Below are 144179 nucleotides of genomic sequence, written 5' to 3'. Positions count from 1 at the left end.
CACAGTTCTTTCTGTTCACCACATTCATTGCCCAAGCCCTTCAGATCCTTCATGGCGAAGCCTCTTTCTACCCTTAGCAGGCCAGGCTCCTCTCTGACTGCATTATGGGTGGCTAAGAAATCATGAGAACATGATCTCAGGTGGTGTGTTGTCCTGTGTGGAAGAGCCTGTGTATCATCTTTAAGTGTGGAAATAACTGATATCTCCAACAGGGAGGTGGGGACCACTTTTGCAGGCCTTGGAATTCAGAGGTTGAATCTAGATGTTTTCAGCCCAGGACTTCAGGTCAGGACCTTGATTTAACAATTCTGCCTAATTGTGAGTTTTAGCTCACCAAGGGACTCTCTGGGACCAGGCCTCAACTTAGGATGGTTTCCACGAGAGTCTGATTTTGCTGCAGAGGGTGGGTGACTGTCACTGTCAGCCTTTCGAAGCTTTTCTCAAAAGTATCAATGATCATCTCCATGACAACCATCCTGTTCTATGGTCCAGACTTCTCAAAAGTCTAAAGCAATGTGCCCACTAGTGTGTTCCCTGCCCGGTCACCATCCCATAGGACTGTAAAGGATTGGGCCACAGCAGTGCAATCTTCCTGCAGTGACCAGTTATATTCCACTAGTCACAAGTCAAACAGTTACCCAGAAGCGCTTAGCTCTAATCTCCCATGGCAGACTCTGCCTCTACCCACCATCTCAGGCCAGATGATAAAAAGAGAGTCAATGAGTCAGACAGGAGTCACTGGGGAGATCTCTTGGGAACACATCTGTCTAGAGAGAAGGGAGCTAGGGAAGAAAGAGCAAGAGTTGAATGGTGATACCATATGGCCAAGCACCCAGAGGTAACTGCCTGTCCCTGTAGTAGGCATGTCCTTTACTGATGGTTTGGTTGGCAGTCAGAAGTTGGAAGTTTGGTGTCCCTGCATCAGCTTCCTGCAGGGAGGGTTGAACCTGGGTATGACAGTAATAAAGGACAGTATTGTGACATCTGCTATGATGAAAGAAGACCTGATATAAGACTTATCATAGAGGGCTGGAGAGATGGCTCAGCGGTTAAGAGCATTGACTGCTCTTCCAGAGGTCCTGAGTTCAATTTCCAGAAACTATATGGTGACTCACAATTATCTGTAATGGGATCTGGTGCCCTCTTCTGGTGTGTCTGAAGATAGCTGTAGTGTACTCAAATACATAAAATAAAATAACTCTTAAAAAAAGACTTATCATAAGGAAGAAAGATTGGCTCATTTTAAATACAGTGGGGACAGTGTGTTTATCCTGTTTTTTTTTGTTTTTTGTTTTTTGTTTGTTTTTTTCTGTCACCTTGTCAAAAGTTAAGAGTTATCCTCAAAGAGGAACCTCAATGGAAAAAATACCTTTTTCAGATGGCCTGTCGGCGAGTCTGTAGGGCATTTTCTTGATTAAGGGTTGATGTGGGTTGGCCCGGCCTATGGAAGTGGGGAGACAGTACTACCCCAGGGCAGGTCATTCTGAGTTGTATAAGAAAGCAGGCTGAGTAAGCCATGAGGAGCAAGGCAGTAAACAGCACTCCTCCACACCTTCTCTCTCTCTCCTTCAGTTCCTGCCTTTAGGTCCTGCCTTGCATTTCTGCCCTGACTTCCATCAGTGATGGGGTGTGACCTGGAAGTGTAAGATGAGAAACCCTTTCCTCCCTAAGCTGTTTCTTGCCATGGTGCTTTATCACAGCAACAGAATCCCTAACTAAGACACTGAGGACTTATAAACCAATTTCCACAGAGAGACTGGTAGGTAGAGAACTGCTAAGAGGTCCTATGGAGGGTGGGGAAATTCTTGCTTGGCCGAGGGAGATAAGCAGACACCCAGGGCAGGTAATTCTTGCTAGGTAGACTTTGTGAGATTCTTATGTTCACCATTTACAGAAGGGCAGACTTAGTCAAGGAAAGAAAAATAAAAGCCCAGGGAAGCCTAAACCAAGCTTGTTCCAGATGAGAGTCTTTGTCAAGGGCAACTCATAGAGTGAGCCTCAGCCAGGAGAGGTCATGAGGTCTTGGGAATGAGTATCTGGGTGTCACAGACAGCCCAGATCTACCAATGTGTCATTAAGGATTCTCTTTACCTATTGCCTGGTGTGGTTTGAATGAGAACTGTCCCTCCATAGACTCTTGTAGTTGGCCACACTTGGTCCCACAGTTGGCGGTGCTGTTTGGGGGAGGCTATCGACTGTTTAGGAGGTACAGTCTTCTGTACAGAAGAAGTATACCACTGGGGGTGGGTTTTGGAGATCTACAGACTTGCCCTACTTCCTGTTCTCATCAGCTTCCTGTGTTCAGACAAAATGTGACCAGACATCCCTGCCCCCATGCCTGCCCTCCCCTTATAAACACTATCCTGTTGGAACCAGAAGCCAAAATAAATGAACTCTCTGTTAAGTTGCTTTTGCTCTTGGTGTCATATCACAACAACAGAAAAATAGCAGATGCCTTGAGCTATGTGGGGGTGGCTGTTTTCTGGCCTTTGCGTTTCTCCAAACCAACACTATCTGGGTGGAGTCACATAGAAGACTAAGGGTGAAGAAAAAAAGAAATGGGGTTCTTGTAATAGTTGGAGCCAGACTGGAAACTGGATTACTTAAGCCAAGATCCTTTCTTCCAGTGCCAGCTAATGAGTAAATTGAGTTGATTGGTGTCTGAGCCTCTCCCAACTGGGAGACAGATAATTGACCATCTGGAATAGGTTGTGCCACAGAGCTGGGGGGGGGCATTCTTACCCATTGCAAGGAACCAGAGGGGCAAAGGGGACACATGTGTCCAGGAGAAGCCCATGGGTCAGGTAGAAAATCAGGTGGCTTCATGGGACTCAGGAAAACAAACGGAACCCAGATTACCCAGGGGTTTCTGGCTTTGCAGCACAAAGGTGTTTTATTTCCAACATGTCTGTCACCACCCACCCAGCGTAGGACTTCGGGCTTCTTGGTGCTTGTCTGGCTTTAGGGAGACCATGAGTGTCCCATGTGCACTCACTAACAATCCTTTTGGGTAATTTCATGGGTCCCTGGATAATGGCTGCTTCTTAGAAAGCTGCTTGGTTGTGCTCAGGGGCCAAGGTCAATGCCACGGTGACCTCTACAAGATGCATATGTGGGATGAGAATACAGGACCCCAACTGCTCCCCAGCAGTCCGTGTGGGGCTGGGATGACAGCAGCGTGGGGTGGGGGGTGGGGGGTGGGGGTGGGGAGGTGGGGGGTGGTGGGGTGGGGATGGGGGGTGGGAGGGGAGAGGCCTTCTGAGAAAGGAAGCTTTCTAATGCTTTGGAGTAAGTATCCCACAGAGCGGGCTTCTCTTCACAGGAACATGTTAAAGGGCCTGCTCACCCTGATAGCAACTCATAACCACCCTGCATCCATCGGAAGCACCTTCTCAGGATGCTGCTGACCCTGTGGACCAGGGATGGGAAGACCAAAGAGTCCCAAGTCCTTGAGATATCACTAAAAGTTCCGATAAATAAAACTTGAAGCTCGCCCCTCCCCCTTCTATTTTCTATGACAGACACTTGGGCTATCTTAAACCAGTTTAATTTGTTAGAAGCATTTTGATTGTTGTTGTTGTTGTTGTTGTTTTGTTGTTGCTGGTTTGGTTCTTTGGACAAGGTTTGTCTCTGTGTAGCCTTGGTTGTCTTGGAACTCCCTTTGTAGACCAGGCTGGTCTCGAACTCACAGCGATCTACCTGCCTCTGCCTCCCAAGTGCTGGGATTAAAGGCATCTGCCACCACTGTCGGACTGTATTTTGATTTTTTTAAAAAAGAGAGATAAATTTCCTTTTCCCTCCGAAATTTAAATGACTTTTATATGTATTTGTCTCTGAGTATGCATCTGGGTGTGTGCCATGACCCACAGGTGATGGAGATCAGAGGACATCTGGGTGTGTGCCATGACCACAGGTGATGGAGATCAGAGGACAGATTTCAGGAGTGGGTTCCTTCTTTCCACCACGTGGCCTGAGGGGCTCGAGTTCAGGCCATCAGTCTTGGAGGCAAGCACTGAGCCATCTTGCCAGACTAGAATTGTGAACCTTAATGTTAGTAAGCTCTTTTTAACCCTGAGCTTAGCTCCAGCAAACCTCAAGATTCGGTTCTGTGTGGCAAGCATCTCCTCTCTTCAAGCCAGAGCCATCCACCCCTACTGACCACTCCTGATGGCTGGTCCTGGGTTCCTGGGTGCAGACATGGTTCAGTCTTCGTTAAAGGTCCCAGAAGAGTATTCAGCATGACAGGCGGAGAATGACTCAGTGGCTTGAGAGTCTGGAATTGAGAATCTGAACTCAGAACAAAGACCCTCATTTGGCCTCTGGAATCAGATTCATTCATTCTTTCTTTCTTTCTTTCTTTCTTTCTTTCTTTCTTTCTTTCTTTCTTTCTTTCTTTCTTTCTTTCTTTCTTTCTTTCTTTCTTTCTTTCAAATTTCATGTATGTTAGTACACTGTTGCTGTCTTCAGACACACCAGCAGAGGGCATTGGATCCCCACTACAGATGGCTGTGAGCCACCATGTGGTTGCTGGGAATTGAACTCAGAACCTCTGGAAGAGCAGTCAGTGCTCTTAACCACTGAGCCATCTCTCCAGCCCCTGGAATCCCATTTCGAATCCCATTTCTATCACCGTAAGACCATGGAACAAAGCACTCTATGCCTGCATGCCTGTGTTCTCAATTAGATTTGTAATGGCAGCTCTTAGAATGCTTTTATGAATTAGGTGAGATACACATGGAGTTGTATCTCAGCATCATGGAGAGTTGGGTCCAGGACCCCAAGGTTACCCAACCCCACAGATTCTCATTTATCCAATTAAGTGGCACATCTGCATACAACCTGTGTGATTCCATATACATTAAACAATGTCGGACTTTATATATAATGTGCACGCTGTATATATATATCGATAGCTGTTAGACCTCAGTGCTTCAGGAGAAGGGAAAAGGGAAAAAGTTTCTCTTGAAGAGTTTGTGTCTGTGCTTGGTCAGACCTGTAGGTGCAGAATGCAGATATGGAAGTCGGGCGGGAGTGATGGCTTCAATAGCAAGGGTTGCTTATCAACAACGACAGCCGTGATTGGCTGCTCTAAGAGGTAAGCTGACAGGAGCTGAGTGTGCGCTGAGCGCAGGTATGGCTTCCTATCTGGCTTCCTATCTCTCAGTCCTAGCTCTTTCCCCACCAGCTGGGCGAGGCACGTTGGCCAGGGAGAGAACTAGCAATTTTTCCTTCCTGCGGAGTCCTTCCGCCGCTGGCTCTTTTGTACTTTTTACAGTGAACCAGAACAGTTCAATGGTGGCAGTGGGCGGGGCGGAGAGTGGGCGGGGCGGAGGGCGGGGAAGCAACCGGCTGTTATTTTTGAGACTCTTATCCCCTTCCTTCTTTGTGAAGAGTCATTCAGGCTTGGAGTGTTCTGAAGGCGTCAGAAGGTGGCTGACCACAACCTTAATGGTCTTCTTTTCATCTTGCTTGGCCCCTGCCACGTCTTTATTGCGTTTATAGACTCCTTAAACCTTCTTTCTTTTAAACATTTTTGTTTATTTGTAGAGTCGCTAGTTTAAAACTTGTGCAAGATCTTAAAGGCCATTTTTGCCTTAGTCTGATCCGAAAGGCAGGGACCAGGGTTCTTACATAACGCAGCTGAAGGCTTTGGAAACAGATTCTCAGCAAGCATTTACCAGGGCAGTTGTTACATAACAGGCAGAACAGCTCCTGTCATCCCTTTGGCTTGTCATTCAAAGTGGCCACAGAAGACGATGCTGACAAAGCAACTGACTGCTTCCACGCATTTTGCCTCGGGTCTACTGAGGACCCCCGAGGCTACCCAGCTGAATCCGCTGTTGCCCAGTGTAGCGAAATGACCAGGCAGAGCAGTGCTCAACTGGGTCATCTCTTGCAGACAAATAGCTTAGTTTAATTCCTCTTTTCCGCTGCATTGGCCAATGGAACCACATTAATTGGTCTGTTTGTTTCAGCATCAGGTAATGACACTTACAGTCAACTTGTTAGCCAATTTGGTGGGGAGGACATCTGTCGAGCATGTTGTACCACACTAGCTAGATGTTTATGAAGAAAAAAGGCTTTCTCTTGGTAGAAGGCTTTGGAGGATGGAAAATCCAGGGTCGCACGGGCACGTTGCCGTGAGGGCTTCGTGATGCTTCAGTTCCTAGCAGAGAGGGGCAGGGTGAGTGGTGCATGATGGGGGTGGGGTGGAATGTACGAAGCGTATAGCGGTCAGTCCTTCTGAAGGACCTGATCACCTTCTCGGAGACCCCACCTCTTGACGAAATCTCACTGTGAGTCTTAGCAGGGGTGAGCCGTATCCAAACTGTAGCATCTGGGTCCTCTCGGCTGTGAAAAAGTCACTGATCTGATCACAGTGTGGCAAATGTTGGTGTGCAGAGACTGGAGCAGGCCTGAGTGTTGAGGGCTCAACGGCCAGGCCTGAACCGTCTGCTCTCTCACTGTCTCCCACCCTCCGTTACAGTCTTTCCTGCCACAGGTGACCAATGGGCCAGGAGCATGGTCAGAGACCAGGACTCGATTCCTTCCCAAGCTGTCTCCTTTGACTGGACCTGTCACTGTAGCCAAGGGTCCAGGAAATCATGTGTCCATCTTTGTATTCATTCTGCTGGGAGGCACTACAGCTGGAACTGATGTTCTGGAGCACAGCACTTGGGATGCTCAGGCAAAACGATTTCCACAAGTTCAAGGTCAACTTGGCTTCAGAATGAGTTTCAGGCTAATCTAGAGGGCCGCAGAATAAGAACCCTGTTTTAAGAAACAACGACGTATTGCTAGTTGTTGGAGGGAGTTCGTGGGCTTCCCCATCTTCATCAGGCTTGATCAAGAATGCATTGGAAGTAGAGTTGAACCTATAAGGGCTACATCTGAACTAACCGTGGACAGAGTCTCTTCCGAGGACAGAGTCTCTTCCGAGGACAGAGTCTCTTCCGTGCCAGTGCCTCCTAAACAATACATAAGATCTAACATTTTATATTGCCGTCTTTACAGTGGGCACAAAACAACACACCGCTTAGTTGACAGATGTGGAGGTGATTGGCATGTGCACAGGGCATCAGCAGATGCTGCATCCTTGGATTTTAGCATCCGTGAGGATCTGAAGCCAACCTTCCGTGGATCCTGAAGGAAGGTGGGGGTGCAGCTTATTGAGGAAACGCATGCCCCAGAAGAGCCTCCCTTGGCACTGGGCTGTGGTGCTAGGAGCCACAGAGAGCTCAATGTTATCAATCAGCAAAAGCAAGTGTTACGTATACACTTGTGTATACTCACGTATGCACTACAGGTGGACATACTAAAACAGGAACAGACATGCAAAGTTACATACTACACGAATCTGTTGAGAAATTGTGATCACAGCACACTACGTTCAGTGTTAAGAAGTTGGGCCAGCCTAAGTGCCTGTCAGCTGACAAGAGGATGAGGAAGGCTTGGGTCACAGCATGGTGGAATACTATTCAGCCATGAAAACTGTAAGATCCTGCCATTCGTGACAGACAACAGTGAGACGTTCCAGATCTCACTCCCAGGTGGAGTCAGGAAAGCTTGACCTCCTACAGCTGGAGATGGGACCATGGTAACCAGGCGCTGAGGGTTGGGGGAGGGGCAGGGGAGGTTGAGTAGTGAGCACTCAGTTATGGATTATGGGTGGGCAGGAGCGAGCAGCTCCAGTGTGCAGTGGCCGAGAGCACAGGAGGACGACTCAGCAGGTGACAGTGCCTGTCATTGCAAGCCTGAGGACCTGAGTTCAGTCCCCATATGCCACAGTGGAAGGAGAGAATTGACTCCTGAGTATTATCCTTTGACCTGTGTGTGTGTGTGTGTGTGTGTGTGTGCTAGCACATACAAATTTAAAAAGATGGGTGTTTAGGACTGTGGTCATTGTCTGACATGGTGGACTTGCATGGCCCTGGGCTTGATCATCAGAACTGCTGGAAGAAGAAACTGAGGAAGGAGACAGATCGATTTAAGACAATGTAAATGTCACACAACATACACACATACTGAAATAGGACACAGTACTCCAGTGACACACGCAACTTTCGTGCTTCAAAGTACTTGTTAAAACAATTAAAAAAATAAAAAGAAAGAGAAGAAGAAAAACGCGACCAGAGACTTGCAGACATCTGTTTGTAGGCAGCTTCAAGCAGAGGGAGGAGGGGAGGATGGGATTTTGCCTGTGATAGTCCCTCTGCCTACGGGCTGGGCTTGATGGGAGGAGCCAAGACCGAAGGCAAGAAGGATCTTCTGAAGGGGATCAATACTGTTGGGAGATCCATGTCAGGAATGACACTCAGGGCCCATGTGACAGATCCTTCAGTCTGTGTAGGGAGGACTGGCTTCAGGTCAGCTGTGGATGCAAATTCCACAGGTGCTTAGGCCCTGGGCACAGTCCCTTGGGTACCTAACCTTTCCATCACTTAGGAATCCTGACACCGTGTAAGCGGGCAGCAAGGGCAAAATTCACATATGTTCAGTACACCGTCACTTCTTTCTGGATATTTTGTGACTGGTTGATCAGCACATGGAGAACCCAGGTTACGGAGGACTAACGGTAACAGTTAAAGTTGATGTGAACACGGGTCGGAGGGGGGGTGTTATGGGGACAGCAAAGGAGGACCCAAACAATTCAGAGTGTCTTGAAGGTCCACGTTTGACTCTTTATTATTATTATTATTAAATAAATGTCTCATTTCTGCACCACGTGTTTCCTTCCAGGAGAAGTGGTGGGGACGCTCGGCCCCCAGAGGGGGGGGGGGCGGCTGAGCAGCTGTGCAGGGCTGGCGGCTGGGGACGGCGCACAGTCTGCCCCAGCCTCTGTAAATGCAGGCGGAACCAGCTGTGTTTTCCCTACCCCTTACATCACCCGCCGCCGTCGTAAAATGCCTTGGGGAGGAGGCGGGGGACCGCGCGGGATGGTCTCAGCTGCGAAGAGGGAGACAAAGGGGTTCAGGGGTTCAGTGTGGAGTGTGCAGTCACCACTGCAAACCCCGAGGACGGGAGGCAGGCTGTATCATGTGGGCTGCATTTGATGACCTCCTACTGTGGTCTCTCCCTCACTCTCTAAGTCAATCAACTCCTGGCTTTATGCAGACTCTTTAGTTCAAACCTGGCCTTTGAACTCCTTCAGCGCTTGCAGCAAGCAGAAGCTGGAGTGGAAACCCCGCCCCTCGCCCTCCCTAGGCTCCTCCTACCACCCCCCCACCCCCCGCCCTTCTTGGCTTTGGAATGTGGGGTCTGTGCTGGATCCCTTGAGCTTTGCTGTCTGCTCTTGGCTTCTGGGGATACCCAGAATGCCTCACTTGCGCATGGCTTGGCTTACCCTCTAGAGAGAAGCAAGTCCTACCCCACTAACACATGCGCCACCATTAGTACAGTTTCTCTCCGAATTGGGCAAAACTCATTTCACAGTGTCTGGAGACATGCTCACCTGCAAAACCCTGCGAACAGGGCCCTGGGCCAGGTGCTTGTTTATAAACACACAAGTAAAAAGCAGATGCCTCGGGAAGTATCAATTGTTGATAATATTTTTAGGGTGTCCTCATGTTTCAAACCTTGTGCTAGTGTTTTTTTTTTCTTCCTCAACTGAGTCACCCCCTTGATCAGGAGGCTTCCACTGCAAACATAGGGATCAAAGGGGTGGGGTGGGGGTGGGGTGATGTTGCTGTCAGACCCGATGCTCATGGTCTCTGAGTCAAGATGGGAACACAGGCTGGCTGATTCTGAACTGAACTGCCTGCTTACTGAATGAAAAAAGAAAAAAAAGAAAAAGAAAACAAACATGATTAAAGCAAACATGATTACTCCTAGGTAGAACACTAGAGAGTGTTTATTATAGATAGGTAGGCAAGCATAGCCAGAGGCAGGGGCATCTATCTGGGAGAGTCCAGAGTGGACGGGAGCCAGAGCTGTCCCTGTGGGAGAGGGGGAGGGCAAGGGAGACTGGGAAGAAGGGAACCACGGGCAGCAGACAGGTAGCCAAAATGGTTGGATTATATGGGGAAGAGTTTAGTGTGTGGCAGGGTATACCAACCAGGACTGAGGGATGCTGGGAAAACCTGACAGCCAGGTCCACTTTGAGATGTTAAATAGGCACCTTAGCCATTTTTCCTGGGTTTGATACCTAACATTTCTGAGTCACCTTACTGCCACTGATAAACATTCGCTAGGACCTGTGACCTTACTGCTGTGCGCTGAGGAGCAGAATATGGGGGAACCAGGGAATAAAAAAAAAAAAAATCCAATGACTCAGGTCAAGCAGGATGCCTTGTCTCTCAACACACGTTTTTTCCATGTTGTATTATTATGGGTAGGCGGTTCTTTTCACCCAAGTCACATGCATTCTGCTCATTGTAAATATCTGAAGCATCGGAACCAGGGAACCTCCCTGCTTCCACTGTTCTATCCCCAGAAATGGCCTCTCGGTGTCCAAGTGTCTGAGTATCAGTATGTCTCTGATACTTCTTCCTTTCTAGGCAGAACCTTCACATCTGTACTGTTTTGTAACTTAACATTTTGTCAATACAAATATCCTAAAAGTCTTTTTACCTGAGTCCTTGGGGGCCTCACTGATTCATAGGAATGGCCACATAGTATTTTATCCTTGGGGGGGAGGTGATGTGGGGAGGGGGGTCTCTCTCACTCATATGAATGGTTACATAGTATTCCAGATTATGGATTTGCCATGATTTATTTAACCCATGTGACCGGGTGCTTTCTCAATAACACAGATCATTTGAAAAAGTTAATTACCCATGGTTACCAAGTGCTAATAAAATAAATTGAGGAAGGCTGTCAAAGGCAGGATACTAATTAGACTTTGAGAAAAAAAGAAATACATGTCTCTGGCTTGAACCTCCACGCTACCCATTGCAGTATCTGTTCTGTTTGAGAAGGCGGTCCCCTGTTGCCTCTGCCTTTTATATTAGCATTTCTGTCCAGGCTGTGAAAGACCTCAGAGTCCCCAACACCAGCACCATTCTGCTGCCCTGAGAAGGCTGAACAGCTGCAGATCGCCTGAGTTCCAGGACCCTCCTGGCACCAGGACAAAAGCTGGTTAAACTTTGTCTTGTAAGAGGTGCCAGAAAGCAATTCAAATTCCACACAGCCGATCTCACTCAGTTTTACTCCGTAAAACCCAAACACCCATTTTTGTTGAGACGTTGGCGAGCCCTGGGACCTGCCACGGGCCCGCGCGCCTCTGCACATGTCTGAAATATGTCAGGCAGGTGTTTCCAAAGAGACCTTCTGCTCCAGGGAAATATATCCTGATGTAATCTGACTAATTTGGCTTTTGCTTAACTTTCAAGAGAACTGGCTGTTTGTCGTGCTTGTCATGGAAACAGTTCCCGGCTACTTCAGATGGGGCTTTGTAATGTGAGCTGGTAAAACCCTGCAGGTGCCCTCGGCCTGTTTTCATTACACAGCTCGTATTTGTTTACTTTAATGTGCTTCTCAGGAGGAAGAAAAAAAAAGAGGAGGTCAGGATGGGCTTAACAGGTCATTTTTTATTTTATTTTATTTAAAGGATATGGGCTTCTATTAAGAAAATTAGCATTTAGCTCTGGGCTGCAGAAATCCTGTAGGTGGTAGGAAACAGGTCCTGAGAGGATGCATACCTCAGAGCAATTCCCCCAGACACATGCTCAGGAGCAACGTACCTGCAGCCTTGGCAGAGGCATCAGCTAGAAAGCAGCAGTGTTTTAGTGTTTTCCTTGCTAATTCTTGGCTACTGAACAGGGGTTACCCAAAGCTCCCCTTTCCCCCTCAAAGTTAGGCAGTTCTGAAAAAAATCGTAAAATTATGAATTCAACTTTGTCTTCAATCAAAGGAGAGGAAATGGTTCATGAGATGCAAAGGTCATGTGTGGGGTGGAAGGGCCACTCACACACTCCCATGTGTCTTCAGAACACCCGCAGGCAGCTCGTGAACAGGAAGGGGAGGGGGCGAGTGTGGAGACCAGTGGGGAAGGGAAGGTGGCTGCTTCTTCCCTAGTGAGGGGCTTTCCCTGAGAACGAAGAGGCCGCAGATAGCTCATCAGGCTAAGGTACGTGCACAGTTAACCTGGAGACCTGAGTTCAGTCTCCAGAACCAATGCAAAGACGGAAGGAGAAACTGACACCACAAAGTTGCTCGCCAACATGGGCGTATACACACAAACACACACTAGTAATAATACTAATAGTAGTGGTAGCAGTAGTGTAGTAGAGTAGCAGTGTAGTATATATAGTAGTGGTCAGTAGTCTAGTATAGAAGCAGTTTAGTATAGTAGTAGTACAGCAGTAGTAGCAGCATAGTAGTACTAATAGCATAGTAGTAGAGGTAGTAGTAGTAGCAACACAACAGCAGTATAATAGTAGTATAGTAGTAGTAGCAAAGTAGCACAGTGGCAGTAGTATAGTAATAGTATAGTAGTAGTAGTAGTAGTGTAGTAATAATATAGTAATAGTAGCATAGCAGCAGTAGTAGTAGTAGAGTAGTAGTAGTGTGTGGTAGTAGTAGTAGTGAAGTAGTATAGTAGTAGTAGCTTACTAGCATACTATTAGTATAGTGGTAGTGTAGTAGTAGCAGTAGCAGCATAGTAATGTAGTTGTATAGTACTAGTAGTGTAGTAGTCAAATAGTAGTGTAGTTGTAAAGTAGTAGAATAGTAGTAGTAGCATAGTAGTATAGTAGTAGTGTAGTAGTAGTGTGTGGTAGCAGTAGTGTAGTAGTATAGTAGTAGTAGCTTAGTGGCATAGTATTAGTATAGTAGTAATAGGTAGTAGCAGCAGCAGCAGCATAGTAATGTAGTAGTATAGTACTAGTAGTGTAGTAGTAATGTAGTAGTATAGTTGTAACATAGTTGTGAAGTAGTATAGTAGTAGTAGTAGTAGTAGTAGTAGTAGTAGTTGCAGTAGTATATTACTAGTAACATTTTTTTATAATTTACAAAGAGAGAGGTGGGAAATAAAACATGCGCCTGGATCTTGCTGGTTGAAGCCATGAGTTGTGGTCATCAGTGTAAAATCTGTTATGTGTTTGTCATCATGGGCTTGACTGTTTCCTGGAGACTTGTTCAGTTAAACCCACGTCCCAGTTTCCTGTCCTCCGTGAGGAATTTCTGTTCTGGTCTTACCAGGTCCCGAGCGGCTATCGTGATGCTCCCTCTTCTAACCTCATGTTCACATGGGCTGACCTGGATCTGGTTCATCTGTCTGTGAGGAAAGCTTGGCGCCTTCAGCAGTTCCCACAAGAAAGTCTGTCCCCAATATGTCATGACTTTAGGGACATTATTGATGATTGGTGAGGTCATAAGGAGCAGCTGTGCTCCAAACCACAGAGCCTTCTACCATCTGGGTCTCTATGGATTCCCTTTTCACTCTCTCAGAGAAATAAAAGGTTTTCTTTTCCTGCCATGGGAGTCCCTTCCGTTTATGCCCTGCTCTCCGTGGGTCTCTTCCTGCAGCTCATACCTTTGCCTTACCAAGGTGTAATAGTAAAATGTTTACCTCCTATGCAAATGGCGCCACAAAGCATTTAAAACATTGCTCCGCAGGGCAGGCCTAGGTGTGATCACAGCTAGCTGTCACTGGAGAAGGCCTTTATAGATCAGTAGACAGCTGTCCAGGGAGGGGAAAGGACTTACCATCACTGTGAGGTAGGAGACCAAAGCCCCTGATTCCTGCCCTGGCACAGTCAACTCCAGGTTCACTTCCCCGCACTTCTCTGGGACTCCTTGCCCTGATGGAGCACCACACAGGCACAGACCGCACTGTGCTCCATGCTTTTTCCTGCTGGAGCCTCCCTTACATATGCTCCTCCCTCCCCACTGCCCTCCTATCTTAGGGAGGAGGGAGTGTGGAGCGAGAGCCCAGCTGCTTGGCCCGAAGCCACCAAGGCTGGCGTAAGAGAGAACGCTTGAAACTGACCATGCAGGGATAAAACCTGCACTCTAAGAAGTTTCATGCTGATTATTGAACTTATTCAGTGAATTGTGATACGATCCAGTTAAATGCATGACCTTTAAGGGAAGAGATTGGTGAATTAATTCCAGGCATACCTGTGCATTGTTTGGGTTAGGAGATAGACAACTGGTGTGGTGGTTTGAATATGCTTGACCCATGGGAAGTGGCACTCTTAGGAGGTGTGGCCTTGTTGGAGGATGTGTGTCATTGTGTAGGCAGGATTTGAAGGCTCCTATTCTCAAGCTCTGCCTAGCGCAGAAGTGTTAGTCCTCTCCTGGCTGCCTTTAGATGTAGAGCTCTCAGCTCCTTCTCCAGCACCATGTCTGCCTGGATGCTGCCAGGCTTCCTGCCATGATGATAATGGACTGAACCTCTGAAACTGTAAGCCAGTCCCAATTAAATGTATCATTTATAAGAGTTTCTTTGGTCATAGTGGCTTTTCATAGAAATGGAAACCCTAACTAAGACAACTGGATAATATACCAGCACACTGTTATATGAATGGATTTAATATTATTGATCTGCTCTGAGAAGTTGTGGATGGCCTCTAGTACTTCAATGCTAAGAGAAATGCTGCTTTGGTAATTTTGATCATCAGTTTTGGTCCATATGTATAGTTGTCCTTCAGAAGAGGGATCAGCTTCAGGACCTCCACGGATTATAGAATACAAAGATTTAGGAGGCTGGGCAGTGGTGGCGCACACCTTTAATGCCAATACTTGGGAGGCAGAGGCAGGCGGATTTCTGAGTTCAAGGCCAGCCTTGTCTACAGAGTGAGTTCTAGGACAGCCAGGACTGCACAGAGAAACCCTGTCTCGAAAAACAAACAAACAAACAAACAAACAAACAAAGAAACAGATTTAGAAGGTATAGAGTATATATGCACACACCACACACACACACACACACAGACACACACATAGAGGCACATCCATATGTGCATGTGCACACACACATGAATGTAGTGACAATTTTGGAATTTTGATTTCTTTAAAAAACACAGAAATAGTATAAAAATATGTTTTTGGTTTAATCTAGGTGTGGGATATGGGGCTGCTTCAGATTGTCTACGGCAACTGTGATTTGCCTCATGCAGCTACACACAAACGCACAAGTGTGTACAAATGCAGGGCATATACACGTGTGTATCTACATACACGTGCACGTGCACACACATACGTAAGCACATGCAGGTGCACACACAGGATTTGCGTATATTCTACTCAGTTTTCTTTATACTTTAAGTTTCTAGATTATTTATGAATAACATCTAACACCATGTAAGTGCTAAGTAATAGTTTTGAAGATTAATGTTTATTAATTATTTGAGAATTTTGCAGTGTATTTTAATCATATTCATCCCTCATTCCACCCCTAGCTCCCCTGCCCTCTCAACTTCATGACTTTAATCTTTAAAAATAAAAATAACCTACTTGGTTCAATGTGCACTTCCCACACACTGGCAGGTATGGGCCAGGCACCTGCTCAGTGTATGCACTTGAGGGGGTGAAGCTCATGAGTCACTTCCTCCTCCCTGTTCACTGGCTTGATTTTGTATGGATAATCAGATGCTGAGTCCCTGAGTGGTTAGTGTAGCAACAATGTTTCACTCTGGTCCCACTCAACCTTGGTCTCTTAGGATTTTCCCTGCAGAGGTGTCCCCCCCACCCCAGCCTTGCAGAGGGGCAGTGATAGCATTTGTGACGGAGCACTCTGCTACACTTTCGGCACTTTGCGGGGTTGTGAGTTCCTGCATTAACCACCATCCACTCCGCGGAGAACTTCTCTGGTGAGGTGTAAGAGCTGCACTAATCTCTGGGTGGAAAGATACGGTTTACAGGGCAGTTTGACAGTGTGTTCATTTAGCAAAACAGTAGTAGGTTTATCCTTGGGGCAGGAGCTCCCAGCCATGGGTTCTTGGCCAGACTTAATGTATAGTATGTTTTGTGTCACTGTTGCACCTGTGAGTGTTTCCCGATTTGCCTTTCATTATTGAAGCTCCCAGGGTTCACGGTGTGTGTGTGTGTGTGTGTGTGTGTGTGTGTGTGACCATTGATGTGCACCCCGCCCCACCTCCTGCAGCCTATCTGACACCTTCTGGTACTGTGAAAGCTAGCCAGCAGGGGGAGCTTTCTGGTCGGCATCTACTTGATTTCTCTATATCCTGTGACCAAAGTGTGTGGTGATTTCAATAATAGGGTCTTACCATTGAGTCCTGGTGGGCAAACACTCAGTGACAGCTGTCTGTGTTGTTTTGGAGAGTCCCAACCACTCCTGATAACAAGTCAAAGAGAGATACCCCAAACCTAGCACTGGGCTTTCCATATGGTAAACTTCTGCAAGGAACACTGTCCCCTGTGAAGGGTGACCTCAATAAACTGTTTTGTATGAATACACACACACACACACACATACACACACACACACACTATATGTGTGAAGCTGCTTGCTTGCTTGCTTGATTACTTGCTGGCTTGCTTGATTGATTTGTTTTTCGAGACATTGTTTTTCTGTGTAATAGCCCTGGCTGTCCTGGACTCACTTTGTAGACCAGGCTGGCCTCAAACTCCCTGAGATCTGCCTGCCTCTGCCTCCTGAGTGCTGGGATTAGAGTTGTGTGCCACCACGCCCAGCTAGTGTGAAGCTTATTTTAAAAGTATGTTTCTATGTTGCTTTTCCAAATATCCTTCCTGTCATTTATCCCTCTCCCACCCCATCCCCTGTCTGCCACGTAATAGTTTTCATACTGTACTCTATTTGAGTGACAAGAAGACAAAGTCTGTCTATGTTCTGTGAAAATGTGGTTGAACTCACGAATGGGGAGTCTGGGATGTGGAGGGCTCCTGTGTGTCTGTTTTTGAGAGTATATATTTGGAGTGAGATTTCTGATTCAAAACCCATGTGAGGGTCTGGAGAGATGGCTCAGGGGTTAAGAGCACTGACTGTTCTTCCAGAGGTTCTGAGTTCAAGTCCTACCAACCACATAGTGGCTCACAACCATCTGTAATGGGATCTGCTGCCCTCTTCTGGTGTGTCTGAAGACAGCGACAGTGTACTCACATACATGAAATAAATAAGTAAACCTTTAAAAAAATGTGGGGTGCTTGAAGTAATATCTGCCTTGTTGATTTTTGAGAGCTCTTTACATATGATCGCTTTGATCAGTTTTTTATTCTCTTTGCACTGTTATTTGGTGAACAGCCATTCCTAAACTTTGGAAAAGTCTAACTTATGAATATTTTTATTTATGCTTAATGGTCTTTGTGTTTTAGAAAGGCCTTGCTGCAGCATGAGCAGGTTCCTAGTCATGTCCTAGGGCCTTTCCCACCATACTCTTGAAATCAGATTCTGCATGGGATATGAGGGCAAGAGCTGATACCTGCATATCTGTAGAAGTGCAGTTGATCCAGCATTACCTGCCGACAACCTTGTTTTTTCTACACAGCTCCGATGTGTTGTCACTGGGGCCCTGTATAGGTTTGGGTGTGGCCCAGCATGTGGTGTGGGATGAGTCTTTTCTCTTCCATCTCCTACTGTGTTGAGACCATGCTAGAAGAGGATTTTAAATGACAGCCCTTATGTATTATGGTTGGACTGATTCCTATATAACTATGAATGCTTCCTTTTTAAAGATTTATTTTTGTGTATTTTTAGATTATGGGAGTGTGTGTATATCTGTGTGTGAGTTTGTGAATGTGAGTGCAGGTGCCGGTGGAAGCCAGAAGAGGGCGTCAGATTTCACGGAGCTGGAGTTGTAGGTGGTTGTGAGCCCCCCAGTGTGGGTGCCAGGAAGTGAACTTGGTTCCTATAAAAGAGCACATACTCTTAATTGCTAAGCCGACTCTTCAGTGCCAAATTATTACTCTCTGTGCCCATCAACACTTCTAAGTCTAATTTACCTGATGTTAGCAAGGATATATCTGTTATTTAAAATTATCTATAATCTAATTATATCTACTTTTTAGTGTTCTATAGATATACTTCTCCTTTTATTTTCAACCTCTCTGGGTCTTTTATTTGTGTATCTCACAAGCAACATACATCTGAAGAAAAAATCCTGATGAACGATCTTTCTGCTTTAATTCAGAGTATTTAATCTATTTTTAGGTTTGTCCTCTTTCTTAACATATTTATTGTTATCACTGGAGAGTTCTTTGAAATGTCTAATAGTGCACAGGAAAAATACAAACTGTCCAAAAGTGCGTGTTGGCAGGTTGGGGGATACAAAATGTACTTTCAGTTATGACCTTAACTATTTACAACTCTGCTTTCTGGGGGTTTGAGGTTTGCACAGATCTCACTGTTCGAATAGGCTGAACCATGGTCTTCCTCAAATGCTACATCACTATGTGATTCTGGGAGGGTTCGTCTCCCCAATGGAGCCTCCCTGTCCTTTAGGACTCCCTCTGCCTCCTCATCTGCCAGCCCCTGACGCTAGTGCACACTGCTGCAAGCTACTGCTGTGTCTCTTGTCTCTAATGTGCTTTTTAAAAAACAAATGAACAAACAAAAAGAAAAGCCTCTTTTACCTGCACTCCCCTATCCCCGAGTTTGCTAAAGAGCGTGTGCAGATATGAAGCAGAAACCAAGAACAGCAAGGAGTGCTTTCTGGAAAGGATGTAAGCGCAGGAATGAGTGCTGAGTCCTGGATCAGCTGAGGGAGGAAGTCTTCTCTGGGGAGCTAACACATAGGTACCCTTGGCTACCCAGGCAGGCAGGCTCTGAGAAAGAGGCTGCTACTCCGTGAGCTGTCCAGGGTCTAACCAGGGCTCAGTGGAGGGAGCCAGTTTTGTCTGCCTTCCCACCCCTGGGAACTCATGAGGTCACAGACCGTGTTGATTCCAGTCTCCCAAATGTTCCTCCTGAGCACTGTAGCTCCGCCTCACCCTGGTGGTCACCAGTGCTATCTAGTGATGAGCGCATGCGCATGCTTACCCGGAAAGCTTTAAGCTGAATTTCTACTGGTTGCCTGATCCTCTCCTCCTACCCAGGCTCCTCTCTGTCCCTAGCAACTAGCCACCACAGAGAAGTGATAAGACAGGCCGCTCTAGTTTTCAGCTGTAGACCCGGAGTCAAAGAATGCAGAAGGGAAATGCAAGCTCAGCGCCCAGCAGAGCTACAGGGTAATATCTGAACGATAGGTTCACTGGGTCTTGCGTGGCTTTAATGACCAAGGTGAGAGAAGAGAAGGAATAATGAGTGACATTTATACAGTGTGTTGCAGTTTACATAGCTCTTGTGTGTATATGACCTCATTTATCCCGGAAGGAGCTCAGGGTGGGATCCAAGCACGTGGCAGGAGTTCGCCTGTCTGGGTTTGCACCCTTGGCCCTGCCACTTTACTGTGTGACCCTGGAATCTTTCTGCGTCTCTATCCCAGTTTCTTTAAGTGTGCAGGGAAGGCACGGATCGTGACTATCCTGTAGCCCTGTGATGGAATGAGCTAATGCCTGTAAAACACTCAGAATAGTGCCAGGAGCGTAGTAAACACTAAGTAAAAGTTGGCTTTTATTACTTCATCCTCTCAATGGGCCCAGGAGATGTGGAGACATACCCCGTTTTATAGGCAAGCAGAACAGAGCGCAGATGACGGCAAGACCTGTCTGAGGTCACCCAGCGAAGACGTAGGACTGAAAGGCAGCGCTAGGACCGGGTCTGTTTGAGCCCAAAGCCCTGCCCGAGTGGCTCTTCACGCCGGCCCCTTAGACTCTCAACCAAGAGGCACGCATCCTGCCTGTGCCAGCGTGTTAAACAGGATTATTTGTCCGGATAATCTAAAACCTAAGTGAAGTCAGCGTAGGGGGGGGGAGCGGGCGGAGGGGAGCAGCTTTATCCCCCTTGAGTGAGGTGCGAGAGAGAGCAGAGTACCAGAGCAGCCCTGTGTCTGTTAAGTTAGAACGTGTCATGACCATGAATGAACGTACATCTCACCGGCCGGGGCCAATCACTCAACGTGGCCGCTTGGATATGAACATGGCTTGTATGAGGAGACTCGGGTATACTTTTTTTTTTTTTTTTTTTGGTATAAATGGGTGGGAGGGTTAAACCCTGTGATGACAACCACAAGTAAGGGCACACAGCACATCACGGTGCGGCTGTGTTTTCCTATGATCAGTGTCACCACACATGCAATGCACTGGACCATACATACCTCTATGATGGCTTCCGTGTCACTAAAGAATAGGAAGATTTGGGCTCCAATATAATCTTACAGGCCTGTTGTCATACAAACCGCCATCATGTAACAAATGGCTTCTTAACTCTCATTTCTTCATCTTTTGGTGACAGCACCCTGATTTCTCTCCATTCTGTCTGTGCTTGGACAGACCTGACCCCATTCCTGGCTTGAGGTCGTGACACAGGTCTGGCTAATCAGAGCATGGGCACGTGTCACAGTGTAAAGGGGCCACAGGACACAGCCACTGGAGGAGAGATGCTGTCCTTCTGAGGAGATACAGGGCTCTTTGAAGCCATCTTGCTATTATGCAATGAAGTCTTAGGTGGCAGGGGCAGCCTCTCTGGGGCTGGGGCTGGCCCAGAGTTCACGGTTGGTCTGGGCTTTTCTATGACCCACCTAGCACCAAGTGTCTAGCTTTGAATGTTACAGACCTATGTGTTCTCAACAGACCAACAACTGCTGAAAGAAAGAAACTAAGGCCCCAAGGCCTGGAGTGGGTGGGCCGGAACACAGGTGACTCCTAGTCGTTTGTGGGAAGGACAGGGGCGCTCTGCTCAGAAGGCTGGCGTCTGAAGGGAGCCTCTGCCTTCTGCCTTTCCCTGCCTGCAGGCAGGGAAGTGTTTGCTCATGGAAATGTCACAACAGAAGGGATTCCGGTGCCATGGGAAGGCGTCTGGTGACTCCGTCCCTCATCACCAACAATTGTCCTCCTGACAGCCGGATTGGAACCAAATTGGATTTAATGCATTTCACAATTTCGCTGAACAAATTTGTGGATTAAGGGAACAAATGAAATCCACATTTTCATTTGGCATCATCAAAAATGTGACATGCAGACTGACAATGGGTATTCCTGGTCTCTGGATAGACAGAGTGGATCCCAAACTCTTGCTTCCTAGAATTTTCTTTTCTAGGATGATTTTTCCCTGAGATTTTCAGGAAGTCTGACTCCAAATCTTACCTGAGAGCTGGGCTGTGGTCCTCAGGTCAAGGCTAAACCTCAGCACCCCTCACTGAGATATGGACACTTTTCGCCTCACCCTTCATTCAATTCTGCATTCCCACCTTTTCCCATGGTAACCGGGTTTATGTCCCAGGTTCTGGAGTTGGACTAACAGATATGAGATGGTAGAGTCAGCCCCATTGCCCTATCCTTTCTCCGAATTACAAATTGAGCCAATAAATATTTATATAGCTCATTGGTAATTAATTAGGCAACTCTGGCACTCCATCCAATGCCTTGTAAATCAATGTAGATAGTTAATTTTTCCTACCTCTGTTTCTTGGCTTCCCCATAGCAGAGCCAGCTATTAGTGGGCAGGAAACATGATTTCTACTTGGCTGTATGTATGCCCTACATGTAGTAGCATGCAATGAATATTTATGCCCTTATAAACTTAATTGACATATGATTACTCAACACTAAAATGCAAATTTTTAAAAGAGAAAGGAGCTTATCTTGGCCAGGCTGAATGAAAGGGAGAACCTGGAGAATGGCGCCTTCGATGCCAAGCAGGCTTAAAACCTGGCTCCTGCTTGCAGGTAGGAAAGGCTGACAGTAATGTGACCACTCAGGTGCCTCAGTCTCTACTTCATGAACTGCAAGTATCAGTAGCCATCGACCAAATCCTTACCACAGCACCAGAGCACAGGAAGCAGACTCGGAATATTAGCCGCCCCCAGCCTGACAGTCTTGAGAAGTACACACTCCTGTGCTCAACTGGACAGAACCAAAATAGACTTCACCTAGAGAACTGGGTTCTCACTCCTCAAAGATTTATTCATGTATCTGTGTGTGAGCATGTGCACCGTGTGTGTGTGTGTGTGTGTGTGTGTGTGTGTGTGTGTGTGTGTGTAGTGTGTACAGTGTCCATGGTGGACAGAAGAGGGCATCGGATCCCCCTGGAAATGAAGTTACAGGAATGTGCAAGCCACCTGCTACAGCGCTGAGAACTGACCTCTGCTAGAACGGCCAGTGTTCTTAACAGCCGAGCCACCTCTCCAGTCCCCCAGATTTCTATTCTTAAAACATGAACTAGCTGAGGTATTGCAGTTTTCCTCACCATATAGGTCAAAGTAAGAATAGTAATAGTTGTCATCATCATCATCATCATCATCTGATTCCAAACAGGAAAACTACTATCTGGTGTTAGCTAAACAGAGGAACCGGAGGGATGGTAGAGAGAGTTACCTAATGTGTCTAGTAAGTAGAGAGAGGAGACTCTGTCAGTTGAAGTTAATTAAAAGGTTTTAATTATCTGCAATGCTGACTTCATGTTCTAGATCCCAAAGCAAAGAGAAGAAATGTAGGTAATCGGGAGTCTTGGCATTTCCCCCACTGACGCTTTCACCCCAACGAGACCGAGCGCATCTCTTGCAGTGCTCCATTCTGCTGCAGTCAGGACCTCGGACCTTGGCTCTGGAGCTGAGGAAAGCCAGTCTGGAGGCGGGGGGGGGGGGGGGAGCCTCTCTGCACTCGCCCCCCTCGACAGTTCCTTAGAGCATCCTGCTACCGTTCTCTCTCTCCACAGCCTAGCTCACTGCCTGCTGCACGGGGTCTGCTTCGTTCTTCCCTCCCTTCTCTGGTAACTGCAGCCACTTGGCTTGCTCCATGATCTTGTTTGCTGCCCTCTGAAGCTATCTTCCCTTTGTAGCTGGTTAGCATGTGATCTTTTTCTTTAGTGACTGACACATACAGCCCAAAACTTGGGAAATATATGTGTGGCATGCATGTGATTCTATCTCTCTGTCTCTCTATCTCTCCATCTCTCCCTCTCTGTCTCTCTGTCTCTGTCTCTATCTGTCTCTGTCTCTCTGTGTCTCTCTGTCTCTCTGTGTCTCTCTGTCTCTGTCTCTCTTTCTTTCTCTTTCTCTGTGTGTGTGTGTGTGTGTGTGTGCATGTAGACCTGAGGGCCTGAGGTTGACACTGGGCATTAATTATCTTCCTTGATTTCTCTCCACCGTATTCATTGAGACAGAGCCCCTCAGTTGAACCCAGAGCTCTTAGCCACAGCTAGTCTGACTAGCTGTCCTGCTATGGGGATGCCCTGCCTCCCACTGCCCAGAGCTGGGTTTACATCAAGGGGCCACAAGGTCACTCTCTGTAATTTTATTTTCCCTACCCAGGAGCAGAGAGTCAAATTGAAGATCCACAGTTATTGCTGTGGCTTATTTTGTGCTTTTAAAAAGCAATTGAAATGAATTTATTTCTCATACTATATATTCTGATCATGGCTTCCCTCCCTCATCCTTCCCCAGACCCTCCTCGTCTCTTCACTCACCCAACTCCATGCCTTCTTTCTTTCTTTAGAGAACAAACAGGTCAATGAACAAACAAACCAGACTCAAATAAATCAATCAAGCCAGCAGAGAAAAGAAGAAAAAAAAAACCGCAAAGAAACACACAAAATAAAAACCATAAAACACAAAATCAGAAACTATAAGAGATAAGCAAAAGACAAGTAAGGTTATAAATATCCCTAAACAAAGCATTATGACAAAAAAAAATCTCCAAAAAAATGAATGGTAATTGGTTCATTTTGAGTTAGTCGTTTCCTGTTGGGCGCAGTGCCTGATGTGAAGTGTGGTTTGTATCCCCAGTAAGACTCCGTTGGAGAAAACCGGTATTTCCTTTGCAAGTAGTTGTCAATTGGAGATAACGTCTGAGTTAGGGGCTGGGATTTAAGTTCACTTTACCCTCTCTGTTCTGGGATCCTATCTGGTTTGGGCCTGTGCAGGACCAGTACATGCTGCCTCGGTCTCTGTGAGGTCATATGTCTGTCTGTCCTGTTGTGTCTGGAAGGCACTGTTTCCTTGGAACCACCCATCACCTCTGGCTGTTTAAAACAAAACAAAACAAAACAAAACAAAAAACCTTTCACTTCCTCTTCCATAACATTTCCTGGGCCCTGAGAGCAGGTGTTTGGTAAAGACATGCCATTTAGGACTGAGTGTTTGTGGTCTCGTCAGCACTTAGATTGGTTGTGGGTCTCTGCCTTAGGCCCCATCGCCCACAGGAGGAAGCTGCTCTGTTACTCTGTGCTTCTGAGGCAGGCCACCCACACACTCGGACGACATTGGTGGGTGAGCACCTCCTCCCTCAGATCCATATTACATCAGCGTCCTTCTCAGGCTGTGCCTTGTCTCCAATGACTCCATTTTGAGGATGGGGATGACCCCCGCAGTGGCGTGCGGGACAGTTGCATGCCAACATGGCACAAGCTAAAGTGGTCTGAGAGGAGAGAATCGCAGCGAGACAATGCCTCATAACATCAGGCTGTATACGTATGTAAGAAAATGTAGGGCATTTTCTTAGTGATTGGTGGGGGAGGGCCCAACTCATTGTGGGTCGTGCCACCCTGGGGCTTTATGGTCCTGGGTTCTATAAGAAAGCAGCCTGAGCAAGCCGCGGGGAGTAAGCCAGTAAGCAGCACCCCTCCATGGCCTCTGCATCAGCTCCTGCCTGCAGGTTCCTGCCCTGTCTGAGTTCCTGTCGTGACTTCTGTCGATGATAAGCAGTGCTGTGAAGTATAAGCCAAATAAACCCTTTCCTTCCCAGTTTGCCTTTGCTCACAGTGTTTTATCTCAGTGATAGAATTTGTAAAGACTGTAGCTCTTTTATAGACGGGTAGGTAAACAGGACACAGGACTGGCATCGTTTGTTCTGTTTCACCAATGACGTGCAGACTAAAAAGGGATTTGTTGCTAGGAATGGAAAGGCTGACACTCTGTGTCACCTTTTATCTGGGTGAATCAAGACCCAAGGAGCTGAAGGGGTTTGCAGCTCCATAGGAGGAACAATAAGATGTACCAACCAGTACCCCCCGATCTCCCAGGGACTAAACCACCAACCAAAGAGTACATATGGAGGGACCCATGGCTCCAGCTACATATTTAGCAGAGGATGAGCATTTCAAATATCAATGAGAGGAGAGGCTATTGGTCTGGTGAAGGCTCCATGCTCCAATGTAGAGGAATGCCAGGGCAGGAAAGGGGGAGGAGGAGGTTGGTAAAGAGGGGGATGGGAGATGGGATAGGGGGTTTTCGGAGGGGTAATGAGGAAAGGGGATACCATTTGAAATGTAAATAAAGCGAATATCTAATAAAAAAGATCGTAGGGGCACTTGTCCATATTACAAACGTTCCTCTGGCAAAGGGCGCAATCCCCTCACTGGATCTCTGCACCAAGACAACACTGCGGCTGGCTCAACAGGAAGTAGGTGACCCAGCAATGGGAGAGAAAGGAGTGAACAAATGGGTGGTGGGGAGATGGAAGAGGAAGAGAGGCCGAGTAGTTTGTGCTCTATGAAGAGAGACAGGATCGGAGATGTGAAGGCAGCTGCTGTTCTTGGGAAATGGTGAATTACTCTATCCATCCAAAGAGCCAGTCACAAATAGCCCGTGCCTTCTTCAAGGAAACGCAACCACTGTGAGTTGTGGTGACTCCCACAGTGGCATCCTAGCCCAGGAAGAAGAGCTGTCCCTGCAGAGTGGAGACCACAGTTGACTGACATGTCCTGCTCTGTTTACGTCTCATCATTGGCCTATCTGCTGATCTCTCTAGTTGGCTGTGGTGGACGTTCAACCAGGACACTGGACAACTCTGTTGAATTACAGTTTTAATATCCTGCGTTTAACTTTGGCCAGAGATTTATTTTACTTTGGAATCTTAGGGTCGGATGAACATTTATAGACACCCAGAGGCCCCACCCACTGTGTGACCCACCTGCAATGCAAACCACCACCATGAACAAGTATGGGGTAAAGAGATGGGGGAGAAAGAGAAGCAGAATGGTTGAGGGTAACAGCAGGGATCTGTGTCAATGTCCATGGACAACATTACCGCCAAAAGCCAGACAGATGTCCCTGGTCTGGGCTGCCACCTGGGACCATGTTGATATCCAAGGACTGTGCAGAACTGGCCCCACCTGTCACTGTTTGCAGCACAGTAGAGCTGGCTATGGTGGGGTGGTTGGTGAGCTGCCCACCACGAGGGCATGGGAGTGGAAGAGCTGCCCCTGCCCCTTGCTGGCTGTGGCATTGGGTGAGCTAGGCAGGGCAGTGCTAGAGAGCTCACCCTAGTGGTGAGGGCGTGGCAGAGCTGGCCAGCTGACTAACTCAGCTAACACCCAGGCCCAGAGTTGGTCCATCCCAATATCTACCCATCTATCTACCCATGGAGAGCATGAGGGGGTCTGGTCCTGTAGATCCAAAGTTGCAGGATCTCCATGACACAGGACAACAGGATATCCATGAGGAGTCTGGTAAGAATCTAGTGTTGATGGTATAGCAAAAGCCAGAGGTCTCAAACCAGACCAACGACTCACTGCAATTGAACATTTGCAAATAAAGAAGTGTGGACAGAAGGGTACACTGTGTGACATACTGTGACACACTACAGCTTCTTTTGGTGGGAAGGTTGCAAGGTTGGGGGGTGGGCATGAAGGGAAGGGGGGATGAGTGGGATTGGGGTGCATGATGTGAAATTCACAAAGAACCAATAAAACGTTAAAAAAGGTGGACACCTAGTCCTGCAATAACAAAGGCTCCCCATCAACGGTCATGCTACCTTGTAACATACATGTCAAGGGCCTGACAGAACTCCCAGCTGTCCCAGAGGCTTCAGCTTAGCTCCAGTCAGTCCATTGTTGGTACAGGCTGTTTGTGCTGAGGCCTACCTGTTCCCCTGTCTGCATGGCTGCACCTGCTGTCTGTTCATCTCCTCATACGTTCATTTGTCCTGATTTGGTCTTGATTTCTTGCTTCTGCAGCTGGACCCAGCTCTGTAGCTCTCAAGCCCGTGACCCTCACAGCCCCACTCCACAAAGGCTGACCTGCCTGCCCGGAGACTTCCACAGACCCCTGCCCTTCTGCCATTTCCGACCTTTAACCTCTGCAGCCTCTTTGAAATTCCTTGACTTCTTAGTCCTTAGATCCACTCTACAATGTGTGTATGCAGGTGTTTATCGATGTGTTTACTCTGTGATAGGTAAAGGGTAATCGGAGAGTTAATATTAGTAATTACACTCATGAGAAAGAGAGAGAGAGAGAGAGAGAGAGAGAGAGAGAGAGAGAGAGAGAGAGAGAGAGAGAGAGAGAGAGAACAGTGTTCTGGACTGTTAAGGACTAATAAGGAAAGTGGGACTATATGGCAGACTTGCTGCCTCTGAGACTTCTGTACCGCGCGCGCGCGCGCGCGTGTGTGTGTGTGTGTGTGTGTGTGTGTATGTGTGTGTGTGAGTGTGTGTGTGTGAGTGTATGTGTGTGTATGTGTGTGTGTGAGTGTGTGTGTGTGAGTGTGTGTGTGTGAGTGTGTGTGTGTGAGTGTGTGTGTGTGAGTGTGTGTGTGTATGTGTGTGTGTGTGAGTGTGTATGTGTGAATAAATTCTGACACTGTAGAAAGACAGACATATTCATCTCTTTCTGACACAGCGTTTTCATGGCAGCTCCGGAAGCTTGCTGGGCCCTGATCCTCAGACAGCCTTTGTCTCATGCATTCTGTAGCCCTTGTATTGACCCTCGGATTTGCTGGCCGCCTTGGAAGTCAGATTGTCATAGCACAGTCTCTGAAAGGGAATGGCCCTAGACTGTCTATTTTCTCAGTCATTTCTTCTTTAAAGTACAGGTGTCACTCAGTATGCTCAATAGACTGGTTTCAGAATCCTGTCAGATACCAAAGGTCCCTCATGTAAAGTGGGTATGGTGTAAGTAATCAAAGCTCCCCCACCCCTGCTTCAGGCATCTCTAGAAAGTTCAGTACAGGAGAAACGGATGTGAATGGCTGTCACACTGCACTAGAGAGAGAACCAGGACAAGGCTGTGTCCAGAACAGTTACGCTGACTTTCTTGAATACTTTTAATTCATGGATTCGAGCCTCCATGGGCACAGGAGTTGGCCGTACTTGATCCTCTCTGATGGCTACCACAGAATCAATCCAAAGGCAGGTTGATATGTAAAACCAGCTTGGGACAGCCAACAAGCTTGGTCAGTCACCTACAACCCATCCTCTTGAATTTCATCTGGGAAACGTGGACAGAGTCACGTGGTCAGTAGGAATTAAAGATGATGGTAAAGGAGCAGTTGCATGGGGTAGGAGCCTTCTGTTACAGTTTGAAGCAGACTTCTGAGATGAGGGGATTGCAGAAAGCCTGAAGCAGGAGGAGTTGGAACAGACAGACAAGAGGAACAGAAAACTAAAGAGATCAGATAAGCTGAGGTGAAGGCAGCATCCTGGGGGAGGCTCCAGGAACTCTGGCTGCTGGGCCCAGGGAGCCATCTGGAGTTCTTGAAGCCTTGAGTCCAGTTGTGAACTCTCTACTTGTGGCTGTGCCTGTGCTCAAAAGGTCTCAGATTTGGGAATGTTCCAGGTTTTGGGTTTTCAGACTCAGAAATAATCTGGTTGAATGGCATAAGCTATAACATGATATATAATATAATGTGATATAGACGATCCACATTATGTAATATAAATGCATGTAAAGTGAATACAAATATGTGCATATGCATTGCAGGTCTTGAAGACTTGAAGGTAAAGTGAGTGTAGCTGAGATTATGCCTGAGTCATTTCAAGTCCCTGCAGTGCACGTGCTTTGGTGCACAGCCACAACCCTGGATGCAGCTACAGATGCAAGCAGGACCAACACCTTCCCAGAGAATGTTTGCCAAATAGGCACAAATGGGAAGACACGGACTTTGGCTCCAAGTCCCTGCCAGATACCCAGAGTGAAAACACAGGGATCGTGACTTGCAAGACTTTCCATCCCTAATGGCAATTGGTTAATTCCTCTGGGCACACCAACTGTGGTGCCATTCCCTGGATGACAGCTGTCCCATGGACCATTTGATTGGTCCCCTTATGATTTCCCAAAGAGCCTGAAGGGCTTTAACAATTGGCATCCATGTAGCAACTGTATTAAAACAGGAAAACAAAATTCATAGAAAGGGCACCATGAATAAGCCCTGGACAGCAAGGCTGACATGATTCCAATTAGAAGCAAGCAAATGCTTCCGTTTCCTGGAGGTAACAGAGAGGGACAATCCTGTGTGAAACAAGCTGTTTGATCTTCTAAATTGAAAGAGAGGGGTTTCTCTCTCCACATTTTAAAGTTGCCTCTTGGGTGGTTTCGTCATCGTCACCCTGACAGCTTTGTCTCTCATGTTCTCCTCCTTTTCTGCTCCTGAGAGTCTGTGCCTGTTTGGTAACACCATCACCAACAGCGCTAGCAGGGCTCCTGTGCCAGCCTAGTGAGCAGTGATTGTTTCAGGCAGAGCACCATGACGTGCAGGCTGCTTCCTATCACATGGAAGGAAATGTCTCCATTCCTCCAGGCAGCTATAGCTAAATCCCTTAGTTTGGAAGTTCAAAAGTAGTAGCAATGTCTTGCTAGCAGCATTGGCAGACATAAAGTCTAGTGAGGGTCAGGGTCAGGGTCAGGGTCAGGGTCAGGTTTACACATATACATTTACGCAGACCTGAGCACGGCGCGTGCGCGCACATGCACCCCCCACATTCATGCACAGATAAATACACATGTGAAAAGAATGTATCCACACATGGATTCACGTGTACAAATGTGGTTATGTGTACACACACATGCATATGCATGTGAATGTGCACTATGTACATACATTATTGTTTTAAAGACAGAGATTAAGGAAATTTGCCCAGTGTTTCCAGTATGTGGAAAAGATGAGCTCACAGCCTCTGGGAGATACCACAGGCGTGTCCCATTCCCCCTGTCCCCCACAGTCCCTCTGTTCTTCCTCAGTGCCCAAAACAGGAGCAGTGAGCAGTGATGTCACCTCTCAGTCACTTTATTTTCTCCAGCCTGCCTGGAGCAGCAAGTCTCAGAGCCTGACCTCATCACCTCCTCTTCTGTTCCCCAGGTCCCAGCACCTGCCCTTCACAAATGACCTTTGTGGAGAAGCAGGGGTCCTCTGGGTGCGGCTCCCCTAGAAGCGCATCTAGCCAGAACTCCAGGTCTCGCACCAGCTGCTCCAGCTCTCGGACTTCCTTCTCCAGCTTCTCCAAAAATCCGTGCAAGTTTGTCTTCAGCCACTTCCTGAGGGCCCTTAATGGCTCTTCAGCAGGTTCAGTGGTCTGATAGTCAAAGCCCTGGAAGGCAGACACCAAGTCTGTGTCTTCAGACTTTTCAGGAGGGTTTCTTATTGAAGAAAGTTCCCTAGGCCTTTTGCATATGCTATGCTGTTTGTTCTGCCCGGGTTACCCCACCTGATCAGTTCCTATTCATCCCTAACTAGCTCACTGATGACATCTCGGAAAAGCCTTCCTGGGCTCCTTAGCACACACATCTCTGAATGTTACCTGGGATGTCACGGGATTCTGAAAGTGGTTGCAGTCCTTGGTCCGTCCTGACACTTCCCAGCTGCTTCCTGAAACAGGCACAGAGATCACCTCTTACCAAACACAGTCCAAAATAAGTGTGGGTGAATGGTCTCCACAGCAGGAGGGGTAGTAGGAGCAGGCAGGGCGAGGGGCTGCTCACAGACACCCTTCCCTCAGGACCTCCGCCTGACTCTGTGACTTGGTTTCTCCTTCCGGGTTCTAAAATGCTCACCTGATATCCCTGTGCCCAGGTACAGCACCAGGACCAGCAGTGCTAACAGTGTCTGGAACAAGAAGAGGAGGGAGGGGGATGGAAAGGTGAATTCCTGGGCGCAGAAGGCTCTACCCCCACGACAGGGGTTCTGTCACTTGTAGACATTCCCCACTAAGTCATACATGTTTCCCATCTTTACAGAAACAGGACAATGCCCTGACATTTATGTCTTCCCCCTTTCTCCTCTTTCCCTCTGTGAAGAAAACTTCATCACCATTGTCCTTCTGAGTCACTTAAAGTCTTTTATTCCAAATGAACTGTGGGAGGCTCCAACTTTATGGAGGTTATAATTCACATATAACAAATTTTAAATTTTTATACAAATTAGATTTTAAATACACAGTCTGATTAATTTTTACAAGTGTCTACATGTGACCTCAATAAAAATTTGACCCTCCCAACTTCTTGAAAGACCCCCAGTGCTCCTCTTAGTCAGTCCACCAGGAACCCACTGCCACATAGTGCCCACTCGTGAGTTTCACAGAAATGAGTCAACGGCATCTTTTGTATAATGTGTATGTTGTGGCGGCATGCCTTTGTATGTTCAGTTTTATTGACGAGTATGTTGCATGAGCCTAACACAGTTAATCCTCACCTCCTGGTCTGCAGTTCAAGGTGGTCATGGATAGTAGTGTTTTGAACATGCGTGTACCTTGTCTTTGTGTGGGCGTGTTTCTCATTTCTTCTGGGTGACTATTCAGACATGGAAATGCCAGGGATGAACGTATGCCTAATTCTAGAACGATATTCAGGACCGTTTCTCGAGGTGTTTACTCTGCTCTGTCCCATCACCTAATCAGGGAATTCCAGTTGTTCTGTGTCTTTGTCTGCACTTAGGATTGTCAACTTTGATTTTAGGCATTCTATTGTTCTTACATAGCGGTATCTCAACGTATTCTATAAGTGTTTTTTTCGAATTTTATGTGTATGTATAATTGTTTGGCCATGTGTATGTATGTGCAAACATTTTCGTACCTGGTGTTGGCAGAAGTCCAAAGAGAGCTTCAGTTACTATAGATAGTACTATAGATAGTAGTAGCTACCGCGTGGGTGCTAGAAATCAAACCTGAGACTTCGGCAAGAGCAACAGATGCGCTTGGCTGCCAAGCTGACCCTCCAGCTGGAGGCTTAGCTTCATTGGTGACTATTAATGTACATATCTTCATTATGCCTACTAAGTTATTTGCTTTTTTTTTTAAATTATTGGTCTCTCTGTCTTTTGACTTAAGATGCTGAGTTCTTTGAATATTTTGGATCTAAGTAGCTGGAAAATATTCATCGAAAATATTATCAACTCTGTGACTTATCTTTTCATTTTCACATTAGTATCTTTTGAAAATGAACAAGTTTCTTTTTTTTTTTTAAGGATTTGTTTTTATGTCTATGAAAAGTGAGTGTTCTATCTGCCTGCACACCTGCATGCCAGAAGAGTGCATCAGACCACATTGTAGATGGATACAATTGCTGGGAATTGAACTCAGGACCTCTTGAAGAGCAGCCAGTGCCCTTAACTGCTGAGCCATCTCTCCAACCCACAAGTTTGTTTTGTTTTTATAAAGCCCAATTCATCCTTTTGGGGTCTATGCTTCTCATGTGAAGTCTAGGACATTTGTTTATTCTAAGGTTTGATTCTTTTTTGGGGGGGTTGTTTTTGGTTTTTTTGTTTGTTTGGTTGGTTTTTTGTTTTTTGAATTTGGTTTTTTTTGAGACAGGGTTTCTCTGTGTAGCCCTGGCTGTTCTGGAACTCACTCTGTAGACCAGGCTGGCCTTGAACTCAGAAATCTGCCTGCCCCTGCCTCCCAGAGTGCTGGGATTACAGGTGTGCGCCACCACCGCCTGGCTGACTTTTTTTTTAATATATACATTTCTCTCTCCTCTCTCTCTCTCTCTCTCTCTCTCTCTCTCTCTCTCTCCCTCCCTCCCTCCCTGTCCCTTTCCCTCCCTCTCCTTTCCTTCCCCCCTTCTCCCTTCCCTCCCCCCTCCCTCTCTCTCTTTTGGTTTTTCGAGGCAGGGTTTCTCTGTGTAGCCCTGGCTGTCCTGGAACTCAACTCTGTAGACCAAGCTGGACTTGAACTCAGAAATCTGCCTGCCTCTGCCTCCTAAGTGCTGGGATTAAAGGCATGCGCCACCACCGCCTGGCTGATCCTTTTTTTTTTTTTTTAATTCTTCTAAACATTTTATTGTTTTAGATTTTACATTTATGTGTGTGACCCACTTTAAAGTAAATGTTATGTATAATGTAAAATAAGGCTGGAGAGTTTTTAAATATAAATATCTAGAGGTCCTGCATTATTTTCAAGACTACTTTTTCCTTGTTGAATTATGTGAATGGCCTTCATGTGTCACGTGGGTGTTCCTGGGTTCTGTTGCTTTATTGTTCTACTGACTTTCACTGATGCTAAATCACTATGAGTCTGTACCTGCTAGCCCTGCCGTGCCAACAAACCTCACACTAGAGGCTTTGAACAGTAGACATGAATTCTCCATCAGTTTATGCTGTTGGGTAGAGCCTTTCTCTGGGGCTTTCCCATGTTGCTTATTGCTGTGTCTTCAGATAGCTTTCTCTCAGATCCATGTATTCCTTGCTACCTCTAGTAATAAGGGTTCAGCTGGCCCATGAGACCAGAGACTTATCTGTATCACCTCCTTAGAAGCCTTGTCTACAGGCTGAGTCACTTGGAGGTTAGGGCTTTAACGTATAACTTTTGGGAGACAAAGTTCTGTTTCTAAAGGATGACACTGGCATATTATTTGCCCTGAGAGAATGAAGAGAGGGTGGGGAGGGATGCGTGAGACCCAGTGGTGGGCTCTAGCTGGGGGTGTGGCTGCAGGGGAATTGACTCCCTGCGGGGAATGCACCCTGGCCTTACCTGTTTCCTGTCATCACAGTTGTGGTTGCTCCTTCTCTGTTCAAGTAGCTCAGCTGCTGCCCGGCCTCTGCCACCCGTCTTCTGGATTGTCATGTCTCTGCTCAGGGTCAAAGTCTTGGGGTGGATGGAAGTACTTTCAAGTGGACAGGCAGGTAGATGACTGCCCTCCCTCACTCTGTGTCATCAGGCAAGCAATGAGTTCTGATGTCACAGAAGGCAGAAGGTAGCAAAGTCCACCACTGAGACTTAGCCAGTGTCTCTCATAAACACATACACATACACATGCACACATGTGGACACACATACAGACACATACACAGATACACAGACACACACAGACACAAACACACACACAGGTACACACATATATACACAGACATATAGACACAGACACACAAACACAGACAGACATACACAGATACACAGACAAACACAGGCACACACAAACACAGAGACACAAACACACACATACATACACACACACAGACAAATACATATAGACAGATATACACACACACTCACAGATACAAACACACACACACACACACACACAGGAACACACAGACAGACACACAGACACACACAGACAGTCAGACACAGATACACATGCGCGAGCACGTAGAGAGCATTAGGAAGAGATGCTGTGAATTTTTCAGATGGAGACTTTTCTTTTTATATATATTTGCAAGTTATTACTAAAATGTGAATCTTTAGATAGAAAAGAAAAAAATCAAGAGCCATTTTGAATACAAATGGAAAAATCTATGGAGACCATGATAGGTTCCCAGCTGGAAGCAGGAAGGAGTAGCACCAGTTTCTGCCCTGCCCCAGTTTTTACCCCCTTTCCCCTGTTTCTACCCATGGTATTGGCTTGCATTACTGTAGGCTTCACGGCAGGGGTGAGGTTTAATTTACCAGTCTTACTCAGGCTTCCCAGTTTTGTTTGTACTTGCACATGTGTGTGTGTGTGTGTGTCTACATTTGTGTTTAATTTCTAACACTGATGTCATCTGTAGGTTTGGTAACTGCAGACATATGGAATTCTAAAAGCACATGCGTGCCAAGGATGCATGGGACCTTTGTATAAAACAGCATAGTACCTGCATGTAGCCAACACACATTTCCCCAAGGACTCTAAATCATATCTAGATCGCTGGCAGTCTCCAGTGACACATCAATGCAGTGTGAATGGCTGGGCGGTGGGGAATGAAAGGAGAAGTCTATGCGTTCAGCATAGATGCTGAATGGGTATTCTCATCTATGGGTGCTTTTGACCCATGGTTACTTGGTGGCGGGGTTGGGAGCAGGAGGGGAGTTTACTTCATCTTACAGCTCATAGTCCATCATCCAGGGAAGTTAGGGTGAGAACTCAAGGTGGGAACCTGGAGGTGGGGCCAAGACCTTGGGGGAGTTTTGCTGCATATTGGCTTGCCCAGCCTGCTTCCTGACAGCTCCCAAGATCACCAGCTTAGGGGTGACCATGCCTCTCACATCAATCAGGAAAATACCCCAGAGGCTTGTTCATAGGTCAGTGTAGTGGGGGACAACTTCTTAATTGAACTTTAAAAAATGCCTCTAGCTTATGCCAAGAAGACACAAAACTAATTAGGACTTCCTTTTTGTTGAATAGTATTTCATATTACATATTTGTGTCTATCTTTCTCTCTCTCTCTCTCTCTCTCTCTCTCTCTGTGTGTGTGTGTGTGTGTGTGTGTGTGTGTGTGTGAGATGCATTATTTCTAACCATTCAGTCAGCAAAGGACATGCTCCACACACACTATCAGCCAGGCTGTTCAGCTTGGAATTCTTTCTTTTTAATTTTAATTTATTTTCATTTCAAGTGTTAGCCCCTTACCAGGTTTCCCCCTCTCCCAGAAAAATCCCTCTCCTATCCCCCTCCCCCTGCTTCTATGAGGGTGTTCCTTCACTTACCCACCCACTCGCACCTCTCCACTCTCGATTTCCCTTCATAGGACCAAGGACCTCTCTTCCCATTGGTGCCCAACAAAGCTATCCTCTGCTACATATGCAGCCAGAGCCTTGTGTGCTCCTTGGTTGGTGGCTTAGTCCCTGGGAGCTCTGGTTGATATTCTTGTTCTTCCTATGGGGTTGTAAACCCCTTCAGCTCCTTCAGTCCTTTCTCTAACTCCTCCACTGGGGACCCCACACACAGTGCAGTGGTTGACTGCGAGTATCTGACTCTGTATTGTAAGGCTCTGGCAGGGCCTCTCAGGAGACAGCTATATCAAGCTTTTTTCAGCAAGTCTTTCTTAGCATCCACAATAGTGTTGGAGTTTGGTGACTGTCTCTGGGATGAATCCCCAGGTGGGCTTCAGTCTCTGTTCTGCACTTTGTCTCCATATTTGCTCCCATGAGTATTTTGTTCCTTTTCTAAGAAGGACCAAAGCACTCACACTTCTGTCTTCCTTCTTCTTGATCTTCATGTGGTCTGTGAACTGTATCTTGGGTATTCAGGGCTTCTGGGCTAATATCCACTTCTCAGTGAGTGCATACCATGTGTGTTCTTTCATGATTCGGTTACCTCACTCAGGATGATATTTTCTCGTTCCATCCATTTGCTTAAGAATTTCATGAATTCATCATTTTTAAGAGCTGAGTAGTACTCCATTGTATAAATGTACCACATCTTCTGTATCCATTCTTCTGTTGAAGGACATCTGGGTTCTTTCCAGCTTCTGGTTATTATAAATAAGGCTTCTATGAACATAGTGGAGCATGTGTCTTTGTTATACATTGAAGCATCTTTTGGGTATATGTCAGGTATTCCAGGAGTGGCATATCAGCTTGGAATTCTTATTAATGAAGGTAATAGGAACATTCTTATATAGGGTTTTATATAAATGCTAAGTTTTCATTTCTCTGGGATAAATGTCTTACTGTGCTAGGCAGTATAATAATCACATAGATTTTAAAAACATTTATTTTGTGCACACGTGCTCGTGCCTATGTGTGTGTGTGTGTGTGTGTGTGTGTGTGTGTGTGTGTGTGTGTACCACCTGTTTTGCCTCAGAGCATGTGGAGGCCAAAGAGGCTCAGATCCCCTGAACTGGAGTTACAGGCAGTTGTGAGCTGCTTTGTGGGTGCTGGGAGCCTAGCCTGAGTCCTCTGCAAGAGGAGTGAGCACTCCTAACTGTTGAGCTGTTTCTGCAGCCCCTGAATGATGGTTTCAGAAGGATCATGGGAGTCCCTCAGGATGACAGGCATTGTGCAGGAGGACTCAGTTTCTCCTATCCTTACCAACAATGTTTCCATTCTCTTTTTAAATCTTAGCTCTCTTAGGGGTGCTAACTTGGTGTTTGAAAGTGTGTTTCTTGGTAGATGGTGTCTTGACCATCTTCCATGTGCTTATCGCCACCATGGGCGCTTGTTAGTGACCCAGCTGTTCCTGTCCCTGACCTGTGAGCCAGCTGTTCTTGTCCCTGGCCTGTTTTCTAACTGGATTGGCTGGCCTTGAACTCAGAAATCTGCCTGCCTCTGCCTCTCAAGTGCTGGAATTAAAGGCTTGCACCACCACTGCCCAGACCTTTTTTTTTTTTTTTTTTTTTTTTTTTTTTTTTTTTAAAGAAAAATAACCCAACCAGCTTGTTGCCAGGAGAGGTGGCTCAGCAGTTAAGAGCACTACTGCTCTTCCTAAGGACTTGGTTCTTGGCTAGCACCCACATGGTGGCTGAAAACCATCTGAAACCAGGAGATCTGACGCCTTCTTCTGACCTTTGTGGACACCGCATACACACAGCGCACAGATACACATGCAGACGAAACGTGCACAGCACATAAACTATAAACTAAACACAGAAATGTGTTCATTATTTGTGCATGTGTGCCTACATCTGTGCATTGTGGATGTCCAATGTCTCCAGCGGCATTTGCTAAATCTTTGTCAAAAGCCAGCTGAGCATATTAGTGGGTCTAAATCCTGCTGCATCGGTCTGCGTGTCAATCTCTGCGGCAAACCATTCTGTCTTGATCGCCATTGCTGAACCACAGACATATAGAGCACAGTGCTCTCTCTTTGTTCTTCCTCGTCAAGATGGTCAGAGCTTCTAGGATCTGTCCTTCCCACTTGAACTTTAGAATAAGTGTGTCTGTCCACAAAAAGCTTTGATGGCTGAGACTGACACAGTCCTCCTGATCTGGGAGCTCAGACATCTTTGTTACGTGGTGTCAGTTCATTATCAAGGTATGCTTTTCTGTTAAGATTAGATTTTTATCTGTTTGTAATTGGTGTCTTATAATTTTAAGCACGTGTGTCTTACATGCGTTTTGTTAAATATATATTTTATTTTTGAGGGGCTTCTGTTATATTCCAAATATGTGACAGAATCATTAATTTCTCATATTTTCATGACTTTCCCAAACTGTAGCTAGCTTCTAATTAATGCACAATATTTATCGACACCTGTTGTCTACTAGACATTGTGTTTGATTGCTGAGGCTTCAGTAAGTTACAGTTCTGAAGATATTTGGGTACTGGGTTGTTTTTCCAGTCATTGTATTTCTGCTGTCCACTGTGTAGCCTGTTATGTGCTAAATAAGCCTTTGCTGAGAGGACGAATGAAGACCAGCATTCAACTATTTGGTATGCGTTCCATCCACTCCTTCCCTGTGTTCTTTTTGCATCACCAGCACCACACGCAGCTAAGATAATTTGAGCATTTCTAAGTGCTGCACCCTATCCAAACTGCTTTACATACAGCCCTCCATGCTGAACAACACTGTCCTCATTTTGCAGGAGACTGTAGCTTACAGCAATAAGGCCACTTTATCAATTCACACAGCTGACCAGAAAGAGGGTTGTGATCTGAAATCAGATCACATATCTAGGGCTCTGATTATAACGGATTGTCTGCTGATGGCATCAGGTACTGTCCTGACCACAGGAAAATTCAAGCCAGTGAATAAAAAAAAGACCTGCCTAAGCTAGTTAGAGGAAAGGACATTATTCAAGGTTCCTGTTTCCACCTGTGTGCAGTCTTTAAAAGGCCATTTGCATCTTGTCTGTGACTGTCTTAGAGACTGTTCTACTGCTGTGAGGAGACACCAAGCCCAAGAGCACTTATAAAAGACTGTATTTAATTTGGGCGCTCATGGTTCCAGAGGGTTTGAGTCCATGATCATCATGGTAAGGAACATGGCAGCAGATAGGCAGGCATGGAGCTGCAACAGTAGCTGAGAGCTTGCATCTGATCCACAAGGAGGAGATAGATAAAGAAACAGAGTCAGAGAGACAAAGACAGACAGGCAGAAAACTGGGAATAAAACTTCAAAGCTTAAAGTTATGCGACACCTGACCTCAGTGACACACCCCCTCCAACAAGGCCACACCTCCTAATCCTTCCCAAACAGTTCCAACAGCTGGAGACTAAACACTCAAATATACGAGTCTGTGGGGGCCATTCTCATTCAAGGTACCACAATGATTGTATCCATGTCTACATAGTTCCTGGCCTCTTGGGCTTTACCTTTTAAACACCTCTGATGTTAAGTATGGACATAGAAGGTTTGCTCTCTGACCTCATTGCAGACCATTAAAAGTAAGGGGCTACCATCACAGAGAGAGGAATGCACCAGTCTTGAAAACTCTAGGAACCTGGTGAATTATTCTATGAAACCTCACTGGAAAAACCCATGGCATTGGCTTTGAGGGTCATTTCATCAGGATTGGCATTAGGGCAGGAAAAGCATGCCCACTCTGCCCTTGAAGCATGCCCAGCAGCTGGCTCAGATGAAGGCCAGGGGTTGGGCCAAGGAGGAGGAGCAAAGGGCATGGCTTCCTGAGTGACTTCAGGAATAAATAGGGAGGAAGGGAATGAATGGGAAGCCGGTGAATGCATATGGCAGGCCAAGCCAATACCTATTCTTGAAACCCACACACCAGCAAGGGAGAAATCTGCCCCACACCCAACAGGAAGAAACAAAGCAGGCCTATAGGCTTGAGTCCTGTCTCCCAAGCACACCTGGGTCCATTCCTGATACCACTGTAACAAGACATTTGGAAAAGTGACCTTAGACTATGGGTCTGTGTGGGAGGCCAGTCATCATGCTACAGGTCTTGTGAGGTTACTGGGAAGCCTGAGTGGGATGAACCTTCTTGTTTTCTCCTCCTCCTCTCCCTCCTCTTCCTCCTCCTCCCCCTCCTCCTCCTCCTATCTTCTCCTATCATGCATCTCATTTCTCCAAACACTGTCATTTCTTCTGGAAAATTCAGCTCCCCAATCAGGCTCTAAAGGTCGTGGCATGAGTCTATGCAGAAAGCTGATGGGGCAGTGAGCCCCACAATCCTCGGTAGGGGTGAGTGTGGTGAGGAGACAGAGAAGGGAGGTGGCTTCATAGAGGAAGAGGCACTCTGACTAGCAGAAGAGAGAAAGAAGGAAATTTGCGGGAGAAATGGGTACTCTTGGTAAAGACCCCAGTAGCCGAGCCTTAAGCCTGGAGCCTTGCAGCGGTCCAAAGAAGAAGACTGGTGTTGAGGACAAAGGCTGTGAGCCTTGCCATCAGATGCATGGAGGTGTGGAATCATACGTGGGATGACTTGGGGGCACAAAAGAGCAGGGTGGGGATTGAGGCAGGCCAGTAGTATGCAGGTCTAGGAGGGTAGCCAACTGTAGCGCCCCTGTGAATGAGGACCCGTTGTTCCCAGATCTTCTGATTATGTTCAAGAGAAGCTAGAAATTCAGTCTTGCACGTGAAGTCAACTGACACATGCATGTTGGCAGCAACTGTAAGGTTGGAAGAAAATACTTGGCGTGGACTGAATGCAGGTGGTATGTGTGAACTCTTCCTGATCGCTTGTCTGCTGGGACGGGCACTGTGCTGGGCTCATATGTGGCTTATTATACAAAATCAGAAAAAATCGTAAGGTATGCCCAAAGAGTTTCAGGACCTGATGGAAGGCTGAACACCTAGTAGGGATGGCAGCTTCCTGGGGCGGGTTATTTTGGGTATTGTCTGGTCCCAGAGCTTTGTACCAGGCCAGCTTCTGCTCTGGGTGAGTAGATTCCATCACCCTGGGGGAATTATAAACTCTCATCTTTCCTATACTCTATGGGCTGTGTTTCAATTCTCATACCTAAAGCATCTAAAACAACAGAGAATAATTTTCTTCCAGCTCTGGAGACCATAGGTCTCAGGTCATTATTGAAGTACTGTCTTCAATAGGGATTCCACTGCTGGGATGAAACACTGTGGTCATAAGCAACTTGGAGAGGGAAGTGTTCTGCTTATAGTTCCACATCAGAGTCTGTCATGGAAGACTCTCAGGGCAGGAACTCAGGCAGCTGCCTGGAGGTAGAAACTGAACCAGAGGCCATGGAAGATCCCTGCTTACTGGCCTGCTCCTTGTGGCTTGCTCAGCCTGCTTTCTTATTGCACCCAAGACCACCAGCCCAGTAGGGTCGTCATATCCCTAATTGAGAAAATGCACTATGGGGTTGCCTAGAGGCAAATCTTAGGGAGGCATTTTTGTCTCAGTTGAGTTGTTCACTCTTCCTCAATGACTCTACCTTGTGTCAGGTTGACATAAAACTAGCCAGAAGAGTCCTATGAAGGAGTCAGCTTAACTGCATTCCCTCTCACAGTTCTGGGGTGGGGGTGAAGACCCATTCCTTGCCTCTTTGCGCTTCTGGAATCTGCCTTTGTCTTTGACTTCCGGTTACTTCCGGTCACGGCCACTCCCTCCGGCTGCTGCCTCTGTGTGCACGCCCCCTCGTTTCTTCCTTGTGTAAGATCTTCCCACCTTAAGGAAACATGGGATTGTACTGGGGCCGGCCGGAGAATTCATGGCGATTTTCTTAATTGCAAACTTCTTAATTTAAAGACATTTACATTCTTCCTTTGCAACACAAGATAATACCGATTTTAGAGACTAAGCTGTGGGAATTTTGGGGGAGACTTTTCCCAGTCCGCCCTCTTGTTTTGGCAGCAGTCCCCCAAGACTCGAGGCCCTGAACAGTAAATGCCTCTAGGCCAGTATCTCTCAACCTGTGGATCACAGCCCCCTTCGGTGAACCTCTATCTTCAAAAATATTTACATTACAACTCATAATAGCAAAATTACAGTTACGACGGAGCAATGAAAATAATTTTATGGTTGGGGGTCAGCACAGCAGGAGGGACTGTATTAAAGGGTCGCAGCTTTAGGAAGGTTGAAGACCGCTGCTCTAGGCTGACTCTTGCCCTGGGCCTGACCCCTAATGGCGGTGGTGGAGCACCTACCTCTCTCCCCTCCCTGGGCACTTAGTAGGCCCTCACTGCCTTGCCTGTTAACTACTTGTCCCTCCCAGGTCTATCTTCCGTCTCCCCCGTCAATGCAGCAAATGGATCCTCGATGCTAGAGAAGCTAAGGGGACAGATGTATATGTTACACATAGCTCTGGCATATGCTGCCTGCCAAGGACACAGGCCGCACCAAAAAAAACCTCCTGCTGCATGCCCCATTAATCAAAAGGTCAAGAGAACGGAGGAGCGGACCAAAAGGGAAAGAAAAGGCAGGATTAATTTACGAGGCGGTCCACTGCCTGGATGGCTCATTGCACCCCTGCTCTGGCAACGCCGCTGCGTAATGTGCTTCTAGACTTACTGTACTGCAACATCCAGGGGCTCTTTTGTAACAAGCCAAACATCCCTGTGTATTGTTCTAGGCACCTCCCGTTGGTCATTGGACTAATTTATTTCAGTCGGAATTTCAGGACCAGACACAACTCTTATTACTCACTGCTTCAGAGAGGGAATAAAAAAGCAATTGATATTTGGAAAAATGAAAAATATGTCCAGAACACTTTGGGTCCTGAGGCCAAGAAGGAAAAGGAGGGGGCGGGTAGAGGGGAAAGCTGGCGGGAAAAATCAGGCGGGCTCACCTCGTCACACACTCTGTCGTGGCCCCGTCTGGGAGACAGAGAGTCTAGAATGTCTGCAGACAAATGAATCAACTGCAGGGTGCTGAGACTTTCCCCGACACCTGAGTCCTTCTGCACGTGACTTTAGCAGCCACCTGTGGGAGTCAGGGTGGAAAATACTGCAGTTATTTGGCGGGGAAGAAGAGACCTCAGTGGGGCCATTGAGTCCCTTAGGCCATTTGCTCGCACTGAGACTCCTCATACAAAATTAGCATTGGAATAGGGCTTGAGACCTGACTGATAGTCCAGAGATGCTTGCTTCTAGGAGCAACCTGATGCCAGTAGTGAGGGAGGGGGGCTTCTATTTGGTGGAGGCGTGATGAAGCAGTGTCCCTGGATAGTATGAACATTCTTCCCGAGACTGTAAGGAAAGACAAATGCCTCTTCTGCCATGAGAGATTTTTCTCCAGTGTGAAATCCGTGGCTTTACTGTTCCTGGGAACCCTGGCCGAGGACCCAGTCTTTGGCAGCTAGAGTGGCTTCTTTGGGCAAGGAAAAGAATGAGAAAGGCTCTGTTCTGGCAACAGAAGCTGTCTTGAGAGGCCGTGTACAAAGAGGAAGGGATATGTGTGCATACCCTGGGCTTTCTGGGATGGCGTATGGAGATGGGCCTCAGCTGCAGCTACACAGCATTGAAAGAAACTCCACCAAGGTACCTTGAGACCATGGGCTACGCCTTGCACTTTATGATCTATGTGGTCAGGATAAGGTGCTGGCCATTTTTTTGTAAATTTCATGCACACCTAGATAAACCTGGGATGAGGGAAACTTAATTGAGAAAAATGCCTTTGTTAGACCGGCCTATAGGCAAAAAAGAAAAAAAAAATCTGTTGGGTATTTTCTTGATTAATGATTGATGTGGGACAGCCTGGTATGTGGCGGGTGGGGCCACCTCTAGGCAGATGATCCCAGGTGTCTAGGAAAGCCAGTAAGCAGCATTCCTCCATGGTCTCTGCTTGAGTTCTAGCCCTGACTTCCCTTCGTGATGGAAGCTGTAAGGTGAAGTAAACCCTTTCCTCCCCAAGTTGCTTTTAGTCATGGTGTTTATCACAGCAGGAGAAAACAAAGTAAGACAGAAATTGGTACCAGAAGTGGGGGTAAGGCTGTGACAAATCGGACCATGCTGTTTTGGGGAGGATGATGGAAGGACTTTGGAATCTGGAGTTAGAAAAGCTATTGAGTGATCAGAGCTTAAGGAGTTATTGTGGGAACTTAGAAAATAAACCTTGAGAGCAGTATAGATGGTGAAGGCCTGGCTTCTGGAGTTTCAAAGGGAAATCTGAGAATCCCTTAAAAGATGCTATGAAGGGCCACTGAATACAAAGTTTGAATTTATGGTTCTGGTCAGCTGGGGCTGAACAATTAGCGGTGACTTAGAGTAGTACAGTGCAGGTGCAGTGGTGCAACACTTAGTCCCAACACTTGGGAGTCAGAGGCAGGCAGATACCTGAGTGTGAGGCAAGACTGATCTAAAGACAGGGCTACATAGAGAAACTCTGCCTTGGAAAACCAGAGAGAGAGAGAGAGAGAGAGAGAGAGAGAGAGAGAGAGAGAGAGAGAGAGAGAGAGAGAGGCAGAGAGAGACAGAGACAGAGAGGCAGAGACACAGAGAGAGGTGTTGGGGAAGTGTCTTTGAGGCAAATTCTTCTGCTAAGTGTTTCTTCAGAGTCAGCAAATAAAAGCTGTGTTCCAGAGGTAGCCGAGGTAATACCTGGTGCTGGTGCCAGCTTCCGGGCCTGGCACTATGATGGGCCAGGAGGAACCATTAGTGAAGGTGCAGCCTCAGCTGCAGTAGATGCCTCAGGATTGAAGGGATCCTAGAGAGAAACTGAGAGTTGGCACTATGTGGTAGGGCCAGAGTCCCTGAAGAGAGCCCAGCAAAGGCTATTGGTGAAAGCACAGCCCAGTTTTGCAGTATTGACCCCAGCAGACTGCAGATATGGGATAGTAATCAAGGGTAGCAGGAACTGGGACGTGTAGCCAGCCGGAGCATAGGAGGCAAGCTATGTATACTGCAGAGGGAGGAGCCAGAAAACCGAAGCTGCCAAGGCCCCCTGGAGCCCAGAAGGTCCCGAGTCTCAGATGCCTGGCCCTGAGCTTTACACAGTTGGACTTGGCTTTTGTTCTGACTGTGACTATGTTCCTTGTCTTCCTTCCTGGAGTAAGAAAATAATTTTGATTTTACAGGAGCTTACAGTTGAGACACGCTAGACTTCTAAAGAGAACTTGGACTTTAAAAGCATTGAAGAATTTACATACTATGGGGCTTCTAAAGTCATCCTATGTTTATATTGTGGTATTAATGTGAAATCTTGGGGATGAACAAGAAGGGAGAAGATGGTTTGATAAGTGATGTGTTTGTGCAGTCACGTTGACAAGGGGCAAACTATGCTGGTCGGCTCTTGTCAACTTGATGCCAACCTAGACTTCTCTGGGAAGAGGGATCTTAATTGAGAAAATGTCTGTAGACGATTGGCCTGTAGGTAAGTCTGTTGGTCATTTTCTTGATTAAGGATTGATATGGGAGAGCCCAAATAATTGTGTGTGGTCCCACCCATAGGCAGGTGGCCCTGAGGTATATAGGGGAAAATGCTGAGTCACAGGATCCAGCCCATTATCAGTTTTCCTCTATGGTAGCTATTTCAGTTCTTGCCTCCAAATTTCTGCTTGAGTGCCCATCCTGAGTTCTCTTTGTAATGGATGACAACCATAAGCTGAAATGAGTCCTCTGATCTCCAGGTTGCTTTTGGTCTCCGTTTTTATCTTAGCAATAGAAACAAACTAAGATAGATTCAAACTCATGTCTTCTAAGATGTTCTAAGGACCAAAAACTGCCTATGAAAATACTCCCCATAGGGACAGGGATCTCTGTCCCTGTACTGCACTTTCATAGCTGGGGTCTGAGTCCTCGTTGTCAGACAACTGAGCCCTAGTTGTCTATTCTGCCAACTAGGGGAGGCAGAATCTCACATCCATGGCCTACATATAAGAAATGGAGACCTCATTCAAGACCCGAGAAGCTGAGGTTATCATATCTACTGCTTTTCGTGATGATTTGGGTCTTCAAGGCACACGCCAAGAGCGTGACGGGAGCAGACAGACTGTGTGCCGAGAAGTCTGAGCTGCTCCTTCTCCTGGGGTTGTCTTCTGCTGAGCATATGGTGAGACTGTAACAAGAACATGTTAAATTCCAATGTTTTCAAAGCAAAAGGGACAGGGAAGCATAGGAGAGCCCAGCTTAGGGGTCAGAGTTAGGGCTCAGTCCCGGTGCTGGGTGACAAAGCTGTGTGCTTTCCACGGTTTCTGCCGGTCGTTGTCCCTCTCTGAATCTGTGCTGGTGTGACTGTGGGTCGAGATGATGGACCAGAGCCCATGGAAGATGGACCTGCAGGCCCCGTGCAGGAGCTCTATGAGTGCATGGCCTTCCGAGGACATGGGAGAGAACTCTGTATTTGTCAAGTGAATGTGGCCAAGGGTGAACGTCTGGCTTGGCTACCAGCCTCCTTGAGGTTGAAATGACTTCAATTCAAGATCAAAACACCCATGTCTGGGTGTTTCTGAACCCATTCATCTGTTCCACTTCCGCCCCACTAAACTGTCTGTCATGTCCACTTCCTCGTGGGCTGTAAGGCTGTTGGGGGTGGGGGTGGGGTGGTGGGTGTGTCTCCTGAGGAGGTCTGCCTTTGTGCTGACCCCAGATGGCAGGTCAAGGCCAAGATCATAAAAGAACGGTGGGTGTGTCACAGCTCGGAAAGAGGCTCCTGCAGACCTGGAGCCTGGTTGTTTCCTTTCGAGCCACTTCGGGTTTCTGGCAGCTAGGAACAGAAGGACCGTGGACACAATAGGCGTGCGTCAGGTTGTGATTTTACAAGGAACATCATGAAACTCTTCAATGTGGTCAGGACTCAGAATCAAGTTTAAAGGCACCTTTGAAGGAATTACAGGGTGGGGCGGGGCAGGAAAAGGATGGCCAAATCTGGAATAGGCTTCAAGAGGTTTAGAACTTGAACCGTGGGGCCCCTTTAGCCACCCGTGAGAGGAAGGATGGGAGATTTGTGGAGGAGAGGTATGTTCAGGGGACTTAGGTCTCATCTTGCTTCACTGATTCTCTGTGCAGCCCTGGGTTGGTTTTCCTACATCCCTGCTTCTTAGTGATGGCAATGTCACTCACTGTCTGTGTCACAGGGCAAGTATGGGGTACACCTTAAATGGGAGCAGCTTGACTGGAGAGCACCAGAGCTGTCTTCCAACTGTCAATGCTAACTAATTGTAGTCACGCAGTTAAGAGGGTCGGGTAAACAAGTGGCTATGGCCAGATTCTGGATCTTACCAGATCTAACGACCTTGATCCCATCAGACCCCACAACTGTCTTTTAGATCAATGACATTTTTCTTTCTGCTGGCTACAAGAGGCATCAGATACAAACCCTGTAGCTTCAAAGACCACTGAGAGGGGTCCTGGACAGTAAATACACAGAGGCATGTTGAAATTCCATTCAGCATGTAAGGCCTGCCGGAGCCCCACCCTCCTTGGCCAGGCACAGATCTCTTTCCCTTTGCACCGAACTGCAGAAGGTGTGAATTTTAAACTTTAACTAGCAGCTTTTCCACACCTTGACGTGGGATCACGTGCTTGTGTGGCACACTCACCCAAGTTCTTTTGTGACACACTTGTCCTGTGCTGGGTGTTCAGGCTTCGCTCAGGTGGGACCTAGGTGTTCTCTTGTTGGGCGCTAGATATTGATGTCTACCTGCCTGGCCTGAATGGCCCGTCTGCCACCCTTACCCTGTCTTCTGTCTAGTTACAGAGTCCCATGGTATTTTCCATGTATTTTTTTGATGAGTCCCAGCATCTCTATAAGACAAACACCTTCTACATCTTTAAAATCCCTCCTGTCTGGAGCCAGATGAGCCCCCATGTCTAGGACCTGTGATTATCTGCTGATTTAGTCAGTGGACACAAGCGACCCCAGACAGAAGCCAGACTGGATTCAGTGACCTCAGAAGAAAGTGTGTGACTTGTCTGAGGATCTGTCGCTATTCCTCTGCTGTTGCTGTACGTTGTAGGTTTAAACATGCTTATTAAGGATTTACCATGTACCAGGCATAGCAGAGGGACTATGCAGATGAACCGATTTACAGATGAGGAAAATTGGATTTAGATGTACCAACCCTTGGCTGCTTCCCTCTCCCCAGTTTCAGAATTGACTTGCTGATATCCAAGCTGGGATTCGAACCCAGGTCTGTTGGTTCCCACATCTGACTCTTTCCATACACGCCCCTAGCCAGCTCTTCATGCCAGGCCCCTCTCTGCCAAAGAGAAGACCTTTGCGATGTTTTGTGTCCTTGAAGGCAAACCAAAAGAATTCCCTCCTCGCTGCCGGCATTCCAAGTATTGGTTTATGGGTTTTGGTGAGAGCGCAGCCAGGGGCCTATCGCCCTCAGTGAAATAGATACTTTTCCAATCAAACAGTCAAACCCGAACTTGGCTTCTTAGAAAACCACTCGTCTGGAAGGCTTGCCAGCCACCAGACGCTCCTGCAGTTCAGACTGTTAAAACTGTCTCAAACATATGGAGAGACCTTTAGGTGGAGGGTGGGAAAGCCAGCAACCGCCTACGAAAGTATCTGGACGGTCAAGTCCTCGGAAACCTGCGGCTGGCCAGAGGCAAGCCGTCCTTTTGTGGCATTCTCCGAGTCTCGCTGCCTTGCTGAACCTCAAATGAGCTTTTATTTTATGAGACTTCTCTTTCATGAAACAAAAACAGCAGTTAAAGAGAAAACCCTTCTATAAACAAGCGTGTATAGCTCTCCTTTGCTTAACTTTTTCCAACCTTAGGAAAAACTGGAGCCGAACTGGCCTTCTGAAAGAAGGTTCGCAAAGTATTTTCTTTCAGGTTCATTCAAAGTAGTCACACCGCCCTACCCACCCTTCCTCGGATTCCGAAGTTTCCAGTGGTGCCCACTCATAGGGCAGGTGTTTTCCTTGTCTCTGGCCACAGTTATGAGGATATGCAAATGACTGGTTGCCACTGTGACTGAGACCCTCACCCCAAATAAATATGCAGCTGGAGACCCTGACAAAATCATTTGCACTCCAGACCTTGATTGGCATCACCCAAGCACCAGTCGTGAGCTGGTTAGGGACTAGTTAATCCAATCTGAATGGTCAGCCGAGAGCGGTGAGTAGACATAGCCCATGGTTCCCAGAGGTTTCCCTTAACCCTTCCTCAGTTTTGATCTGAGGTTTGTACAAATAGAAGTTATGTGCGGGGTGGAGCCCGGCCAGAAAGTCTCTGAGAAACCTCCATCTTACACATTTGGTTTGAGACAGCCAGACATAAATCTTTGAGGATATCCGTCTTCCTAGCAGAGCGGCTGGGTTTTATGACTACACCCTGGTTAGACTGGAATGGAGAAAATACTTTCTGGAGTCCAAGAAGAGGGCTAATATTCCCTGAATAGCGAATGTTGTCTGTCAAGCAGAAAGGAACGCCTATTTCTAAATGTCAGTGGCTATATACTGTGAAGGGAGAAAGCATGTGAGTGTATGTATGTGTATGTATATGTGTGTATGTGTGCACAAGTATGTGTGCATGCCTGTGTACATATATGTATATGTATATTGTGCATGGGTATGTATGTGTGTATATGTATATGTATATGTGTATGCCTGTATGTATATGTATGTGCATATCTGTGTTCATAAGTATGTGTGTATGCCTGTGTGCATGTATGTATGTGTATATTGTGCATGGATATGTATATGTGTATATGTGTGCATGTGTGCATGTGTATGTGTTCACAAGTATGTGTGTATGCCTGTGTGCATGTATGTATGTGCATATTGTGCATGAGTATGTATATGTGTATATGTGTGCATGTGTGCGTGTGTATGTGTTCACAAGTATGTGTGTATGCTTGTGTGCATGTATGTATGTGTATATCTTGCATGGGTACGTATGTGTGTATATGTATATGTGTATATCTGTATGTATGTGTGTCTGTGTGTTTGTGTTCGTGTTTGTGTGCATGTGTGTGGGAAAGTGAGTGAAACCTCTATCGCCAACGCCCTCTCTGTTCCCCTGAAAAGACATTGATTCTGACGTCAGACCTCACTCCCAGGCATTCATTTTCCTGCCCAGCAATGCTTTCCAAGTCCTCACTACATGCCGGGCACTGGCCTGGGTTAATCATTTAGTTAGTTTTTGTGAGGTAGAGGCTCATGTAGCCCAGGCTGTGCCCTGGGTTTTGTCAAAGCTCCCTGTAGAGCTCCCTGGGGAAACGTGTTTTGCCAATCTGGGTTTATTACATTTGCTGAGCAAGTGTGAGCCTCATCCTGAGAGAATCTCAGTCTCAAAATGGGAATTTCAAGACATGAATTCGGCTGGCGACATGACCATTTTAACAGGACTCCCTGAAGTACAGAGGCACAGATATGATCCAGTTTGACTGCAGGAAGGTTATAGTCTGCATCAGGAGTCAGCCCCGAGGGTACCACCAGGCACTAGAGGGAAGACATTGGTAAAGACGAGGACACATGGAAGAAGACCCAGGTTGAACCCCCAAAAGAATTTACCTCTATTTTTCTTCTCAATTGGCATATATTAATTATGCACAAGGACGGGTTCGGTTGTGGCATTTCACGTAGTATATTTGGTTCCCTCTTACCCTCTCTCATCGTGTTCCATGCACTGAGCCTGTTCCTTCCCCAGCTCCTTCCTGATCTCCCTTCTACCTACATGTCTATCTCTCTGTATGATACCCAGTGTGTTGGACTAGATTGCTTGTGTGAACACGGCTGAGGGGTCATGTATAGGACATGGACAACACTCAAGACAATGTTCTCCCTCCCTAGCAACCATCATAGGTCTATGCATCCTCAGGGAGGGGAGAGGGGAGGGGCCTCATGGACCCAACCCTGCCCGGGATAGTGTTGATGGACTCAATCTAACACAGGTCTTAAGCAGATGATGCAGAGAGTGCCGGAGTGCACCTGCCCCGCCCTGCCTGGAAGACAGCGTCCACAGCACCCTGCCACTTTCCCACCGCTTACATTCTTTGGTGACATCTTTTACAATGTTCCCCAAACCCTGGAGGGGGCAATACAGAGGTCCCGCTTAGAGCTGTGTACTTTACTGTCACCCCATGACCAGTTATAAGTGTCTGCCATAACTCACTCACAGCACAAAGAAGCCTCTCTGACCAAGGCTGAGGGCAGCACCAGTCTCTGGACAGAACATAAATATTTAGAAGGCAATTTGATTGACATAGCATGTCAGCTAAACATTGTCAGCACCTTTACTACTAGAGTCCATGACCTCCCTAGCCCCGGGCTCGTGTCTGGGTTCATAGGACCAATCATGAATTCCTTCTATGGGATGGCTTCAGATCCAATGAGAAAATGGCTGGCTACTTCTGTAACTAGAAGAGTTAACTCATAAAAGAACTCATTGGGCTGGTGTAGTGGCACACAACTTTAATCCCAGCACTTAGGAGGCAGAGGCAGGCGGATCTCTGTGAGCTCGAGACCAGCCTGGTCTATAGAGTGAGTTCCAGGACTGCCAAATCTGCATAGGAAAACTGTTTTGAGAGGTGGGGGGAGGAAGAGAGAGGAGGAGGAGGAGGAAGAGGAGGAGGAGGAGGAGGGAAGGCTTGGACACAGGAGCCCTCATGTGAGAGACAGGGTACTCTGGAGAAATTTCTAGCTATTCAGACTGTCTGCAGGAGGCTATCTGAAGTTGCATGCAAGGGGTAGGTCCAACCCAGTAGCAGTAGAGATGGTGCCAGACCACAGGGAGACACTCACAGTTGGCAGCAAGCTCCGGGAAGTGCCTAGGAACATGAGGTGGGTGGGGTCAGGAACACGAGGTGGGTGGGACTTCCGAGAAGCCCTGTGTGCATGGTCAGCATCCATCCCAGGGATTTGAGTGGGAGATTTGGCCAGGTTAGCTGGCTTTCCACTCATCCCAGGGATCCTGAGTGGGAGATGTGGCCCGGTGAGCTGACTTTCCACTCAGCACATCAGACATGCATTCAGCCAACAGGTTCGACATCAAATGGCTAGGATGTGAAGTGCTTCTCCAAAGGCTAGTGTGCTGAAGGCGTGGCTACCAGCCTATGAGCTCTGGGAATTCACTTCCCAGTGGTGTGACCTATTAATGGTGTAGATGACATTAATGGGGTAACCTGTTAATGGTGCTGTTGTGAGCCATCTGACGACATTGGTGGATATAGATAGAAACTGTAGGAAGAGGAGCCTAGTTGGAGTAGTAAATCATGGGCTGTGACCGGAAAGGATGTGTCTCTCATCCCCACCCCATTCCCTGCTCTTTCTGCTTCCTGTCCGCTGTGAGTGAGCAGCTAGCTCTGTCCTTCCCTGACTTTCTGACTCATTCTACTTCCAAACCAATGGCGCCAATCAGCCATAGACTGCAGTCTCTAAGACCATGAGCCAAGATATACTTTTCTTTACTTAAAATCACTTCCTGTAGATATTTGACAACCATAGAAAACCACTCCAACCTTTTCTTTTTCAGACTTTTAAATGGTAAAGTAAATTCAAAAATTGCCTAAGACAAACATGTTTCAGGGCATAGTTATACTCTAAATGTGAGACTCTTGCTGTAGTTCAAACGAGTCTCCCTCCCCAAAAGTTCATGAGTTAGAAGTTGGATCCCCAAAGTCACATGCTAATGCTGTTTGGAAGTGGGCTTTTGTGAGGTAATTAGGGTTAGAGGAGATCAGGGAAGAGTCACACCCATGCTGACACTTGTGGCTTTATAAGAAAGGAAGGGAAGACTTGGAATACATTTGCTCTGTTCCACTGTGCAGTGTCCTCTGTTGTGCTTGGACGTAGAGGGAAGCCCTTGCCACATGCTAGAGAGATGCTGGCCTTATGCCTTTGGTCCTCCAAACTGTGAGCCAAGCAACCTTTTATTCTTTATAATCGACCCAATTTCAGTTATTTTGTTATAGCGACAGAAAATGGACACTGAGTATCATAGCTTAGTTTTACTCATTTTTTTAAAAAAATGGTATCTTTTACAATCTCTTTGGCTCTCCAACATTTCCTCATATCTTTTTTATTTTTATTTTATGCATATAGATGTTCTGCTTGCAAGTATGTCTATGTACCACACTCACACAGTGTTTAAAGAAGCCAGAAGAGGGTGTTGGATCTTTTGGGACTGAAATTTCAGACAGTTGGGAACCACATGTAGTCACTGGGAATTGAACCTGGGTTCCCTGGAAGAACAGCCAGTACTATTAACCTCTGAGCCATCTCTCCTGCTTCTGCGCCCTTTTCTTTGCTCTGTATTTTATGGTCATGAACCTGATTCAATTGACATGTGTGTGTTCTCTCTCACCTGGGGTCTGCTGTCTACATTCGGGGGGGGGGGTGTGCCATGTTTCTCTCTTCCCTGTTCTCTGCACTGGCAGCTGGAAGAGACCAGGCAGATTCGGGTTCAAGCTCTTTGGCAGGGGGAACAGGTGAGAATAACTCTCAAGAGGGTGCAGAGCTGCTATATTGTTGCCAGTGCTAGATCTGTTAATTCCTGGGAACTGTAAACATGCTCCCTGCCTTGAAAGTTTGGAAAGCAGAGCAGCAGACAAGGGGAACTCTCCTGCCCGAGATGGCTCTGGTGTCTGCAGAAGGTGACAGCTGGCAGGGTGACAGCTCTGGGGAGTGTCAGTGGCACACACTTCCACATTCATCTACAGAAAGTCCTGCTTGGTCCCTATGTTTCTGGGATGGGAAGCAGAATGTGACAGTGGGCCCATGCCTGCTGCAAACTTAAGCTGCATCTGTACATCTGATGCTGGGGCTGCAGGGGAACTCCAGGGGGATGCTGCTGTGACGAGTCCTTGTCTAGAAGTTTAGGGGACAGGAGAAAACTGAAGGAAGTTGTAGAAGACCAGACACCAGTTTACTGAGCACTTGCTGTTAGTTTATCAAACAATTCTTCATGTGTGCTTGTGTATGCATGTGTGTGTGTTTGTGTGTGTGTGTGTGTGTGTGTGTGTGTGTTGCTTGAGATGGAATCATGCCCTTACACATACTAGAGAGTGTACTACCAACTCATTTTTCAACTCTAGAGCAAATGTGGTCACCCCTTAGGAGCCATGGAGTGTTGTGGGTAGCTATTTCCAGGAGCCTGCCCCACCCCCAAATACCAAAATCTTCAGATACTCAAGTTCATTGTATAAAATAAATTAATTCTTGTTTAGAATCTTCTCATAACCTTCCACATACTTCGAGTCGAGTCCCTTTCAGATGGCTTCCTTACCTAACACCCTCAGCCGTGACTAAATATCTATCACAAGTCACTTAGGGAATATTGACAATGGAAAACATTTCGTTCTTATCCTCATGGCTACTCTTTTTCCTGAATATTTGGGGCCCGTAGTTGCTTGAGTTCGTGGGTTTGGATTTGTAGATTCGGGCAGTTGACAATTCATTCAGCTTACAGACACCCAAACCACAGGGAGTCAGAGGCTCATTCTGGCCCACATGGTCACCAGAGGCTTGCCAAAGCTTCCTGGCTTCAGAGATGAGCTGGCTCCAGGACTGTCACTGTGTGTACCTGGACCCATCTATCCTGCTTGGGAAACTGGCTCAGGTGGAGTTGGTGGCCAGGTGTTTGGGCTAGGCTGGGCAACAGTGAGCTTCTTCCTTGTCTTGGATGTTTCGGGACCCTGACTGGATCGCCTGTGTTTCTAAGTCGTATATGGGCAGTGGGCCATCTGTTAACCTACACAAGTGGTCAGCTCAGGGGCCCACTTTGTGGCTAGAAATGGAGGAGGAGAAATTGCTGCCCCTTGCTCACAGGCCCTAGACGGCAGCAGCTTCGGGTGGGAGAAATGCGGTACTTCAGGAAGGTGATTTCTACGGAACCCAGCCCCTGCCCCGGCTGAGGTCCACCCATCTCTAATTTTCATATGACTTATATTAAAGAGTCTGATGGGAAAGTATGTCTTGGTTTAAAAATAGAATAATACAACAATAAATCAAGAAGAAAAAGCAATCCGAAAAAAAAATACAGAAAACAGATGAAAAGAAAAGGGAAAAAGTGAACGGTATAAAAATACCCTCCACGCCAGGCACTTCAAATGCGATTTCCTGTGGCCTGGGCTTTGAAAGCCTGCTGCTCCGCCATGTGCGGCGTCTGAGGGCCAGCAGGGCAGACTAGAAAGGCGTGTTGAGACTTGGAGGCCAGGGTGACATCTGACCTGCTCTTGCTCCAGACGCATCCACAGAGGACACGTCAGAAGATTTTCCGCTCAGTGTAACTGAGCCCCGTGAGTGTGTTCAACCCACCCAGCTCTGACATGCTTCCTGTTATGGGCGGTGGGGCACACAGTGGGGCCACGGGTAGAGGCCAGGGCGCTGGCTTCCTTGTGGGTGGGTGGGTGGGTGCAGACAACTTCAAAAGCCATGTCTGGCGTGCAGAGAAATGATTTAAAAGTGGACTTGGGTGACACCCAATATGGCCCACAGTCAGTAAAGAGAAAGAAAACATAGGTTAGTCCATATTAGAGAGCAGGCATCTTTGAGAGCTCTGCCAATGATATATGAAATCCTAAGTTATTGCTGGGGAAAAAAGGCTCTTACAACAATCTTCACAACCACTGTCGAGGCAAGAGAGCGTAAACATGATGTCAGGAAGCCAAATTCCAAATTGGCTGGGATTGCATGACAAATTTGTAATTCCAAATCAACCAGAATCACAAATATATGCCCTAAGAATATACTGTCTGCCTCAAGGATGCACTTGTCTGATATTAAATTATGCCAAGGCAAAAGCAAAATAAACATCTTTTCCAACAGGCCAGTTTGGGAGGGGTGCGACGTGGTGGCTTACGAATGGAAAAAATAACATTTCAATAACACAGGAGGGAAAAATAAGAACAGATCAAGACAGGAGGAGGATGCAGCCGGTGACACTGCCCAGCACACATATTTGGGGCTTCGGACTTTGCTGTGCATCATGGGACATGGGAGGCTGGTGGGGTGGAGTGTGGGTGTGGATGGAAAAAGACTTGCAGTCTTGGGAGCACCTGACACAGATGGGCTTGAACCCGAGAAGCGTCCCAAGACGGATTGGGACCATATTTATAAACCACTAAAATATTTCTGGTTTGCCAGGCAAGAAACTGGCAGCAAGCGTTTGTAAGTGTGTGTGTGTGTGTGTGTGTGTGTGTGTGTGTGTGCATGCGTGCGTGTGTCCCAGCCGTCCGTGTGACGACAGCTGTACTTGATTAGAGATCCGCAGCGTGCCTGCTAACATGCATGTGACTGGGGGAATGGCATGTTATTGGGTAAATATGATTTGTTAATGCCGCACTCTGGCTCTGGCTCCTTCTGCTGCTCCTCTCTGATTGAGAGCATCTCGGAGGGGTGCTGTGGAGGACAGCCTGCAGAAGGCAGGCTGTAGAAGACAGACCGGCACAGAGGACAAGAAAAAGATGTGCGTAGGACACTGCCCTATCCCCCACTGTGCTATCTACACCGCTGGTGGGACTCCCAGACCCACAAGGACAACATTCAGAAACTCTTAATCTCAAGTCAGGCTCTTCAAAGAAGAGGGCAGAAGCAAGAAACAGGTACTAGCTATCTGACTTTGATGATGGTCAGGACACCTTGGGGCCGTACCTTCCAGAAGAATCTCTGTAGAGCATCAGCTGTAAAGAACATGCTGACCACCATAATCAATATAGCCGATCTCTGAAGGAATTAAAAAAAAAAAACATCAGCATGACAAGCTGTCCTCTGCATTGGCCCTTTCCCAGTGTCTAAAATCACTAGTTATTGTCACCGTGGGTTAAACTTTGAATGTTCATGTTCAAATACAATCCTCCCAGAAAGGAAGCCTGCTGAGATGGTTGCTCACACAGCGTAATTCTAAGGTGGGTCTTAGATATTCAGGGGACACCATGGAGCCCCTCATGACTGATGGGGGCCACAGATGTGCACAGCCATGCCTTCACATGATCGTTACTAGTTACTTGATGTTCATGGAACCATGGAAATGGGCAACCAGGGACTTCAGATTAAGAGAAGTTCACCTCGGGAACATTCTGAATAGTCAAGAAAGGCCAAGGGCAGTGAGCCAGCCTTGGTAGGCAGAGGCCTAGAAAGGCAGATTGAGCATCTCAAGGTTACAGAGCCAGGAATACTGGGGGGAGAACCGGAATGTAGGGCTCGCAGATCCTGGTCTAGTAGAGTCAAGGAGCCTGGCCTCCGGACTCCCCTCTGCCTCTTGCATAAACCTGGACTCGTCTCTTGACTGGCCTGGCATTTTTTATTCTAATCTCTAACTTTCTTCTTTTGTCACCCAGACAGGTCTGTTCACCTGTGACAGAGGACGATCTGGCCAACACTGAGCCTTTCCTATGAGCATCTTAAACTGTGTGCCATTTGTAGTTCCAAAGCTTGAATGGATTACTGTTAAAAAGACAAAAAAAGCCTTCATACTCCGGACTTTTTTGTTTGCTTTTTGTTTTTCGAGATGGGGTTTCTCTATGTAGCCCCGACTATCCCAGAAATCACTCTATAGACCAGACTTGGGTATTTGTTACCTTTAAAATCACCCAGGTGAAGTCCACGCCCACTGTGCTGAACCTAGTGATCCCTATGTCCTTAATAGCTGATGCTCTTAAAGCACAGAGCCTTTTGAGAGGTGACAGGGTGACGAGGGCTCAGTGCCCTTACAGAAGTCCCATGGGAGGTTATATTGCCTTCTGCAAGGAGGGGACGTCCATTATGCCGAGCAGTCCCCAGCAGACACGGGCTCTGCCCATGCTTGCAACTTGAATTTCTCAGCTTACAGATCTGTAGAAGATGGTCTTCTGTTTTCATGAGCTTTCCCGCATGAGGTATTTTGTTATAACAACCTGGCTGAGTTACAACAAGAGTAAGCGCAAATGCGACATTGTTTTCCCCTTAGCTTCTTAGTAGAAGGCAGTGTTCCTTGAAGCGGTCTGGCTCGAACACGGATAGAAATAGAGGGGAGCTGTCCGAGGGTCTGCTGCGGTGCTGGGATGGCAGGAGTGGGTGGAAAAGGGCTTCGAGGGTATCAGCGAGGCCTCGGTCATGGATGGTAGAACTCCACCCTCCCGTGGCTTAATCAGAAAGAGAATTATCAGCTTGCCGTGTTTCATTATCTCATTTTTTAGTTATATGGTCTTATCTCTTGGCAGGCCTAGTAATTTTTGCTTCGAGGTCTCCTGCATTATTTATAAAACAGTTATCAAGTCTCTAAGAGATGTTATCTTCCTCCATAGCCGCTCATTAATTTTTTTTTCTATATCAGGTCACAGGAAGGTCGATCGCCTCAATCTCATCTAAAAGGGCAGCGTGGAGCGGTCCTGGGGGCTCTGTCTTGTTTTCCTGTTCGGGCGGACCCAGGCTTCCTTTTCAAGTGCTGAGACACTGCAGGGAACATATCTGTCTCCTAAAGGCTTTCTTCCTGTTTTCAGAATCCAGTGCCTCTTGTCCCTCGGTGGTGGTGAGCTCTACCCAGGGAAAGTCTGAAGTTTTACACTCTCTTCTGTGCCCCGAATTAGCCAGCACCCTGAGAAGTATGGTGACCACATGTCAGATTTCTGCACAGGCCCTGCCCCCTGCCCCCTGCCCCCTGCCCCCTGCCCCCTGCCCCCTGCTCCCTGCCCCCTGCCCCCTGCCCCCTGCCCTTAGTTGTGGCTGCTCACACTTGCAAAGCTTTTAACACTGGGGGACCATGCTGTACTACTACTACCCAAGGTAGGGCTGTGCAGGCCCTGCCCCCTGCCCTCTGTCCCCAAGTGTTTGCAATGATATGCAAATGAACATGCAAATTACACACAAATAAAGTCAACACTAACACTGTAAAGTAACACTTCCTCCCATTACCTCAGATCCTGCTGACCCCTCAGAGACCCTTTGCTGGGGAGTTTTGCAGCAAGTAAACACAAACCAGAGTCATTTTGGAAGAAAGAACCACAATTGAGAAAGGGCCCCCATCAGACTGGCCTGTGGAGCATCCACTTAGCTGATGATTGATGTGAGAGGATCCAGCTCATTAGGGGCAGTGCCACTGTAGGCTGATAATCCTAAAATCCACTCAACTTCATCTCTTACCGCTAAGATCCTGCCTTGAGCTTCTGTCCTGATTTCCTTTGAGTGTGGAACAACCTTTCCTTCCCAAGTGAAACTCTAAGACCTCTTATTCCAAGCAACTCATTCTGTGGCCTTCTGAACTCTGGAACCCTCTCTGGATTTGGTCACTGCCTGGAGATGTTCTAATGTGCCGGTTCTACATCCTACTGAGATTTCCCCAATTCTTGGGTGTTTCCCATCCTCTCTCCGCCACTCTCCGCCACTGCTTTCTTTTCCTTTTTAGAGTTCGTATATAAGAACTCTAAAAAGGAGTATAAGGCTTATAAGAAGAGCTTGTGCAGCTGTGGAGTGGTGTCATCATAAGAACTGGAGACAACCAGTCTTCATCTTGCTTTTCTCTGGTGTAATCTTCCACACTCTTTGGCTGATGCCTCAGAACCTGCACAGCCCCACCTATGACCAGTGGAAGCCATCAAGGACACAGTTTCCTTCTTCTGTGAAATGGTTACCTCCGCGCTGGAGAGGACCTTTCTGGTTTCGTGCGAAGTGCGCATGCTCCCTTCCTCTGGTTCTGCATAGGCCAGAAGCACCCAGAGCCCTACAGAGATGGAGACAGAAATAAATGACACCACGTGCACCCTAGACTATTCCTGAAGGTGGCCCTAATTCTGGACGTTTTAGCTACAGGAACTGGGACTCCTTTTCTCCCATGTCAGTGCACCTGAGTTTCTTTTATCAGCCAAATATGGCCGCAAGGTCCACGCACCAGAGACCTCATTGCTCGGGACATTCTTTTTCCTTTGTGATTAGATGCTGTTGATTCATGGAACAGACCTGAGCAGCCTTCTTGAGTCAGATTCTGTGCTAGGCATCTCAGATTCCTCTCCTAACACGGAGCGGAAGGCTTCCCTTGATAACAGCAGGTGTTTAGTTGGATAAAGGAAACAAGACAAAACCAAACCAACCAACCTACCAACCAAAAAACAAACAAACAAAAAAAAACAAAAAATAAAACAAAAATCATAAAATCCCCAAACTAGAGCTGTTTGAGTGTTTGGTTGGGGTTAAATGGTGAGCGGCTTATGGCTTGGGGAGTGGCAGGAACGTGTGTGGAGTGGCAGGAGGCTTCTGCTGCCATCAAGAGGTTAAGACATGCATGATCATAAGACATGCTCTGTAAGAAGTCATAGGTCCGGTATTTGTTCAGACTTAACAAGTGCTTGTGTGTTGAAGTTTGGTCTTTTGCTATGTATTGTGATGCTAAATGCTGCCCCCCCAGGCCTGATTGTCCCTCCCCCCCAGGCCTGGTTGTCCCTCCCCCCCAGGCCTGGTTGTCCCTCCCCCCCCCAGGCCTGGTTGTCCCTCCCCCCCAGGCCTGGTTGTCCCTCCTCATGAGGGAATCTGCACACACATCAAGTCATGTTGTGTGATCTTGCTCCTTAATTTATTTTAATTGGTGAATAAAGATGTCGACACCTTATAGCTGGGCAGAAAGGAGATAGGTAGAGTTTTGATTTCCAGGCTTGGGAAGCTGAGGTGAAAGAGGAAGGTGGGAGGAGACGTCATGGGTAGGTGAGTCATGAAGACATGGCCGTGAGGGCTGGCTAGAGTGAAGAGTGGCCCAGATGGAGTACAGCAAGTTATAACTCGGGGTTAATAGGGAAGTAGACAAAATAGCAAAGAGGGCATATCTGCCCAGCTCTAGTGCTGATTAAGGCTTATTATAAATATAAAAGTTGTGTGTCTTTTGTCTAGTAACTGATGAAAGGTAGGGCAGAAACTACAATTGAGATTAAATGCTTACTAAGACACTTGTGGATTGGCTTTGTTTGTTTTGTTTTCCACTTGAATACCTGAGAATAACAATTAAAAGGAAGAAAGATTTGATCTTATTCCACACATTTAGAGCTTTCAATACAAGGTGAGTTTCTTTGTGATCTCTGGGTGGTGGTGAGGCAGAGTAAAGTTGCATGCACTGTGTCCAGGAAGCAAAGAGACAGACAGAAGGGGCTGGACTAATATGATGTCCCTACGGCCATAATACTCCAGGTGAGCCACTTTCTCCAGTTAGGCCCTACCTCTTAAAGTTTCCAGCAACTCCCCAGAGTATCCCCACCAACTGGGGACTGTAAGACCCCGTCCCTTGGTCAGTGGCACTTACTTTGAGATGCCCCAAGTAAGACACCCAGATGCAGAACGACGCAAAAGCAAGAGGTTTATTTTCTGGTATGTTGGGGTCAACCTTCATCAGTCCCTCATGGTAAGTTACTAAGAAGACAACTCCAGATGGCTATTATAAGCAGTTTTTATACTTTTTAGGGGCACAGGTTACATCAGCAAGGTTACAGTTCGAACTTATTGGCTAAGCATATTGACCTTTAAATCTATTGGCTAGCAAGCATGACTTTCCAGAGGGTCAGGTGCATTCTGAGAATTTTTACTCAAGAATGTTCCTGTGGGTGGAGAATGGAACTTGGCCTGGCCTTGACCCCAGGTGGTGGGAGGGGGGGCTGTAAGAGGTGTCGGACTGGAAAACCCATTGGGGTCCCTCATTCTCTCCTTTTTCTTGTACAAGCTCCAATCCTGGAGCTACACTCAGGGGTCTTGGGTAACTAACTCATATTTTACAGATCCTGTCCTCAGGGTCTCATATTGTTGGTGCAGGGGCATCAGCTGCACTGTTCCTATTCTCTCTTTTATGAAGGCTATAAGCTTGTTCAATATGCAGGGTCCAAAGGTCAGCAATAGCAGGAGAACAATTAGGGGTCCTAACAAGGTGGATATAAAGGCGGTTAACGAAGCAGAGGAGTTAAACCAAGGCTGCAACCTACCCTGACTCTGTTCTCTTTCTCTCTTGTACTTGGCTAGCCCTTTGCTCACCTTGGCCATGGAATCCTTAACTACCCCAGAATGGTCTGCAGTGTGTGCTTCCCAATGCTTCACACCTCCAGGTAGCACAGAAAAAAAGGTTGGCCCCCCCAACACTGATGGGCCTGCTGCTGGCTTCTCCCGTCTCGGGGGCACACATATATGGGGGTTTCTCGCAGGACACTCCTCAACTCCGGTTGTCCACACCCTAAGCCCCACCCTCCAAGGCTGCTTCTGGGACACGGTTTAGATTCACAAATCCCTCATCCTCCACATTCAGGTAATCCCTTCCCCTTTGTCTCTAGGGTGGAGATATCCCAGGAGTGGAGGCCCACTGCTAACTTACAGAGATAAAAGATCAGGTCCAGACACCAGGTATAAGGCAGGTGTTCTTCCATAGTGGACCAAGCTACATCCCCAGCGGCTGAGAGTACTTGCCAAGTCACTTTGGTAGGGTTTTAGGGGGTGCTGAGACTTAGTGAGGGAAGGAAGACACACCATAGCCATCGCATGGTTTCTCTGGCCTTGCAGAAGGGGGTTGTTCTGATGTCTGGCTGCTATCCGGTTGGTGTCAGGTACAGGTGCTGGTCTGACGTGAGTTACGTGAACCCAGGCAGTTGCTCCATCCACTTTAATGGAGGTCGGCATGGTCAACGACACCAGGAACAGCCCTTTCCACTTTGTTCCCAAGTTTTCTGCACGATGCCTCTTAATATATATCCAATCTCCAACTTGGTACTCATGAGGAACCTCTGGGGTACCTGCATTATACAGGGCACTAAGTTTAGGCCACAGTTCCTGGTGGCTGATCTGGAAAGCTTGAAATCAAGCCATAAGATCCTTGTCAGCCTGAAAAGTCATTCTAGGGGGGAGGTCAAGGGAGTGGGGGTCCCATATAGGATCTAGAAAGGGGTTAGGTCATAATGGTAGGTGTTTCAGGCTTGGACCAGGGCCAAGGGAAGGAGCACTACCCAGTCAATTTAGTTAAGGTCTCTTTTAGAGCTGGAGGTGGAGTGACAGGTGGTTGCGAGAGACTTAGTCTTCTATAAGAGCAGCCAATGCTTAACCATCTCCATCCCCCTACCCTCCTATACTCATCTAGTTGTTTGGGTTTGGAGTTGTGGAGTTATGTGAACTCTTTATATATTCTGGACATTGATAAATTCTTATCGGATACACTACCTGAAAATGTTTTACCTTATTCTGTTGACTTTCTTGTCCTTTGATCTCAAATGTTTTAAATTTTGATAAAGTTAAAATGGGCTACTTTCATGTCTATCTCATTCTCGAACTTAGTGTCTGTTTTCAATTCAGACTCTCTCGGTTAATTTTTTCTTTATATCTTTGAAGATTTTTGTTGGGTTGAGGTCCCCTATTTACATCTCTTATCCACTTTAAGTTAACATTTATATATCATGTGACATAGAGGGCCCAGTCGATTCTTTCCGTTGTGAAGATCCATTAGACCCAGCATCATTTGTTAAGGACACAGTCCTTGTCCCTGAAACGAACTTGGCTTTGTCAGAAAATCACCAGCAGGAATGTCTAGCTTGTGGCCTACTGAGTATGACCCAACACAAAATGATAAACTTATTTAAAGCAGTATGGGATGTGTGTGTGTATCTCTGTGTGTGTGTCTGTGTGTCTCTGTGTGTGTCTATGTGTATCTCTCTCTCTCTCTCTCTTTCTCTCTCTCTCTCTCTCTCTCTCTCTCTCTCTCTCTCTCTGTGTGTGTGTGTGTGTTTGTGGTTTGAATCCATAGTTCTCAGGTGTGAATTTTGAACATGACACATGTTGAAAGCCTGGACTCAACTATGAGTTGTATGACACTGTGGCTTGTCCTTAGAGCAGAAGTGTTGCTTTAATAAACATGCCACCCCCTGATGGGGATTAATGCCCTTTCTTGGGAGCATGAAGTCTCATAGAACATGATCAATTCTCACAAGAATAGGTTGCTTTAGAGTAAGTGTGGCATTCTTGGGCTTTTCTTTACCTCTCTCTCTCTCCATATACGTATTCATACACATCTATCTATCTATCTATCTATCTATCTATCTATCTATCTATCTATCATCTTTTCTTTTTGAGACAGGGTCTATATCTATATCTTTTCTTTTTGAGACAGGGTCTCACTATGTAGCCCTGGATGGCCTGGAACTCTCTATGTAGACTAGGATAACTTCAAACTCACAGAGCTCACCAGCTTCTGTCTCCACTGTTCTGGGATTAAGGGTGTGCCGACATACCCTGCCATGTTTGGCATTTTTAACTCTTGCTTCCTCTCCCAACAAATGGCCTCTCGTGCAGCGTTCTGTCTAAGAGATGCTGGGCTGAACAGCTGATGCTTCTCCTGCTCCAGATCTTCAGAACTCCCTCACATATCTGGCTCTAAGTTGGTCCTTCCTTCAACCCTGACTTGCTGCCTGCCGTCCTCTATTTCAAAATGAAGCCTTTGGTAGTGTGCTCCTCTGCTTCATTGATCTGCCAATGTCTGCATTTGTTCATCCTTTGGCAGGGCAGTTTGGCTGATTACCGAGATCCTAGTTGATAATTTCGTTTCAGCCCTTTATGTGTAAAAATCTCTCTTGCTGCCTTCAAGGGCCTCCTTTTGAATTGTCGCTCGATTTCTGTTAATCTCGAGTTTCCTGAAAGCTCTGTCTTAGAGGACTGTTGCCAGTGTTCTTACTGCTCTTCAGGTATAACTAAGTTTGGGGAGTCTTTTCTCCCTCCTTCAAGAAGGACTTTTTTCAGTCTGTTTGCATTTAGGGTGACAGTGTTTTAGGTGGGTCCTATGGCAGAAAATGTATCAGTGCATTTTAGAAACTGAGGTGAAGATTAACTTGAGTGGGACACGCCGAGGGAAGGAGAACAGAGAGCTGTGGTTAGAGGGGCCAGGCCGCCCAGTGCAGGCTCTTGAAGTTCATGGTAAAGAAACTGGATTCTATACATCAAGGATTAAAGGGGGCTTGAAGGTTTGAATTAGGAGTGCAATATGAATGTGCTGACACGGCCAGAGCTGTTTGGGGAGTGTGGGCTGTGGGAGAAGGGGGCCCAGGGACTCTCATCAGAGCCTGCTGCCATCACTGAGGGAGATTACGTAAGCCTCCATGAAAGCCTTTGTCTGATGTCTCCTTCCACCGTTTCTCAGTCTCTGTCACTCTCTTCCTGGTCCTCCTCTTTAGAACACATGCTTGGTCAAATCCCTCCTAACAAGCAAAAGCCTCTTTGTCATCCTCGGTCATGAATCTCCCTGGATACAGTTGAGCCTCTTCCACTTTCTATACAGAACTTTCCTTTTCCTGTCTGGTGCTCTGAGATAACTCCAGCCATAACTGTTAGCCAAAGGCTGCCTCCTGAGATCCTTCGTTATCCTTATCGATAGCTGTTCGCCTCTGGGAATGGCCGCTCACTGCTGTCTCAGTTAACAGCCTTGTCTCACCGGACACACAAGGTCTTGCATCTATCTTTTTATACAGATTACGGAATGCTAAAGTTGTATTACTCTCTTGGGACACTGGGAGTAACCATTGTATCCACACTTTCTACCTATCTTTTTCTCAGCATATTTGCCGCAACTTGAAGTGAATGTTTCCTGTCATGTTCATTAGCAATGAACTTACTTGCTTATTCTACAATAATTTTTGAGAGCTGATATTGTGCCATGGACCACTATAATTAATATAATTTCTATGATCTGACCTATCTGAAGTCTTGTACCATGCTTTGGGGATACCAGGAAACTTGTACAGACTTAAAGTACTCTAAGATGTCCTGGTTTTCTGTACAACTTAAGCCTAACATATTTAAAAATATGTTAAAGTTTGGTTATCTTTTTAAATTGTATTTTCACTGTGTGTGTGTGTGTGTGTGCGCGCTCGCGTGTGCGTGTGCGTGTGTGTGTGTGTGTGTGTGTGTGTGTATGTCTGTGTATGAGTGCATGTGTACATATGTATGCAGGTATTCTTGCAGACCAGAAGAAGGCACCAGATTCCCTGGAGCTGGTGTTACAGGTGACTGAGTGCCCCGTGTGAGTGCTGGCTACTGAACTCTAGTCGTCTGGAACAGCAGCAAGTGTTGCTAGCTGCAGGGGCATGTCTCCAGTCCTTAATTAGGCTATCTCAGGGATGAGACTGAGCACAGCTCCTAATGACTCCATAGTCCCGCCCCTTCCCACTCAGGTAAAGAAAGAGCCCGCCCTGTACTCGGGGAGACCCCTCACATTCTGCTTCCTTACACATTTTAGAACATATGACATGAATAAAAAGACATTTTCATCAGACATTTTCTTTTATAACTGGCCATCAAGGCCCTAGAACCAAAAATGACGTAGGTTTCCCTTAAAGAGGATCATCAGGTGTAGTGGGAAAAGGTTAAAATATAGTACTGCCCCGCCAGGTTTCTGCTCCAAGTCCCGGCGGGTCTCTCTCTCCTGACCAGGACGGACTCCTTCCAAGTATCCAGAAACATGTCTGAAGCCACCTGATTCTGTGTGACTCCTCCTCTGCTCCCTCTTGCAGCTCCCAGGCTCCCTCTCTCCGCCCCTCCTTCTCTTAGCCCCTCCTCCTCTCTCCCCTCCAATCCCTGGCCTCTCACTGCCTCAATGTGAATGGATAGGAAATATCTTGCATCAATCAGGAAGCTAAACTCAGGGACATTCAAACCTCTATCCTAATTGATGGTTGGTATTAAATTATGGATGATTTATGATCAGGAAACTTTTACTTAATTGAGGAGATGTGACCCAGAAAAATCTGCTACAGATTTTTTTGGGGGGTATATGTGAAACATGATTATTTACTGCCAATGTCTATTATAAAATTGGAAGTAACTTCTATTTTGGAGGACAAAACAAATGCTGGCCTCTGGCCGAAAGCACACACGCATTCTAAGACTCTGTCAAGAGTCCTCAGAAAGTTAGCAAGACTTATAATTGCATGATCCAAAATCAAGGCACTGGAGATAGCAGTGTCCCGGGCCCCCTCTGGTAATGTGATGACCTCATGTTGTGACCCTTCCCATACCTGACCACTCCTCCAGCCCAGAACCCTGGTGCTGTGCTTGGCGCCCTGACAACTGGCATATTAGGGACAAGTCTGCGTTCTTGTGTTCCAAGGCCCAACTCCTTCCCAGTAGCAGGATAAAAGCAGATCAACGCTACCCAGCCAGGTTTTCTTCAGGAGGCTTGAGGGGGGGCGATGCCTAGTGGGTTTGCCCGTCCATTCCTTCAGTCATCTGTCCACTTGAGGTCCGTTAGACTATTGGAGCATGAAGGAACTCGGGCAGAGGATGGCCATGGTTTCTGCTTCTGTGGAGTTTACATCCCAGTGGTAAGCAGACGTCAGACGTCATCAAAGCGCTCTGTGGAGATGGCTGGGAATGATGACCAAAAGAAGCCTGGGGTCAAGGAAATTATAAAAGCAATTCCTGGGGCTGTTTGAGTTGGCTCAGTGGTTAGGAGCACATGTAAGCTCAAATTCTCTGCTCTCCTGTTGAACCATTTACAACCACCTGTAACTCCAGCTCCTGGGGATCCGATGCCCTCTTCTGGCACCTGCAGGTACTGCACACACAAGTTATACAGCTAAAAATAAAGAATCTTAAAAATCAGTGATAACCATCTGCCTCAGCACACCTTCCTAACAAAAAAAAGCACTCACACATATCTACTCTTATATTATGATGTAAAGACTTTTTCTTGAGGGTCTGGGTCTGCAGGGTGATGTCCTGCCTTGTTTTTCTAACATAAACCACTTTCCTTAAACAAGACAAACAAAAACAGGTGTGTGATCCTTCTAGAGTTTTATGGATTTTTTTTAAACCAGTTTGGGAAATTTCCTCCTCACTTCCAATCAGCACACTTGTTTTTCTGGGATCTCTTCATATTTGGTTATTTGGAAAGCAGCCTGAAGTGGAAACTTTAAAGGTCCTTTGGAAAGTCACTTGTGTTGGATGGTGTTTTACTGGGGCAATCATGTGAAGGTGTGTTTTCCTGAAGTGGACAGAGGTGAAAGGATGTTTCAGTAAGGCAGTCGCGTGAAGGACATTTAGCTGAAGCAGACACAGGAGAAAGGATGCTCTGCTAAAGCAAGCATGTGAAAGGATATGTGATGAAAGAGTCTTTGCAAATGACACGCATGTATTAGTCCACCTTACATTTCACAGTCTGAGCTGTATTTGTCAGGACTACATAGGAAGAAACATGCCAAAATCTTCTGGTGGTGTGCTGCAGTTTCTTGCCACTTCCTCATACTGGGGCTGATCTCAGAGTGATCTCAGCTGAGACAGACACATGTGCTGAGGCAAGACCTGTGGAGGTCACGTGAGGTCTCAGGGTATAAATAGGACTGGAGAGCAGTGGTGGAGGTGAAGCTTCAGAGCTGGCTCTGCAACACTTGTTGGTCCACATCTTCGCTGATCTTTGTTTCCCTGAGAGAGGCACAGCTGAGAACTTCTCCTGGCGTTCCTCCTGGCCTCTCCTGCTGACTCATGTGGAGGCTGAGGCCTGACTGTCTCTGCTAGGTAGTGCCGCCACCACTGCTGATTCGTGTTTGCTATCCCAACTCTATCAAACTAGACTGCTGGTCCTAGTGTGTTTGCTAGTGGATCAGCTGCCACTGCTAACCTGTGAAATGAACTGCCAATTTCCAGATAACACAGACAGAAGTTGCTCCAAAGAACCTTTCTAAAGAGTTCCACTGCAACCCTGCCCCCAACCCTTTCTTTCTCACGACCCCTGGTGGGTGATGGGCTACAAGGGAGGTTAAAGCACTTAATAACCATCATTAAAAATAAGGTTTTCAAAAAAATTAAAGTTATAAGAGGCCACTTAGAAACTACAGTCATATACACACTGATGAATTAGAAAATGATGTAATTATGATTCCAGGGCCACCTTCTATCTGCTACAGGGACAAGGAATTCAACACTCTCTTAGTTGGTAAGCAGCCATATTGACAGGAGAACCTTTATGGGCAGAGTAGTAGGGTTACATGGGATAAGATGCATTTGGCTGCAAGTAACAGAATCCACAACTCAACAGCATCCTGAAGTTTGTTTTGCCCTGGCACACAGTAAGGCAAATGCTCTGTGCTGTCACTCAGTCTTCCTGCACATGTGTGACATGAACTGGAAGTGATTTCCACTAAAGACCAACTTCCATTACAAATTGGGCTTTGTGCTGTGCTACCTGGAATTTTCCAGCTCTGGGCTTTTCTGTTCTACCGGAAGACATGCCGATTGTGATTCATCAAGGTCACCTTATGCACTAAAAAGGGGTTCAGCCACCATGTGGGAAACACTGCCTTAGATAAGGAAGACATCAGTGACTTTATGCAGGAAGATGTTTGGAGGCCTTTGAGATTCTGCAGGGACACAGCTATATCTCGCAACTACAGAATTTTCTGTAGATCCTGCTCTATCACCTGTAGAAAATTAGAAATGTGTCCTTGGTGCTTCTACATCTAGCAGTTGACACACACACAGACACAGGTACACACCACAAAGAACAAAGGAGACCTTTTCTATAAGCTTTCCCATCGATCAGGATTGGTCACATGACTCTACCCTAGCTGCAAGGGAGGCTGAGAAAACCAGTGACCGGCATTTTAGCATCTCTACATGGACTTGGCTTCTGTGCTGGGAAAGCAAGACAGTGTGGAAGACATGGTGGGCTTTTAGGCGTGAGCATCCTGCCTACCCTGGGCAACAGTTGAATATTTCACGCGCGGGGGGGGGGGGGGGGGGAATGACACATATTTCTTAATTTAATGGCCGAGTAAGTGGAGCCTGGCGAGGCAGCCAGACAAAGGAAAGGAGATGCATAGCTGTAACTGGTTCATGTGGGAGTGTGCTTACCTGGGATAGGGGCCCTCTAGAAAAGGCCCCGTGAAGCCAATGAAGAGAGATGGGACATGGAGATGGATGTAGGATCAGCTAAAGAGTGGGTCAATAGGAAGGTGAACTTCTGGACTCAATGAAGTGTGTGTTTTCCCTACTAGCTGTCCACCCCTGGGAACCCAGACTTGTACTAACACTGAGGGACCAGAGTGGCCACTCCCAGGAGTAGGTAGGATGGTATGTGATACTCACAAGGAGAAGCCAAAGCAGAGCACATGTCTTCTAACTGCTGCAATCCCTTCCTGCAGAGGCGAGGACGGGAACTTCCTGGCAACAGTAAGTGGTGGAGTGGTAGGGGACACCTTGAAAGGAACATGACTCCAAGAAGTCCCAGTGTGAGCTCACACCTGTAAAGAAAGACCAAGGAGCTCAGGGCTCTTTGAGGGATGGTTAGGAGATGGGTTAGGCCATCTCTGCCCCTGCTCCATATACTCAGTTCCCACCATTTGTGGTCTAGCCTTGGCTAACCTTCTTGGAAACAGGTTTGATGCCAGGGATTGGGGGGGAGGCAGAGGAATGACTCAGACTTTGCTGATGCATAGTATATTTTCCCCCCAAAGCAGAGTGACCCCCCCACCCCAGAGAGTAGCTGTTGTCTGGCCCTGTCTCTTGGCACCCATAAGGGCATCTCTGCAGTCTCTCAAGACAAGCCAGATTCTGGGTGGTGAAGGGTTGGAAGGTCTCCCTTAGATCTACAAGAAGGGCTAACTGAGGAAGTGACAGGTCCAATGGGGAAGTTAGAAGAGCAGCCCAGCCCTTGGTCTATAGAACGGGACCCTGAATTTCTGCTTTGAGGGGTATCTTCCCCTGATATCTTGGATGACAATGCAGACATATTATCAGAGATGGTGTCACAGCAGTGGGTAAAGCTTTATGGGTCTCTGAGGGTTCTTGAAGGATGGCGGATATGTGTTAGGCCTGTACTGGGGCAGACTGAGTCTTCCCTCTATGTGTGTGTGTGTGTGTGTGTGTGTGTGTGTGTGTGTGTGTGATGATGATGATGATGGGTAGGGGAACTGTCCATGCACTCAAGGCTATTAAGCAATATTCCTGTCTTATACCCATCAGATAGTAAAGGCATCCTTCTTCTGTTGGCACATGGCCAGGTATCCCCTTAGAGTTGGAAAATAATCTCAGACAGAGAGCTAGGAACTCAAGGTGAGCAGGGGCCCCAGGACCATTCCTGTGCACCGCTGGGGCTCAGAACTGTGCTGTGGAGAGCAACGTCAGCTGTTGTGGAGGCCAAGGATCGAGAGGAACACATCTGGTTGGACAGGTGCTTTGGGAAGAAGAGGATGGTGTCTGGTGTCTGGTGTCTGGCATGGACCATGGTGCAGAGCACTGTGCCAGAGTCCAGCAAGGGTGCTCTGTGGAGGAGAGGTTTGCTGAGTGCCAAGGGAGGGTGAGGAAGGGCTGAGAGCCAGCCCAAGTCACTGTCCCCCAGCCGGGGGAAGTCATCCTTTAACATCCAGAAGGACTGGATTCCTCTGCTCCTGGTCACACGGGCAGGGCTGTGTGTGGAAACCCGTAGGGTTGCCATGGCCAGATCAACCTGGCCTTTTCCCAGCAGTAGCCACAGGTCTCGTCACGACTCAGCTGCAAGCAGACAGACGGCGGGGCGAAGCTGACAGCCAGCATTTGAAGGGTGAAGGCAGCCAGCCCCTCATGGTGAGTAGCTGTGAAAGGACCATGGTCAGAGCTGTCCTCAAGTCTTACCTGGAGGTTCAGATTGGTGGAGGAGTATGGGGGAGAGACTTGGGTCAGTAGTAGCTGGCCCTTTAAGAACTGTTTGTAGGGCTGGGGAGATGGCTCAGTGAATAAATCACCCACTATGCATAGTAAATAAAGCACCCACTATGCACATGTGAAAATCAGAGATTTGATCCCCAGAACAAATAAAATCCAGACCAGTATGGCAGCCACCCATAATCCCAGCACTCAGAGGCCAGAGAGAGATACGCGGGATCTCAGGGAAGGTTGGTTAGCTAGGCTAGGAAGAATTTGAATTAGCAAAAGAACCTGCCTCAAGAGATGCAGTGGGGAGAGATGGAGGAGGCTTCATGAATGTAGGCTTGTGTGTGTGTGTGTGTGTGTGTGCATGTGTGTGCGCATGCATGTGCAAAAAGGAAAAGAAAAGATAAATAGTTCTTACGGAGCCTGTGGCTCTTGCCTTCTATCTAGGAAAAGGCAGGTTGTATGCAGAAGGGCCCCTGCGTGGGTGCCAAAGGCTAGAGTGAGGATGCTCTGTAAATACAGTATGTGGGGTTGGAGGTTGGACAGGAGCTGAGCTCGGCTGCCAGCCAGGACTCCACTGTGGGAGGCAGGTGGCTTTTTGCTTGGGCCTGCCCTTCCTTAGCCTTTCTCTGTGGCCTCCCAGCTCACCTTCTCCTCGTCAGCAGCAGTGCAGTCTGGGCCCTGCTCCAGGCCTTCCAAGGTCCGTCAAGAGGAGAGTCTGCCCTTGCAGACACCGAAAGGCAAAATTCTGCAAGCTGTCTAAACAGCCCTGGGAGTCGTAATTCAGTCCCAAACACACACTCCAAGGATCAGGGCCATCTCCTGGCACTGTGCCAAGGTACACGGTGCTTCTGGCCTTTGTGAGGCCTCTTTCCCCCTGCCCTGGATGCTTCCTTAGTGGGCTTCTGGCTGCAGGACTGTCTTTGGCCACCTGAGTCTTCTTATTATGAGTCTTGAAGAGAACAGAGACCTCATGTCCCCTGGAACAGCAAGCCATATTCCCAGGCCCCCTTGCGGCTGGGACACGCTAAGCCTCGATGCCACCCTTCACACACTTGTCTCCATCTGACCTTGACTTCAGAAATTGTTGAAGCAGAGTTTTGGGGACCTGGAGGAATCCTGGGTTTCTCTAGGGTAGGGATGGGAGTGGATGTCTTGTGCTGGGGCAGGAAGGTGTGAGAGCATTGTCAGGTCAGTGTTGGACTGTTTCTAGTGGACTTTAAGGCAGTGGATCCTTCACACAGTCCCTCATGCTGTGGTGACCCCCAGCCATAAAATTATTCTTGTTGCTTCTTCATAACTGTAATTTTTTGATGACTAAGAATAGTAATGTAAATATCTCTGTTAGGCCACCCTGTGAAGGAAACAATCAATCCCAAGTGGGTTTGTGACCCATGCTTTGAGAACTGCTGCTTCAGGGTGACGCTCTGCATTTTCTAGAATGTGCTCGTCTGCGCCTCTCAGAAGCCCTGTAAGCTCCCAGTCTGCTCTCAACAAACTGTTTCTGTTCTGAAGAGCACCTGTTCTCAAACATGCACTCTGTCTAGACCAAACGTTTATGTCACCCAGCATTCCTGTGTTGAAATCTAGCTCCAGGTGTGGAAGTCATTGGGCATAGTGGCAGAGCCTTTTAGTTGAAATTAGTGTCTGGTAAGAGTCAGTTGGGTTGCCCGGCTGCTTGTGCCCCATGAGGATGGTTTAGAGATGTCAGCTAGGATCTGCCAGTAGCGTGACCTTGAACTTCTAACCCCCAGATTGTGAGAATAAGTTTCTTATAAGCCACCAATGCCACCTAGTCTACAGTGTTCGTCACAGAAGCGAGAGTGGATCAAGATTTTAGCTGCTGTCTTCCATTGTTTGGCCAACTCCAGGTTATCGATAAACCTCAGGTCCTCTTCCAGGAAGCCTTCTTGCATTGCTTGGCAAGAAGAAAAAGCACCCGGGCTTCCAAGTCTGAGGCCTCATGGAGTATAGCTCAAGTATGAGCACCGAACACTTGGATAATAAGTCAAGACTATGGGGTGGTGGGCTGGGGAAACCTATGCTCTGATGTGGGTTCAAATCCCAGTTTAGCTGCAGGTCAGCTGTGTGGTTTTCAGCAATGGACTCCAGCTCTCCGACCTTTATTTTCCTCTTGTGGGAAATAGGTCTGTGACGGGAACCTCTGGGAGGGATTGCTGTGAATCTCAGAAGAGCTCCCACCCCACAGCTCCTTCCTTGCCATGCTGGAATGGGTTGGTTATACAGAGCTGTGTAGCAGCAGTTCAGGCAGGTGAGAGCTCTACCCCCACAGAGCCACTGGCCTCCTGACTCTCTGCACGCATAGAAATGATGTTGATGTTTCTGAATCCTGGCTCTCAGTCTCCTGCTGAGAGCTTCAGATGGGTTCTAGATGAGGAGTCTGTCCCTGCCCAGGCCAGCTGTGGCCAGGAGATGGCATGTGACTTTAAATGACTGCAAAGGCCCTAGGCTGGGTGAGGGAAGTGGGCAAACCTCTGTCCGGGGCTCACATCCTTACCTGTACTTTCATGGGTTTACTAGTGAAGGTGATATTAGCCACTACCTGTGGTTTAATCGTCAAATACATGTATCCTTTACAAACAAGAAGGGAAGAGTAGGTTGCAGGGAACTGTTCATGGGTCAGTCTTGTCTCAAGAGGTCGACGCCCTTCTAGCCTTCAGCTCTACCATCTTTACACCTCTCACCTCATGTTTGCTTCATAATTGCAGCAGCTCCAACAATCACACCTTCACAAGGATACCATCCAAGCCAGGAATGACAAGGCTTCTCCCCCTGCGAAGATCTCCGGTCAAGGAGTCTGCTAGAGATTTCTTCTTGCTTTTCATGTGTGAGTACAGTGAAAGAAAGGGAATCAGAGGAAGCACCTGTTATTTTCAACGGATGTTATTGGAGAGTCTGCTGGCTAGCTTTTACTATTGTAACTTGATACAACTATGAATTTACCTGGGAAGGGGGGTACCTCAAAGGAAGAATTGCCTCCATTCAATTGGTCTGTGATTGCATCTGTGAGAAATGGTCTTGATGATTCATGGTTGACATAGAAGTGCTGCCTGTGGCTCACTCACGCACTGCCCACTGTGGGCGCCACATCTCTAGGCAGATGGCCCTGGGCTTTTGTGAGAATGAAGGGTGAGCATGAGACAGAGAGCGAGCCAGCCAGTGGCTTGCCTGCATCATTTCTGCTTCAAGCTCTTGCCATGAGTCTCTGCCCTGATTTCCCTCAGTGATAGATTGTGACCCTGGACGTACCAGCTGAAATAAACCCTTCCTTTTCCCCAAGTTTGTTTTCAGTCATGGTGTTTATTAAGAAGAGAGCAAACTAGGAAAGAGAGAGATTTCACCAGTGTGGAAGAATGGCCACTGGGTAGCCTCCCAGCTTGCTTGTGTCAACTTTTGTTGTGTCTCAACAGCTCCATGGCTAAGCGGTCCTGGAAATTCGGAGGCCACGCACAAGTGTATTGGCGAGAGGCTGCTCAAGCCCTCTTCTTGGTAAGCCCAAGGAGATGTGCACGGGACAGTGCAGCCTGCAGGGTTGGCAAGGTCAAGTTCTCGGCGAGCCAATGGTGTGCTGACTCCAACTCTTCTTGGTTCTTTTCAGCTCTTTAAGGAAGAAAGGTGTCTAGAGATGTTTTCACTCTGACTTTCTTCTTTTTGTAGTAAGAAAACACTTCTTTAACCAGCGCATGGGCCGGCACTAATGGATCAAGCACTGGACATGGATGACTGCTTGGAAGCATCTGTGGCAGCTGGTGAGCTGGTCTGCTTCTCCCGAGCAGCTTTGTCCTTATCTGTGGATGTTTGTAAGAGACGGGTGGGGCTGGGGTGGGGCATGAGGTGGAGTCAGGGAGGTGTGGGGCAAAATGTGAAATTGTTTTTGGAATGTGAGAGGTGTGTGTGAACTGGGTTCTCTTTCTTTGTAAACAGTCACGTTTCTTCTGCCGGGCTCTCAGAGGGTAGAAAGACTGTCCAGAGCAAGAGCGAGGCTCTCTCCTGCTGTGATGTCTCTCTTCCCCAGAGCATTGGTACAGAGTCACAAGGTCATGGCTGCACTTGCTTGGGACCCCTGAGTACATCCTGTTAGCCTGAAGGAGACATTACTATCCTGCCTGGTGGCGAAAGGGCACAGGTTTTGGAGGTGCCAGCTTGGGGCTCCCGCCCATTTCTGTCATTTCCCTGGATGACCTTCAGCAAATAGCTGAAGATAATATAAGACCTTCAGTCTAATAGCTCTGGAACCCCAGTTCCCCCAGCTCGGCCAAAATGAAAGGCTCTCTCCTAGGGTGTGGCTTGCGACTGCAGCCAAGAGACTTTCCAAAGACTGGAGTCTACCTGACAGGTCATCATATCTGGCAGGTTATTTTCCGTCCTCATACTGATGTCACCACCACCATCTGCTGAGTGTTCCTTTGTCCTGAACATGTCCTGAATCTTCTACCTGAATGATCTATTGAGCCATCAGCAGGGTTTGCTGCTGACATCTAGACCAGGAGACTTGAGTCTCATTGAGGACAGGATTTGTCCTTGACACCTGTCAGGTGGCAGGTGGCAGATGGCAGGTGTCAGGTGTCAGGTGTCAGGTGTCAGGATAAATTGAACCTCCAGCCTTGCCCTGTCTTGTTGAGAAGTGCTTTGACCCTTCATTGTTTGTAAATATCTCATGCACTTGAGTGGAGGTCTAGTTCCATGCGCCAGGTCAGAGCCTCTGCTCAGGATTTGTCCCATTCCCATACATCAGAGGTAACTGCATGACCTAGTGTTGACCAATCAACCGGTGTATCTCCCATCTCACCAAAGTTCAAAGTGAAATGCTCAAATTGTCCAATGATCCCCAATCTTTGGGAACACTTTGGGGGAATCTGTTTGGAAAGAAACAAGCAGACTATAGATCTTTGAGATTGCAGAAGCCCACTGGAGAGGCTGAGGCAGAAAAGTACAAATGCCAGGTGCTGGGGCAGGACACCTAGACCAAGCTGTTCCTAAAGCCACCAGCCTTTTACAAGGACAAGTCCCTACTGAGATGCCTGTGGTCACACAGCACCTGACAGCAGAGGCCACAGACTCGGTCGGTCGTTGTCGGTTATTGTAGCCGAGTTTCCAGCCGGTCTTTCCTGGAACCCTTTCCTAGACTTCTGCGTGTATGGGGCGTACGTGAAACGCATCCCATCTCCCCACCAAAGCTGGAACATATTTTTGGTATGGAACTTTGGCACAGAGGATTTGGTGGGGCTTCAGCTTGGCTCTTTGGATACAAGAAACTGCCAGTTGCTGCTGGAAAGGGAGGGGCCCTGACAGGACCTGGGATTGGAGGGCAGGCAGAACCTCTGGCAGTCTCGGGAGAGGCACATGGTCCTTTCTTGCAGGCTTTCTTCCTTTCTGTTCCAGCTTGTACCAGCTTCTACCCGCCAGTGCTGCCTCCTGAGTCAGTTCCTCGGATATTTGAGGACAGTTGGTCCATCCTAGGCACAGGCTCCCCCACACAACATCCTTTCTGCCTCTGCACAGTCTCTTTGGAGACTTTGGGAAGAGGAGGATGGACTCAGCTCATCCTTTGCTGAAAGCCCTTGACTGCTAGCCAACCTGCAGGTTCTTAGCCCTGTTTTTGACACAAGTCCCAATGGCTATGCTGACAGCCGCTGGGTATCCAGACAGTGTGGGTCTTCTGACCCTTCAGGGGGTATTGAAGACAGCAGAGGTGATGCTAACTCTCCAGTAGGAGGAGTCATCTTCACAGTACCCCAAATTTCCATGGGGTCAGAGGTTGAGGACCATCATGTGTGAAGGCTCAAACTAAAACTGAGATTATGGAGTTTACGGCCTGTGCCGGTCAACTGCCACAGTGACAAAGGCACTGGCTCATTAACTTATGGTTTATTTTGACTTAAGCTTTAAAGGTGTGAGTCTCTGCTGTGCTGATCATTGTCGGGAACCTGCAATGAAGCAGCAGAGCATGATGGGAACGTTTGATAGAGCAAAGCAGCCTGCCTCATGGAAGCCAAAAACCAGAGAGGGTGGTGGGGTGGGGAATCCACGGTCTCGAGGGTATCTCCTCAGTGACCTAACTTCTTGCCACTAGACTCCAACTCCTATAGCTTCCCTACCTTCCCAATAGCACCACGAACTGGGGTGTCCTGAAGACATGAGGTACAAGTTTGGTGGTGGCCTAAGTGGGGAAGATGGCCAAGAGAAAAGAAAGCACGATTCTATAAAGCAACCGTGGCTGTGATAGGAGCAACCACCGTCCAGGGAGCAGCAGGAAGGCTGTCGTGGACTCTGAAGTCAAGGAAGATGCTTGGTGCTGAGGCCTGTGCAGTGAAGGCAGCCGGTGTGGTCATTCTGGAGCACAGCAAGATGCTGGATCTAAAGCTGGAAGGAAGTTGGCGTATCTGAAGAGCTGTCAGGTGGAGGATGACAACGGCCAGAGGCCCCAGCAGGGCGCATCTCATGCACAGGTCTTGGTTTGACAACTGCAGTTCATTCTGAGCTCAAACAACAGGACATCAGTAGACGGACTCCCATTCTACCCCCAGGGTCCGATCACCTGGGGGGAGGTCATGCTATGTTTTTGAGCTTTAATTACTTTTTGTCTGTGCAAAGCGTGGGTGGGAACTAAGCCAAGTTGTGAGAATTGCTGCAAAGATAAGTGAGAAAATGGGCTTAATAAGACATGGTTAAGAACAGCTGCACTCTGACAAACCTCTGTAAAAGTGTGTGAGTGAGTGAAATGTGTGTGGGGTGTGTATGTGTGCATGTGTACCTGTGCATCCGCGTGCATGTGCGGCATGTGGGCATGTGCAGGTGTTGTGTGTGTGTGCTGTGTGTATATAGTGTGTGTGTGAGTGATGTGTATGTGGTGTATGTGTGTGCATGTGTATGTACCTGTGCATCTGTATGCATGTGTGGTATGTGTGTGTGTATGTGTGTGTGCTGTGTGTAGGTGCACTGTGTGTGTATGGTGTGTGCTGTATGTGTGCTGTGCATAGTGCATGTGTGTGTGAGTTCCTGTATATGCATGTGCGTGTGCGTGTGTGTGTGTGTGCGCGCTCATGAGTATATGGAGTCCTGAGGTTGGTGTCAGACATCTTCCTCTATTGATATCCAGCTTACTTTTTGAGACAGGATGTGGCTATGCAGGCTAGCAAGCCCCAGGGAGCTGTCTGTCTCTGCCTCCCCAGTGCTGAGATTTCAGGCACACGCTAACGTGTCTGGCCTCTTATGTAGGTATTGGGGACGTGTGTGCAGCATGCATGTTAAGACAGAGCCACCTTCCCAGACTCTTGGTAGAAATGTTATTTTTCCTTTTTCCAAAACAGCAAAGTGTCATCCTCCTGCCAACGTGCTTCTCCTTTGTCTGAGCCAGGCTGGCTTCTTCTGGATGTGTTCAGCTCACACCCAACACCCATGTCTCAGAATCCTCTGCCTCCGTACTCTCCGAGGGACACTGTGTGTCTGCACTGGGTCCTGGCTTTTCACATATCTCTTCCCATGACTGATTATCCCAAATTTCCTCTCCCTCCTCCCAGCCCTTCTTTTGGGGAGGAAGTTTAGCATTTACATACCTCGTCTCATGAGGGTCTTGTCTTGATTTCACCCAAGTGCCCCAGCCCCTTTTCTTTAGCTTTGTGTGATTTTTCCATTCACCTCGTGGAGATGAAGTATCAAGTTGATGTTGAAGGGAACCTTGAAGTCAGACGTAGCAGGCCCCAAACTCCTCTGACCAGCAAACCTTAGGCAAGTGAACTCACCATTCTGACTCCTGACCTCCAAACCCAATTCTTTCCATTGTAATATTTTGTAATACTATGGTCCTGTTTGGTACATAGGTATGTTTCTGCAGACTATACTACACTCCTAGTTTAATTAGCATGAACCTTCCCTTCCCTTAAGGGCCTTTTGATACGTTTCTTTCCATGTTGCATGGAGCGGGTTTTGTGTTTGTAGTCATCTGTTTTCTGTTGCTGTAACAGAATACCCAGTGCACTGCTGTATTTATAAAGAAGAAAGTGTTATCTGAGTCACATGCCTGGCAGCTGGAGCATCTAAATATGTTGCTGCTGTCTTGGCAAGGGCCTCCCTGGTTAAATCACAGCTCAGTAAAGAAGTGAGAAGGTATCTACTGTCTGTAGAAGAAACCAAGTGTATGTGGGCAGCCTTGCTTTATAATGACCCTGTCTACTAAGAACCAACTTGCTGTGTGGACGGAGCCTGAATTCCTTCTGAGGGCAGAGCCTCCCCCCACCATAGTGGCTGCTAACTGGCGTTACCACTGCCAGTCATGACAGAACTCTTCTTGTCCCAACAAGCACAGGGGTCTGCAGGCCTACAGGCCCACAGAGGGCCAGCAAGCCGAGGGGACTCACCAGGTTCTAGTGTCTTTTATGTCCTGCAAGAACAACCACTACAGCTACCTTGCAGCCAAGTTGGTCAGAAAACCAGCATCCTTGTAAAAAACAATACCTGTTTACACAAATGTCACTTTCTAAGATCTGACGAGACAAGGCAGAACCCTGAAGTGGAAAACGCTCCAGACTTTATTGAGCAATCAAACTGTTGGCCACATCCCCTGGGGAAGGCTGGGAGCCATGGTGGCATCTCTCTGGGGAAAGGGCTGTACCACTGATGAGCCCCTTGACTAACAGGTCTCTCTCCTCTTAATTTTCTGGAACCTTTTTAGAATTTCACTGGGAACCAACAAAACAAAACAACAAACAAAAAATAACTCCCACACACATTTTGCCAAATTTGGCGGCCTCACTCGTAACCACTGAGCCTAGGCCTGGTGACCAAACCAAGAGCAAACCAGAGCCTCCTGGCCCCACTCACTGTTTATTGCTGGCAAAAGAGCGTTCTGGGTTTCACAGTAAAAAGGGTTAGAAAATTGTATGAAAAGTCTCAGAAGACTCACGCGGACATCAAATAGCTCTTACAAAACCAATGCTGTAATTAGTTAGGCATAAACGAATCAGAACCATATGGCTTGAAAGTTAAGGGGGAGAGAGTGGAAGGGAAGAAAATAACCGCTGGGATTTAGTCAAAAAACAAAACAAAAACAAACAAACAACCCCCCCCCAAAAAAAAACCCGCTGGAACATTGTTGATGTTCACCAAGCCCAGAGCTCAGCTGGGTTCCCTGATCTCTGTCTCTGAAGCACTATTCTGCTCTTCTGATTCCTCCAGTGAACGGGAGGCCTATTCTGGACGGGCGGGGGACGCATCCAGGCAGTGGAGCAGGTGCAGGGTGGAGGTTAAGCTGGAGAGATGTTTCCGTGGATGAGCAGAACAGAGAGGGTGGAGCAGGGGCAGCCGGCCTCTTGGAGATTGGGGGCAGCTTCCTTATAGCGCTGGTGCGGGTGCCCGCCTTGTACGGAGGAAGCGGAAACCAGGGATGACCTGTTGTTCTGGAGGCCCTGTACCCACGACAGGCTGTGTCCTGAGCAATTTCAGAATTGCAAGCAATTTAGAATGGCTGACCTCAACTCATACATGGCTGCCTTCCCTGACCACCCAGTCAGAGCCACCAGGCACCCCTCCTTCCCCCAACCCCTGCCCCCGGCTTTCTTCTAGCCACTCTGAGACATTTGCCTTGGCCTTGTGGGACTTTTCAAAGCCGGACACGGTTCCGTTTCTCCCACTGTCTCTCTTCCATTTATGTCTGGGATGTAGACTTCTGAAGAGAAGTCTTGTCCCTCTCACAGTGTTCCCAGCATCTGACTTGGAGTTGTCACATAGGAAGTATTTGGGGAATGGATGAATGAAGGAGAAATGAATGAATGATGGTTAGACCCAGAAGGGATTTTAGGAAGAGGAGAGAAGACGGGCGGGCTAAGGGGCGGAAGCCAGGCCCTGCAGGGCTTTGTGGTGCTGAGGGGCTCCCGGAGGAAATGGAAAATCAGTAAAAGGACCAAGTGGAGACTGACAGTGGATTACAGTGGAAGGGGCCAGGGAGGGTGGGCAGGCAGGAGATGGCCAGTGGTAGAGCCCTGTCTGTTTAGCCTCCCCCCCCCCCCGCCCCGCCCCCGGCTCTTAAAGGCATGCAATACGGGGCTCTCTAGACGGTGGGCAGGCTCAATAAACGCTGTGGAGTCCATAAATGATAGATACTCTGGCTTGCAGCCGTCACATACAAGTCATCATTTTCTCATTTAGAAAATGGCTCTTGAGGCTCGCTGTGGAAAAGCATCTTCCAGAAAAAAGAAAAAGAAGGATGTGTCCGTCTGCTGCGCCGGCCGACGCTGAATGTTTTCCCTGAACCCCAGCTTCTCTTTCCGGAGGCTGGCTGCCCTTGGCAGCCGTCGGGTTACATGAAGCTGGGCTGGGGTTTCTCTGACATTTCGGCAGTCACGAGTGGGTGAGAGGAAGCCCCAAGCTGCAGAGCGGGGCAGGTTGCTCAATGTCCCTGGAAGGTCTCCGAGGACAAGACTGTTATTTGGTGGGTATTTTAGGTGCAGAGCCATCTTTATGTTAGGGGAGAAGTACACAGCCCGGGCTGTGGAGCGGTTAACATCTGTGTTATTGCTGGAAGCCCTTGAGGGCCTGGATTCGGCTCCCTTAGGGGGTGTCTGTGCCTCACAGAGAAAGCCATTTCCTTAGCAGCAAACTCCACTCTGATCTGTTGCTTATCCCGATCCTTGGCTTCAGGGGCCCAGGCTGCAGTGGACACCCCTTTAATGTGCAGAAGGCACCCTGTCACCAGCGCTGGCCCCTGTTTCCATGCCAAGTGCACCCCAGGGGGCACTGTCTATAACAGAAGCTCAGACAGATGTTGCTTGGCCAAGATCACATTCAGGATCAATTGTCAGTGCTGCCTCCTCTCAGCTTCCATCATCCGCAGTCATAAAAAACTTACAACCGGAAGCCCGAGCCTTTCCCTCTTTTCCACGATGATACTCTGCCTACTCTGTTCCCGCTAATCATAAAGGTTTTCCTTCCTGGATCAGAACGGTCATGCCCACAGCTGAGCACCTGTGGGGCGGGATGCCACAAGGGCCAGCAGACCATCCTGAAGATAGTCACTTTCCAGTGGTGACCCTTCCTGTGCCACCAATGGTCACCCTATGGTACCCCCTATGTGGATGCACAGCTTACATCTCCTCCCTGTTTCAGCTGCCCGGAACCTTGAGTGACCGGTCTGAGCTTGGCAAGCTTGGGAAGGGTGTCTGTTGGGAGGCTTTCCAGGCCAGAGGCAGCGGGTGGTGGGTAGGCCACTCATTCCCATGACCTTGAGAAGGCCCCTGTTGCAATTCCTTGGTCTCTGGCCATTTTCCAGACTTCATTACTAGTCCCTGCCAATCCCATGAGCCCCTGATAGCCTTCCAGTAAATTCCATTTGATTACCACACAGCCTGCAATCAGGACTCTTGACTACCATACAACCATTTGTTAAAAAAGAAGATGGAACCAGACCCCGGTCTGGGGCATCTCAGCTGCAGCAGACACTCTGGCAAGAAAGGATTGTTGTACCTACTTTCCAAAGGGGAACCCTGAGACACAGGAAGTCACAGGCTGTGCCTGGAGGTGCTCAGCTGCCAAGTGGCTTCAGCGGAACTCCAACCCAGGACCTTCTGACTCCCCATCCCACCTTTTCTCTCCTGCATCTCGTTGGCTCTGGCTTGCAGCACGGTGCCGCAGAGAGGCAGTGTTGGCTAACCCGGAGTTAGCCTGCAACCTGCATTGCTGGCCCGAGACTTGGGGCAGGAAGCAAAAAAAAAAAAAAAAAAATCAAAATTTGCTCATGCACATGATCACATGCCAGGCTGGAAACTGAGACGTTTGCTCTAAACATGGGAAGGCTGAGTTCTCTTGCCCCAGAGGAGCACCTGGGAAGGATGGAAACACGGTTTAACTCTTCCCTTGAGTGAGAGACTGGAGCCACCAGACTCCTCTCCTGGCCCTGGCAAAGCCTGGGGCTTGTGCAGATTTGATTCATGGCAAACATGGAGACAGACTCCTCAACCTTGTGCCTTTTTTGTCAGATTTGGGGACTTTTGAAAGAAATTTGGGCTGATGCCAAGACACCTTTTTCATTTGTTCAGCTCCAAGGGGAATGTGTGAATTTAACAGATTTCAGGAAGGTAGGGGTTCAGAGCCTCTGAGATACCAGGCCCATTGAATCTCCTCTCTATTCTGCCTCTTAGGAGGCTCCTCCCGGTGATGATTTTCAACAGGAGAATACATCTGAGTAACTCTGTAGCACTGACCGCATCACAAAGAAACTATGCCCCTCTCTTTTTGGTCCAATTCAGATTGTTGGACCCCTGCTCTCTCAATCGCCACTGGGCTCCCAGTCTCCCCCTACTGTCTGAATCACTCGCCTCTCCTCTGCAGACCTGAAAGGATCCACAACTCATGGTGGTGGAACTGCAATGTTTGGGACAGCAGCTAGGCCTCTCTGGAGGCCCCGCTCTGGGCTGAGGAGGAGGGTAACAATAAACCTTTGCTGTGTGTGCAGCCGAGTCTCCAGAAGGCCTGCTGGGGCAGAGTGGAGGGTGCTTCTGCTGAGAATACATGACCTTGACCTCAGATGTGGGCTGAGGTCCGGAAACTATCTCTAGCTCCATGACTAAGCTCTGGACAGTTTGGGATCACAGATACACTTGGAAGTCCATCATTTTTCATAGGGTGCATTGAAATCTAGCTTCTTGGTAGTGACAAAGTGGCCAAGAGAAACCCATTCACAGTAACTCAGATAAAAGGAGTTCACTGGGCACTGTTAAGGGATTCTTGGAGGAGAAAAAAAAACAAGGTTTGCCCTTCTAGAAACTAGAAGCAGGCTGTCAACCAGGCTTCTGCCTCTGCTTTTGAGGGCCTGGCTGGCCTTTCTCTGGAAGCAGCAGGCTAGACCTTTTTCTGTCTCTGTCTCTGCTTCTGCTTCTCTTTATCTTTATCTTTATCTTTATCTTTAATCTTTATCTTTATCTTTATCTTTATCTTTATCTTTATCATCTTTATCTTTCTTTCTTTCTTTCTTTCTTTCTTTCTTTCTTTCTTTCTTTCTTTCTTTCTTTCTTTCTTTCTTTCTTATGCCACCTTATAAGTTTCTGTTTCTCTACAGTTTTGGCTTACATCAAGATCTTAACATCACCTTCAGCCCCTTCTCCATAGGACCAAGCCTATTTAACACCATCTGTCAGAGGACGTTGCCTCAGAGACTCTGGCTTGTGCGGGAGCATGTGTCAGTCATCTAGAGCCACAGTAATGCTGAGTGACAATCAGTGAGAGCTCAGGAGAGGTACTGACCTGGGTAAATGAGACCTCTGGGTTGCTCAGCAGTTCAGGAAGGCTGGTGGAGCACAGCAGAGGTCTGTCACAAATCTACAATCCCTTTGGGCTGGCTGGGGCCACGGTGGTGGTGGTGGTAGTGGGGCCTTATGAGCCTTGGAGCCTCTTTCATCTGCTGGACCTCTCCTGGGGCAGGCAGGCAGAACTGGTCCTGTCCTCTGTGTCTTAGTCTCCAAGAGATCGGCTGGGTCCTATCAGTGAGAAAACCAGAGCAACCAGTAGCAGGAGAGGATTGGAAGATTATGTCATGGATTCTGCATGCTCTTGGCATGCTAGCTGTGGGCCAGTCCACAATCAGGGGGTTGGGGAGGATATGCTGTAAAGTCACACTGGAGAGAGCCCAGCTACTGGGCTGTGAGGAACTGTTTGCTTGTGCAAGATATTCCTGGATCACAGAAACGTTCTGATTGGCTCTCAGTCAGCTAGGCTTGTAGATCTTTGATCCAGGTGCTTCATGGTCTGAGGCTTGGAAGGGTGCCCTGGAGTGAAGGAAGGACTCGGAGAAATTCAGAGTCAGTTAGGTGGCCTTAGAAACAGCCATATTCATTCACTCTTCTGGCAGCTTCAGATTGAAGTTGGATAGTTCATTTAAGCAGGGTATGGGCTCTTTAGAGGTTTCAAGAATAGGTGGTTTAATATTTACCTGAGCCAATAAGTGGGTACTATGTTTCTAGGTAGATTAATTGACTCAGGAATGGAATTTGAAACAAGTCAAACTGAAACAATGAAAGCATCTGTGGTCTCTTGATGAGTTCAAGATGGAAGCCATCTTGTGGAGCCTTCAACAGGAGGACAGAAGAGAACATAACACACAGGGAGAGATGGTCCAATGTCCAAGATGTTGCTTCAAGTCATTCCTGAAACCCTTTGCTCCTCAACTGTTTAAGTTCATGGCTTCAACCATTCTATAGTAGGGCTTTTTTTTTTTTTTTTTTTTTTTTTTTTTTTTTTTTTTTGCCGTTTTCTAATATGGTTCTGACTAGTGTGTCCAGAAAATTACAGGCATGCAAATCAAGTGGGCAGGGCTCATAGACACACAGTCCTGGGCCCATCACTGTACACTGGCTGTGGAAACCAGCACTGCTTCATTTGGGTGATTTCTTTTGGAGACGGGGACTTCCTGTGTAGATCTGTCTAGCCTCACACTCACAGAAGTGTACCTGCCTCTGCCTCCTGAAGACTGGGATTAAAGACAAGTGCCACCACACCTGGCACATTTGGATTTTCAGGGAACACCCTGTGATGGCAGAGACCCATTTAAAAGCATTCCCATTACTCTCAGTGAAAATGCCATGCCTACTTTTCCTGAATGCTGTGGCTATTCTTAGCAGCCCACCCCTAAGATGTTTCCATATCTCTAGGAGTTCCCCACATTTGGGGGGCATCATCTACTTCCTCAATGAGGACAGAACCTGGTAAAAACCTAAACAGGTTTACTCGTCTACACCTTCATCTACCTCCCATTTTCCCCTCCCATGAGGATAAGACCATCTGTGATGAGGTGCTCACCCCAGGCTCTGGACTTTCTATACACTTTCTCTTTATTGTTATCATGAGCACAGTGACTAAATGTTCTGCTTTTTTTTTTTTTTAAAGAAAGATTGTGTATGCCGGCTTTGCCTAAGTGTATGTGTACCATGTGTATGCAGTACCCACATAGGCCAGAAGAGGGAGCCAAATGCCCTGGAATTGGAGTTGCCAATGGTGGTGAGCTGCTCTGTATGTAATGGGAATTGAACCTAGGTTCTCTGAAAGAGTAGCAAGTGCTCTTAGCTGCTAAGCCCTCTCCCCAGCCTTACCTCAGTGCTTTTACATTTTCTATTTTGTGGTAGCTTCTAACCTGTAGAAACGTTGGATGAACAATAGTTATTGACCATGCTTTACGACAATTGAGTCCCCAGCTGTTTGTATCTTACTGTATGTTCTTTCATCTGTATGTCACCATTCCTTGCTCACTCTGCATATATGTGTGTATGCTGCATCACACACACACACACACACACACATCCATGCATATACACATGTGGATGAAGCTTTTTTTCTTTCAGTGTATCCTACCTATGAACAAAAACTTACTCTGACATAATGATAATACATTGATTAAAATCAGGAAAATGAACATGACCACAATTGTGCTTTTTTATTCAACAATTTCATTTTTACTTATGTGTATGTGTGTGTCTGTATTTGTGTCATGTGCATGCAGCCCCATGGAGGTCAGAAGAAAATGTCTGATTCTATGGGATTGTAGGTTTAGGCAGTGGTGGCCTGCCTGATGTGGGTGCTGGGGACTGAACCTGAGCTCTCTACGAGAGCAGCAAAAACTCTTAATTATTGGGCCATCTCTCCAGCTCCTAATTCTATTTTTCTAATATAAAGACTATTGCCAAATTTTATTAGCTGACCTAAAAATCTAGCCACTCCCCCTACACTACTGAGGACTGAACACAGGTCCCCTGATACACTGGAAACAGAGTCTAGTTTCCAGGCCTTGTTCTATGAGTGAATAATGTATAACGTGTGTCTGTGTCTGTGTGTGTATATGTGAGTGTATATGTGAGTTTATATGTCTATATGTGTGTTGTCTCTGTGAATGTTGTGTCTGTGTGTGTATAAGTGTGAGAGTGTGTCTCTGTATTTGTCCCTGTGTCTATGAGTATGTGTGAGAGTGTGAGAGTGTATATGTGTATGAATAAGTGTGTATATAAGTGTGTGAGTGTGCATGTGTATTTTCTAGTATGAACACTACAGTGTGCTTATGGGAACCAGAGGACAAGCATGGAGGTCAGTCCTTGTAACTCAGCCTCCTGAGTGGCTGGGATTACATGGGTAACATGCCCTGCCCTGTGGCCCAGTTCTTAGCAGAGATACTTTCCCAAACCAGAACCAATCCAGGTCCAGGACTACCTTTGTCACCATGTCTTCCAACGTTCTTTAACACAGACTGGCCCTGGCATTTCCTTGTTTCTCAGGCCTATAACCTTGTTGGAGACTAACGACTGAATATTGTGCGAAGTGCATTCTAACACACCCACACCCCACGTTCATGGCAGCCACACGGCTGGAGTACTGCATGTTTGTGTGGCCAGCCTGTGTTGCATGCGGGGTTGATCCATCCTGGCTATGGCGGAGTTACCTCTCCTCAGCTGGGGTCCTATCTTGCTTCGTTATGTTTCTCTCTCCTTTTACACCTAGTAAATCACCTCTGGGGATAGAGTTTGAGTCTGTGTGGCCATCTTGTTCCTTATCGGATGATAGATAGGCCACCCATTTCTAGCTCCCCAGCTCTGATTTCCCTCATGATAACTAGCGACCTCCTGTAAGAAGACACCGTCTTCTCACCTGTTTACACACGTGATGCTTTCAAGACTATTTTGTTGGGGCTGGCGAAATGGCTCAGTGGTTATGGGCATTGGCCGCACTTCCTGAGGTCCTGAGTTCAGTTCCCAGCAACCACATGGTGGCTCACAACCTTCTGTAATGGGATCCGTTGCCCTCTTCTGGTGTGTCGGAAGACAGCTACAGTGTACTCACATACATGAAATAAATAAATATTTTTTAAAAAGAATACTTTGTGGAGGCTGGATCTGATAGTGCACACCCTTGGTCCCTGTCATTAGGATGGGGTTAGGGGCAGAGGCAGGCAGATTTCTGAGGGTTATAGGGTAGCCTGGTCTACATATGGATGACATTTATTATTGAATGAATAGCAAGGTATTAAGCAATTCCTCCACAGATAAGAGAGAAAACTCTAACTCTAACCCTAACCCTAAAACAATGGCTGTGCTCTTAACCATTCCTAACAGTTTGTAATAGCAGTTATTAAAAGGACTGAGACAAAAGCTTGTTTTTTTTTGTTTGTTTTTTGTTTTTTAATAATCCATGTTTTCGGGGAAAGCAGTGTCTACCATTGCAAAATACCTCTGATTAACTTCGTTTTATTCTTTTTTTATTGGACATATTTTTATTTGCATTTCAAATGTTATCCCCTTTCCCAGTTTCCCCCTCCTGGGTAGCCCCTATCCCATCCTTTCCCCACCCACCACCTCCAACCTCCCTGGCCTCAATTCCCCTACACTGGGGCATCTATTGAGCCTTCATAGGACCAAGGACCTCTCCTCCCACTGATGCCTGACAAGGCCATCCTCTGCTACATATGCATAAAGCTTGCATTTTTTAAATGAGTTGCCTAAGCAATGTCTCCATATAAGAGTTGAAACATACATACTTCATATTGTAGCTAGGTTAACTTTAAGTTTTGTATCAATATACAAAGATTCATTCCAATGAAAACCTTAAACCTGTATCAATATACAATAATCCATAGCAATGTAAATGAAAACAACTTTATTTGAGAATAGCAACAACTCTAAGTTGAAGAGTAGCTTCAAGAATCTTCCCTTTCATTCTCTTGTTCCTAGTTGACATCTCTATATCTCCTCTTTTCTTCTCAGCCTCCTTCCCTTTATCAAGAAAGGAAAATGATAGAGAAAAGGAAAGGAAAGAGGGAAATTGAGTCCAAGTCCCTATTTCATTTCCTCCCTGTCCAAGACCTCGACTATTCTTACTATGTCCTAAAATGACCACACATGTATAACACATAAAATGACCAAAGCCATTCACCCCAACTTAAGGGCTTGGGACAGCAGTCTTCTTGAAATTGCTTCCTGCTGATGTGGGGCTTGGGATTTCTTTTGTGGGGGGGAGTGCTCAAGAAAATTGGGGAAATAATTAAGTCTTAAGAAAGCCAGCTGTGGTATTTGTTGTCCAGCCTCTAGGTGCTGTGAAAGTTCAGGCTTAAGTGAGGTCCTGACTAGATCAGTCTGCAACGCTGGATGAACCAAGGTCATATGAGGTCAGGGGCCTTCCCAGAAGCCATTCTGGAAGCAAGTCCTTTTAGGAAACAACATGAAGCCATCTGAGGCAGAATCAAGCACCCCAGCATCCTTGAGGGTGGATCCTGTCAGGGCTGCTTCTTTGGTTGTCATTTTATGTGAACATATAATTTCTCACAAGTAATATATAGTTCTGTATCAACATTGTATGGAGTGTGCAAGGTGCACAGTTTAGCCAAAGATGACCTCTGTTCTCTGTTTGAGCAGGTGAATGACTTCTCTATCTTTGGATTGTAAACTGTGATATAAATTTTAATCTATGCCGATTGAAAGGATGGCATGTATTAAGGAGTTATGAGGACTGAGTAGTCAATAAGATTTATTGATTATACATAGACATTTAAGTCTCAGCATCCTAGAGTTGTTCCCATGTAGAAGGATCATCACATAATTACTTGTTTTGTTGATCTTGCCAATCTCCTTATCTGTAGCCAAAATCTTCTAATCTTCTACATTGGTTGGGCACCAAATGTAAAATGTATTAAATGTTCTAGTTGATCCATATAACAGACACACAATCCAGGTATTTTATTTACAAGCTGTGAGCCTAGATTGGGCAGGTTTTGGAGACATTCTCACTTATATCCCAGCCATATGTCCCACATTTGCTGTTTCTCCCTGGTGTGTGCTCATGGTCCATCTCCTCTCATGGGGGCCTCTTCCTCCTCTCTCTGTGGCTGTGGAATATATTGAAATAAAGATTTCCAAAATTAAAAAAATCCAAAATATTATTTAATTAACTTATTTGATTATTTATTTTTGAAACAGTAGCCCAAGTAGTCCAGACTGGCCTTACACTTCTTACGTAGCTGAGGATGACCTTAAGTTTCAATCCTATCCTTACATCTGAAGTTATAGCATTGGTGAGTGCCACTACGCTGGACCTGTATGTTGCTGAGGATCAGGCTTTAGGGTTTACACAAGTTAGGTAAGCCCGCTATCAATTGAACATACCAAGACCAGTCATTATTGTCCTTTTAATGTGTCTAGTGTTTGCAGATACATATTATTTTATTTCTGACTAGGTGTGGTGTGTGTGTGTGAACACCTGCTTGTATTTGTATGTGTGTGTGTGGGTGCATGCCTGTGACTGGAGGGTAGAATATATCTTTACTTGTTGGTTCTTACTTCTACCTTGTGTGAGTGTCTCTGTTGTTTCATCTGTATACACCAGGCTAAGTGACACTTGAACTCCCAGAAATTCTCCTGTCTCCACCTCCTTTCTCACCAGGAGGGCACCAGGGTTGTAGGCTCAGGCTAGTCCAACGCTTGAGTAGCCAGTGTTTGCCCAGTGACCCATTTCCCCAGTGCCTGATGTTAATTTGTATTTTCCCCTGTCTTTCCTTGGCTCTCAGACTTAATCAGATCAAAGAACCAGCGGATGATTTGTTCCATCCTTCACTGTTGGCGTCCCCCCTCTGCGCGGCTGCTCCTATGTCTACCCCCTGAGCATTTACCATTTAGTCAGCCCACTTCCTGTTTTCCATTTAGTTAGCTCACCTTCCCTTAGCCTGTAAACTTCTCCTCCTTTCCATATAAGCACGTTAACCTCTTCAGTTTCCTATAAGTGATGATTTAACTAAATTGTGTAGGTTTTTTTTTTTTTTTTTTTTTTTTTTTTTTTTTTTTTTTGAGATTGGCTCCCATTATGGCCTTGAACTCACTATGTAGCCCCAGGCTAGCTTTGAATTTGATCCTCATGACTCAGCCTCCCAAATGTTAGCAAACAGGTCATCTCATTGTTCTGCCCCAGCAGCAGAGTTCCCTCTCTCTGACTCCCTGTCTGTCTCCTCTGTCCTTCCCTCATGTCTGTAATCCAAGATGGCCTTTCACTCTCCATTTTCCCAATAAGCCTCTTTCACTAGATCTGTTGCATGTATAATTTGTCGGGGGCATACCTTAGCACAGTACCAAAGGTACGACTGGTCCTCACATTTTATCTCATCACCAACTACTGGGTGAGATACAGGTTTGTGCCACATACCCAGAAAAAAATTCTTACTAAAAATCTTGGTATATTGAATTCGTATTAATACAAAACATTACTAAATGCAATTAGGTGTATCTTATGATTTCTTCTTTATATATAATATGTTGTAGGTGTGCTGCTTAATTTCCAAATACTTGGAGATTTTCTGAATATGCTGTCATTTATCTCTAGCTTAATTCAGAAAGTACACTAAGTGGGGCTTAGACTTTTCAATTCATTGATTTGTTTTAAGGACTTGCCTTGTGCTATTTATTCTACAGTGGTTGGACATGGAGTTCTGTCAAAGCCTACCAGGCCAGTGTTATTAATGCTCTGGTTTGTCCTAGAGTCTTAGTATTTATGCTGATTTTTATCTGTTACTGAAGGAAGGATGTGAACATGTCTGATGGGATTTGCACTCATTTCTCCCGTGAGTTCTGTGTTTTGAAAGGTTCTTAACTGAGATGGGCTCACAGCCTTTGTAATTCTGGAGTTTTCTTGATGAAGTGACTCTGGATCATTTGGGTCTGACATGGGGTCTCTCTATAAAGCCCTGCCCATCCTGGAACTCACTGTATTGACCAGGTTTGGCCTCAAACTCAACAGAGATTCACCTGCCTCTGCCTTCTGTGTGCTGGGATTAAAGGTGTGTGTCACCACGCCCAGATTTGATCAGTTTTCAATGTCTCTGTTAATCTTTGCTAAGTCTTTTCTTCCCAAAGGCTAATGTGCCTGCACTAGAAAGAAGACAAACTTTTAGTATCCTCTTTACATATATATCTTTTCTCATCCATATTTTCCAGCTTTCTATATCTTCATAGCTAGAGTTTCTTACTTGAAAAAGATAGATGCCCCCACCTCCTCCCACACACAGCTAGTGATCACTGCCTTTTGGTTGCAGTGAGATTAGACTATTAATGCCTATGGTGGTTTGAATATGATTGGCTCAGGGAGTGGTACTATTTGGAGGTGTGGCCTTATTGGAGTAGGTGTGTTACTGTAGGTGTGGCCTTTAAGACCCTCATCCTAGCTGCCTAGAAGCCAGTCTTCTCCTAACTGCCTTCAGAACAAGATGTTGAACCCTCAGCTCCTCTTATACCAAGCTTGCCTGGATGCTGCCATGTTCCTGACTCGATAATCGACTGAACCTCTGAACCTGTAAGCCAGCCCCAGTTAAATAATGTCCTTATAAGAACTGCCTTTGTCATGGTGTCTGTTCACAGCAGTAAAACCCTAACTTAGAAAACATCTAGTGTAAATACTGCTATGGCTGTCTTTTGGCCTGTGGGTTTTGTTTGTTTGTTTTTAATTTTCTTCCTTAAACTTTCTCTGTTTTGTATTTTTCATAGATTTTATTTTTTATACTAGTAAGTGCATTTTAGTATGTCATTTGAATTCACCAATTTTTAGCTATAATTTTGTATTCTGTAAAGTTTCCCTAGATATTGCACGTCTTGGCCTGGAGGGAGATGAGTGTGCACTGTGCAGCTTCCTGGGGAAAGCATCCCTGCAAGATTATTTCCCACATTAAAAAAACAGAAGGGGAAATTTATAATCTTTATAATATGATGTTTGCTCACATATTTACTGTTTTTTGTGTTCTCTCCTCTTTCATGTAGGCCTGGGTTTTTATCTGACATCATTCCTTTAAGCCTGAGAAGTGAGATAAACACTTCTTTGTTTCAAGGAATAATTGTATGCATGTTTATCAGCCTAAGCAATTCTTTTACTTTCATTAAGTGTTTATTGTATTTATTCACTATGTGTGTGTGTGTGTGTGTGTGCATGTGTGTATGCACATGTGCGTGTATGCACATATGTGTGGAGATCTCTGGACAACATTCAAGAGTTGTCCTCTCTCTCTCTCCTGTCACCACGTGGCTTTGGGGAATAAAACTCAGGTCATCTGGTTTAGCAGCAAGCACCCTTACCTGCTGAGTCATCTTGCCAGCCCTTTATTCTCTTCTTTAAAGTATTTATTTATTTATTTATTTATTTTTGAGACAGGGTTTCTCTGTATAGCCCTGGCTGTACAGGAACTCACTCTGTAGACCAGGCTGGCCTCAAACTCAGAAATCCGCCTGCCTCTGCCTCACAAGTGCTGGGATTAAAGGCATGCGCCACCACTGCCTAGCAGAGGGCATCAGTTCTCATTACAGATGGTTGCGAGCCACCATGTGGTTGCTGGGATTTGAACTTAGGACCTTTGGAAGAGTTGTCAGTGCTCTTAACCGCTGAGCCATCTCTCCAGCCCCTATTATTATTATTTTTTAATTATATGAGTATATGTGTGTGTGTAAGAGTGTGGGTTTATGCATATGAGTATGCAGTACCTGAGGCGACCAGAAGAGGGTGTCAGAGCTCCTTGAACAGGGCTTATTGGCAGCTGTAAGCTACCTGACTTGGGTGCTAGGACTCACATTCAGGTCCTCCATAAAAGCAGCGCATGCTCTTGACTGTTGAGCCCTTTCACCAGCTCATTACTTTACGCTTTAAAAAAATATTAATAATATATAGTACTGAATTTGATGTGCTTGAGACCAAACCCAGTGCCCCCTATTTAGTCTGATTTTTTTCTCATTAGCATTTTAAACCTGCTCTTCCATTGTCTTCTGACCACAGCTGCTTTGGGTGAGTGGTTAGCTATAACTTATATGGCTGCTTTTTACACCTCTAATCTCTAGCTGCTTTAAAATATTTCTTTGTATTTTTGCTTTTGCAGCATTTTCACTGTGGTGTGCCTGGAAGTAATTCCTTGGGATTATCCGGTTTTAGTGTGCTTTTCTTTTGATTTCCTCTACACCACCAGGCAGACATTCAGGACCCACATGATGCATTTGCACACCTAAATTTTCATCCCTTTACACGGGTAATTATCTATTTTGAAGCAAATCGATACTTCCTGTTTCATCTACGTCTCTGTTAAGTCTATCCAGTAAAAAGTTCATTTTATACATTGTAATCCTTGGTTCTGGGTTCTCTTTTTCTTCTTTGTGAATTGTTTTGGTTTCGGGGCTATAATTCTTCATCTGCTCTATCATTGTGGTGATACTTTCCTTTAAGTCATTGAAAACATTTACAGTATCTGTGTCAACTTGTTCTACTAATTGGAACTTTTGGATTGCTTCAGGGCTGGCTTCTAATCATTTTTTTCCTACAAGTAGCAGTTTTATTTTGATTTTCATATTTAGGAATGTTTTCTTATAGTCAGAAGATTTTGAGAAATAAAGACACTAGGCTTGGTGCTTATCCTTTGAAAAAACATTTTTTTTTTTTTTTGTTATAGTAAGCAGTTAACTTGATTGAACTCAGACTCAAAACTCAACCCCCTGAGGTATAAAGCAAATACCTTAATTTCTCCAACTTGCCAGGTGTTGCTTTTCACCGAGAACCTTGAACTCCTTATTCACCACACAGAGTTTAGGACTCAAGAAGCATTTGGAACTAAATTTTTATGCATATTTTTGAGGTCCGCGTTTGCAACCTCCTCCTGTCTGTCCAAACAGCTTCAGTTCTATCCTTTGCCTTTTGACATCTGAGCGACTCTGGCTTTTTGCCAAGCTCTAGTCACCCTGGAGGCACAGAGACAGGGACACACTCTAAGACAAAGACCTAGATAAGCTTCCCCAGGTGCTGCCAGCTTTGGTAACAAGGTGCCCATTACTCTGAAGTAATTGTTCTGTGCAGAGTCCATGGTGACTCTCAGGAGGGCAGTCATACCACACGCCACTCCATCATTTTTGGAAGATTAGGGTGACTGAGTAATTAATGGCTCATTATTACAAGAAAAAAATAAATGAGTGGGTAGGGGAGTCATTCCTCGTCACATGTATGGATGCCTGTCTGTGTATTTAATGTCTGCCTTCCTCACTATGGGGCACTCGGAAGGCCAGGGGCCATTTTGATTTAATACGTATTCTGACCAATATTTATTAAGTAAAACATAGCAGGGTGGGCAAATGAATGTCAGTAGGGTCACCGAATCCATCCATACATAGTCAGGCACACCTGGGCATGCTATCTTTGCAACCCCGTTCTTAGGCTGGTTCTCCTCAGTCTAAAGTCAGCTTCTATAGTCCCAAGTGTCCTCTGCACAGATGACAGTCAAACAGGAAGAGGAGAGGGGAAGAGGAGAGATGGTCTCATCCCATGGTTTCGATTTTGATTCTGAAGGCAGAGAAACTTTGCCCAAATCTCTTCCAGCTGGATTCCCAGTTGTCTGCTTCCCGGTCAACCACCGGGCATGGAAGGGATGGGATGTCTGACAGAGGTGACCCGTAGTGACTTCTGCAAATGGTTGGTGCACCCAGGGTGGCTCTGTCTCCACAGAGCACAGTCTGGTGGGGAAGGTTCATCTAAGATGGAAGTCAGCATTGGGAGAGGGAGAGTTATCATCTCCCAAGGATGACCCACTCCCCTTATAGACTATCCAATAGAACATAGGCAAGCCCTGAAACCATACATGCAAACAGCAACACACAGTAGCAGGCTCTACTTATATATTTGTGTATGTGCACATGTAATGATAATAATAAATCCACTTATCATTTTGAGAGGAAGGCAAGGGAGTTTCTGGGTGGAGGCCAGGGAAAGGGAGAAACGCTAAAAGAAATTTTAAAATCAAATGGAATTTAAAAATAAAGTAAATAAAAAGAAAAAATAAAATCGTCAACCAGTGAGGTGTCACAGGCCTACAGTCCCAGCACTTGGAGGTCAGAGGCAGGAGGATCACAAATTTGAGGTCAGCTTAGGCTGTACAGAGAGACCTTGTTTCACAGATCAAAGCCCAGTGGTTAAGTGGCTCGGTGGTTGAGAACAGCGGTTGCGTTTCCAGAGAACCCAGGTTCTATTTCCAGCACCCACAGCACACAATGGTTCATGGCTTCAAATTGTTGAGCACCCTCTCTGGCCTCCAAGGGCACCAGGCATACACATGGTGCACTTACGTCCATGCAGGCAAAGACTCAGACATTCTCTCTGTGTCTCTGTGTCTGTCTCTAAAACAAAGAGGTAAGGAATAGCAAAGGGAACCCAAACAAACAAAAATGAGCAGAAGCTTCACTGGGGAGACAGTGGCAGGATCTTACGTACTGAAAGGGTAGACGTGCAGGAACCCCTGTGGTGATGGTGTGGGGGGGGTCAGGGGTGCAGGGGTGCAGGGGTGTCTGAAGATGATGCCACCTCACTTCCCAGCTCTGTGACTTGGATACATCAGTCACTTGGTTTGTCTGAGCCAGTTTTCACACCAACAATCTGTGCAGGGCCAAGTGGCTCTGTAGAACCAGCAGGCACAGAGTAGGCACTTGAATGGTCCCTTTTCCAGCTTAGACAAGGGGAAAATGGATGTTAAAGGCCAAGAGGACAGGACTATCTCTTGTGTTCACTTTGGAAAACAAGTCTCAAGCCCACTGTGGCGGCAGGGAGACAGACATTGGGCTCCTCTGAGAATTGTACCCCAATTGAATGAACTCAGAATTTGTGGTTCATCCTCATCCTTTGCAGATCTTTTCCCTGGGGACGTTTCTCCCCAGACACCCAGTGATCATCATCGTGCAACAAATTCAATCAGCCCATCCCCCAAGAGATGGCTGAAACTCGGGCACAGGCCTTGTCTGGCTTATAGACCTAGACGTGTGGAATCACCTGGCAAGGCCAGGGACGCAGCTGGGGCCCATCCTACCTAATTAGGACCAGAAGGTGGTGGAGCTGGGACGTGCACCTCCTATGTCCCTCCTCCTCCTCAGAGTCTGGTTCTAATAAGAGCAGCAAGTAGCAGAGGCTGCGGAGTGAGTGTAGACTGCTGGGTGTGACATCATCCCCCCAGCTGTTTTACACATCTGTAACACGGCTCATTAGGACTCTCTTAGCACTTCATCCTTCCCTCCTCTGCGAGGCTCCAGTCCCGTGAGCAGAGCTTCTCGAGCCTGCAAGGGGCCCAGACGGCGGGCTCCGGGGTCATGGGTCAGCTTGGGCACTGGCCCAGTCTTGGGGCGTCTCACAAGGACATCCCAGTCCAGCACGTGCCCCTTCGAGGCGCTAATGGCTTCAAGATGGGGTTGCCCCCTCTCCCTGATCCGAGGCTCAGGGCCCACTTAGTGCTGGGGCGCAGGCCATCTGCCACGGTTACAGAGGAACTCTTGCTTATTCCGAGCATTCTAAGGTTACCCTAGCCATGAATTACAACACGTGAATAAATCATCCCATGGTGAGGAGAGGAGGGTTGCTGCTTTTGGGGAGACACAGCCAGAGCTCCAGATTCTGCACACAGAAACTTGCAGTTAACTGGGCAAATTTAGGCACTGGAAACCGCCTCAAGCTAGGGACAAGAAAGCCTCCTAGATTTCACAGGAAATCCTGGATAAATGACTAATTAAAAAAAGTTGTGTGTGTGTGTGTGTGTGTGTGTGTGTTCATATGCATGCAGATAGGCACTCGTGTGAAGGATAGACATTGGCCATGGGTATCTTCCTCAGGAGCACTCCGCCTTGTTTTCTGAGACAGTCTCTCCCCAGAATACAGGGCTCACCACATGGCTAGGCTGGCCAGCCAGTGAGTCTCAGGGATCCTCCTGTCTCTGTCTTCCTAGCGCTGGCATTACAAGGGTGTGTTAGCATATGTAGCTTTTTAATTTTTTAAACGTGGTTCTTGGGAATCAAACTGCTCCTCATGTTTGTACAGCAACACTTTACAACTGTGTTATCTCCCCAGACCCAAATAATTATTATTCTTTAATTACACCAGGTTTGATGACCTTTAATCCCAGCACTCGGGAGGCAGAGGCAGGTGGATCTCTGAGGTCAAGTCTAGCCTAGTCTACAGAGTGAGTTCCAGGACAGCCAGCGATATGTAGAAAGACTCTGTCTTGAAAACAAACAAGCAAAAAACCCTAAATGATTATACAAACATTTTATTTTTTAATTATGTATATGTGTGCATGTGTGGACATGTGCACATGAGGGCAGATACCCTCGGAGGTCAGAGCACGTAGTTTTACACTTTACCTGCCTTTAGCTCTGGGAGGTGACAGCACTACTGGGTTCCTCCCAGATTTTCTTGAATCTGTGGAAACACACACACACACACACACACACACACACACACACACACACACAGAGAGTTGTTCCTTTTCAACTTGACTTCTTGGCATAATTTCTGGGTGCTATTTTCTCCCCAGTGGAAAAAGTGCCCTTACTAATTTCTTATCTCCATCTCTCCACCTTCCCTAAACTTCAGTTGCCAGATTTCCCTGACTTGCCTGTAGGGGCGGTTCTGATGTTAAGGCCCTGTTCTCCAATTGGCTCTTGATTTGTCAGTAAAGAAAGCTATGGGCCAATTGCTTGGCAGAAGGTACAGGTGGGACTTCCAAGTCTCTGGAGGAAAAGAGAGACACAAGGGAGGAGAATGGAGTTCGTCATGCTTTGGAGAGAGAAGAAAACCAGGCAACCTCATGAAATCTCAAAATGGAGTGGCCACACAGGCTGCTCCTACAGGCAGGTGGTCAGAGAAGTTTAGCAACTGAAGTTTAGGGCAGACTGAGATAAGACATTTGTTAGGGCATGCTTCTCCTGGTGGAGAGAGCGGTGCACAGCAATTGTGCCAAGAAGGCAAGTTGAAATCGAACAATTGTGTGTCTGTGTCTCTTATTTGAGGATTCAAGAGAATCCAGGTTGGGGCTGGTGGCTCAGTCATTTCCTGGAGTTCAAGGCAGGTAGAGCATAAGTCTACACCCAACAGGGTTCCCTGTGGAGTTGGAGTTACAGAAGGCTGTACTGTACCTGAAGTGGTGCTGTGAATCAAACTTGGGTCCTCAGGAGGGACAGTCCACGCTATTAACCACTAGGGCATCTCTCAAGAAAGAACAAAGGAGAAAGGTGCCTATCTGCAGTGTTGTAAGATGTGTTACAAGAGAAGAAGTCATTCGCAGACGGGAGAAGAGAGATATCTTTGCTGTCAAGGAGATATCTCACGTGCTACAGATGTAGAACATAAAAGAACTCATTCTCAGAGGCTCCCTACTGCCTGGTGCTGAGCCTCCTCTGAGATAAAACACATGATCTTTACAAAATAAAAAGAAAAGCTCTCATCAACAGCTTTGTGGAAGAAGCGGAGCCCAGCCTTGGAGACCTTGGCTGGGTTGCTAATGTTCTCCTAGATGAGCCGTTCTAAGTTGTGCTTTCTTTGTCTTTGTGTGGAATGCTGAGATGCCTCCCGTGAGCTGGGATGAGGTTCCACAACTTCTGTGATGAGAGTGGTCCTCCTGCTGTAGCTACTTTGGAATGTAAAGTAGCAAGGCCAGTTGTCCCCGGTCACATTTAACTACTGGATGGTGTCATTGACTCATGGAGAGAGAAGACACACCTGTGAACCCAGCACTCGGAGGCTGAGGCAGAAGGAGATGGGAACAGGGTCCTTCTGGACCACTGTGAATATTCAAAGCCAGCCTTGAAACAGTGTCTGCAAAAATGCCAGTTTTTTGAAGAAAGGCTGGGGTGTAGCTCCGTGGTATGCACAAGGCCTGGGTTCCATCCCTAGCCCCAGACAAAGACCAAATAGAAGGGCTGGGTGTTCCCGTCTGGTGCAGGATTCTGCTCACAAGGCTATAAGTCATTTCTGCTCGCACAGGCTGCCTCTCCTGTGGGAACACAGCCATCCAGGTTGGGGCCCAGAGTGTGTGTCTTGCAGATGGGGCGTGGCAGGTGCAGAACTGTGGTCTAGCTGGGCATGCTGGGACAGAGGAGCAGCTTAAGAGGCTGAAGTATCTGAGTGACTGACATTTACTGTCTCACAGTTCTGAGGCTGCAAGTCTGAGGCCAGGTAATGGGGCTGACTTCTCTTGTCATCATCTTGACATCAGAGGTAGTGGATCCCCCTCCCCCTCCCTTCTTTTCTTCCTCTCTCCTTCCTCTTCCTCCACCCCTCTTCCTCTTCCTCTTCCCCCTGCTTTCCTCCTCTCCTGCTTTTTGATGTATTTTTTATTTTCAATTATATGTGTGTGCATGTGAGGGAGTGTCCTTAAAAACCAGAGCTGTAGAATCGCCCTGTAGCTGAAGTTTCAGGTGGCTGTGAGCCACCCACTGCGGGTGTTTAGAATCGGACCTGGTTCCTCTGAAAGAGCAGAACGTGCTCTCTTAAATGTGGAGCCATCTCTCCAGCCCCCTTGGCTGCTTCCGGCATCTCCATGTGATCTTCCCTCTGAGCGTCTGTGTCTTTAGCTAGTATCTGGGATTCTCAGAGGGAAAGTCTGGAAGAGAAAAGAAATGTGAGCTGGACACTCAGATGCAGCTGACGAGGAACCTTCATCAACACGCGTTCTCATGCAGAGCAGGCTCCCTTACCCAGGGCTGAGCCTGTGTAAGCATGTGCTTAAGTTGTAAAAGTATGTGCTTATTATGCATGTATGTGTGCCCATGACTGTGCCATGGTGCACGTGTGGAGGACAGCTTTGTGGAGTCGATTCTCTCCTTCAGCTACGTGGGTCCCAGGGATTAAACTCTGGTCTCCGGGGTTGGAGACAAACACATGTACCCGCTGGGTCATCTTGCTAGTCCAGATGTTTAATTAAAAAAATAAGAAAGCACCGTGTTTCTCTCCCCAGTGGCTGGACACTTCCATCAGTGGCACCTAAGAGGTTGAGGCACTTCCCGCCCCTCCTGACACTTGCTTTCTAGGACCTTTTCCGATTTTAACCTCATCGTAGTTTGTGTTGTTTCCCTACTGATGGGCAGCAGAGGGTCTCGACAGTTGCCTTCTGCAGAGCCTATGGCCTCCCTCTCCTCTACCCAGTCACCGCAGCTGGTGACACTGCTCTCACTGTGCCTCGTTAGGCCATCCTCTACTCTCTGGGTGTGAGTGAGCTCTGGGTCAGGTGGCTCTTTCGAAAATATTTTTTTCTATTCTACAATTTGCCTTTCAAATGGTATTAGTTTCTTATCTTTTGAAGGAGACAAAGTTGGATATAATTTTTTTTTTTTTTTGGTCAGGGTTCTTAATTTCTGCTTCAAATAAGAAATCTGTGCCCCTAGCTTGGGAACCATTTTGGAGGAGGAGACCAAAAGATTGTAACAGCCAGAGGTCAAGGAAGGACTGGGTGGGACAATTTATCTGATTTATTTATTTATTTATTTATTTATTTATTTATTTATATGTGTGTGTGATGTGTAAGTGTGCATGTGTGTAGGTGTGCATGCGTACACGAGCACACACATGTGGGAGTACACGTGTGTAGGTGTGCATGCGTACATGAGCACACACATGTGGGAGCACACGTGTGTAGGTGTGCATGCGTACACGAGCACACACATGTGGAAGACTGATGCTGGTATTAGGTGCCCTTCTCCACCTAGCTTTTTTTTTTTTTTTTTTTTTTGGTTTTTTGGATTTTTTTTTTTTTTTAAGACAGGGTTTCTCTGTGTAGCCCTGGCTGTCCAGGAACTCACTCTGTAGACCAGGCTGGCCTCGAACTCAGAAATCTGCCTGCCTCTGCCTCCCAGAGTGCTGGGATTACAGGCATGCGCCACCACTGCCTGGCTCCACCTAGCTTTTGAGACAGAGTCTCTCACTGTTTCGGTTAAACGTAGAATGAGCTTCAGGGGTCAGGTCATCTCCACCTTCCCCCGGGCTGGGGTTACAAGTTTGCATGAAGCACCCAGTTTTTGCTTTGGTCCTGACTTGACTTTACTGACTGAGCCATCTCCCTAGCCCCAAATACCCAATTTATAAAAGGGCGATGTGCTGTTTTTTAACAAAATCTCAAATGTCTGCCAGTGAAGACTCAGGAGGCAGATGCTTCGGTGAAATCCTGCTCGCTCAGAGAGGCTGAGAAAGCGCCCGCCAACCTTCCTCCACAGCAGACAGCCCCCAAAGTTCTGCTTCTCCATGCTGTCTCAAAAACCCCTGGGTGTTTTAATTGAAAACGCAATGTTCCTTCTTTCTACTTCCTATCTCTCTCTATCCATCCTCCTAACTTCCTCTTGCTCTCTATGGTTTTTAAAATTATGTTCACCCTCCCCCCCCCCCCCATCAACTGATTGCTTGTTCCGCCTCTTGGCCTACAGTTGACTTTATTTAATCCTGTTTACAATGAACTGAAAGCTCTTGGATTCAAGGTGTGTGCTAGGGCGGAGCCACACCACAACTAGAAACAGGTCCCCCCCCCCACACACACACTATATAACACAACCTCAGGGTTCACAGTGTGGCCAAATACCCTGCAATAGCAATGCTCCTTATCAGCCTCCTCAAGGCATCAGACACACCCCCATAAGCGTTTCATCAGCTCTCAGCAGCAGAAGCTGAAAATTTTGCTGCAAAGCCTGAACACCAGCTCTCTGAGCCAAGAATTGCAACAAAGTGTCTTTGCAGCTGGAGGCTGGCTTTCCCTGGGGCACAAGACAGACAGCTCCCCAAGGCAGACTGTGCTTCTTCTGCTGCGTTCGCACTCCCTGGATCCAGCACCCAGGACAGCACCCAACTCACATCAACAGTAAACCAGCCACACTGGGAACTCCACAGTAGCATCTGACACGCTCAACCTCTCTCTGCAACCCTAGCTGCCTCAATGACACCTCAGGCACCAAGACACAAACTCCTGGAGCATCCTGAGCTTTGAGAGAACTTGCTAGTTCAGGGGCACATTAGCCAGACATGACGAAGCACAGCGCTCATTTGTTGCTCTCAGGGAGTTGGAAGAAGCAGTGAAGGCAGGGCAGGCGGACAGAGGGATGCAGGGGAAGTGGGACATAACCTTGATCCTGAAAGGTCATGGGAGAAATGTGTCGTAGAGCGGTGCATTTGAAAGCAACCACTGTGGATCTGCATCATATAGGTACAGCAGCAAGAGCCACCTTGGAAGGCAGAGGCAGGATGATTCTGTGCACCTGAGGCCAGCCTGGTCTACAGATACCAAGTTCTGGGCCAGACCATGTCTTAAAAGAAAAAAAATTAAAAAAAAAAAAGTGGGCTTGACAGTATTCTGGAGGGAAGGGCTCAAGGAAGGGAACTGAGGTCGGGGCAGAAAGAGCTTGGTGCAGTCACAAGGCTGAGCCCCGCCCTTCCTACCTCAGGAAGCCTTACAAGGAGGTGCCAAGAACAAAGGGAAATCAGCAGCTGGCCTCGTGGTGCAGGATTTAACTCGCTTCCGCCAGCCTGGCAGCAGTGTGGAAATGCCAACCTGCAAAGCAGTTCAGGGGGCCACTGATCACGTGGGTAATTGACGACAATGGCTCTGGAGAGGTAATGAGTGAGAAACAATCAAGAATATGGCTGACTAGAGGGAGGGATGAGAGGAACGAAATCCAAGCCGAGTCCCTGGAGCAGCTGGAAGGAGGTGCGACTCACTGAGGTGGAGCCCAGGAGAGGCACACCAGGGAGGACAGAGGGCATCCTTTGGTGCCCCTAGACAGTCACTGAGTCACCCATGAGCGGCCAAGACAAGTGTTGTGTGGTAGGAGATAGCACAGGTCCAATGGACTAATTCGATATGAGTTTTTCCAAAAGTATTTTGCACCAGTAGCCTGGTGCCCTCTGTAAGTCTGGCAACACTGAGTCCATCTGTCTTCCCCAGGAGCTGCGGAGTCCAGCCTGTCCCACTTATCATAAACCTGAAGCGTGTTCACCAGTCTTACCAAAGGAATCTCCAGTGTGTTTACAGCATCTATTAATATTCCCTGACACTGAAATCCGAAGGGAAACGCTTCAGGAAATGTCAGTCTCGCTGGATAAATGCTGACTGTCCCAGCCTCCATGATGTCACGGTCCCCTAGTCTGTGCAGATCTACAGTGGTGGAATCTGTGGACACAGTTCAAACTCCATACTCCATAGCATGTTTCTCCCATGACCTTCAAGGTGAAAAGAACATGACCAGGCGCCCCTGAAGCTCTCTTTTCTGAGCATTGTCTCCAGGGATGAGAACTGTGCTGGGAGGGGCTCAGTGAACACCCTCTTCATTGGTACCACATGCCTGTCTTGGCCTTTATCCTGAAACACAGAGGCGAGGAGCATTCAGAATGACGACTGATATGTGCCCTGTAGTTAAGAACCTTGAAGCTAGCTGGGCGGTGGTGGCACACACCTGAAATCCCAGCACTCTGGGAGGCAGAGGCAGGCGGATTTCTGAGTTCGAGGCCAGCCTGGTCTACAGAGTGAGTTCCAGGCCAGCCAGGGCTAAACAGAGAAACCCTGTCTCGAAAAAACCAAATCCAAAAAACCAAAACCCAAAACCCAAAACCCAAAAACCAAAAGAACCTTAAAGTTGTAGGGAAAGCACCCTCGTCAAGGTGATTGAAGGGGGCATCAGAGTAGGGACAGGACAGGAGCTGCTGCTTAGGGTTGTGGGAGAGGTCACCAAGTATCTCATGATAGATGGCCTCAGGTGTGTGATTCAGAGATAGATAGGACAGTATAGGGGTCTCTGAGGAAGTGTGATCATTAGCCTTGACAGAGACCTTGCATCCTTGGAAGGAAGGACCTCCAAACACAGCAAGACCCCGAATGTTCTCTCCCCATGCCCAGTGTGGGCTCCAGTGTCTACCTTGAAGTTGTCCAGATCACCAATCCCATGACCCCTTTGGGACCTCTTCACTGGCTTCTAATAGGTTTATGACAAAGATGGAAATTCTCTAGCTGCTAGAAAGGCAAAGTCCCACACCCCCATTTTGCCTCTCTGCCTCCCCTCACCCCCACCCTAGCTCCTCTTGATTTGTTTGCCATAGAACATGTGGTACACAGCAAGTGCTCAGTAAGATTTCACTACATGTATTCATGACCCTTAATGGGATCTAAAAGACGGTCATGTCAAGGAAGTCTCGGGGAGGGGAGGAGGTGGGCGACCTGCTGCCTTTATCCTGGGTACCTTTGCTCTCTGCCTAGAGTTGGGGATTCTGATCCTACTAGAGAAAGGAGAGTGTAGAACAGACACCCGCAAGTCTATGCCCATCCGAACGTTTGCCCCAAGGCCTAGCCAGCAATAAGGGCTGGGTAAATGACCTTGGTAAGTGTCCCCGCTTCTGCCCTGACTGCTCAACGCTGCTAAATCCCCAGGCCACTGTCACTCCAGGGAGCATTTAGATAAGATTTCTAACAGACTGTCAAATCAGCCAGGAAGTACCAGGCTGGCCCAACTTGTCCCCCGCCCACCATATAGATGCTTGACTGACTCAAGCCTAGCCTGAAGCCCCCAACCAGATGTGTCCTGTGGTGTAAGTGGGGGTGACACGTCTTCAGCACCAGTTGCTCTGAGCCATATGTCACCCACATGATACTTAATGATGTACAGCTGGTCCTTTGGGCATCTTTGGCTTCCCAGAGGCCCAAGCCAAGGGATGATAATAATTAGAATAAAATTTGCTACCGCTGAATGGTAGCTAATGGTCTTAGTGCCAAGTAGGCCAGTTTCTGTGTACACAGACGCTGAGTGCAGAAGGACAGCTTTACTGCCAAGACTCCAGGAAGTGATTTGCCTGTGTCCACAGAGCAGTGGAGTACAGAGGTAGGATTCACACCCAGCGCCTCCAAGCACAGTGCCCTGGATAAATATCTCACATACTATGGGGATGGGGGATGGAACCTTTAGGAAGGAACCACAGGGGGAGGTGCTTAGGTCTCACAGTGTAGCCCAGAAAGGGAATGTGAGGTCCCACCCATTCTCTTCTTCCCCTCAGCCCTTGGATGCATGACCATTGTGATGTGCCAACTTCATCAGAAGCTCACAGCAATAAGATCATTCCATTCTTCCTGGCCTGGAATCTTTGGAACCATGAGCCACAGTAAGTCTTTTTTCTCTGTATCAGGTATTGTATTCACATACTAGAAGCTGACTAACACACCCCTTTTTGACAGCAGCCGCAGTGGAGGTCAGGAAGCATCTGTAGAAGGCCACCCCAGTATCTACCTCACCTCTTGTTGCAGGTGGGAAGGGAAACTCTCACTATTACCCCCTCTTCCAGTCAGTGTGGTCTGAGCCTGGCTCCACTCATGCCCTGGTAACAGCAAGCTCAGGTGGGCCAAACTACTTTCTAAACTGCACCTCAGTGCCTTAAGAATTGGCTCAAGCTTGACTTGTGTACCCCCAACTAAGGGAGCTCTCACTGCAAGGACAATTAATTAATGCTGGAATGGGTAGGAGAGATTTGGCCCTGGGATCAGCTGACCTACATAGCTGTGAGAATGGGGGACACATACTCAGCTCCTGCCCAGTAGTGCAGGAGGAGTTCTCTTTTCCGAGTTTCACCCATGGAAATGGCAACAGCCCTGGGAGAGGCTCAGTGTATTTCTTCTTTATTGGTGCAATACTCCTGCCCTGGGTTTTATCCTGAAAGGCAGAGAGAACCGGCTGAGAGTGGCAGGAAAGATGTGCCCTTTAGTCAAGAACCTTGATGTTGTAGGGAAAGCGCCGTTGCTATGGTGATTGCAAGGGGAAGAAGAGCAGGGACAAGGACAGTGGCTGCTGCCCAGGGTGCTGGGAGAGCTCAGCAGGCTATAGGCAGTGGCTCAACCTTCCTAATGCTGTGCCCCCTTTAAACAGATCCTCATGTTGTGCTGATCCCCGGTTGTAGACTTATTTTTGTTACTGCTTCATAACTAGAGTTTTGCTCCTGTTAGGAATTGCAATGTAAATAGCTGATATGCAGGATATCAGGTGTGTGACCCCTGTGAAAGGGTTGTTGGAACCCCCAAAGGGATGGAGACCTACAGGTTGGGAATCACAGCTGAATAGTCCTCTGGGCCTCAAGACCAGGGGCACTCCATGAGAGTCACTAATGCCACTCATGTTTGTCTCAGTCCATTTTAAGAACACGCTTGTTTCTTTCACATCTGCCCATCCCTAGAGTGGAACACATCTGTTAGGTCCTCCATTGTATGGGCGGCTCCTGGAGCTGTGCTAGAGTAAGATGAACCTCCAGTGTAATTCCGCTCAAAGGAAAGGAGGTCCTGGGTGTGCTTGATATTTCAGGCCACTTGGGAAAGCTTTAGGCTCCTGGTGTGCCAGGATGACCCCAGATGCCCAGATGCCTGGAGGTATCTGAGAGCCTGGGATATGGCTAGAAGTGCAAGGTCAGGCAGACACCGAAGGGCCAGGCCATGCTTGCTGTGTCTGCAGTGATCTCTCTCTGCTAGGTACAGAGGGGGTGAGGGAGTCCTGGACCTGCTCATGGGACTGTAAAGGGGACAAAGGTAAAATGTGGAAAGAGTATGGAGATTCAAGTGTTTGTATCTTTAAGCTATCTGAGTCAGTGCTATTATTCATGAGAGCAGGAACTGAGAACAGTTCAAATTCTGACAGTGGAGGGATGATAAAGGCAAATATGGTACCTCAAGTCTATTGGCTATTTACAATAAAATTTAAGATAATCACAGGAAAGCTATTAAGAAATACGTATACATATAAAGTTCTGTACATATGCACACAGACATGCATGCAATAAGAACGGAAATGTAGGGCTGGAGAGATGGCTCAGCGGGTAAGAGCACTCTGGTTGCTCTTCCAGAGGTCCTGAGTTCAAATCCCAGCAACCACATGGTGGTTCACAACCATCTGTAATGAGATCTGACTCCCTCTTCTGGTGTGTCTGAAGACAGTGACAGTGTACTCACATATATAAAATAAATAAATCTTTTTTTTAAAAAGAAGAATGCAAATGTAGAGTATATAAACATAAGTACAGCAATTATACATATATACAGACATGAGTAAATATGAGATAAATATGAAATATGAATAAAATCAATTATTGTCAGCATTTTATGAATGAATGCTAGGAAATACTTTAAGGTGTGAGCAGGTGTCTTCGTGCAGACACCAGTGGCCACAGACTTCTTATTTTCGTACATTTTGTCTTTCTGCACTGCATATCTTCCCTTATTTGAATTACAGGTCGGGCAGGACAACCTGTCATTGCCACAATCACGTCCAGTGATGGTGACAGTGACACGGCCCTGACTCACAAATGCCTCAAGGGCAAAGCCAAGTCCAACGGCAGAGGTCACGTGTTCTGACGGATTGATCCAAAGTCATTGCCTCGCTGACAAAACCGACACACCTCCCTTAACTCTAAAGGCATCAGCTGATTTCCCTTTTTTAAAAATAGATGAATCCATGACAGAGAAAAAAAAATAAACTTGATAAGCATTTGTTGGAAATAGAAATGAATTCTTAAAGCCATGAGTTTCTTACTTGGATGCAATATACCAAGACGTCTGCAGATGGTTTATGGAGACTCTGTAAATGTGAGATTTTATCCAAACATTTTGAGTCTGTATGGATTTTGTGGAGAGGAGTTTCCACAGTGTTTATCAGATGAGTAACAGGGCCTACCACCACAGGAAAAGACCCGGACTACCGCTGTGGACCAACAGGGCACAGGAGCTGTTCTCCCCATATCCATCCTAAGAGTGGGGTCCTGGTGCCTTCTGTGCACCAGGTACTGTGGTGTGTGGGTGACCCTCATTGTCCCGGCTTCTCTTGAGGCCTGGCACTTCACCCAGCCAAGGAGATTCCTCACACGTATCTCTAAAGTCCACTCAAGCTGTCAGCGGGAGCCCTGAGCCCCCACTTTTCACTTACTGGACACTGGTGATGCCCTGGATCGCACTGTCCAACATTCAGTTTCCAGTTTCCAGGCCAAGCCTGGTCCTGCTGCTGCCCCCTGGAGACCAATGCACACAAAACACACACTGAAGTATGAGGAAAGTTGTGGATGAAGAGATTGGAGATGTCTTGTGATTTTTTTCTATTGATCGCAAGCTGTAATGATTTCTTTTTGATGCATTGGGCTAAATACGACATGCTCTTAAAGTTAGTTACGCTTATTCCCTTCCACGCTATAAATTCAGAGTTTTGTGTGTGGCTGGTGCCACTGCTCTTTCCATTACAACAGCGCTGTGGGGTCGGTGTGTGTGTGTGTGTGTGTGTGTGCATGTGTGTGTGTGTGTGTGTGCATATGCACCTGTGTCGATGTGTATATGTGTATGTATCCACAGGCTAAGTGCAGACAAAAGCAGAAAGCTGTATAGAACTGAACCAGGATGTCAGCTAGCTAATGTTGGCAGGAGTCTGTGTAGGGGAGCAGTCTTAGGCTGCAGTCATCTGGAGGAGGAGGAGGAGGAGGAAGAGAAGGAGGAGACTGTGATGGACACTTTCTGAACATACTGTCAACATTTGCACTCAGACCAAGGAAAGGCTTTGCATGTTCCTGGGTCTAAGGCATTGGAGTCTTTGACATGGCTGAACTATTGTCAACAGTATACATTGACTCTAGACATCATCTGCTCCTCACAGGGGCTAGTCCCCACCTCCTACAGAGACCCACCTCCTTTCTCCCTCTCCTTCCTACTCCTGATGCCAATACACACCTATACCCCCTTGACCCAGGTCACCAGTGATCTGGCTGGTTCTGTGACAGGTCTGTGACCCACCGCCTGATGATGTTTGGTTAGGTAAACTGTTCGGCTTTAAAACTGAAGCTGGCTTTGAAAACTATGTCAACATTTTAAATTCCCAAATACCACCCTCTATTTTCTATTTGTTTACCTTTGCAAGTGAAATTATACTTTGGTACTGCCTGATTACCTGGGGCTTACCTCCTGATAACTCATGGCACATCGTAAGCTGAAACCACTGTGATGCATCTGACCTGCCAAAGAGCACAGCCTCACTCAACCCATCCTCCGAGGGTTGGGGACACTTGCGTTAGCCGGAAGTAAGGCAAAGCTGCAGAACACAAACCCTAGTCTATAATGTGTGTGGAACACCTCAGGCGACTTGTTGAATTCAGTGATAAAAGAAGAGTGGCCACAGGGGTATGCTTTGCACATTGTAATGTCAAGTTGTCCCAAGCTAGTGGCCTTCTGTGTATGTAGCTGCAGTGTGACTGTGTGGTCTGATACAGATACATACGCAGAGTGGGGAGACCAAGCTAATCTCATGTGCCTGTCACCTTCAGAATGAAGAGGCTTGAGGTCTACTCTGCAGTTTTCTTCGTTGAGTAGCTTCACACACAGAAAGATTCCCATACCCAGCTTCCCTTGCGCTGTGGGGAGGTTTAGCCACCATGGTCCTCGGCTCCGCTCCGCTACTTGTCACGTGGGTGTGGTTTTCCAGTGAGCAAATGTCTTCTGAACCTTCTGGGGTTAGACATAAACCAAGCTTTGGCTTATTTTCAGGGACAGGGCTAGGTACATAGTTGCATGGAAGGAGACACGTAGCACACACCTGCAGGCTTCCAGAGGCCCTCTGAGACGTCATCCCTTCCTTCCTCGCCTGGAGCTCAGAACCATAAGCTGAGGTATCATGATGAGGGTACTTTGACTTCTGCACCAGTGGCTGAAACTCTGGTTCCAGGGCTGAACTTGTGATATGCATGCAGGTTGCTGGTAGACTTAGAAGACTTTGTGACAGGGAGCATAGTGTATGTGTGTGTGTGTGTGTGGGTGGGTGGGTGTGCGTGTGTGCGCGCGTGCATAGATGTGCAGGCAGAGGCCGTGTTCAGTTCTCCATTCCCATGGGCTGTTCTCAATGTTAGTAGGGTGGTAGGCATTGCTTACTTCCTGTTGAGGGTATGGCAAGAGGCAACCTACCTTTCCTCTTTGGCAGGAGTCTGCAAGCAAGGACCGGTGTGTGTACAGGGCAATTTTCTGGTGCTGTCAGTGAGTTGGGAGGGCACAAGGTGAGACATGCCTTCTTCTCTCACAAACACAAATGGCAGAGGTGCATTCTAAGAGTTTGGATGAACAAGAAGGTTAGGACTTGATGGACATCTGCACAAATCAGGGCTGGGGGAGTGCATTGGTTTTTCTGGTGATGTCACGGAGAATCACTGGGTGAGAGGTGAAGCAGTCCAGGAGGCTTATAGCTCCCTGAACCTTGGGACCTCGGCCCAGGATGGTAGTTTCAGGCAAGGCTGGACCCAGGGGCTTAAAGGATGACACTGAGACACCGTCCTTACCTCTCAGCTCTGCTTCCCTGTGATGGCTTTGCCTTAGTACTTTCAAACCTCCCTGTCTGTCTTTGTCCCCCAGGTCTATAGCCACCCACTTAGCACCTTCAGCTGCCAGGTAACTTTGCTTTCCGAGGTGTATTAGTCAGGGTTCTCTAGAGTCACAGAACATATGGGTAGTCTCTATATAGTTAAGGAATTTGTTGATGACTTACAGTCTGTAGTCCAACTCCCCAACAATGGTCAGCAGCAGCTGTGGATGGAAGTCCAAGGATCTAGAAGTTGCTCAGTTCCACGAGGCAAGCAGGCAAAGAAGAGTGTCTTCCTTCTTCCAATGTCCTTACGTAGGTCTCCAGCAGAGGGTGTGGCCCAGATTAAAGGTGTGTGATACCACGCCTTTAATCCAAGATGACCTTGAACTCAGAGATCTCCCTGTCTTAATCTTCTGGAATTCATAGCCACTATGCTTCGAGATCTCCATGCCAAGATCCAGGTCAGAAACTTGTACCTCTTAGCCTCCAGATTAGGATCATAGGTGAGCCTTCCAATTCTGGATTGTAGTTCATTCCAGATATAGTCAAGTTGACAAACCAGGAATAGCCACTACACCAGGGTCTCTAGAAAATTCCACGTGACATTTAGTCATGGAAGACTAACTCAGGTCGTGTGTCCGTTCCCATGTGTGGGGCAGTACAGTCCTTTGGTGGTCTAGCTCTGCTGCTGCCCTGTGACCAGATGCCGAGTCTCCTGGAGACCCAGAGGGTGTCTCATATCCACATAGGTCCAAGATGGAGAGGCACCAGTACAGTGGATTTGAGGAAGGGGAAGACAGGGTGTGGGCTGGGGCCAGTATCAAGTCGTATGAGAATCTGGTAGTGAAGAGAATACTCTTTTCAGGGGGGAGGGAGGGAGAAGGAACATGGGGGACTGGGCTTGGGGACCCATTCCATCCGTGTTCTTGGCTGTCACTGATAAGCAATCTCTTGTCCTTAGCAAAGACAAGACTCACTGGAAGGCTCATTCAGCAACTTCCAGGATTTCGGAAAGGCCGGTGAGCTAGGACTGGGCTTTGCCTCATCTGTGATGTCCGAACTGTAAAATCCTCCTCCTGCGGGGTTTAAGGTATGCATGCCCTTCTCCCTGGCTGGCTTCCCGGGAGCAGGATGTAGCCCACTCCTCCCACCCAGGTACCCTGAAGGAGGCTGGAGAGGAAGTGGATGGCTCCCTCCCTGATGGTAGCAATGAAGATAGGACAAGGCAGGCACAGATTCCAGGCCTGGGTGTGCTTTAGTCTAACAGCTCCAAGGCTGAGCCTAAAGTCTCACGAGAAGGGAAACTGAGTCTTCAGGTTGGGGACTGCAGAGCTGGGATCCTACGCCCAGACTTGCCCATGACAAAACCTCTGATAGTGTCTCCTGCCTCTGCCCAGTGGTAGCGGTGGGACCACCTCAGACGAGACAGGTTGTTTTTTGATGTTTCTGTCAGTGTATTCAAATACCACAGCCCCTCAATCTGCAGTCTGCAAATGTTGTCTACCTGCCTGGGATTGGCCCTACTGGGAAAAAGACAGATCCGTGCAGTAGCTCTGAGGGGAGGGAGCTGGGCTCCTCAGCACAGATCTATTTTCATCCCATCAAAGTGGTAAACACACCCAGAACCCACTATGGGACATGGCTGAGTCCGTGGGCGTGACCAGGAGGGCCTAGGCGCCTGTCACAAACCCCTTCCTACCCCACCCTGAGGCAGGGGCTGAAAAGGGGTGGGGTGGCTGTCACCAAGTAAAAAACAAACACAGCCTGGAGCTTCCTCCCACATTCTGGGGAGCTGGCCTCTCACTCCACGCACCCTAAGAAGAGAAAACTTCCTGTTTGTGAAAGGAAAGGCCTTCAAGAGCTGTGGGCCTTGTGCATCAAAGTGTACTTGCATAACAGTGCCCCGGTGGCTTAGTATCAGTGAATGGGCACATATGGATCCCATTTGCCAGAAAGGACCCGCTGGCTAAAAAGTCCCGAGGAGAAGTGCCAGGCAAAATATGTTTCAGGTTTTATTGAACCAAAAAAATCTCTAAGAAGATACATTTTTGCTGGTCCCCAAATCCAGGTCCGGCTGCCTCAGGAAGGCTGTAGACAGACTTAACCCCTTAGGTGATCCTAAATATTTTCTGTAAGTTTAAGATTGTGGGACTTATAGGTCACCTGAGGGGTGTTTGAAAGCCTTTACTCTCCAGGGACATACCTGGGAAGAGAAAATGCCGTACAGTTTCCCAGGTTTGGACACCCTCTTCCCGGTTTGCAAAACTGTCCAATGAGAGGGGAGGACAACTAGAATGCAAAGGAGAGAAGGAAGGAAGAGAAGGAAGAGAAAGGAGTATTTTCATGTTTTTCCCAACACCAGGAAAGATGGAGTCACCCTTGAGTGTATTAGAGGCCCAGTTGGTTCACGCTCTGGCTTACTCTCTCTAGCCATGGGTCCCTCCCCGTCTGCGTCTCAGCCCGTGAAAAGTGTCATACAGAAACGCTCCGCTGTAACGCACTCCGACTGGATCGCATTTCAGGTTGTTACTTCCCAAGGCATTATCCCAAGGAGAATCCGTGTACTGCGGAGTGATCTGTCGGAGCCGCTTAGAGGGACAGATGAGAGCTTTGGAATGGGGCCCGGCTTTGGAGTGAAACCTTAGCTCAGACAAGGGCCAGAAGAGGGGGCTGTGGTTGGGGGGGGGGGCGTCTTGAGGCTTGTGGTTCAGCTTTAAACCCGATTGCTACAGCTCAGCTCAGTGCAGAAGGAGGAACATCCCTGTAGTTTGGCTTCTCTGTAGTCCTTTCGGAAGGCGAGCCAGTGTGTTCGCCGACGCCTCATGCCTAAAAACACCAGCTCGCCACCTGCTTTGGTTCTTAGGTTTGCCTTGTGTATGTGTGTGTGTTCTTGTCACTTTGAGGTGGTAGATTGTAAATATAGTCCATCTTCTCCCGACTCCTTTCTAAGCACTTGCTGTCTGAGTGCACTTGGTGGAGGTGGGAGAGACGTCTGTTCAGCTCTGATCCATGTGCACCCCAGATTTCCTTTTGAAAACCCCCAGGGTTGGCCCACACTGACATGAACTTATTATGTACTTTTGTTGTATAACAAATTATCATCGTGCACCACGGCAGCGGGCTTTCTATGGAGAGTGCAGGTTGTAGTAATTTTGTCATACAGAGTAGTATGTCACATAGCCCATTCTGGATTTAGACCAATATATACAGTTTCTGGTCTAAGCAGTAACACATGTTTGGGGGAGAGATCGTTTCGTTTTACTGGAATGGACAGTAAGTAGAAACACATTCCAGATTTCTCCTCTCCCCCTGACCTAAAATCTGGCAGCTGGGGTTCCCTCTTGCACTTGATCTCAGGTATTCAACTGCTTATGAACCACAGTGCCCCAGGTGTGATGATTCTGTGTGCCCAGTGACTGGTGACTAATGAAATTGAAAGGCACAGCTCCGTGCATTTCCCAGAAGCCCCCAAGAGCCGTATTAAGCAAGTACAAATGGCACTCCAAGTTTCCCCAGTGGTGTGCTGGCTGGGATCAGAACTCTAAGATCGGAATTCTGCAGCTTGGTCTTCTAAGTCTGGCTTACGCACCCTGCTCCCCCTTGCGTGAGTTTGACAACTACGTTGCAAGTGTAACAGGCAATAGCCGTACCCCAGAGGTCATCAACTCCGAGATACACTGGTGCCTATGGCTGGGGTTTCAAGGGGTCGTTCTGTTACTTTCCATTTTATCCAAAGAGAGTAGGCAAGCCATGGTCTTGCTAGCCAGTGGTTTTTGTAGTAGCTGATCCCAGAGTTGGGAGAAGCAGCCATTGCAGTGGCGCAAGGAAGGTGCCAGAGCTCATTGGGTACCTCTCTAGACCTACTCTGTGCTTTGGGACCACCGCAGTCCTCTTGTCTTAAAGGGTTATGTCCTGAGTTTTTCTGTCAGAGTTGATACAAAGCTATCTGCTACAGATGGGGCTTTTTCTTCCCCTGTCTCAGTGCCTGGTGCCCTGTCATAGATCCTTAATAATACTTTCTTTCTTGCTTGGCTTGCCTGTGTGGCTGCTGTAGGAAGATACTGTTAGGTCAGGGACACCAGATTGTCCATTCTCATCTTATCTCCACGGGAGTTGTGTATTGGTAGAGTATAAGTAACCTTTTGGAAAAGCCGTCCTCAGTGCTTTGTCCCCCAGATGACATTTGATGATATCTGGAAATGATTTGTCAGAACTAGGGGTGGGCCCTGGCATCCAGTGGGTAGAGGTCAGGGATACTATCAACACAAGACACCCCCTACCATCATAGAGCTATGTGATCCCAAATGTCCCTAGTGTGGACACCAAAAAGCAAAGCTAACAGTCCAGGGCCTGATCTAGTTGCTACAACCCAAGGGGGGACTTGTTTTAACGACTTACAAGAAAAACTAATAAATGCTAAACAATTTAATACACTTCCTTAGAAAAGTAAATTCACAGATCACCAAACAGAGTATGAGTGAAAGAAATTGGGGTCCAGGAGGAGGTACACATGGAGAGAGGGTGTTCAGCAAGCATGGGGGCCTCCTTAGGCCAAGGAGCTAGGAGCTCAGCTCACAGCTAGTGATCCAGAAAGGCTCGCTGGTGTCTGCTGGGTGAACAGGGCTTCTTGAAGGAGTATTCTACCTGGTCCTTATCACCCAGACTCTGTGCATGCTGAATTTTGGTTCATTCCTACAACCTCACCCAAGGCCACCTCACAAGGAGGTGCATTCTCCTTTGTGGACATGAGCTGCTCCTGATGACTGAGACACCTAGGGAACAGATGCAGAGCTGAAGCCCGGTGCTCACTGGTTAGGGCAATAGCATGGCCAGGGTAGAATGCCATGGGAACCCACACACAGACTCATAAACTACACACATATTCACCTGTATGGGCCATCTTTCTGTATGTGTATACGTGTGAGTATGTGCCTACACATATGCAGACAAAAAACTGCACACACACATATATACATGTGTGCCTGCACACACTCACTGCCTGTGAAGACTGTGCCTTTGGTGAGTGGGGGTCCCAGGTGGGGTCTGACTGCTGGTTTGCCTCACGTTATGAGCCTGCTTGGGAGTGAGGGCTCTTCAGAGACACAATTTTAAATGGCTGTTCTTCCCAGAAGTTAGCTCTCAGCAAGCCCATTTCAAATGCATTTACTTTACAGCCTTCAGTTGAGAGCAAGCTGTTTTGCATATGTCACATACATTTTCGCTCTGGGAAGGCCTGTTTCTGGAGCCATGGCCTGCCACATGTGTGTGCCAGGGGGCAGGGTGAGGGCTGGGAGCCGCCGAATGGCTTTTCCATGTGGTTCACCGTGGTGTCAGGAAGGCATCCTGTGCTTTCTCAGCTGCTGGAGGTGGCGCCTGTTGCTGGAGCTTCAGAGAGCTGCCGAGCCTCTGGTCCAACCTGCCAGTAGCAGAACAGGAAGACTCTTCCCAGCAGGCAGGAGCTAGACCTGAAGACAGAAGACTGAAGGGAGAGAGGGGAGGGGAGGAGAGGGGAGGAAAGGGGGAGCAGTCAGATGTTGACACATGCTCTGAAGAGGCCAAGGAATTCTGTTTACTCCTTGGTGATATTTCTGCCTTTTGTTGTGGCAGAGACCTGCCTTTTACTGTGTGGTTGAGCTGTCTTCAAAGACTGGAAAAGCAAGGGCCATTCCAACAAAAACCTTTGCTGAGCTGCAGTGGACAGAACCCCAAATTCAAATCAGGTCTGAGCCCTTGGCAATGCAGCCAGAGCTGGGCAGTGTAGGCAGGCATGCAGAGTATGCCAGGGAGTCTCCTCCACACGACAGAGCACCCGAGGCAGAGAGCCAACCAAAGAAGGGTCCCTGGGAGCATTACTTTGGTTGAGCCTGTTCAGATCCCAGCTCCCCACGGGAACTTAACACCTGCCACTTTGGATCTTTGAGCCTTCGTTCTTCCTACCTGCAAAATGGGTGTGTGTGTCTGTGTTGTGTATGTGATCATTTATAAAGCCTGGATACAGACTGGAGCTATGTTGAAAGGGCTTGGCCCATGAAAACGCCGGCAAACTTTGCCTCCCCATTCTTGCTGACCTACAGATTGGCCATGATTTAGGATGCTCCTCTCCAAGTAGAGGCATCTCATGCTGTCAGGAAAGGGAACATTTGCTGCCTCTTGCTCCTTCACCCCCCCCCCAAGACAAAGGTGGCAGTGTTGGGGGTACCTCTGGGACAGGCTACCCAAGGATAATCAAGGATAGAATCCAAGACTCCTGAAAGCAGGGCTAGCCAAGAGCAAGGCTCTTGTCTCTGTGCCATGATGTCCCTGTCATCTGCTAACTGTCTACCCTGTTCAGACTGTGGGAGGCCAGAGCTGGGAAAGACCTCCACACCCATGAGAAAACCTGAGCCGAGGCAGTGGCTTGTCTAAAAGCTGAGGTAGAAAGAAAGCTACTACCCCACACAGAATATTAACACAGAGCTTGGAGACCCTTAGAAAATTCCCCCAAGGGAGTAGAGTCCAAGTTTCTTACTGTTTCAACTTGTTACTACTCCCTGCTTTTTTTTTTGCTTGATTGACTCTGAGGTCAAGTGGACCCAATCAAATCACACTTACTTCTGAGACCCTCAGTTTCCGTGTATGTGAAGTGGGTCTCCAACCCTCTTGCACAGTCATGGTGGGTAGTCTAGGTGAAGAGTGTAGGAGCAGGCATATCATTTGTGGGGAGCAGCCATTGTTATTCCAATGCCTTTGCTTTGTTTCTTGCTGCTGTGACAAATCATCTGGATTTAAGGGAGAAAAGGTGTGGTTAGCTCACAGCTCCAGGTCACAGTCCACCTTAGCAGGGAGATAACTGGCCACACTGCGTCCGGAGTCAAGGAGCAGAGTGTGACACGCACAGGCATGCCTGGGCTCAGCGTGCTTTCTCCATGTTTTTCCATGCAGGATCCCAGCTCAGGGAATGGCTTCACCCACAGTCAAGATGAAACTTCTCCAGTCAAATAATGCAATAAAGATAATCCCCCACAGGTGAGCTCAAAGCCCTCAAAGATGGTTCAAGAGTCTGTCAATTTAATGATTAATGTTAACGACCACTTTCTACCAGCCTATCATTTTGCACCGGACGAAGACACCATGACAGCAAGCACCTCAGGGTGAGTGACAAAGTCTGAGATGCAAGGATGCAGAGAGAACAATGAGAGGGGGTGTGGTCCCAGGGATAGAGGATGCAGTCTCTCTTTCCTTTGCTTTGGCAGGGGATGGAAAAGTGAGAAGGGTCTTTGGGGTCACAGACATAGACTCTCATCTTGGTACCACTTCTCCTATGTTCTTATACTTGGGAAAGTTTCATTTTAAAATTATCTTTTTCTATCTATCTATCTATCTATCTATCTATCTATCTATCTATCTATCATCTATGTATTTATCTCTATCACCTATCTATCTATGTATGTACCTATCTATTATCTGTCTATGTCATCTATTTATCTATCACTGTCTGTCTATCTATCTATCTATCTATCTATCTATCTATCTATCTATCTATCTCATGTGGTAAATCATTTACAGGCTACACCACATATGTGAAGGTCAGAGGACAAGTTTTCAAAGTCTAGTCACTCCTTCTACCATGCAGGTTTGGGGTATCAAACCCAGGTCCTCAGGCTTGATGGCAAGCCCCTTGACTCGTTGAGTCATCTCTTTGGTCTCCTTCATATTTCATAGTCTGCAGAAGGAAATGCAGGCCAGTGGTGGCTTCATATGCTCCTGGTTGGAAGGGCCTGACTCAACACTTGAACTGACTATGGAATCAACACATGTCTATAAGCACTTGAAGATCAGACCCTGGCATTCACCTGCAAGAGTGAGATGCATGTGACCCTAAACAGCTCAAAACTGGCGAGACAAGGAAGGAGCATCTTGAGGTATAATAGATACCGAACACTGCCCTTTGAGCTTCCTAGCAGATCTAATCAGAAGGTAACTAGATCACATGCTTTTCATTGTCTCGAAGTTCATGAGACAAGCAGTTACTTAGCTCTGGTCCAAATTACGTTGTATTGATGGGGATAATGAAAATAGAGAAGTTAGGGCACTCGGGGCAAGTCACAGCTAATGAGCTAGTATTGTGTTCTAGATCTGCTTCCTAACAGTGTCAAGGCCTCTCCTTTTCATGGCTGCTGATGGCGGACAGCATGCTGGCATGTATGCTCAGCCTGTGTGTGCTTATGTGGGAATGGCCTTCTAGCTGCATCTCTATAGGGGTGAATTTTTTTTTTTTTTTGCAACCAAATGGACCTGAAATGATGACCAAGCCTGTTGCAGCAACCAGTGTGGGAGGGAAATGGTCTGAATTTCTGACAGAGCAAACAGAAGGTAGTGTGACAACAATCAGTACTTCCCACAGTCTCTAGCTGTATGAAAGTAACATTGGATCAAAATTAGCAACATCACATGGTACAAACCCCCAGCTCCCAAGGTTTGCTCATTGTCTTTTTAAATCCCCTGAGGTATACCAGTAATCCTTGAGCCCTCTTTCTAGGAATTGACCCCCATGATTTTGTGAGGCTGATATACTACTAATACAACTTTCACAAATGAACACAGACTCATTAAGTAGTAGCGACAACTGGTCTACCTCAGGCATGGTTGGTGAAGTTGCATGGGAATGGAGCAGTGCCTTCTATGGCTGGGCTCCTGCATGGCTGTGAGTTTACCTCAGGGGAGGCTTTGTTTTGTGTTTCACCTTGTCTAGGCCACAGTGCTCCAGACATGGCCAAACCTAATTCTGGTAGTCTTTGAGTAAAGCCAGGCACAGCAGCTTGTGCTCCAGAGGGTCCCACACCCAGATTCCTGACATCACAGTCCTGAAATTCTAAATACCTTGTGAACAAGAAACTCCTATTTTTACTGCACCAGGTCCTGCAAATTTTATAGCCAGTTCTTTTACTGAGGTCAGGCCACAAGTCATATTCCTTGATGATTCCATTCCTTCAGGGTCTGCCACAGGCATGGGAAGCTACCCTTTCAGTTCTTGGGTTCAGTCCTTTTGAGACAAGCCAATTCTTCTCACTTCTGAAACTAAGATTTTGGAAACAGTACAGTGTTTCCTCCCTAAAGATCAAGCAACACTAGCTCCTGGGGCATAAGGTCCTCTCCGAAGGTCCTCTCCCTGAAGTAGGGAAGCAAAACAAACCCTCTTTCCCCTTCAGGCTGGCTCCTCTGCTCTGCAGGGTGTCTGCCCCTCCAAGAGAAAGCAGCTGTGTGTGGCTGTGTCCTCCAGGGGAAGCAGTGGAGGAGGGAATGTGTGGGAACGAGGTATCATATTGACTTCTTCATCTTGCCCTCATCCCTTAAGCAAGGCATTCCGAGTAGTCACCCAGCATTTCTGTGAATTGGTTGCCTACATCACCTGTGGTCTACGAGGAGTCAGATCCTTGTGTAAATACCATGGTTTATGTAAAGGGCTTGTGTATCCACTAATGTCAGTCTCCATGAGGGTCCTGTGACCAGTCCCTGCAGGTGCTGAGAGAGAGTATCACCTGCAGAGAGGCTCTGTGACTTGCTAAGAGCAGTACAGTCTCCCAGGTTCCCGTTCTTCTAAAAGTGTCTGTAGACCTGGCCAGACAGGGAGGAAACATAGGTGTGAGGATAAAGTGCCATTTTTATTCCTTCAGATAAAAAGACTTGGTTGAGCTTAACCCTGGAGAATGCAGTGTTTGCCGTTGGATACTCAGCGTATGTCGTTGTCCACCTGTCATCTGGTCTCCTCCATAGCTTCAGTCTCTCTCCCTTCCCTCTCCTTCCTGCCTTTCTCTCTTCCTCACTATTCTGACAGTCTCATCATGTATCTTTAGCTAGTCCTCACCTCCATCCTTCTGCATCAGCCTCCAGTGTGAGATGCCTGGTTGGTATCACCATGTTGCTCCAGTGGCACCTGTGGGGAATCCAGAACCATGCTGGGGACTGAGGGTGCCAACTAAAGCCACAGTTGCTCCTGAGCCAGGACACCAACACCCACCCCATTGGAGTCTTGCCTGCTCTGCAGGTGGGAGAGTGTGGGACACAGCGAGCTCTTCAGAGGATGGTTTCCATTTCCAAGCTGTGGTCTGACCACTCATGTTTTTGAAAATGAAAAATTAAATCTTGGCTCTGGCCCAAGGGCAGCATTTTATTCTTGGATCCCTGCCCAACCATTCCCTCCTCACCCCAGACCCCCTGAGAAGGGGGTTCTTCTGTACCAGGAAGGATATGGTAATGTCAGCTGCCAAGAAGCAGATCAGATGCCCCCCAGCCCTTGACCCTGAGTTCTTGCTGAGGGTAGAGAGCTGGGTGGCTCCACTGGCTTTGATGGATGGGGAAAGCCTTGACATTTCAGAGTCTTCCAGAAAGTTGATCCAGACAGGAAGTTGCTTTGTGACTGAGGAACCTTTCCAGAGGCTAAGAGCTGGTTCTGAGGCCAGTGTTAGCCAGAGGAGACTGTTGAGCAGTAGCTAGAAGTCCTGTGGGGGATTTCAAGGGAGGCTTCTCTGGCAGGATCCTTTCTCTTGTCTCCTGCCTCTTCCTGGACATCTTCTCACCGCTGCTCAGGACTGGATGCTTCTCACTACCTGGCTGTGTTCCTGCTGCTCCCCTCGGGCCTATGACCTGGCCACTGTAGCAGGCCCACCACACCTGCGGAAGTGAACCTCTGGGGACTGTGTGGTGGCTCCCTGACTCCTTAAGAGGTTGTTCTTGTGGCCTGGCTCCCTCTAACCTCATCTTCTGCCATAGCAAACCACGGAGTGTTTCCCCAACACACCATCATCTTCCCTACCCGGGCTCTTTGGCCCTTTCTCCTGCTGGCCTGAATACTTGCTCTTTCCTGTCCGCTCCACTCCAGACTGGAAGGTCCTGGGATTTGAAGACACAGCCTACAGCCCACCTTCCCTGAACTGTGGAGAAGACAGTGCAGAAGGGTTCAAGAGACATCAGCTATGGCTGCTAGAACTGTATCACCAAGAGCAGGCTGCAGGTGGCCTGGGAACTGTTACAAGTCACCGGCAGGGAACAGTGTGTCCCGGGCCTTGGAGTTCTAGTGAACAGTCCCCATCAGTTTGACGGAGTGTCCAGAGAGAATTTAGCTTGTTGTACCTAGCTACTGGTTCCCCAGGGAAAATTCTCTCCAAGACTTTATTGGGTACACGGGGAAGCGGGTCCACCTGTTGATGCCTTCCCTCTCTCCACACTTCCACCCCGGGCGGCTGAGTGCCGTAATGGAAATCTGAGGTTTATGTTCTCATTAAACACAATGAGCCACCTGGTCCTGTGTTTGTCCAACCTAATTTTATTCAGTTATCAGCCCCCAGGCCTTAACACCAAAAACAATAATAAGCCTTCGCTCTGTTTGTTTGTCTTCCTCATAGACATTTTCCTTTGATTTCGAACCATGTGATTCGAGCAAAATGTGCTCCACATGGGCAGATTCATTTACCAACTCATTCATCTGTGACTGAAAAGGCGGCTTCATGCATAGCACCCGAGCAACATTGGACATCCCATAGCGCTTGTTAAATGCTTACACAGAACTGATTTCCTTCAGTTCCTGGAGGTGGCTGGCTGCCTTTTGCTGCTGTCCCCCCACCACCACCTCTTTCCTCCTTCACATCGTCTGTTTTTTTGGTGAGGATTCCTTGATGTTTTGACTCGTGTTCATGAGGCAAGAGTCGCTGGTCAGTCTGTCCACACACACCTACATCCCCACTGTACAAAACAATCATGGCCCAGGAAAGTGGGTGGCCCTGGGGAAAAGAAGTTGGGCTCAGGGAAGATTCTTGAGGAAGAAGATTCACAGTATGCTCAGCTTGATATGTTCATGCTAAAAGAGAAGGGAAAAACTCACTCAGATCTCTAAACTGAGAGTCAAATGGTCTTGAGATTATTTTTTTTTGCACGGGGGGCGGGGGGAGAATTTGAGCAGGAAAAAATTCTAGGGACTGGATTCTTTTTCAAAGAAAAGTTTGTTCAAAGGTAAAAAGAGGAGGAAGAGGAGAAGGAGGAGGAGAGAGAGGATGAGAAGGAGGAGGAACAGGAGAAGGAGGAGGAGGGGGGAGGAGGAAGAAGAAGAGGAGGGGGAGGAGGAGGGGGAGGAGGAGGAGGGGGAAGAGAAGAAGGGGGAGGAGGAGGAAGAGGAGGAGGAGGAGGGGGGAGGAGGAGGAAGGGATCCAAGATGAAGGGTGGATTTTTGTCCTGTGCATTTTTAGCCTGGACCCTTTCCTCTCCCACATCCAATCTACCAAGCTCTGCTTTAGAGTAGGAGGGCCAATCTGGTGTTACTGTGTGCAGTCTGTTTATCTATCATGGGCTCAGTCCTTGGGCCTCACCACACTGTGAAGACAGTAGGCCATGCCCTTACCATGTCACAGATGGAGAAGATGCAGAGGAGAGGAGAGGAGAGGAAGAAAGAGGGGGAAGAGGGAGAAGAGGAAGAGGGAGGAGGAGGAGGAGGAGGAGGAGGAGGAGGAGGAGGAGGAGGAGGAGGAGGAAGAGAACACTGTCTAAGGCTTCAAGTCATGAGTCCAGCCCAGAGCCTTTGGCCTCGGCTCTGTTCTCTCCTCCACGGAATCCCTGCTCTGAGCTCTCCAGGAGGCCTGCAGCCCTGTTTATTCCTGTGCAGTTGAATCTCTGAACCCTTCCCTTTCATCCTCTGGTCTCCAGCTAAACCACACTATTAGCTTACACTTTCACACTGGCACACAGACTGTTGGGGTAGGGGCACCCTGCTCTCCACGGCCCCAGTGATGCCTACGCCGCTGGTCTTCTTGGAAGGCCCTGGGCCTTCCTCACTTCTGGGATGCCCAGATGGCCTCTCCCCACTCGGCACACAGTTCATCACCGGCCACAGCCTGGCCCTACTACCCCTCTCAGGGGGTAGCAGATGATGTAGCCTGGGTCAGTCCGGCCTCCTACCTCTGTGGGATCACCATGTTTCACAGATGGAGGGGCCTGTAGCCCAAAAAATCCCGGAACACTCAAATCTTGGAATCTGAGAATAAATGTGAGTAGGACTTGCCCTTTCAGGAGCTTTTAAGTGTGTGTCTGTCTAGCGTGTCTCCTGAGTGTCTGCTCCCTTCAGGAAGTGAGGTCTTTTAAAAAACAGAGCCTGTGTGGCTGGAGTGACTTCTTGAAACTGGCAGAGATGCTGTGTCTTGTCTCATAAGGCAAGGTGCTCACTCTGAGCTTCTGTTCTCTCATCTCCAAAATGCACTGTGAAGGCACAGAGTTGCCTGGCGTTGGCTCTGAGGCCTGTGTCACAGACACAAGGATCTTGAAAACTCCTGACACAGGCTGGGGGCTCGCTTCTCTCTGCTACCCTGCCCAGAGTGAGCTGGCTTTCCACAGCTTCCTAGGGCCCTGGGTGACGGGGACAACCCTGCCTTCGAACTCTGCCTTTCCCTGTTCTCAGTGACAGCTCACTCCAATGCCCAGCACCTCAGCCATCTCATTCACAAGACAGAGACAATAATGGCTTCTGCCTCACCTGTGGGTTTGTAGGGTCGACTTGACTTCATCCAAGCAACATACTTCACACTGTCTGATGCCTGGCGAAGGCCCAATACATGTCAGTGTTTGTAATTTCTGGAGTAATTCAGTGAGCCTCCTAGCATTAGGAGGACACTGTCTCAGAAGAAACAGAGAGATGTGAGCCTCCTCTCATACTCACGGTCCCAGGTGAGGGCCTGGAGAACGGCAACGGTATAAGAATACTGTGCTCTGAGGAGGGAGAGCCAGAGGTGGTGGAGAGTGGGAGAGAGCACCTGGGCAGCTTCCCATCGCCATGGAACACGGACTCTTCCTGTGGTCTGTTCACAGGGCTGGTGGAGGCTGACGCTCATGGATTCACCATTTAGCCACAGGGTTGGCACGTGACCAAGGTTCAACAGTGACTGGTCCGGGACTGGGCACCAGATCCAGTCTAGGCATTTGCTGAGGCTTTCCACACTGGCACGGTGAGGAGAGCTCCCTTTGCTCTTGTGTCCTGGCTGTGTAGCTGCAGGGCTTTGTGGCTGCAGGGCAGTGGGCTGCGGGGCTGCAGGGCTGTGGGGTTGCAGGGCTGTTGGACTGCGGGTTTGCAGGGCTTCAGAGTTGCATAGTTGTGGGTTGCAAGGCTGTGGGGCTGCATGGTTGTGGGCTGCAGGGCTGTAGCACAGACCTTGTTTTGCTGTGTGCACACTAATTTGAGGGACAAAGTCAAGTCAGTGGAGAAGAAAAGGGGATGCAGAGGAAAAAGAATTATGGTATGACCATGATGGAGGGGGAAAGGAGGGAAGGGAGCAGGAGGGGAGGGAGAGGTGAAGGCGAGAGGTGATGGAGAGAGAATGGGTCACAGCCCTCTCTGGTCCTCCCTGGTTTAGTTCCTGGAGCTACTGCTGTGTTTCCGTGGTTACCAAGCCTCACATATTCAAGATAAGATGCACGGCTTTGTGCTGTGAATGGATGTTTGATGGGTAGGAGGCACTCATCAGTGCCGAATGTGTCTTTGGTGAGTGACTATGGGCAGAACCTTGGGATGTTTCTACAGAGAAGGGAAGAGAGTTCCTGACCACCTGGAAAGGAGGGGGACACCCAGAAACATTCCATCTCCCTTGTCTTGTCCCAGCAAGATGGTGAGCATGAACTGAGGCCCACACAGGAAGTCAGGCTGCGACTGTGACCACACTGTGGTCTCTGTAGAAAAGAGCAAGACCTCAGTTTCCTCTCAGTCAAGGCCAGACAGCCCCAGACCCCAGCTTTTCCTCACTGCCACCACCCTTCCTCACCTGAAGCCTGCGGACTCCCTGTGTTCCATCCTAACTATCTCTAACGTTGTGGAACAAGGCCCTCTCTCACGGGAAGAACAGCGTGTTAGGTGTAACCATCTCTCCCAGCGAGCAGGGAGTATGTGCTCCCAGCATCCTAAGGACACAGTGTCCTTGGACAGCCACTTAGTTCCACCCAGATGTCTCCAGAAACAAACAAAAAAGCTGCACGGAGCTGGGGATGGAGCTCTGGGATCCAGGCCTGGCCTCTCATTGGCTCATGATGTGATCTTGGACTAGGGGTTCCATCCCAGGAGCCTCAGTTTCCCAATCTGTAAAACGAGGGAAGCTTGCCTCTAAGGGCTCTTTTAGCCAACATGAACCAAGTGGCTCTCTTCACATGAGTCTTTTGGGTCTGCAAAGGTCTCAGCTGGTCCTCTGACACGTGCCCCTGGCATTCTCCCATCTGTGGTCCCCAGGGGCTAGCTGTGACTTAACTTTCTGCCCTTTTCTCTTCCACAGCCATTAGGATGCAAATGCAAACACTTGACACTGTTCCAGGACGGTTGGAAAATAGACTGTGCTGCATAATGTTAACCTAAATCACTTAAAATACCAATGCTTTGTCGAGAGCCAATAATTACCTTGCCAGTTTCTCCCAACTGACTCTGACCCAGGAGGTTGTCTAGACAGTGGATCAAAGTCAGGGCTGCAGTGGGCCCAGGAAGAGATAGCAGGGCGTCACATCCAGGGCGGGGAGATGTTCAGACAGCATATCCCCAGATGGTGCCCAGATCCCCCCTAAGACAGGCATTGTTCTCAAGCATGGACAGCGCTGGTCCTGGATGCCTGAACTTCCAAAAAACTTGCAAAGAAGGAGCTACCGAGGTTCTCAGACACAGCACGGGAGTGGTGAGGGGACAGAGAGAAGAGACAAGGAGAGACGCTAGAGAGGGAATAGAAGGCTCTGCTGTCATATCTCTGGTGACAGAAGTGTTATAAGTACCCTAGTAGTGTGCATGTGTTCAGTGAGCAGGCACATCAGTCCACAGGATAACTTCAGTGCAGGAGTCAAAATCATAGGCAAATTCGAAGACCTAAAACCTCTGCCCAAACAAAAGTTGTTTCAAGACATGGATGGCTACTACACACATTGAAAGCTTACCCCTATACCTAGCCAGTTTCTCACCCATCGGTTCACCCACAGGGTGTGCAACCCTTTGAAGGCACCAATGGCTCTGAAGGGGATCAGGTAAGGTCTTGGTCTTACAATGAAAGAGACTGACAAGATTCTGACCAAGGTTTAGGGAAGAGAAGGGCATAGATGTCTCCTGAGTCTGTGACTACAAATGGGGCCAGAGCTTGGGTCAGACACAGAGCATTTTGGTCAAGCTTTTCATGGAGGGTAAAAGACAGTCCTTCCTGGAGGAGCCCCTGAGGTCACACCAGAGTCTTTGTAAATGGGGCATCTTGCAGAGTGGACACTGGAGCAATATATGTCAGCAGCATCTCACAGGCACCGTTCTGCTGCAGGTTCCTCTGTGTTCCCTAAAATGAATCACTGGACCTTCGTCCCCAGCACCTGTGAAAATGACCTTCCCTGCAAATAAGGTCTTTGGGGGAAGAGATCAACTTAAAGAGAAATTCATACCAAAGTTTGTCCCTGTAAGATGAGGGGGAGGGTACCCAGGGCCACTCGGGGGAATGGGCAGAGGCAGAGGTTATTGATCAGTCCGCCTTCAAGCCAAGGCATGCCAAGGACTGCTGACAGCCACCAGGAGAGGGGAGAGGCTGGAAGGAGTCGTTCCAAGCGCCTGCAGGGAGATCCAGGCCCGGCAGAGGCTTGACTGTAGTCTTGAAGTCTCTGCAACCTCCACTTTTATCTAGGCTGTTCCAGTTGAGAACTCTTTGTGGCACTGGCCTCTGGAAATGGATGTGGCAACATTTGTAACAGCTCCCAGCAGCCCCCGCCTCACAGCATCTGCTTGGAATCCCATAATTGAGCAAGGGCCAAGGTCACTTCCAAGATTAACAATAAAGGATAGGCTCTGGCTGTCTCCGTCGCCCTCCAGTTCACCTTGGTCTCTCTAAGGAAGCAAGCTGCTATCTTGAGACCTGGCCCCCTGAGATGAGGAGCAGTGGGTAGTCCTGGCCAGCAGCCTGGTCAGCTGAGGCCCTCCAGGCAACCTCCACAGGGAACTGAGTTCTGACACAAAGCCTGTACCAGAGCTTGGAAGACAATGCTTCCCCAGCTGCTCCTGGTAATGACTCAAAGAGACTGACACCTTGACTGTTGCACTGTGAAGACCTTGGAGTCAAAAAAAATCCCACTGAGCTCTGACAGTCACCTGATGGCAGAACACTGGGAAGCAATAAAAGTTGCTCAGAGCCAAGGAGTTTTTAGGTCTTCCACTGTACAGAAGTAGATAACAAGACAACACGGCATTTAACAGAGGCAGCTGGTGATCACCTCAGACGGAGACATCGACACAGCCTCCACGCCTCTGTAGGTTTTCACTTCTGAGAAAGACTGGATATTCCACTTAAAATTTTTTTTGAATTTATGTATTTTGTGTGTATGTGAGAGAGAGAGCGTCTTGGTTTGGGTTTTATTGCTGTGAAGAAATACTATGAAGAGACAGTAACTCCCAAAAAGGAAAACATTTCATTGGGGCCGGCTTGCAGTTTCAGAGGTTTAGTTCGTTATCATCAAGGTGGGAAGCATAGCAGTTTGCAGGCTGACATGGTATTGGAGAAGGAGCTGAGAGTGCTACATCTTGATTAGCATGCAGCACAAAGGGATTTTCTGTCCCTGTAGGTATAACCTGAGCATATATAACCTCAAAGCCCACCTCCATGGTGACACGCTTCCTCCAATGAAGCCACACCTACTCAGCAAGGCCATACCTCCTAATAGTGCCACTCATGAATCGATGGGGCCATACCTATTCAAACCTCTGCAGAGAGTGTGTGTGTGCCGTAGTCTGCATGTCGAGGTCCAAGGAAAATTGGAGTTGGTTCTCTCTTCTGCCAGTGCATTCTTGGAATCAGGCTGTTTGTCAGGGTTCGATTCTATCCACAAAGTCATCTCACTGGCCATAAATTTATTCTTAATGCAAAGTGACCCGATTGCAGCAGCATTTCTCTGGCTATTTTTGCAGCCTGTGCGACATTTGATAGGCTCTAGAGGCATCTTTTAGCACCGTGACTGGAGGGTGCTGCTGGATTCTAGAAGCCAGAGGCAAGGCTTACTGCTAAATGACCTGCAAGAAAGTACCACCTGGCCCAAGATGGCAGTAGGTTGTGGAGAATAGCCCTCAACTCCCAACAAAGAAATATGTGCTCCAGATGTCTCCATCCTTCTGTTGAGAAGCCCCAAATAAGAAACAACACCTGAACCAAACTGTGAAGCTACTGAGCAGACATAGTGGGATCCCAGGGCCCAGCCACACTGGGATGCCTTTCTAGGTCACCGTAGGTCAGAGCTGGCTTCCTACAGAATCCTGGATTGCTACAGAATTGGGGCAGACCTTCACCACTCGCCTTTCCATGCCCCTTCCCCCATTCTCTGTCCCATCTCTCTCCAGCCTCTGAGTGACAGCGTGGCCTTCCAAATCCCTGTCAGTCCTAGAATACAGTATTTTTCAGCGATTACTCAACAGTGTCTAATATGGAAACCACCATTTCTCCTTCACTCTCCTCAGTTCTGACCTCACTTGGAAGTTCTGCAGGCTGACCCTGGGATAGAGAGACGGATGTGGCAGCCATGGTGCCTCGGAAAGCAGAAGCCAGGCCAGAGATTCCTAATAGAAGGCTCTTGGTAGAGGGGACTGGTTAAATGGGTGCTAAAAAGACAGAAGGACAGAAAGGGGACTGGAAGGTGGCACAGATAAGTGATTACAGGAAGTACCCAGCATCTAGGATGGGGAAGGGGAGGAAGAAGAAGTTACTGGATTTTGAAATCATTTTGAGAGCTGGATTAGGGGAGGGGCTCTGCTTCTCGAGAAAGAGAGGGGAAACTGCTGACCTAGAACAAGGTCAGTCTAGTAAGAACAAAGAAACCATACGTTTATTTGGGAATGGGAACACACGGAGAGAAGCAGTCTTGAAGCTGTACTCTAGCCTAACAAAATGGCAGCCGCATTTGTAGTTCTAAACCCAAAGGCAGCTATGATGCCATCATTCATTGTAGGTGATACCAGGTGCCAAGCTGCTCTGTAAGGGGGTGGGCGTGGCTGTGGTAGGGAGCCACACAGTGTGTGGGTAGGAAGGGGTCTGCGGGCAGGAGGTCAGCAGAGGCTGGCAACCCTTCAAGGTCAGCTGAATCCAGAAGTGGGCAGCCAAGCTTACAGAACTAGTCCTAAGGTGTCTGGGATCTGAGAGGTAACCTCCTGGTACCATTTCAATATCCCATTAAGAGTTTTTCCTTTGACAGATGGTGGCTCACCTCTCCTCCTATCTTCTGATCTACCATGGGTGCCTCTCATAGGCGGAGCTTAAGGGAGCAGCTTGAGAATGATCCACTTCTTTGGGCAATGGTGGGGGGTTCCACTGTCTTTTGTTCAGTCATCTCTCTGCCTCTCTGTACATCCCATTTCCATTGAATTGGGGCTTAGAGGAATCACTAAAGGGACAAGGGCTCTGCATGCATGTCCCTCATGGCCTTTCGAGGGTGCTTTGGCTGTAGGTGGACACAAACTGTCAGTGCTCTCTCCACTCTTGAGCCCTCACACAAATACTGAGCCTCCTTTATAGCTTTCTCAGAGACCTGCCTTTGGGGAGTCCCAATTTCTCCCACTTCCTGTCCTACCAGACAGCCCCTGGCCAGCCACCTCAGTGCTCCCCAGCTCCTGATATTTCCCAGTGCGTGTCATACAGGGAAATCCTGCCGATGCTCCTGTCGCAGCATGCCTTGCTTCTGTCCCAGCATGCCTTGCTTCTGTCCCAACATGCCTTGCTTCGCGTGAGTTCCTTTCAAAAAGGCTCTAGCTCAGCTGCATTCTCTGACCCTCACCCTATCCTGCCAAATCCCAGAAGGTCAGATCTTTCCCCCAGCATCCTCTCCTTCAGTAGACATCAGATGAAAACAGACAAATCATGCTTTGGCCTTCATATCACACCAGGGGAAAGCCAGGTGCCATGTTTATGAAATTATACATAGCAATTAACCGTCCCTGAGGACTTTTCTGCCACACTCACGGCACTAAGGAGAAACTACAGTAGAGCAAGCACCTAAATACTTAGAATAGCAGAGACAGAATTAGTTCACACAGCCACATTCCATGTTGGCTCAGCGACTGAGCCAATATCGTTGTGAGTCTCTTTGGTCTTCTCTGGCGTTGGCAACATGGTCCTCGGTGAAGAAAGAAAGCGGATTCAGGAAGAATCCCCACTCAATTTCTCCCTAACCCCAGCTTCCCCAAAGGGCTCTAGCGAACTCCGGCTGACATCTTGCTAGAGTAGATTCTATCTTGCTCATTGCCGAGCAGGATTGGAAAGACCACAAAGGTTATCCAGAACGTGCACTAGGAACTTGGGACCAGGGGAACTTGTAGGAGTGTTTGCGGCCAGTTTCATGGTGGTTCCATCATTTTTACTGTTGGTTGTTTTGTGTTTGTGATGCTCAGGAGGAACCCGTGCCTTGCCCTTGTTAGGCGGTTGCTTTCCCACCGAGCTCCACCCCAGAGCCTAGGGCCACTGTTTTCTAAGGAAGGATCCAGAAAGACTTGGGTGGGGAGCCAGCAACTTCTACCACAGGCATTTCAACTACTTCTGCCCTCCTCTGTGTAGACGGCACTGCCCTGTGTGCCGTTTCACCTTGTCAGAGGAATTAACTGTGCCCTGGGGTAGCTGCCAGAGTCCTGCTTCTGTAAGTCACCTGAGGCCCGCATCGCCAGCAGGGCTGACATTTCCTGGCCGAGGGCCAGACTCCTATCAGCTGATACAGACAATTTGATCACTTCCACATTGTCCCTTTCTACTTTGATTTTTAGCAAATCCTTTGGAATTTTTTTTTTTTGAGCCCCAGTCTAGTCAAAACACTCCAGCCAATCCCAACCTCAACAAGCAAGACCCAAAGTCAACAATTTAGAACAAAACCTTAATTCAACCAACAGGGCTTTATTTTTATTTTTATTTTGATCAGCCACTGCTCTGAAAATCTTGCAGCGTGCACTTTTGATTAGTGACTGGATTGAGACAGCCTGCTGTCACTCACCAGGGGCTCCATCGGGCATCACATTTAACAGCCCTGAACGTTAGCTGGCCACAGACGCAATTTGTTCGGCCAATTGAACAGCTGTTATTAGAATACTGTATTAGTTAGGGCAGGCATTGCTAGCTGCTGCAACAGCTAATCTCCAAAGCACACTAGCTTAGCCTAACAAATGGTTCTATTTAAAGGGGGCCTGGCCCAGCACCCGGGAAAAGCTTCCACTCCTTCCACCGTGTCCTGTCCTTTACAATCCTGATTCTCTTCATCAGACAGTGTGTGGGAAGAGTGTTCTGGATGCACTCCCCCCATCAGCCCACCACCCCTACCTGGCTGCTGGTCACCTTCTGATGGCAGAAGTCACCGCTGTGGACATAGCAATGCAGGAGAGGGCAGGACAGTGTCTAGGAAGGACAGGAAAGGAACGACCAGTCCTCCTCCCCCTCTCTCAAAGGCGTTTAATTGTGTAGGTGCTTTTCATATAATACCTTGTAAAAGATTTTCATATAATACCTTGTAAAAAAATGTCCATCTTACAGATGAGAAAACTAAGGTTCCAAGAGGTGAAGTTGCTTGCCCAAAGGGACACAATGAGTAGGTGAGATGACCGTCTTGTTTAGGCGATCTGCCCATTGGAGGTTTCATTTGTAATGACATTTTGCTTTCTCCAGTGTCCCTGATCTGATGCTCATCTTTAATATGTTTTAGGTGACTTTACATTCCTACCAACAGGGCAGAAGTGTGCCCATTCCTCCCCACCACACCACCTTCTTTGACATGTAACAGTATTATTTTTCCCCAACATTTTAAATCTTTGAGAGTTTCACACAACGTATTCTGGTCATATTTACCTCTCCTCCCCCACTTCCCCCCAGATACCCCTACCTCTGTACCCATCCAACTGGGTGAAATCTCTCCTCCTCCCCTTCCTCCCTCCTCCCACATCCCCCCAACTTTTTCTCAACACAATGAGAAATGTGTTACCCAACTACTCTTACTTACGAGTAGGGCCTGCCCTTGGGTGTGGTCTACCTACCAGGAGCCACACCGTGAAAGAAAACAGACTCTCCCTCTCCCCACAGCTAGTAAATGCCTCAGCTTGGGGTGGGGACTTCACGCTGCTTCCCTTCCTCTGTGCCCGGGTTTTGTTTGGCTTGAGCTTGTATAGGTCTTGTGCTCGTTGTCACAATCACGGTGCGTTCATGTGCACAACTGCCCTGTGGTGGCTAGAAAAAGATGGCTTCCCTGAAGTCACCCACTGGCTCTGGCTCTTACAATCTTCCCTCCCCTTTTCCACGACAACCCCTGAGCCTTGGAGTCAGAGATATGACATAGATGTCCTAGGAAGGCTCTCTGAGTGTTGACCAGCTGGGGGTTGCCATGTTAATCATGACCTAGAGCAAGAAGAAGCTGCTCTGATGAGCTTGAGAGAGACACCAGTCTACAGGCATGGCAACACATCATTAGAAGTTGGTCCAGTTCTGTGACCACTTAGCGGAATAATAGCAGGCTCTCCCCGAGAGCCTATGGTCCACCTAGCCACAGGTTCTTGACTCTGTTAACCATGTAGTGAGCTGGGAAAGGACCTCAGCCCCTTTGGGTTCCATTTATGCCAGTGTGGGTTCCATTTTATGGATCATGCCTTGTATACAATCAAAACAGTAATCAGTTGCTCCCGTAACTATTGTGCCAGTGGGTGTGCTTTAATAATTATGTTTAAAGACAGTGTTATTCAACGGTGTCAAGGTGCTAGCTCATTTAATTAGTTGCTAATGAGACTGCAGTCTCCCCTTTCTGCCCAAATATATTTGTTCCTCTGTGAATCCTCTGCTTTAGTTCTTTGTCCCTGTACCCACAGGGTCTAGTTAACTTCACAAGCATCAGGAATGCATGAGCACACACACGGCACATAGGACAGCGCCCCCTTCTGGCTCGCTGCTTACTTGCTGTCTCCTGTATGAGCTACGTTTTTCTGCCACTATGTTTCTCCGTCCATCTCTTTCCCTGTGATCTTTTCTGACACTTCTAAGTTTAACCAACCTATTCTCCCAAGAGGTCTGATAAATATTCAAGTCTTTTCTCTCCAAGGTTTTTTTTTTTAACCTCATTCTCTTGGGCATCTGGAATACATTTCAGAGCAAGTCGACGGGGCTGTGCAGAAGGTTCTTACTGCAGGTCTTTAACCTGAGAGGAGGGGCCTTAGTTGCACTTCTAAGTTATCTGGTCTGTTCTGGGTTGCTACCCTTCTCAAGCCAGAGAGACCTGAGCACCTGGAAAGCGTAGGGGCTGAGGTCCTTTCTCTGCTCACTACAGAGTTACTACTGTAGCTGTGCACAGTCAGCATGCGAAGTGTTCTAGAATTCTCTGTGCTTGGTACAGATTGGGCCAGGGAAGTTGACTATTGAACATCCCCATGAGGCAATAATTACCCCCATTTGACAGATGAAGAAACTGAGGCTTAAGCAATTTATCTGAGGCCACATACTAAGATAAGTAGTGATTTGTTTTCTTCCCGAGGCCTCATTTTCTCTGGCTATTCAGGGCCTTGCCTTCTAGCTGCTAATAACCTAAGTATTCTTGTCTTAAAGCTAAGTAGGATGTCTTTAAACTAATGTCACCCCCTCCCCTGTCAAGCACGTTCAAGAGTACCTTGAGTAAACAAAGACACTGGAAAAGGTCTACTTCCGAGAGAGTGGCCCACTAAACCATTGTCACCATGGTGAGTGTGAATTCCTATGGGTTGGCTGCAGTAATCCGCCGCAGGCCTGCTGAGCATGGGTACCGGCCTGGCCGGGCTGGAGAATCAGGCAGCTGACAGATTACCTATTTGTCCTCTTGTTTCAGGAAGCTTTTCGGCCTTTTGAACTCGCACTCCTGAGTGAGGGGCTGTGTGATGGAGACCAGACAGAAAGTCAAGAGGGAACACGCCTGTCACTTTGCTTTAGAGGACTGTCAAAACGGAGTGATGGTTTGGACCACTCGACCTTCTCAGCATATTTCCAACACATGGGAAATGGGCATGGGCAGGGGCCTCTCCAGGTCCCAAGCAAGTGCTCCATTCTGCAGAGGGTACCAGTAGGGGTCCTCTAACCAAGCAAGCTCAGGCGGGCCTGAAGATACAGTCAGCCCCACAGGACAAGGACTCATAAGCCAAGGCTGCCCCACCTGCAGGCACTTCTGAGGATCGGGCGGGTAAATAGCTCAGGGTCAGCACTCTGCTCAAACCACTGATGTCCTAGAGTAGCTAATGGAATGTGGGGGTCCACGGGCTTACGAAGACAGGTTGCTGTGGGGAGGAAATCACAAAGAAGAGGAGAAGATGTGCAGAGCAAACTATGGGAGAGGGAACAACAGGTATGAATCCTCAGTATCTCCCCGACATCGGCTGTCTGGAAACGCTCCCATCCAGGCCTCTCAGCTTACTGTGGTGCATGATTGATCAAGTCATGAGTCCACCTGACCTTCTGCAGTGTTCTCCCCACCAGAGGGTGGGGAACAGGGGCTCTAGCTTTGGTATTTTCAGAGACTAGCTCCATCCTGAAGTTACCTCAGACCTGCCAGCCCATGGGGATCTGCTGACTTGCTGAAGCTGTCAGAGCAGATTCTAGCAAACTCCTGAGCAGGAGACGTGGGATGCAGCCACAGTCTGTTCTGGACCCCGGCATGGATACCAGCAGCTCCACCCATGGGATCAAAAGAACTCTAGGTTCAACAAGGATTCTAGGAGAGTTGAAGAACTTCCAAGCAAGAAATTTAACATGCCTCATGGAAAGGCACACGAGTGGCAGGGGCATCAGGAAAAGCTGCCTTCTCCCTCAGTAACGGCCTTGCTACAGATGTTCTTTCCTCTGCTAAATAAAAACCAACAAACACAGCAACATTCGGGGAAAACAGGTTTTAAAGAACTACACCAAACACTTCCTCTGTAATCAGGACTACGGGTACTGCAGTTTTAGGTTGGATCTGACTCGGATAACTCAGACAGGCATCTCAGTCCTCATGGCTGCCCTGTCTGGCCTCAGTGGGAGAGGATGAGCTGAATCAGGCTGAGACTTGATGTGCCAGGGTGGGGGGATGGGGAGCACCCTCTCAGAGGAAAAGGGTAGGAGGGATAGGGAGAGGGACTCTGTGAGGAAAGGAGGACCGGGAGGGGGAGCAACCTTTGGGATGCAAATTAATTAATTAATTAATTAGAAGTCATTAGTGTATGTCATTTTGGGGTAGGGGACAGGTATCATGACTCAAACAGAGACAGAACAGTAAGTAGGGGCAACCTGGAGCCCAGGAGAGCTCTTCTGCAGACAGTCCCTCCCCCCACAGCAAATTCAGGGACCGGACTGTCTTAAGGTTTGTCTGTTTCTCTGCCTATTGTTACAAAGTACCCAGGTAAAAAGCTTAAAAAATCACACAGAAAAGAAAAAAAAGTGTGCAGAGGAGCAGCTGCAGTCACCGTGTGGGGGGCCTGGTGACCTGGCCACAAGCTCCTTTAGCTGCTGAGCCGTCTTGCCAGCCTACCTTTTGTTTTTAGGTCAATGTGAACCCCCTACAACAGGAACCTGCTTCCCAGTCCGGAAGGGACGGGGCCCATTACACACAGCAACCATATACATTTCTGATTCTAAAAGTGGAACATGCATGCTGGAGAGAGTCTAAAAATTGCGACAAAAGAAAGAAGAAAGTGGAATAAAAATAAATTAAAATCCTACCACAAAGAGATTTTAGCATGGCGATGTCCCCGCGGCTTTCCTTTGAGAATGGTACATATGTTTACTTAATTTTACTCCTTCCTTTCTTTCCTCGATTTTATATTCTAAGTATTTTCTCATGTTACTGCTCCGTCTTTCAACATTACAGAACGTTCTTAGTATAGATATTACATAACGTATTAAACTATTTCCTTTATGGGGAGCGTTTGATTTTCTGCTAATTCTGTTTTGAAAACCTTTGCCCACAGCCCTTTTATTTCTTTAGGACTGAGTCCTTCAAGACCAGCTACTAGGTGGAACAGAACAACTCCTCGGGAGAGTACTTATCTTTGTGGACATTTAATTGTCGTCCGCACTGGGGCCGTGCGGGGGCCGCCTCACCATGCCTCTGACAGCTGGCCTACTTACTTTGTAAAAGACTAGTGTTAATGGAATTGTGTGTTATCCATAGCCAACATCCCACATTTCAAGTATCTACCTGCACAAGGTTCTTTTGGTAGAGCCTCCTTATCCCCTACTTCTTACTAAGGCCCTTAAATTAGGAGGCTAAGGAGCCCCACCCCTAGATGAAAAGATACAAGCTATTAACAACTTCTGAGAGAGGGTCTATGAGTCTTCCCCAGGGGCAAGCCCCTTGATAGATTATTCAATATGGGGAGGCCAGGTCAATCCTAGAAACATGTAGACAACACTGGACAGGACCCACAGCTTGTCTGGGTGCTTATTTGTTTCCGTGCACATGCAACTCAATAGTTAAAGAAGAGGATGTCATGAATTTGGGAGGGGAGGTGCAAGAGGTGGAGGGAAGGGAGACACAATGCAATTATATTTCAATTATACATATTTTAAAGTCATAGGGTAATTTCAATTTCCCAAATTAGGAAGCTGGTTTATAAGATCACACCATTAGTTCTCTGAGCCTGCTTCCTCCCGTAACAATAGAAATAGTGTCCAGCTTACAGTCTGGGGGACCCGCTGGCTAAACAAAGGGCGGCCCCATTGGTTACTAAGCCCCACTTATGCGTGGCCCTCAGCAGGTGCCAGAGCCCATCAAGTGGCCCCTTTTCGGCACTCCGCTTTAGCCTCAACCATAAAGCCATCCAAGTTGAGTCCGGAGAATCAGAATTCAATGACCAGGTTTCTATCTGGGGAAGCCAGAACTCTGAGAAGCAAACTAACTCGCCGAAGTCATGATAGCTGGGAACTGACCAAGTGAGGCCCACACCCGTGGTCTAAAAGGGGGATAAGGAGAGGCCAAATGGGGCCTGCCCATCTGCTTTACTTGGCCCACAAAGCCAAAAATAAGGGGAAAACGTAAATAGGATAAAATCAAATAAAGCTAGCCTTCAAATTTCACATCAGCTCCGTATAGGATTTCGAGCTCTCTGGAAACTGTGCGGGTGGGAGGAGCTTGGCGGTGACCCGGCCCCTTCCAAAGCCGGGGCCTCAGATTCCCCAGATCCACAGGTCTTGTGGATTCCACACCTGCCTCCTCCTGGTGCACTGACCCACCCGGCTCTTGGGATCTAGGATTTCTGTGGGCTTCCAGGCCCATTCTCCTGCTAACCTGGGTCGGCTTGCACCCAGAGGCCAGGGGATGGCCCATTGCATGAGCCTCTGCTGAGCGGGGCTGTCCTGCGGCTAGCCCACTGCAGTCCAGGAATCTGGACGTGAGTTGTTCTCCGCCCAGCCACATGCATGCGGGGTGAGCTCACCCTGGCTGCCTGCCTCCTTCCCCCAATCTCTCCAATTAAAAACATATTACCTTCCCGCTCCGCCCGGAGCAGCCCTGGGCCGCAGCTTTATTTTATAAACACATTTAGACACGTTCAAAAAGGAATGATTCATGCTGGACCTGAGCGCTGCGAAACGCGAGGCCGGCTGAGCGCTTTCACAGGACAAGCATCCTGCGCTGGACCAGGCCTGGCCCTCCGGGGGTATCATCTCTCCTACCCCAGGTCGGGGGATTACCTGACCGCAGCTGGAAGGACTTACCCACACGGCCACCTTTCGGCACCCCCAACGCAGCCCCAGCCACCGCAAGCTCTTGAAAGGGCGAGATGAAGCCCACCCCCACACCCCTAGAGGATTCCTTGGGTGCCTCCCCCCTTCTGCCGCTGGCCCCTCCTCCTCTCCCTTTCCTCTTCAGGCTCAGGTTCTCACTCGCATCAAACTTTGAATTCCTTTGTTTTACCCATTCCTGAATTTCCCTGCACGGTTTTGTAGCTTATTTCCTGAGTGCCCATCTCCGGGGCCCTGAAAGGCAAGTGGCAGGTGTCAGGTGACTAGAAAGAACCCTCGAAGGCTGCTGAATAAGGAGCTTTGGCTGTCCTCAGCGCTGGTCCTTAGTGACATACAATTCTCTGGAGAGCCCAGTAAGGCAGACATTGTTTGGGACAAGCCCACTTCACAGACGAGGAGAGGGAAGCCTGGTAGCAAGCATGTGATTCAAGCAAGTCTACCTTAGTAGGGATCTACCTTACCTGTCAGAACTGCAACCATGTGTTCTTGTCACTTGACAAACCGAGAGGATCCGGAGAGAAACTTCTCAGTCTGGCAAAGAGCCCCAGAGGCCCGACTCTTGCACCTCACTACAAGGCCTATGACATTGCACCTGGCGTAGTAGGAAATGAGTGAGATTTTCTGAAGGCAGGAATGTGTGCGTGGCGACCCTACCTCCTTAGAGCATTATTACCACGGCTACATCTTTTGTTTGAAACCTTTAGATATATTTATGTAATTTTAGTGTGTGTGTGTGTGTGTGTGTGTGTGTGTGTGTGTGAAGGGTGGCTTGTGCAGGTGTGACGGTCAGAGGACAACTTGCAGGAGTCTGTTCTTTCCTTCCACCTTGTAGGTCCCAGAGATGGAATATCTCAGGCCATCAGGCTTGACCGCAGACCCCCCACCGAACCACCTCGCTTGCCCTCCCATGACTACTAGAACTGAATCCCTCACAAAGGTGACAGTCCACACAGCCAGTCCTGTCTAAGCTGGTGAGGATGGAGAGCCTAGAGTGCTCTGGTGGTGGAAATGCAGACAGCACTGACACTCTGGAAGACAGCCTGTCAGCTTCCTGCTAACAGTAACTGCGCTTCCCTGCATTTTTGCACAGATGAGGTCAAAATTAATGCCCCATACAAGCTTGTCCATGAATGGTTGCAGCAGTTCTACTCATTGCCAAGACTTGGGAGAGGCTTCGGGAGGTGAGCAGGTAAAGAAACTGATTCATCACAGCTGACGACCACATTGCTGCCTTCTTGAACCCTGGCTCTCTGACCTGACATGCCTGTGATAATTAAAATGGAAAGAGACTCAAGAGGTGGATGTTCTGGCTTCATCTCTGTTGCTGAGGTAAAACATTCTGATTGAAGGCAGCTTCGAGGAGTGTCTCAGTCATTGTCCAATTGCTGTGAAGAGACACCATAACCATAGCAACGCTTACAAAAGGAACATGACATTTGTCTGGGCTGGCTTACAGTTTGAGAGGTTTGACCCATTACATCATGGTAGGGAGCATGGCAGCACTCAAACAGACATGTGCTAAAGAGGTAGTTGAGAGTTCTACATCCACATCTGCAGGCAGCAGGAAGAGAGATCCACTGGGCCTGGCTTGGGCTTTTGAAAACCAAAACCCACCTCCAGTGACACACTTCCTCCAATAAGGCCACACCTACTCCAGCCAGACCACACCTCCTAATCCTTTTCAAGTAGTACCACTCTCTGAAGATCAAGCATTCAAATACATGAGCCTATGGGAACCATTCTTATTCAAACCACCACAGGGAGAAAGGGGTTTATTTTAGCTTTGTAGGTTCATCCTTGAGGAAAGTCAGGCTAGGAACTCAAGCAAGAACTTGAAGCAGTCATCCCTAGTATCCCCTGCAATCTCACATTCAGGCTCATGCTTACACAGTCCAGGACCACCAGCCCAGGGAATGGTGCTGCTCATAGTGGGCTGTGCCTTCTGACATCAATTAACTATCAAGACAATCTCACTAAGACATCTAAGACCATTCTGGTCTAGACAATTCTTTCACTGAGACTCCTTTCTCAGGTAACTCTAGGCTGGGTCAAGGAGACTGAAAATTAGTTAGGACAAGTGAAACACTATGGCTAGGTGGATATAATCCTCCTGAGTCCCAGCTCCAGAGTCTGGGGACTGGGTCTAAATGACTAAGGCCATGTAAACAGAGTGATATTTGTTAGCCCCTCCAGTAAGTACTATAGGGATATAAACACAAAGTGGGCTGGCAGGCTGTGTTGGATCTTGGAGACTTACTGCACTCCACCCCGAGGCCTGAATGCCTACTTTCTGGTTCTTGACTGACTATGGAGAAGGTAACCATAGATATTCAAGAAGTGTGCTAGAGTGTCTACTTTTGACAGCATGTTCTGCAAACTTATCTTGCCTCTGTGACTGTCCATTCCTCCAGACCCTGTTACCCCAGGCTGATCAGGAGAATAGTCATCCTTTAAAACAACAGGCTGGGGCTTCACGAAACCGTCATAGGTACGAACAGCCTAAGGACACACAGTGACTAGATATCACACACTGTTTGAAAGCCGGACATTCAGTAAAACCCAAGGGACTCTGAAAAGACCACAGACTTGAATCGATAGTAATCTGTAAACTAACAGTTTTGTTCAGTAACCAAAGAACCCCATTAAAGTCAGGTGCACCAAGAGGAACTCTACAGGCTGAGGTGAGGGATAACATGGGGGAATTCTGTGCTAGTTGTCTAGTTTTTCTGTCAATCTAAAACTCTTGAGAAGGTGAGCGATGAAATGGAGCAGACTTTCAAGTCAGATAATGTAGGTTTGTAATCTTGCTTTAAAACAGCATCTGGCTGCCTGACCTTGGGTAAATTCTCTCCACCTCTTTAGCCTTCTGCTTCACTTTTGCAGAGCAAGCCAAAGAGCAGGTTTTAGCTCGCTGGGATGTTTGGAGAATTGAAGAATGCATCACAGCTCCAGAGCTTGGCATAGTGCCTGCTACATATATGGCGCTCATTAAACTCTAAGTATACTCATGGACATGCATTCTGGGACACGTGTACTGGAATTATTACTGATGCATGGTCTATTTTTATTGTTATATTCTGCTTTTCTTTCTTTTTCCTTTCTTTTCTTTTTTTTTAAGCAAACACTGTCAGCCAGTTCTGTTCTTAGTAGAAAATTCTTTTGTGTTTAAGCCAAAAGTACTTGACCTGTTTCTTCAATGGCATGAACTGGGGCAAGAAGTTAGGCTTGGATTTGGAGTATTTATCTTCCTTGACACGCGGGGCATGGCTTCTGAATGGCCTCCCTTTCCTGACCCGCCCTTTCCCCCTATATCCGCTGGGCTTGGAAGCCATGAGGATGGAGCTGGAGCAGCTGCGACACAGAACAAGAGACTTCTGGGAGAAAGAGGCACCAAGACTCCAATCCTCACTCTTGAGGTTCAAAGCATCAAGAAGATTTCAGATGAGATGGAAGCTTCCTCTCCTGGCAAAGGAGGTTGACATAGGAGGCCCGCTTGCCTGCGTGGGCACAGTCTTCCCATCCAGCCCCTCCTCCCCACCCCCATCACCTCCTGCTTTGCTGCAGAGACCCTTCATTGAGCATACTGAAGCACAGGACTTTGCCACACTGAAAAAAATCTACCCGGATGGCCTGAACTGCCCAAGTGATCCACCCAGCAGACAAACTCACCCCTGCTTGTTTGCCTGGTGGGAGTGGTAGCCCCTGACATGCTCTGTGGAGTCACTGGAGTTCCGGATTCTCCATCTCTCGACCCGAGAACCTGGTTCAATCTCTCAGTAGGCGTTCTTGTCGAGGACTAGAGCACCCAGACCTCAGCTCCTGATTCACAGAGCACCTAGACTACTTCATTTCCAGAGAAGAATGCAGAACACACAGGGCACAGGGTCCCAGACATCCTTCATGGGCACATATGCAATGCCTTGGGCACCTTCCACTAGAACCCATCTGCCAGAAGTGCCCCCAGCTCTGAACACTACTACCCTGGAGGTCAAAGCCTTTAACCTTTGAGGTCCATTCATGCAGCCTACACTAGCGGGGTCCTTTGTGGGGACTTTGCATCTTCTCCTTTGAGTATACTGCTGCTGTCCACTGAGAGGAAGGGTCTTTTGCATTTGGTACTGGAGAAGTGAGTACAGGTTAGCTGCATAACCAACCACACACACACACACACACACACATATACATATACACACACACACATGGACATACACACAGACACACATACACACACACATGAATACACACACGGACACACACACACACACATGGACATACACACATACACACATACACACACACACATGAACACACACACATGGACACACACACACACACACACACACACACGGACACACACAGACACCTGTAAACACATTTGTGAGTGTGCACACACCCACTCCTACACATGCAGAGACAGGTCACCCATGTGACTTATTATCTTGAAAGAGAAGGTCTTCTGTGCTCTCAGACTTTCTTCTCAAGCCCTGAATTCTTAGAAAGGAGCTGCCCTGAGGGATGGGGGTGGGCAGATCCGGAGGAGTGGCAGCTTATGAGGAGAGAAGCTAGACAGATGGGTAAGGACAAATTACTCCTCGGGTATTGAAACTCTTCCGCGGGTATTGAAACTCTTCCGCGGGTATTGAAACTCTTCCGCGGGTATTGAAACTCTTCCGCGGGTATTGAAACTTTTTTCATTCAACAGTATTTGCAAACTGATCTGAGTCCCTGAAGCAATACAGAGAATACAAATCCAAGAGCCAGCTCCGGTTAAAGGTGAGCCGTGCCAGGAATCTCTAGCGTATGCCTCAGCCACAGTGTACAGCCCCAAGGAAATCTTGACCACAACATAATCATCCAGGAAGAAATTGTAGTTAGGCGAGAGTTGTACAGTTTCCCGATGTGGGAAGACTCGAGGCCCCTTGGCTGTTCCAGAGGGACTGTGAGGGAAAACAAGAGTAATTATTTGGTTTGGGTCATTGTAAAACTGTGTGTATTCGTTGTAGAAAATTTAGTAGAGTGTGAACAGCTAGACTCCCTCCATCCAGACAGCTTTCCTATTGTTTTAAACAAATGTTTCTGAACACTGCTGGCATCTCTGCCTGAACAGTCCAGCTATCCATATCTGTAACCCATTTCCACCCTGCATGGACCCTGCCTTTGCCTATCGGTAGAGAAGTTCAAACATTTCATCCCTGAGAGCAGGGGACCACAGGCC

General features: G+C 47.7%; 1 protein-coding gene across 1 annotated transcript; it reads right to left on the bottom strand.

The window, feature by feature from the left end:
* Positions 1-30007: 30007 nt before the first annotated feature.
* Smim23 (small integral membrane protein 23) lies at positions 30008-33727 on the bottom strand. The gene is made up of 4 exons (XM_052193868.1): positions 33635-33727; positions 30723-30774; positions 30470-30537; positions 30008-30259 (listed from the first exon to the last, which is right to left on the bottom strand). The coding sequence occupies exons 1-4, from the start codon at positions 33725-33727 to the stop codon at positions 30008-30010; spliced, it is 465 nt and encodes a 154-aa protein (XP_052049828.1).
* Positions 33728-144179: the final 110452 nt, after the last annotated feature.

This window comes from Apodemus sylvaticus, chromosome 10, assembly GCF_947179515.1.
Source record: "Apodemus sylvaticus chromosome 10, mApoSyl1.1, whole genome shotgun sequence".
Classification (NCBI taxonomy): Eukaryota; Metazoa; Chordata; class Mammalia; order Rodentia; family Muridae; genus Apodemus; species Apodemus sylvaticus.
Note: the sequence above shows the minus strand (reverse complement) of the source record. Positions and strands in the feature narration are given on the sequence as shown.

Coding starts and splice junctions, on each gene's coding strand:
- Smim23 (XM_052193868.1), bottom strand. CDS start 33,727: ATGACAATCCAGAAGACGGGTGGCAGAGGCCGGGCAGCAGCTGAGCTA. Junction 30,538..30,722: donor CCTGGGCACAGGGATATCAG/GTGAGCATTTTA, acceptor TGCCTGTTTCAG/GAAGCAGCTGGGAAGTGTCA. Junction 30,260..30,469: donor AGAATCCCGTGACATCCCAG/GTAACATTCAGA, acceptor TCTGCCTTCCAG/GGCTTTGACTATCAGACCAC.